This window comes from Rhinolophus ferrumequinum, chromosome X (genome assembly GCF_004115265.2).
Source record: "Rhinolophus ferrumequinum isolate MPI-CBG mRhiFer1 chromosome X, mRhiFer1_v1.p, whole genome shotgun sequence".
NCBI lineage: Eukaryota > Metazoa > Chordata > Mammalia > Chiroptera > Rhinolophidae > Rhinolophus > Rhinolophus ferrumequinum.
The window spans coordinates 73,343,113-73,487,291 of NC_046284.1; the positions used below are offsets into that span (position 1 = coordinate 73,343,113).

The 144,179-nt window shown below is 34.7% G+C and overlaps 1 protein-coding gene and 1 non-coding gene across 2 annotated transcripts; one reads left to right on the top strand and one right to left on the bottom strand.

Moving 5' to 3' along the window:
- The first annotated feature begins 5,038 nt into the window (after positions 1 to 5,038).
- On the top strand, positions 5,039 to 117,983 carry BRWD3 (bromodomain and WD repeat domain containing 3). The gene is made up of 41 exons (XM_033106874.1): positions 5,039 to 5,293; positions 5,417 to 5,475; positions 5,674 to 5,703; positions 6,114 to 6,173; positions 17,985 to 18,135; positions 19,492 to 19,590; positions 49,064 to 49,224; positions 50,034 to 50,255; positions 54,100 to 54,200; positions 54,704 to 54,774; positions 56,407 to 56,507; positions 58,994 to 59,034; positions 61,168 to 61,272; positions 62,302 to 62,455; positions 66,487 to 66,621; positions 67,663 to 67,791; positions 68,704 to 68,929; positions 70,504 to 70,671; positions 73,278 to 73,458; positions 74,820 to 74,913; positions 76,913 to 77,062; positions 78,137 to 78,213; positions 78,794 to 78,962; positions 79,824 to 79,937; positions 82,073 to 82,180; positions 84,377 to 84,501; positions 85,226 to 85,308; positions 92,990 to 93,101; positions 94,110 to 94,171; positions 94,274 to 94,429; positions 95,071 to 95,191; positions 96,199 to 96,324; positions 96,413 to 96,491; positions 100,536 to 100,592; positions 101,404 to 101,544; positions 102,441 to 102,515; positions 103,882 to 104,034; positions 105,482 to 105,645; positions 106,004 to 106,101; positions 106,649 to 106,807; positions 112,342 to 117,983. Exons 1-41 carry the CDS (start codon positions 5,263 to 5,265, stop codon positions 113,094 to 113,096), a joined length of 5,403 nt encoding a protein of 1,800 aa, XP_032962765.1. The 5' UTR covers positions 5,039 to 5,262; the 3' UTR covers positions 113,097 to 117,983.
- Positions 45,020 to 45,093, bottom strand: TRNAI-UAU (transfer RNA isoleucine (anticodon UAU)). Its single transcript has one exon. It is a non-coding gene; the product is annotated as a tRNA-Ile (tRNA).
- Positions 117,984 to 144,179: the final 26,196 nt, after the last annotated feature.

Below are 144,179 nucleotides of genomic sequence, written 5' to 3' on the forward strand. Positions count from 1 at the left end.
TGATGCATGGTTCATAGTTCCCTATTTCTTTGCATGTCTCATATTTTTTGTTGTTGTTGGAAACTAGACATTTTAGACACTATATTTAGCAGCCTTGGGCACTAAGGGCACTCCCCCTTCCAGGTCCTGTTGTTATGTGCTTGTTCACTTCATTGTATGAAGCCCCTGATGTTGCCCCTCAGAGTGCAGCCTTGAGTATGCACAAAATCACCCTGCGATGACACTAATTATGGCAGGGCTCTGTTCGTCTCTTTTCTTGACCACTCTCAACTTGTAAGTTTTACTAATTACCTGCTGTTTGCGCTGTTATTTTCAACAATGCAGTGGGACACAAATTGCTTCACAGAATGATCCAGTCTAATTTGGGCTCCTTTGAAGACATACGAGTATTTCCCTAGGTCAGTGTTTGAGATTTGCTCTGACCTCAGAAGGGTTCTTTTTCCTTTGTTTCTTTCCAGAAAACTAGACAGCCTAAGGTTTACCCTATAATTTCAATAAATCTACTAATTTCCTTCCAATTGCTTTTTACCACAACCTTCACTGTTTTCTTTTTTCAGATTGCTCTTAGGTTTGGATTTCGCCACATTCTGTTGCAAGTAAAGTCAGTTTCTTCGGGGAAAGATTCAGAGCTCTCTCTTCTAAGTCCTACTTCTCCTCTAGGGCAAAGTCTGTGAGCTACAGCTCTGGCACTAGGGGCCAGGAAAATGGCACACTTCTGACATCTCTGCTTCTGAAGATGAGTACTTGGTGTAGGAGGTGGGCACCAAGCCTAGGTCTCTTAGCCTTACCTCTCAGCATGTTTCTTCTGTGCTACAGCCCAGCATAAGGGTGATCAAGGCCCCAGTATTCTCAGTGCCACCATGTCCAAATTCTAGCCTTGTCCTGTGAGTGGGGGCTGGGCAAAAAAGGAAGCCCCTATTTCTTGGCTGAATTGGGTCAGAACATAGCTTCAACAGGTAGCTGGGGGAAGTATGAAAAACACGTATATCCTGTACCACCCAAGAAGACAGCCCTTCAACTGAGAACTAGGGGGAGAGGGAGTCCTGTTTCATTGGCTGTTCTACTCTGCAGTGGAGTTTCTATCTTGATAAGCTTGTGGGGAAGAGGGAGAGAGTGGGTCTTGGTTCAAATACCATTGATTTTTACTGTTCTTAAATCTTTAGTAGATTTTCTTGAATACATGTTTGTTTTTGTTTTTAATTTATTTGTTTTATGCCATCAAGGCCATTTCTTGATACTTTGAAGGGTTATTTTTATAATTTTCACTAATTTCACTGGGGAGCTGGTCAAAGCTCTTCATGCTTTCACGTCAGAAGTGGAACCTATCCATTCACGTTATTATTAATGTAGTTAGATTTATCTGCTATTTTGTTTTCTATATATCTTATGTATTTTTTGTTCTATTCCTCTTCTCTTGCTTTCTTTTGTATTAAATATTTCCTAGTGTAACTTTTAAATTTTCAAAATAATTTTTTCATTTATTCCTCTAGTAGTTCCTCTAGGGCTTATCATATACCTCTTAATAGGATATAGTTCACTTTAATACTACCTTAGTTCTTTTGAGATATACAAATGTTACTCCTATATAGTTCTATTCCCTCTTCTTTTTTTCCCTATTTTTGTTATGCTTGTTATACCTATGCAATGTTAAAATATATTAACATGTAATGTGTGTGATGTTTAAAATATAGTAATACAGTATTTTATTACGTTTTTTAAGAAAACTGAGATAGTAAAAGAGAAAAACTATTTATTTATACAATTTGTTCCTCCATCTCAGTATTCCTTCTTTTTCTTTTTCTTTTTTTGTCATTCTATGGAGAATTGTTAAAATTTCAACTTGATCTTCCCTTAAAATGTAATTTTAAAAGAGCCAGAAGAAAATAAATAATTTAGTGGATTGACTTGTGTCCCTTCCAAAACATACATCCATGTCCTAACTCCCAGTATCTGTGAATGTAACCTTATTTGGAAATAGGGTCTTTGCAGATGTAATTAAGTTCAGGTTCTTGAGATGAGCTCATCCTGGATTTAGGGTGGGCCTGAAATCCAATGACTAATGTCCTTTATAAGGAAAAAAAAAAAGGAAGATTAAATAATGGGACACACAAGGAAAAAGGCCATGTGAAGACAGAGGTTGTAGTTACGCTGCCACAAGCCAAGGGATGCCAGGAATCACCAGAAGCTGGAAGAGGCAAAGGATTCTCCACTAGAGATTCTGGAGGGAGTGTTGCCCTGGCAACACTTTGATTTCAGACTTCTGGCCTCCAGAACTATGACAGAACAAATTTCTGTTGTTTTAAGTCACCCAATGTATGGTAATTTGCTATGGTGGCCCTAGAAAGCTAATATACTATCAGGTAAACAGTCCATGTTTTTTAAATGTAAATCCTTATTTGCTTTAGTTTATGAAAAATTTCTTCCCCTCCCAATTAAGCCCTTGGCCACAGGGTTAAGACTGGTGATTTTAATTGCAACAAAATAATTCAAAGTATTAGGCTTATCCTGAACAACAAATGAACAGTGTTTATGTTAACGTATATATTTTAATAACTCTCTTTTTATCAACAAAACAGCCGGGAAGTTGTGCCAGTTTATTGATGTTGCTTATCTTCTCTAGATTCTCCCTTATTGGCAGCTCTACGAAAATGGGTCTGCGCCATTTAAATATTTTTCCTTTTGTCAACGAGAACTGAATCTTCGTCAGTAGAGGGAACTGGAAAAATAGTGCAGGAAGAAAGGGTTTTGACTCCTGTTTCTGATGTGCATACTAGGTAGGCTGCTCCTGTAGCTTGTGCAGCTTTCTCCAGTGCCTAGCTCCTGTGCTACATAGTTTTGGTAGCACCCAGCAGCTTCCCCTGGCACCTCCTTCTGGTGGTTTTATAGTAAAGTGCCTCTAGTGAGAAACTTTACTATGAACATATTTCCCAGGCACCCTAGAGGGCTGATTCCAGAGGACAGGTTTTTGGGAAATTCCAGAGGGCAGAGTTCCATCATTCTGCCTGCAAGGTATTACAGCATCTTCCCTATCACTGAATGAGCCTGGGCTGGCTCTGTCCTCTCCAACAAGAGCTGGATCTTAGCCCTGGGTAGGTGTTGAGACTACTCTATCTCAACTCTAGTGGTTATTATATCTGCTATTCCTATATTCTTTAGAGTTCTCTTTACTCCTTACTAGGTCATTCCTCATTGCTCCAATCTCCTGTTAATGTTAATAATTTTGTATCTTAAACTTTCCCTATCCAAATTACTGTGCCTCTTCTCTCCTGATTGCACCTAGACTGAGACTGAAGTGCTCACTGGAATAAAAATGCCCTATAAAGTTTGAAATAGGATACAAATATATTCACATGACATAGTAATTCCTGTGAAGTGGTCATGGCAAGTACTATTACTCACATTTTATAGATGAGGAATAAGATTCGCAGAATTTAAGTGAGTTGTCCAAAGTGATATAGTAAATTTATCATCTGTAAAATGGGGATAACAATAGAACCTACCTCCTAGTGTCATTATAAAGATTAAACGAGGTAAAGTGTGCAAAGTGCTTAGCACATAATAATGGTTTGATAAATTTTAAACGTTATATGTATCATACTTGAACTATAAAAAATACTCAGTCTGGTACTCAGATGTTTTGCTAAACTGCTTTAATGAGTTGTCTAGGGCTTATATATATTCAATATCTTTTTTCTCAGTTAATGACATTTGTTTTATGAAATACTATAACATAATGAGCAAAGATAGACCTATCATATCACAATTGTCTTGTATGGTTATTTCTTCCCGAAGGGTAAAAAAAATGGCCAGAGTGAGAACTATGTCTGCATAATGTAATTCTAGGCCCACTGAGGTTAATGGCTGAGCTCTGAGTGAGGAAACCAAGTTCCTAATAATCCAACCCTAAACTTAAAAGGTGAACTTTCATATTTGAACATTTCAATGTAAACAGTACTTGCAGCTTAAACAGTATTTCTGGTCTCATCAGGTTCAGCTTCTATTAACTACTTCTTTTGGTCAAGGCTTGAGGTGGGAACAGAATATTAAGAGAACATAGGGAAGGAAACCCAGTTTACTACGTGTGTCAATTACTCTACAAGTCCTTTGATCACTTAATATTTTAATAAATCAAATACTGCAAGTGGGTACTGTATTCAGTTTGGGGTTATATATTAATTAAAAAATGTTGCCCCAAACCTGTAGAAAACTACTTTGCGTATAGCTATGCAATACATAAAAATACATGGTTAATGTAAAATACTCTGGCATTAATTGAAGAGACAACTGAAAATTATCCTATAAGAATGGGAGCAATATGGCACGTGTGAAACTTTCAGAAGGGGAAAAAGTAAAATGCTTCATGTCTGACAGCAAACTCCTCCCGCAATATTTATTAGAATCAGGGGACATTTTCAGAACTGGTCTTTCTCTATAACAATATGAACCCTGCACTCTGGACTTTAAAACACTGCATTTTCATCTGATACAAAATCGTTTGAAGTAAAACAAGTGACGAAGTCGGGGTTCCTTTTCCTCCCTCGGTCACAAGATCCCTTAGCGGCTAGCCTTCTTTCGGTGGGGGAGAGACAAAACAAAACAAAAAAACGAACAAACAAACAAAAAAAACCTGTTCGGTGCTGGGAGGAAACCGAAGAAAGCAGCTGAGTCGAGCCAGCGCCTCACATGTTCCTCACGATCACGCCAGAGGGAAGGGTTCGCGACCGGAAAGGGTCCAATTGCCCTCACAGGAAGAGCAACCGTCTCCTGAGTTCACGGAAGAGAACGCCACCACCGAGTTCTACAGCGGCCGCCAGAGCGTCCGTCACCAGTTAGCACCTCCCCCTCCTTCCTCCTTCCGGGAGCAGTAGCTAGGCAACCGTGGGCCGTCACCGAGAGCGGATGTCGCGCTGTTGCGGTAGTGCCTCTGGCGGTGAACAACCAGCGCTGCAACCCCTCACACAGTTTTTACCTTCTCCTCTCTCCACCCCCTTTGCCCCCGCCCAGCCCTCCGCCACTTCGGCTCCTCCCTCTCCTTCTCTCTCTCGCCCTCCTTCCTCCTCCGCCTCCTCAGCTCTAGGGCTAGAATATCTATGGGTCGAAACGTGATGCGATGAATCCGAGAGAGACCGAAACTGGGACGAGGAGTGCGGCGGAAGCGGCGGGACTCCTGGGCATGGGGGCTTCACCACAATAGAGGCAGCGCCCCCACCCGCCGCCGCCAGCCCCTCTGGATCGAAGCCCCCAAACCCCCTCGGGAAAAGGATGGCGGCGGCACCTACCCAGATCGAAGCCGGTGGGTAGCTGTGTCCAGGGGCCAAGGGGATGGAGGCTTAGAGCGACGGCTGTCAGTTTCTTTTAAAAAAGCTTCTATTTCTCTTCTTTGCCTTCCTCTCAACCTTTCTCCCCTCTTCCTCAGAGCTGTATTACCTGATCGCTAGATTCTTGCAGTCCGGACCCTGCAACAAATCCGCTCAGGTAAGAAGGAGATCTGGGAGTCGTATGGAATGGTCCCGAAGGGGGAAATCGAGGCAGCGGGGTGCGTGGTTCCGCAGAGGGTGAGGGAATGGCCGGCCTTGACTAGTACTACCGTCAGTGGCTGGGTTTGAAGTGGGGAGGGAGGAATGGATTGATGGCCCGAGCTGCTCCTCATATCCGTGTTTCCCTTTTGCTCAGGTGCTAGTGCAGGAGCTCGAGGAGCATCAGGTACGGAGCCCCTTGGGGAGGAGGTGGGGAGGGTTGGGGTGAAACTGGAGGAAGGGGAGGGCAAGTCAGGGGAGAAGGGCAGGGGCCGGGAGGGAGGCTTGGATTTGGGCACTCATAGCTGTTGTCACAGGGGTGAACCGGCTTCTTCCCTCAAAAGGGGCGGATATCGCTGGGGTCTGAACTCGCCCCCTTTTTTTGCCCGTGGGAGGCGGTTTTTCAAGATTTCCTACCGTTTGGTCTCCCCCCACACACACTCGTCTAGCTCTGGGGCTACAGCTATCGGGCCAAAATTAATAAAGACGCCAAAGGGTCGAGGACCAGGACCCAAACTGGGTCGGGTTGATGGGGAGCGGAGGCTTGGCCTTTATCGTTTGCTCCCCCCCCGCTCCTTTCTTTTATCCGTCCCCCAGCTGATTCCGCGCCGCTTAGACTGGGAGGGGAAAGAGCACCGAAGAAGCTTCGAGGATCTAGTGAGTAAAGTTTTCATTTGAACTTACCCCAACTCTTTCTCCGCTCCCTCCCCACTTTGTTCCCCCAGCTGGCCCCCGACCCCTCAGACCCCTCTGCTCTGCTCCAGAGCTCCGTGCCGACTCGAAAAACGACAACCCCTTCCCCCTCCCTAGTCGGAGAAAGGGTACCTTGCCCTCCCCTTGGTCTCGCTTGTTTCCACCCGAAAACTTTGAAGAATGTGAGTTGGTTATCAGAGATGCCGTACTGTGGATTATAAATATGTTACAAACATCGGGAAAGGCCCATTGTAGGGGGAAAACGGAGAGAAACCAGGGGGTTATCTTGGGGCACGTACCAAGGACTGACGCTGGCCAATGACAGCATTGGTAACAGCCCGGAGTTCCGGATTAGTGGAAGAAAACTGGTTTCTGGTTGGTCCTGGCTTGAAATACGGGAACTGAGGCCAGGCTCAGTCTTTTTTTGGGGGGTGGAGGACGACGGAGGGGGCTCAGTAGGGGAGTTGAAGAACCGGGATTAGGAAAAACGACACAATTAAAAATAGGGAGCATGGGGTGAATTTCAAGATTTGTTGGTTTTAGATAGTCGAGTACTGAATAAAAACATAATCATTGTATATCTCAGATGTTAGAAAATAGCTCATCAAATCATTAAATCTCATTTGTGCACATATATTTTCACTAAATAACAACTATGGATTATGACTTTTTTGAGAATTGATGAAACCCAATTTGGGGTTTACAAGGAGACAACAGTGGTCATATTTTAAAATAGAATATACTTTAGTAAAGGACCAAAGGCATTATTAGATTGTGTTGTTTCTCCTACAAATATAATTCGTAGAGTACTTGTACCTTCTGTTTAGCATTGACACACAAAAAGGTGATCCTTTTTATTTTGGGGAGGATGTTCCCTTGTATTAGCCACTGGCACAATAAATTGGAAGGAAATGAGAAAAGAAAGGGGTCATGTTACTAAAATCTAAATTTAGCTCTTTCCATCAAATAAGATCCAAATGGAGAAAAATCAGACAAAGTTAAAGAAAGTTGGAAGGTGTGGTAGACTCTTAATATGAATAAAATGATTTAAAATTTGCTTGCAATAATACAATATTTAAATTGCTTTTGTATTCATTTCTCTTTGTATTAAATACAGTATGAGGCCACGTTAATTATTACCAAATCTATATTTTTGTCCTATTTTTTGCAAATCACAGAAAATGGTATAATGATTGTGATAAGGATAAACTTCACCATCTGTACTATTAATAGTAAAGAATTCTCAGGTGGATGAAAATTATGTTTAAAAAACTGCATGTATTATCAGTTCAATTAGTAATCAGACTTTTTGTTGAATTTAAGTCCTGCCAAAAAAGGGGCAAAAACGATTGCCTACCAGTATGTTTTAACACTTGATGACTAACGTGATTTTGAAGATAGAGTTTTATACTGAGGTTTATTGAAAATTTTTCATTTACCTTTGTCTGTAAGTGGACCATTTTAAGCAAGTAGAAAAAGAAGACTTAAAAGGTAAAAGCTTTTTAAACATTAACTTGACGGTGATAAAAAGTAAATGAACACCAAAATAATTAAAAATACAGTCTTAACCACTCACATACAAAAACCAACAAAACCCAGTTTACTAGACTTCCTTTCCTTATATTGTATAGTCATATTTTAAGTAATTGTAATCTAAGTCCATTTTGTGCTTTATTTTTATTTATTTTTACTTAACACTTATACTAGTCATTGTGATTTTAAGGTAAGAAAAGATTCAGTTGTATTTAAGCTGCTGTGATTAGAACTTCGAGTTGAGCATTTGAGTTACTTCCAGTTTTTTATCTTTGCATAGTTAAATAGTCTTTCTGCCTGTTTCCTTTTTTTTTTTTATTGAGCTGTTTTTCCTGCCCTATCTTCCTAAAGTGGAGTTATGAGATCAAAGGGTCTCCTCAGTTTTATAGTTCTTGTTATATATATTGTAAGATTGCTTTCCAGAAGATTGTACTAATTTATAGTGTCACCATCTAGCTACTTAGAGTGAGTTTTTAAAAATATTTTTTACATCTTTTGGTGGCTTTAATTGGTGAAAGTAGTCTCTAGTTGATTTAATTAGCTATTTCCCATTGTTGTTGAAGTTTAAACTTTAAATACTTTATAATTGTTAATTCATTTGTACATCCCTACATATACTTGATGTTCACCTTTATATATTTTTTTAAATATTTTAATATTTTTCATTTTATATACACAATTTTCTTCTATTGTTTGACATTACAGTTTAGGTGGTCTATCTTTTTTGTTTTTAATTTAATTTTTGTACTGTACACTTAGGTTTTTATTTTTCTATACTGGGATCCAGTTTTTCTAGGGATGTTATCTACCTATACATTTATTTGTAAGGGAAGAGGGGAGAGGGCTGAGTGAGAATTTGAACAGAAGGAAAAGAAGCATAGTAACTGAGAACTGAGTGGACAGTGCTAGATTGATTCTAGATTCAACAGTTGTATTGTTGATTGAAATTATTACATATCTGACCTCTGATTTTGAGTGGCTTCATTGTGGAAGAGATGGATTTTTTTTTGGGGGGGTGCAGATATTTTTGAAGTGTTATTAGAACAATGGATTTATACAGTGTGATCTTTGATTTACCTATATGTTTTGGATTGAAATTTAGGGTAAAATATTAATAAATAGTATAATTTTATTTGTACTTATAGTATTAATAAGTAGTATAGTTTGATATATTAAGTTATATCATAACACTTAAAATGTACTGGGGTATAAAAGAAATAATACAAACGCATAATGAAAAGGTAAAGGACTATAAACAAACATATATTAGAAAAAAAATCCTACCCTTCTGTCCGTATGCATACTTTCACTTGAATTGTTTGTACTGCTTAACTTGATTTATCCAGAAGGATATTAAGATAATAAGTTGATTACTACTATTCCTAATACATATTCTAGAAGTTCCCCCTTTTTCTTTCTTTAATATGATTGAATGTTTTGGTTAAAATTTGAAACACAAGGGGAGGTGCTCTTTTGTTAAAGCTACTGTCAGGCAAGTATTGACATATCCAGATCTGAAGTGCCTTAAAAAAAAAAAAAGTCTGTATATGAAATGTTTGTCACTTTATGTTGAACTGTAAAGTTTTTGAATATGGCATTCAAAATAAAACATTCTAAATTAATTTTGAGAATTTTAAATAATGATACAGGTTGAATTTTGAAGTCATGGTGATTCTGAAGTTTGATCTGGGCCTTTTTCTTTATATCTGCATGACTTGTTTATAACATAATGGATCTGCTTCTTACAATTCATCTTAAGGTAGATAATTTAAATAATTACAGATGTTCTTTCATTTGTGGTGACCCTTTTGAATTGTTGGCTATTTTATTGCTTCCTACTTGGAGCTTTATTGGGGAGGACAAACATAGTAATGAGGCAGGGGGCGTGTGTGTCTAAATGAATAGTTTTTGTAAACATACACATTTTATATATTGAAATGGTGACTTGGAAACTTTTTTCAAAGGCATATTTTAAGATTTTTGAACCATTTTTAGGGGACTCCTATCATAAGACTGAACCAAAGGCATAACTAACTTTAGGTGTGGTATATATTTTTACATTTATTCAGCTTTTTTCATCCATAGAATTGAAAGCACCAATTAATGCTTACATTTGGAGTGACATAGATTGTATATTACCTTCATTTTATGTACAGAAGACTTGAAACAATTTTATGCTCTTAAAAAAAAACCTTTAATTAAGATTGTATGTTCACTACTATCTTTAAAATGAACACATACACCTATGATGGTATGTATCATTGTAAGAACTTGCATCTGCATATATTGTATTCAAGTTTAAAAGTGTTTTCACATTATCTCATTTGATTCTCACCAAGTACTTTAAAGCACTGCATTTGAATTCCAGACATACCTGTATTTTTTTCTTACCTTACCCAGCTCTTGTTCTCTAATTACTAGTAATAGCTTAAATTGTCTGTTAGAACAGTAGAATGATCTTTGAGTGCTGGTAGCGTAGTTATTGCATCTCTCAGTGTGGAAGCAATCTTCGCATGTGTGATTTATTAACTGCTGTGTGAACACACAACCATAGTTAGGAAGAACAGAATGCATCTTGGGAAACCAGAAATCATGTGCTGCTCAACCCCTGTGTGGATATAATGATAACTGATAATAAGGTATTATGGCAGTGAGCAATCAATGTCTGGAAACTAGTATTCTTCACTACTGATTTGCTTGAGCCACGTGTTCATTCTTGCTTTCCATAATATGTTGGGTTTACCTATTTGTCTGGATTCATCCTTGGTTATTTGTTTTTCACTCTTGGGCTCTAGGAACATACTTTCGATGATTAAAATACTTTTGGAGATTTAGCATTAGTCTTAGGAAAACTGGTATCTCAGTACAAATGAGATGGTATTAAAGTGAAGAGAGCTGCAGTAGGAGAGTAAGTATTTGGGTTGAGTCAAGTTCCCTTATAAAATTTTTGCGCAGAAAGCACCTTTGTCAAATTTGAAATTAGTTTAGTTTGTGTATTTTTGTTCTTGTTTTACTAATGTTGATTACTAATTGATTAATAAATAATTTTTGGTAAGGAGCAAAATAGTAATTTAAAGGCAATTTAGTGTTTGTGTCATATTTTAGGGATACCCTTGTTTGACATTTCTCACATAGCATTTTGTGTGTAGTATGAAAGGACCGTAAGATTTAGTCTGGGAGATAGTCTTTACTTGCTGAGTGACCCTGGGCAAATTGCTTAACCTTTCAGGGATTCAGTTTCCTTATTTATAAAATGAAAACCAATACCTGTTTTACAAGGTTATTTTGTGAACCAAATGAGGTAAATATGAGAGAATGCATTCTGTTAATTGAAAACGCTGTGCAGATAAATTGGTTACTACATTTTAAAACTAAGACAGATTGAAAGGCTAGAATGGAAATCTGCAGAACTGTGACACCAGAACTGATGTTTTTTTAGCTAGGTAATTATTACGACCTAATTTTCCTAATATTTTTATAAGGTAAGGGGCATATAAAACAGTACTATTAAAAAAAGAGTATTTGAAAAGTGTCAGAATTGAACCCCATATGAATGTTTTGAAGTGCATCTCTGTTAAACAAGAAATGATCATTATGTCAAAAGATACTTTGTGTTATTTGCATTTTTATAATTACAGAAAAGTAATTCAGTATGTATTCACTCTTTTTTAAGAAGTGGGAGGTATGTCTTTCCGTTTTCTTGTTACAGGGTTCCTCAACCCTTCTGATTGATCTCTTTTTATCCTGAGCTTATTTTCTATACATTATTGATAATTAATTTCTTATATTTTAAAGTACCTTGTTGAAGATGTTTTCTCATACTCTTTAGTATCTACCAGGATGTTTTATAATTAGCTGGCCATCAGTTATTAATTGTTCAATTTTCTTAACTTTTGAGTGAAGCATTTCATAATATATATCTTTTAGGCTTGTTTAATCTGCAAACTAGTACTGAGTTCTTTTACTGGATCTTTCTATTTTATTAAATGTATTGGGGTGACAATAGTTAGTAAAATTTCATAGATTTCAAGTGTACATTTCTAAAATATATCATCTATATATCACATTGTGTGCTCACCCTCCAGTCGGTTCTCCTTCCCTCACCATATATTTGACCCCTGTTACCCTCTTCCACCACCGTCCCCTCCCCCTGACCCTCTGGTAACCACTAAACTGTTGTCTGTGTCTATGAGTTTTTGTTCTTTTTTGTTTCTTTGTCTTACTAGTTTTCTTACTTTCAGTTTTATACCCCACATATGAGTGAAGTCATAGGTTCTCAACTTTTTCTGACTTATTTCGCTTAGCATGATAATCTCAAAATCCATGTTGTCACAAATGGCACTATTTCATCTTTTCTTATGGCAGAGTACTGTTCCATTGTGTATATGTGCCACATCTTCTTTATCCAGTCATCTGTCGAAGGGCACTTTGGTTGTTTCCATGTCTTGGCCACCATAAATAATGCTGCAGTGAACATCAGAATACATATATCTTTACGATAAATGTTTTCAGATTTTTGGGGCACATACCCAGGAGAGGGATTGCTGGGTTATATGGTGATTCTATTTTTAATTTTTTGAGGAACCTCCATACTGTTTTCTATAGCAGCTGTGCCAATTACATTGTCACCAACAGTGTATGAGGGTTCTTTTGTCACCACAGCCTCTCCAACACTTGCTATTGTTTGTCTTGTTGATGATAGCCATTCTAATAGGTGTGAGGTGATATCTCATTGTGGTTTTGATTTGCATTTCCCTAGTAGCTAGTGAAGTTGAACATTTTTTCATGTATCTGTTGGCTATTTGTATGTCTTGGGAAAAGTGTTTGTTCAGGTCCTCTTTCCATTTTTAAATTGGATTGTTTGTTTTGTTGAGTTGTACAAGTTCTTTATATATTTTGGATATTAGTCCCTTATCTGACGCATTATTTGGAAAGATCTTCTCCTTTTATTGGTTGTCTCTTTGTTTTGTTGTTGGTTTCTTTTGCTGTGTAGAAGCTTTTTGGTTTGATACAGTCCCATTCATTTATTTTAGCTTTTACTTCCCTTGCTTTGGAGGTCAAATTCATAAAATCCTCTTTGAACCCAAGGTCCATAAGTTTAGTACCTATGTTTTCTTCTATGCAATTTATTATTTCAGGTCTTATGTTTAGGTGTTTGATCCATTTTGAGTTAATTTTGGCAGATGGTGAGAGATAGCAATCTAGTTTCTTTTTTTTTTGCACGTGGCTTTCCAATTCTGCCAGTACCATTTATTGACGAGGGTGTCTTTTCTCCACATTGTATGTTTTTGGCTCCTGTGTCAAAAATTATCTGCCCATATATATGTGGGTTTATTTCTGGTTTTCATTTCTATTCCATTGGTCTGTGTTGTATCTTTCTTTACTGAGAAACTTCTAGAATGTGGGTTAGTCCCTTGTCTTTGTCTTGATATTATCTGCTCTCAAGGTTATAGTACCTGTGGTGCTTTTTTGAGGTAGTATTACCCAGCAAATACTTGAGTCTAGGTTGATTGCTCTGCCAGTCTCATTCCTGAGGATATGCTAACAAAGAGAAAAAGAAATGCTGTGAACAGTGATTAGCATTTTCAAAGGAAAGTGATGATAAGTCTTAACATTTTGTAGCCCACCCTGCTAACCAACAGTATTACTACAATATAAAGACCTACCTGTTTTCTTTCCCTTTCTGCCTATCCCCCACTCTTCAAATTCAGCATACATTACAGCTTAACACTTACATTATAAAGATATAACAGATTATTGCAGATATTTATATTTTACTGAAAAATAACAGGAAAATACTAATTTTTAATGTTTTCATCCAGTTGTTTTTGTTTTGTTTTGTTTTGTACAAGTACGTGGGGTGTTAGCCTTCAAAATCAGATGATACTCTGGAGAGAGTTTTTTATTTTTATTTTTATTTTTTTTAAACTTAACATTGTGGAGGAGCCTCTTAAATATTGAGGAGATAATATGTGCTAGTCACCATGTAGACTGTGTTTACTGGGTGGGGATGCCTTTGTCTTTGCCTGGAATGCCCTCTCTTCTCTTTGTCTGGAAGACAGTTAGCTTTCAAGTGTGAATTTGGACATGCACTACCCCCTACCCCCAGGCTGAATTAGGTATTGTGCTTTTTTGCTTCCTTAGCTCTCTGTACTAACCTCTGGTTACTTGCAGCTTTGGTTGGTTTCTGTTTGCTAGTTTGTTTCCCCCGTGGGACTCTGTGTCCCTTAGGAAAATTTAATCTTTTTCCATTTGCATCCCTGTACTTTAAAGGACTGAATGAATGAGTGCATGAATAAATGATTTTGTTTTTGTTTTTATCAAATCATATGAGGTGGTTGTCCAGTTTACTCCCTGTTTTACAGATGAGGAAGCTCAGGTCCAGAAAGACTGAGTAACTTTCTTTGCAGGTTACATAAGTAGGAACTGGGGATTCTGGAATAATTCAAATCTAAGTCCTTTCTGCTGTACCACACTGCCAGCAGGAGTAACAGCTAGTAAATTTTAGAGCCTGAATAATCAAGGCTCTCAGATAGGTACCATACTAATGTACTTATATTGATATACTATTTGAAACCTTGCTGTAGTTTTCAAATCTGTTTTGTTTTCTGTCCCTAAATGTAAAACTAATTTTTTCATGCACTTCTTCTATCCCCTCCCCGAGAAAAATATAATCTCAGATAAATACTGCATTTTATTTTTTCAGTATATGGTGCCAGTTTGATTTTTCATTTGACCTGTGTAGTTAGAAAATAAAACACACAAATGATTGGGTTACTTGTTTGATCTCATTATTTCTAAAAGCCAAAGTAAAAATGATATTGCTGTCTGAAAATTAGTATTCAAATGTAGCTTTTGGTGCAGGCCTGGCCCCCTGGTATTAGGTAGGTACCTTTTGCATTTTATTCAACTGGATTCCTTTTAACTAAGTATGATGATTAGGATCATCTTAGTGAGCTCTCTAAGTAGTCAGGTCCACTCAGTAGTCATGATTCTGAAGTGTGGTAAATCAGTAGTTAGATTTGCTCTTTGGTTCAGCCGCTCTTCCTGTCAAGAAGGTTTGTAATTTCAGCTTCATTTAATTTCTTTCAGTTTATTGAAATGTATATTTTTAATTTTTTTACAGTCTTTGTTTTAATTATATTCATAATTTTTCAACTGCCTTAATAGGACACTAATAGAGCAGCGGGCAGGGTAAACAATCCTGTCCATTCACTGTGACCATACGGCTTCACTTCTCTGGATCTGTTTTTCCTACTGCAAGATGTGGAGTTAGACTGATTATGTATACGGATCCTTCCAATTCAAAGATTCTGTAATTTAACTCCTTAGAACTGTTTTACAGAATAATGCAGACGTTTGTATTAAGCTCTTGAACTTTGCTTTTAGAGAATGTTTTTCTTCTGTAGATCTCAAAGTGCTTGTTGTGTTACTTGTTGGGCATTATATTCCAAAGAGAGAAATGTGGTTAAATAACTAAAATTGGAATATTTGAGGTTTAATCTAAAAGTGTGGCTTATAATATTAAGCCATGGATTCAATAGACTATTTTAATATACACTTTTACTATTATATTTTATTGTATATTATATTATATACCTATATAATTCTTATACAGAATTTTTTAAAACTTAAAAAAGTAATTAGTGATGGTAGTTAAGAGTTCTTTTGCCTGAAAAGTTCACCTTTAAAAAATTCCAGCTGTAATCAAAGCAATTGGATTAAAGTTAATGTTAACTATCACTTACAAGTCCTGAAGTTTGATTTAAAGAAACTATTATTCTAAGAATTGTGCTGATATAGTCTGGAAGCTTGTTAATGTTTAAAGGAGAAGCCAATAGGTTCAAGCTCAAAAGTATTGTTATTGGCATTGTGTTTATAGAATCTGTTTCTCTAGTACTATTTTATAATCAATTTTTAACTGATTTTAGAGGGATAGACTTTTTGAATGGGACTACTTAGAAATTGAGCAATTTTCTATTGTATAGGGTGAAAATTAAACTTGTGAAATTTATTTAATAATTTATAATACAGATCTTCAAGGGGGAGAATTCAGGAGTAGATAAACCTTGTTTTATTTACTAACTCAATGATTATGTGTTTTTAAGTTATTACTGAGGAATTAATAAAAATTTATATAATTAACAGAAAATCAAACATTGTTTCTGTAAAATGAAGTAGTCAAGAGGCTTAAGATGTCAGTTTGATATAAATCTGACAGATTTTCTTTAAGAGGGTAATTCTAAAAATTCATATTAGAGAATTCCCATTTTCTGCATTATATATTGCTAGATATATTGTTATTTCTAGAGTACTTAGTTAGATTATTTTGTAACAAGTGAATAACTCTTGATGATAATGGGGTAAAGAAAAGTAAATTAGTTTAAAAAAAAGAAAATGCCATTAAAGACATTAGCTACCATCCTATGTAAAGCCTTAATATAGCCATTACTTGATGAAAAAGTAATGGTTGATATCAGAAGCCTAATGTATCCAAGACAGTGTTGGGGAGGTGGGAAGACATAAGCTATTATAGATGTTAATATGCAGTATTGTAAGCCTTTTTTTCTTTAAGATATATATTTTAGGGGTACTATGTTTGCATGTAGGCATGTTTAGGAAATACCCTAATGTGGAGGGAATGAATTACAAACTAGGATTTTAGGATATCAATGTCTAGATAACAAGAAATGGTTTTTAGATTGAATCATCAGCTGCTTTGACTTTAATATTACCTGTATATTTTACTGAAATATAGTTCTGTGTAGTTATTTGTTTGGAAAACAAAGCTAGAGATATGAGAAATAAGTGAAAAAATTAGCTTAATTCTTTGGCCCAATCCAGAAGCTAAACCTTGTGAATGCAAATTTTAAACAATCAGGTTAAGTTGCCATTTTCCCTGAGTATCATGACAGTTTCCCAGGGCCCAGTTATTTTGGTAGATTAAAATTGGTTTTTGCAGGGATTTACAATAATTTTTGGTGGTGAATAATTTTTGAAAATCACAGTAGAATCAGTCACTCGCAGAATTCTGATTACATGTTGGATTGTAGATCTTTTGACTCATGTTTCCTAAAAAGACACCCTGATATGAGAATCTAAGGTTTTTCCTGTATGAATTCATATGATAATGCTAATAGATAGACTTTACTTTGGTTTTTATTCATTCATTGATTCAATGAAAAAATATTTATTGAAAACACACATAATCTCTTCTCTCATGGTGATCATTAGGGATGATTTCAAAATTATTATATTTTGGTGTTCTTGACCTGGTAGTGATATATATTGCTGTGTATCCTATGTGATGGTAGACATGTATATATTTATTTATATTTCTATCTATCTATCTATCTATCCATCTATGCTGTAGTACTTATAAAAATTGGAATTGTAGCCAGAAGTAGATTCAGGACCTTATATCAAGATGAGAATGTAGATGTTCGTTTTAAGTAAGGATTTTTAATAGTCTAGTTTTGTCTGTTTACTGTTTTAATAATTAGATATTTATGAAGCACATCAGGGACTGGAACATTAGGTTAGATAAAAAATGGAAAACAGTTTTGTTTTATTGTCTCATCCCTATCCACATCTATTAACCAACCATCTTCAGAAATTTACTTGTGTGTTTTAAAAAAAAATGTTGCAATGAATTCTGAGTACACAGTTTAGTTGTTTAGAGCATGGCAATTATAAAATCATTAATTTGACTCTTTTGGAAGAAACTAGTTAGCTTTCTTTGGGGAAAACAGTTCTGCTTTGTTAAGTAAATATGTCCTGTTAATCCTAAAGGGATTTAGGTAAGAGTTTGGTGCAAGTAATACCTTTTGTTTGCATTCTTATCATTTATATACAGTCTAGATCCTCTGATTCTTGATTAGTTCATGACTACTGAGTAAACAAGTACTAGTAGAGTTTACCCATCATCTTTGTACTGCTTTGATTTTAGGCATGCTCACTTTTGCTGTTTTGTAGAGCTTATTTCATAAGATTAACAGCTAAGCAAATGATTTAATCAAGATAGTAAAGGTAAACCTTTAAATGTTATCATGTCCGTTTAAATGTCCTCAGGTTTTGTAGCTGTTTCTTAAATTTGGTTGACATGTTAAGTATTCAAGATGTTGTTTTGCTGATTGTGTCTTTTAAATTGTACTTTGTTCCATGATGGGACAGTTTGTTAATTGAGTAGATTAATGTTTTTAAACCTAATTTGTTTTCCTGTGTTTTATTTATGCTTTTTAGGTGGCAGCCAATGCACACATTCCTCCAGACTACCTCCTTAAAATTTGTGAGCGGATTGGTCCCTTATTAGATAAGGAGATCCCTCAGAGTGTTCCTGGGGTACAGACATTACTAGGTGTTGGTCGGCAGTCTCTGTTAAGGGATGCCAAAGGTAAGCTTTTCACAGTTTTTAGAGGAAGGAGTGGAGAGCAGCATATTTCTATGTTAAGTAAATGTTTCATTTTTTTCTTAATGCTTTTCTTCTAGTTATTCTTATTTTGCCAATCTTGTTTTAATTTTTTGGTGTACAAGTAAATTTTTAGGGGCCTAAGAGGAGCGCTTTTCTGTAAAACAACGAATAGCATAGAGGTAAAGAATATAAAATATCTGTAATCCTGTGGAACAGAGATCTCAAAAGATCACTACTCTGATTAGTACAGTATAAATCCTTAAAACATTCTTTTATTAAATTTTAATATTCTTAATCTTTATGAGTATTGATATCATCCTAATCTCATAAATATTTTATAACAAGTAAATGAAAATTATGATATGTAAACTTTTTATAATTGAAAATATTTAAATAAATGTGTCAACCCATCAGTGACTGTTCCATAATAGTTTCTCTCCACTGTTTTTCAGTCTTTTACAGATTTTCCCTAAAGTTTTACATGGAACCCCAATATGCAAAATATATAAAACAGTATTTTATGAACATAAAAAGTGAAATTGGGCATTAATGGTACCTCTTAGTGTAATAAATACTTCAGGTCTAGCAACTAATTTCTGTGTTTTGTTTTATTAGCATAATGCTCTTAAAAATCCTAATTCACAAAGATAAATAGTTGCATAAATGATACTGGTGTTTAAACATCTCATTTTATAATTTAAGGAAGTTCTTCATTTCAGTTAATTTGGAAGTTTTTAAGAGATTTATACAATATTATTTGGAATATTTGATATATGTTTGAATCTTTTGATATAAATATAAAAGACAAAAATCCATAACTATTCATAGTCAGTTATCATCTGATATGCAATCTTGTTACCTTTTATGGCACAACTGAGAGTCACTGCATAACATGAGCATGAACTAAGAATGTTTCTGAGTTTTATGTGGCATGCTTATGTGTATGTAGTCGTATCCTGCTTATACATTTTTATATGAATTGTCATGGATAAGCCTAAAGATTAAGAAGGACCAATGTAAACTTAAAACCTTATTAATCCATGACACATTTACATAAGATTCAAATATATGTATAATAAAAACTATAGTTTTAGATCAGCCGAGAAATAAAATATCCTGATGCTATATTAAGTAAGGTATTGGTGTTTACCAGTCATGATATATGTAGTTTATAATATGTTTAAACATATGCATGTTATTTTTTATTGTGGTTTTAGTAGTTAAAAATGTATTTCAACAAATGAAATTGATTTCAGACATTTACCTCTGAGGTAAAGTTAGAAACAAGCAAAAAACACCATTCTATTCCTTGACTAACTTTTGAATCTTTTTGTATAGACTGTAAGAGTACACTATGGAATGGGTCTGCTTTTGCAGCTCTACATAGAGGCAGACCTCCAGAACTACCTGTAAATTATGTGAGATCTCCAAATGTGGGTGAGTAATGTCCATGTGAGTTATAAACGTATTCTTGATTTGTTCCATCCTGAACTATTTATAAAGCCAAAAAATAGGTATGAGAATTAAATTTGAAGTATAAACAAACTGTGTACGTTCTTGAAGAGTTTCAATGTAGGTCTAGATTTTTTAAAGCATTTTTACTTAAAGCAAATATAAACATGTTTTGTAAAAGGTGAATTTAAAAAAAAATTTTCCTCCTCCTCTCCCCTCCCCTGCTCTGCCCTCCCCTTCCTTCCTTCTTTCTTTCCTTTCTTCCTTCCTTCCTTTTTTCTTCTTAGCAGAAGCATTTTCCTTTTTACATATTACAGGTGTTTTTAACCATATGGATGTCTCTTTATGTATCGATGTGCTGAGATCAAAGATTTTACAGGGATCTATATAAAGATAGCTTTCAAAAGGAAACAAAAGTACATTCTGCTTATATCTGCTTGCCAAACTTATAGTAATGTTATAAATTTTGTAGCGTTATTAAAACAAAAAAATCACCCTTCCCACTTCTAGTTGACTGAAATTCACATGTCTGGTGCAAAACCAAGCAGCTAGATGAGTAACTGCCAGTCTGCTTCTCTATTTTCTCACTCTTTTAAAAATTATATTATTTTATACAGTGCCTAGAGAGTATTCCTTAAATTCAAATAGAAAAAATAAGAATAATTTTTTACAGGGATACTAACTTAAAGAACTTATTTACTCCTAGAGATTAAATACATTTAGGCTAGAAATAGCTTTAAAAGATATTTAGAAAAATAATTGATAAAGATTTATAAGGGTTATTAAGGTAAATTGGATAAATTGGATACTTTGAGGTATATCGCAAACAGTACTCTTCCATAGCCTAGATGTTGCTGGGAAAAGTAGACAACTGGGTTGAGTGTAATTGGACATGGTATTTTAAACTTTTTTTTTTCCATTTTACAGGGGTTTGTTTACCCTTCATAAGTTTTCAGTATTCACTTTTACCTGAAGTATTTATTCATAATTTATTTATTAAATTTAATTGGAAAAGCTTTCATTATTCATGCATTTCTTTATGTTCAAAAGATAGGATATTTTTAGCCACATTATCAACATTATTTGAAGTGCTTTATACTTCCTTTAGTGGTCACATGTGAAGTGCTAAAAAGCAGCCTTGAGAGTATTAATTAGGCTTTCAGTGTTTCTTTGTTCTTCTGTTCCCTTTTAAAAAATTCTTCTAACTGCATATATATATATATATATATATATATATACACACATTCAAATTTCTGCTGGTTTTGTACAGTAAACACTGTTCTGACTTCGATCCCTTTGTTACTCGTATAGCAACTGCTAAGGAATTTTAGTGCCCCTAGCATTGATGCTTTCACAATCCTAAATCTGCCATGTTACTTGGGGAGGAGCTATTACAATAGAGATAATTCAGTCAAGGTGTATTTTTTATGTAGTTCAGTAGTCCTCCTGTATCCACAGGGGATACGTTCCAAGACCCCAGTGGATGCCTGAAACTGTAGATAGTATCGGAGCGCATATATATATATATATGTATATATATATATATATAGTGTTTTTTCCTATACATACATACCTTTTCAATTAAAGGATGCGCTTATGATTTCTCTTTGGCATATCTGACTTGCCAGCATCACTACTCTTGTGCTTTGGGGCCATTATTAGGTAAAATAAGGGTTACTTGAACACAAGCACTGTGATACCTGGACAGTTGACAGTGGATCTGGTAACCGATCTGATAACCAAGACGGCTACTAAATGACTAAGGGGCAGGGAGTGTAATACAGTGAATATGCTGAACAAAGCGATGATTCATGTCCCAGGCAGGATGCATCAGGATGGTGTAAGATTTTATCACGTTACTCAAAACAGCCTGCAATTTAAGCCTTATGAATTGTTTATTTCTGGAATTTTCTGTTCAGTATTTCTAGACTGTGGTTGAAACCGCAGAAAGCGAAACTACGGATAAGGGGGTACTACTGTATATACTAGTCAAAATCTTTAAGTTTAGTGTATTTAGAATGCAGAACCTGATTAAAAAAAGCAGTTGACTAGGAAAGTAATCAAGATGAATATGAAATCTTAAATTTTGATTTGAGACAGTTTTCCCATTGTAGGGTACAGTTCTGCACAGCTACTTTAAAATCGATCAGTTTTATAGTTTTCCAATGTAAAGAAAACTTAATCATGAAGATAAATCTTCAAAGTTTTATCAAAGATTATTAGAACTAGAAAGTACTTTAACAACACTACTTCTTGATAAATGGGTTCCTTGGTCAATTAAATGTGGGGAACACTGAGTTTAAAAATATGGAAAAAAATAAATGTATGTAGTTCTGCTCAGAACTTTTCATATGCTAAAATGCCTTGTGAACCACCTTATGAGGAGTATTTCCTAACCCAACAGTGGAAACCCTTTTCCCAGAATACCTGAAACATTGTGAAAGTTTTCTGGGAGTAGATTTGGGAAATTGGGTTGTAAACCACCCTATTTATAGGAGAAAAACCAAAAGCCCAGAGAGAAGTGCCTATGTGACAGGCATAAGTTAATATTGCTTGCCTTCCCAACAGTTTATTTCTAGACCATTTCATGGTCAGACAATACCATACTTCCTTGGTATAACAGATTAACATTTACAGAGCTCCGAAGATTAAGGATTAGCCATATCACTTTTATTTATTAAGTCAAGTATATCACTATATAATTCACATAAAATGAAATTCTCCCTCTTTCAGTATGCAGTTCAGTGAATTTTGACATGTATACACTTGTATAACCACCAGCACAATAAAAATATAGAACATTTCTATCACCCCCTAAGTTTCTTTCAAGTCTCTTGCAGTCAATCCCCTACCCCTCCTTCAATCCCTAGAAATCACTAGTCTGTCACTGTACTTTTGCCTTCTTTAGAATGTCATCAGAATGAAATCATACAGTGTGTAGTCTTTTGTGTCTGTCTGATTTCACTTAGACCTCATTTTTTTAAATTCATGCATGACATTTCATGTATCATACCTTTTTAAAGGAATTTTTATATTTTATAATATTTCTTTTTATTACCAAGTAGTATTCCATTGTATGGATATACTGCTGTCTGCTTTTCTATTCACCAATTTATAGACATCTGGGTTGTTCCAGATATCGGCTATTATAAATAAAGCTGCTGTGAACATTTTTGTACAGATCTTTACACGAACATCTGTTTTAATTTCTCTTGGGTAAATACGTAGTAGGATTGTTGTATCATATGTTAAGTGCAGGTTTAACTTTTTAAGAAACTGCCAAATTATTTCGAAAATGGCTATCCCATTTTGTATTCCCACCTGCAATGTATAATTTTAGAGAGAACTCAGTTTCTACAAAAGAAGCCACTGGGATTTCGATTGGGATTACATTGAATCTACAGATCAATTTGGGGAGAATTATCTTCTTAACAACTATAAGCCCTCCAATCTAGGAACATAGTATAATTCTCCATTTACTTAAGTCTTCTTTAATTTCTCACAGCAGTGTTTTGTAGCTTTCAGTGTACTGGTCTTGCACATCTATTGTGAAATTTTCCTCTAAGAATTTCATGTTTTTTGATGCTGTTTTAAATTGTATATTTAAAATTTTCAACTTCTAGTTTGTTGATAGTAAATAGAAACAGTTTTTTGTTTGTTTGTTTGCGTTTTGGTATATTGACCTTGCTAAATTCAATAACCAGATCTAATAGCAGGTCTTTTTGTTTTATTTTGTTTTCTTTTTTTGTTTCTGTTTTTGTGGGGTTTTTTTGTTTGTTTTTTTTTTTTGGAGATTCTTTGGGATTCTCTACATAGATGGTCATGTTGTCTGCAATTAAAGACAGGCTTTCCTTTTTCCTTTCTAATATTGTCTGCTGTATAGTTATTTTTCTTGTACTATTGAAATGCTAGTGCCTCAAGTACAATGATGAATTGAAGTCTACAAGGATGATGAGACTGGACATCATCCTTGCCTTGTTCTAGATCTTAGGGGGAAAGCAGATAATCTTTCACCATTAAGTATGGTCTTAGATGCCTTTTGTCAGTTTGAGGATGTTTCCTTGTATTCCTGCTTTGCATAGAATTTTTAACACAAATAGATGTGTCCCACTTATTTATTTTATCTAGTATATTTGTAATTATACCAGCTATTTCTTGGGGTTCATTTTAACTATTTTATGTAGAATAGTGCTACCCAATAGAACTTTTTACAATAATGGAGATGTTCTATCTTATGATATCCACAATAGTAGCCACTAGCCACATGTCTGTTGTATCTGAGGAACTAAATTTTTAATTTTTGAAAGTTTGAGTAATTTGATATTCAATAACCACACATAGCTAATGGCTACTGTATTGGACACTGCAGACTTAGAACAATGTGGAAACCAGTAAGCAGCTCTTTGGATAGGTGCATAATTTGGTAATAATGTATTGACTAATGATTCATTTTATAAATTTAACTTTGAATATTTCTAATTTTTGTACTTAGAAGTTACCTTTAGATTTTCCTATTTTGACTTTGCTAACTCACTTTAAAGATCACATTATGCCACTTCCTTCTAATGAAAGTTTTACACTTGTCTTTGGCCAAAAGCAATAAAATTCTGACCTTATCTGGACTCTCCACTATATTGGATTATTTATTCAAATGTTCCCATACTTTGTGCAGTTAATCAACAATGTTGTTTAGCAATTTAATGAAATGGAGGTGAGGGAGCATGGGGATGGAATTTGGGAGTTAATTCCCAGATTCTATTCTCTAGACTAACTACTGTAATACATGAAATATGTGTATGTAAGTTTACCAAGGTTGAATTTCCAAATTCCTATAGGGCAAGAGCAAAGATGCCTATTACATTATTACAGGTCTAAGCTCCAATCATGCCATTTCATTAGCTGTATGCTTGACTAATCGCATTGTGCCAAAAGTAAATCAGAGAAAGAAAATTGAGCTAAATTCAAAACAGTATTAATACCTAATGCTACTCAAAGAAATCCTGGGGGATATGTAATTAATGTTTATAGTATTGTTTGAGATCTTGCACTATAATTACTAACTATTGTTACTTTTTCACCCCTTTAAATATTAGTATTTGTTTTGGAAATTTTGTAGTAGCTACACTAAAAATTGAAAATAAAATTTCAAACAAGCACAGCTCTGCTGCGGAACTAGTTTGTCATTACAGAAGTAATTTTAAAATTCTGTTTCATGTCTGTTTGAAATGAATAACTTGGAAGAACTAGTATTGTAGTTACTATCTGTTATGATAAAAGTTTCAGAAAATTTCCTAATTATATTCTAAATAATTTTCATAAAATTATCCATAGAAATGGTAATAGGATGACTTATTCATTTAATTGGAGAATGACATTATACCCAAGGAACAAATGTATATGCTTACTTTTCTAAAGCTAGTCAAGGTCATGATGTGATAAGACTCTGTTTTTAATCCTTTTTTCCACTTTATCTTGTAATTTACATTGTAAGGCCTGTAATTTACACTGTATACAGCTCAGGAGGCATGCATTATTTCTATAGCCAAATTAATATGTTGCCTTAAGCTTACATTTAGCATTGATTGGCTCTTGACTTATGGGTCATTGTATGGTTATATGTCACAAAGCCGGAATTCACTTGGAGGCGGGGAAACCTTTCTCTTTTTAATATGTAAATATAAACTGAAAAAAGTAATCTAAACTTTTTATTTGGTTGAGGTGACTGGGTTTTTGCCAGGAATATTTGTCATCCTCCCTAATTTTATGTAGTTCTTATCTCTTGCCCATGGGTCACAAAGTCAGGGTTTGCTTTTTGTTGCTTGCTTCCCTCCACTTATCACCTTCCTCCTTTTTTCACTCATGTAATTGTGAGTGAAACAAGTTGCTCCCAAAGTCATTACTTTTATGTATTTGGAGAGGAGCGAGGGATTCTTGTCACACCTGCAAGTAATTAGAACTGGATTACAAACTCAGAATCTTTTGTATGTGCTGCATGGTGAGTGCTCACTAAATATTGAATGGAAGTACTATAATTGCTGCCACAGGGAAACAAGCATCTCTTTTAAAGGCATTTATATGGTTTTATACAGCTCATAAGAGTTTCTAGCCCCTGTATACATTTGTGGAATCAATATTGCATTACTATCAGGATTAGTAATTTTAATTTTTCAATTTGAAAGAAAACGGATTTTATTATATGTCTTAGTATTATCATGTAAAATATAATGAAGAATTTCTCTATTTAATCCTATTGTGAACATTTTTTTCTTCCATCACTATTCTTTGTCATTTCTTTAGCTTTTGCTTTCAACACACCAAAGTATTCTAAAAGAATCTTTTGGTATTCTATACATTTTACTCTGTACCTTATGAAAATAGAAGTTTATAGTTACAGTTCACAAAGGGAAGCTGTAAAACAACTCAAGATTTGTTTAGTTGGAGGAAAAGGCAATTTAAAATGTCTATGTATAATAACAAAATCTGGTTAAATGGTTTAGAAGAAGATAGTAAAATAAAGATTTAGGATATTTATTCTCAAATTATATTAAGTGAACTTTGCCAAAAGCCTGAATGGAATTAAAAATACTGTTTTTTTTGTTTTGTTTTGTTTTTGTTTGTTGTTGTTTTTTCACCATATCTCACTTAATATTATCCTAGCAGTAAGACATTCAGTGACTATGAATACCAGTAACCTGCAGGACTTAATAATATTATTTAAATTGTACCATAGATGAGTGTGACGGGTGGGAATGGCATCAGCCTTAAAGACTATAAAGCTGTTACTCTGTGTGGTTAAGGTTTCAGAGACATAATTTGATCAATAGTAGCCTCAAATCCATGAAAGAGATAATCTGTTGTTTTGTGCTTTTACTACAGTTTTTGGGTTTTATTAAAATTTATTTTTGCTCTTTCTGGCTTCTTTCAAGACTTTATATTAATTTGTTTAGTTCTTAGAGCTTTGTTGGGAAACCCTGAATCTAGCTTCACACTTAAAATACTACTAATCATTGTAAATCTAGAATTGACACTGAATTTCATGAATCACTTTCTAGTGTGCTTTACAGAGTATTTTCTTAGTCTATTGTGGTCCTCTCTACTTATAGAAGCTAATATATTTAACTGTATTTTAACCAATCAAAAGATTGCATTTATGCTGTTATTCTATTTTCCGATTAAAATGTAAAAAATCAAACTGTAAATGTTGACCAAGTGACTTTCGTAGAAAAGACTAATACGAGATTATTTTAGCCTTCCTTAAATACAGCTTGTTTTCTGAAAAACTTTGTATTTGAAGATGATATTGATGGTGATGGGTGTGATGTAAGAAGCCCAATCCACGAACAATAGTCCTTTCTGCCTTGTGTGTATAAAGCCTTAAGACTGTTATTTGGTTAGCAGTTATTGGCTGAGCCTGGTACTGTTTATGATTCAATCTTAAGCTTCTGCTGAAAGCACCCCTCTCCCTGCTTCATCCTCCACCCTACCCCCACATTCCTGAGGTCTATCTTTGAGGTAGGTGTGTAACTACTGTTTTTTAGAAGTTGAAAACTTTGCGTTATTATTTTGAAGTTGTTTTAGTGGATTTTAAAACATTTCTTCTTGATCTTGTAGGCATCATATTAAAACATGATTTTAGTAGTAATGTCTTTTGTCCTTCATTCCCTTTATAAGACTGGCCTAGCAAAGTTGGGTTGAGGTTATTCTTTAAAATAGCTAGACCTGCTATTTTCCAAAGTGTTTTATTGGTAATGAGTCACCTTTAAACTCTCTGGGTTGTTTATGGCGTCTATGGATATGAAGTTAGCTTGATATAAAACAATTCATTTTATCTTGTATCATTTTCTGCCATTTACAGAAGAATTGGAAATATTTTATTTTTATATAATCTGTATTAAAGTTTATAAATTAAAAGTTAGAAAATTACACAAGGATTTCATGAACATTATGTATAGTGTATTATTAGAGTATAACTGACAGATAAAATTACTCAAGAGTTATGTGACTCATTTGCATTGAAAATCAGATATTATCACCAATTTGTGCACTTCTGGTTTTATCTGGAGCTTGATGCCAAGTGGATGACACACTTTTTCTCCCAGCAAATATGGTAGTTAGTTACCTGGCCTTAGTTAAATACTATATCTTTTAGCATCATTGATCACATGTTTCCTGTGATATAAACAGTAGAATTCAGCGAGTTATTCATCTTTCTTGGCAATGAAAGTGAAAGTCTCTTGTGGTTAGTGATTTTCTGGTTTACGTTTAGAAGGCTTTTTGTTTGTGCTTTTTTTTTTCTTTTAGTGTGGGGCGGGAGGCTTTTTTCAGCACTAAACTGCTGAATCTGTGAATCTGTAGGGTAACTCAAAATAAGTTACCTTGTTAAAGCCTCGACAACCAGAGACCACTAGGAACACGCCTGTAGTCTGACAAAATCAGATTTACTGATTCATCGTGATGGAGTACACTACACTCCTGAGGAACCTTGGAAGTCCTCTGGATAAGGGGGAGGAGAAAGTGTCTTTCATAAGTTTTGGTTTACCACTGAAGAATTCTGAGGAGGGTTAGAAGGAAGCCAGGATTAGTTCTGGATTTCTGGCTGCTTCTGAGACTGATTGAAAGAAGTGGGGATTATCGAGGGGTTGGGTTCTGTCTTGAATCAGGGTGGTTTAGGCATGGGTATCTCCTTCCAGTAATAAATGAAAATAGCAAAGCAAGTCTGGGGGCATTGTTCATAAGAAAAACAATAATCACTCAAAGAGCAAGTAGTTATGATATTTTACAACTGCTGCATGACCTTGGGAAAAACAATGTTTCCTGTTAACTTTAGAGCCAGCTTTATCTGTGTCTGTCCTCCCAGCCTGATTAATTGCAGGGCTGCTTTTTTCTTTTTCAGTCCTGGCTGATATTCACTCTTTCAGTCCCAGATAGGTTTTGATTCTTCCAACATGTGGTCTTATAATTCTTTAAAAGCAGGTGGTTAACATACAGCAATTTGTTATTAATTGTATTTAAGGGCCTTTCTGGTTGTTCTTAGTCTGTTTTGTTGAAAATCCTTCATTTTAGCCTAGAAACATTTTCTGACACCAGTTCAAAGTTCCATACCAGTGTAAAATAATTTTAATACAGATTTTTCTCCACTGTAAATAAAAAACAAATGGGGTAAACTAGTGGTCTAACAACTCTGATGTGGCCATCTTAGAATATTCTTTGGGTCTTGGTGAATTTTCCAGTAAGACCCAATTCAGTAGATGCCAGAGTCCCTGCTGGTTTTCTTCAGTGTCTTTTGCAGGTGAAGGGAATATTGAGGGATATAAGTAGAATTTTTGCTGTTAAAGTTATTTTCTATTTCAGGCTAATAGCAGATTGTATTTTATATAATGTCATTAAATAGACAGCATTGAAAAGAGGGACGACTATTGAACTAGAATTAGGAGACCTGGATTCAATTTAGGCTCTACTGTTTATTGGCTGTGATGTTAGTTAGGCAAGATGCTTAGTTTCTTTGGGCCTTAACTTCCTCATTTACAAATTGAAGAAAATGCTTGCCTTCAGATTTCACAGGATTACTGTGAACTCAAATGAGATGTCTGTGGAATTACTTTATAACCTTTAAAATGTTATGCAAATGTAATTTGTAATTATGATATTGGGTCACAGATACTGATAATAGTGTTGATAATGATAATAATGACTCAGATTAAAAGTCTAGTATTTGAGTTGCCTTTATGAAAGGAGTATTTAACTCACAATTATGGTGGGTGCTTTAATATATAAACTTAAGTTTCAGACCTATCTTTTGATTCCAAATCCAGTGCTCCTCCCACAAAATTCTTAACAAAGTAAGTAATATATATTTCCTGATTGCCACACTAGAACCTTTTGTCAACCATTGTAGGTGCTCTGAGATATTTAAATACCTATATTTACTATCACTTTTCCCAAATAGTTTCCAACCTCTGATTTATGTTTGCAGTTATAGTTTACACATTGTTGTGTGCATTTTAAATAAGACATGAGATAACATGGTGGGAATCTATAAATACCACCATTATATTAAGTATACTTTGAGGTCTAACTGTAACAAATATAGCTCCTTGAAAAATGAATAGTGGTTTTATTCAGAAGAGACTTGCCTGTTTGCTATAATAAAGACCTAGAGTTTATGGTGGGAGATGAGACTGAAAAGGGAGGTTGGAGAACAATTGTTCTGAACCCTCCATGCTAAGAGTGCAAAATTTTTGGATAAAAGATCAGATAGTAAACGTTTTTGGCTTTCTGTGTAATTTGGTCTCTGTAGCAACTACTCAACTCTGTGGTAGTGAGAAAGCAGCCATAGATAATATGTAAATGAGTGAGTATGGTTGTTTTCCAGTAAAACTGTATTTATAAAAATAGGTGGTATGCTGAATTTGGCCCATGGACTTTAGTTTGCCAACCCCTGTTCTACACTATACTGATGAGTTTAGATTGAACCATTGGATACTTTTAAATAGGGAAATTATAGGACAGAATTTCTATTTTGAAAACATAACTCGGGGCAGAGTGTAGGATAAATTGGAGAGGAGAGAGACTGGCAGAGGCAGGCAGAGAAAGCAGGGGGAAGGCTATTGCTGAGTTGTAGAGAGGAGATGATGAGAGTCAGTGAAAAATAACGGTTAGAGATACAGATATGGCAGTAATTCATATGTGGCTAGGTAAGATTGCAGGGACAGCATGAAGACAGAGAAGAGAGCTCTGGATAGAATTTGAATTAATTATCAGTGTTTCGTCAAGAGTAAGTCAGAGTAGAAAAAACAATAATAAGAAACTAAGATTCAAAAAAATCCAAGAGGAGGGAAGGCTCCCAAGCTCATTTTACAAGGCCACCATTACCCTTATTCCAAAACCAGACAAAGACATTACAAAAAAAAAGAAAACTATAGGCCAATATCCCTAAGGAACATAGATGCAAAATAGTCAACAAAATATTAGCAAACTGAATTCAGCAATACATTACAATCAAGGGGGATTCATTCGTGGTATGCAAGGGTGGTTCAGTACCTGCAAATCAATTAATGTGATACACTACATAAACAAAATGAAAAATAAAAATCAGATGGTCATATCAATAGAGGCAGAAAAAAACATTTGACAAAATCCAGCATCCATTTATGATAAAAACTCTCAGCAAAGTGGGAATAGAGAGCACATATCTCAACATAATAAAGGCTATTATGACAAATCCACAGCTACTATCATACTCAGTGGGGAAAAGCTAAAAGCATTCCCCTTAAGATCAGGTAAAAGACAAGGATGCCCACATTCACCACTTTTATTTAACATAGTACTGGAAGTTCTAGCCACAGCAATCAGAGAGGGAAAAGAAATTAAAGGCATTCAAATGGGAAAGGAAGATGTAAAATTGTCATTATTTGTGGATGACATGATACTATATGTAGAGAACCCCAAAGATTCCACCAAGAAAACTATTAGAACTGATAAATAAATTTAGTAAAGTAACAGGATGCAAAATTCATATTCAGAAATTGGATGCATTTGTATATACCAGTAACAAACTATCAGAAAGAGAAATTAAGAAAAAATCACATTTACATTTGCATCAAAAAATTAAAACAAGCATAAATTTAACCAACGAAGTAAAAGACCTATATTCAGAAAATTATAAGACATTGAAGAGAGAAAGAAGATACAAGTAAATGGAAACATATACCATGCTCATGGATAATTAGAATTAATATAGTTAAAATGTCTGTACCCAAAGCAATATATAAATTCAATGCAATCCCTATCAAAATACCAATAGTATTTTTCACAGAACTATTAATAGAACAAATAATGCTAAAATTTATATGGAACCATAAAAGACCTTGAACAGCCATGGAAAACCTGAAAAATAAGAACAAATCTGGAGGTATGCTACCTGATAGCAAATTATACTACAAATTATACATAGTAATCTAAACAGCATTGTATTGGCATAAAAATAGACACATAGATCAATAGAACAGAATAGAGAGCCCAGAAATAAATCCATACCTATATGCTCATTTAATCTATAACAAAGGAAGTAAGAATTTACATTGGGGTAAAGACAGTCTAATAAATGGTGCTGGGAAAACTGGACAGATACGTGCAAAAAATGAAACTGGACCACCTTCTTATGTCATGTATAAAAATAAACTAAAAATGCAATATAGGCAAATGTTAGGCACAAAACCATAAAATTCCTAGAAGAAAATATAGGAACTAAACTCTCAGACATTACCCTTAGTAATATTTTTACTGATCTGTCTCCTCAGCAAGGGAAACAGAAACAATAAATAAATGGGACTACATCAAACTTAAAAGTTTTTTCACAGCAAAGGAAACCATCAACTAAACAAAAAGACATCCTACTGAATGGGAGAAGATATTTCCCAATGATACACCTGATGAGGGGTTAATATCCAAAATTTATTTTAAAAAAACCTCATATAACTCAACACCAAAAAACCTCAAACAGTACAATTCAAAACCGGGCAGGGGACCTGAGTACACATTTCTCCAAAGAGAAGATTCAGGTGGCCAATAAGGGAACCCTCATGCACTGTTGGTGGGATTGCAAATTGGTGCAGTCATATGGAAAACAATATGGAGGTTTGTGAAAAAATTAAATGTAGAACTAACTTATAATCCACAATTCCACTCCTGGGTATTTATCCAAAGAAATCCAAAACATTAAATCAAAAAAAAAAAAAAGCACCCCTGTGTTTACTGCAGCGCTATTCACAATAGCCAAGATACGGAAACAACCAAAATGTCCATCAATAAGCGATTGGATAAAGAAATTATGTACATATATACAATGGAGTATTACTCTGCCATAAAACAGAATGAAATGTTACCATTTGCAACAACATGGATGGACCTAGAGGATATTATTCTAAGTGAAATAAGTCAGACTGAGAAAAGACAAATACCATATGATCTCACTTATATGCGGAATCTAAAGAACAGAATAAATGAGCAAACAAAACAGAAATAGACTCAGCTACTGAGAACAAACTGATGGTTAGATGGAGGGGTGTTGGGGGATGGGTGATAAAGGTGAAGGGATTAGGAAGTACAAATTGGTAGTCACAAAACAGTCTCAGGGAATGTCAAATATAGTATGGGGAATATCAGTAATGTAAAGACTCTGTAGGGTGTCAGGTGGGTACTGGACTTATTGGAGGAATTACTTCATAGATTATATAAATGCCTAACTACTGCGCTGTACACCTGAAACTAATATAAAATAATATTGAATGTTAACTAATTAAATATATATATATATGTGTGTATGTATATATGTGTGTATATGTATAAATGTGTATATATATATATACATATATATACATATATATATGTGTATATATATACATTCACAGGATGTAAAGTAAATCACAGAGAATATAGTCAACGGTATTGTAATAGCTGTGTGTGATGTCAGACGGATAGTAGACTTGGTGGGGTTATCACTTTGTGAGGGGTGTAAATGTCTAATTGTGTTGATTTGTACACCTGAAACTAATAAAAGAACAATGAAAAAGAAAGTGAGAAGGCAAGGTTTAGCAAGGCAGGGGAGAATCAAAAAAGATATCTTTCTTACAAATCATAAGAAAATTTGATCAGTTTTTCAGATTTGATTAGGATTCCCTGTGAAACCTACTGACTATGGAATTTATATTCTCCATGGTTTTGGAAGGTTGAACAATAATGCATATTACTCAACTTTCTAGAAGTATTTTTTTTTTCAAATCAACAAATAATTGAACACCAAATTTATTCAAAGGCTTTTCAAGTCTTCAGGGCAGTCCTTGCTGTCAAAGATTTTACTTTGATTGGGATAATTTAGACGGAATATGATTACAGTACAGGGCATTGTCTCAGTAATTTTGGGGTGCTATAACAAAATACCATAGACTGGGTGGCTTATAAACAAACATTTATTTCTCACAGTTCTGGAGTCTTGAGAGGTCTAAAGTCCCTGCAGATTTGGTGTCTGGTGAGGGCCTGCTTTCTGGTTCATAGACAGTGCCTTCTTGCTGTAACCTCACATGGAGGAATGGGCAAGGGGGCTTTCTCAGGCCTCCTATAAGGGCACTAATTCCATTCATGAGGTCTCTGCCCTCATGACCTAATCACTTCCAAAAGGATCCAGCTTCTACTGTGTTTCCCTGAAAATAAGACCTAGCTGGGCAATCAGCTCTAATGCGTCTTTTGGAGCAAAACTTAATATAAGACCCGGTCTTATTTTAATATAAGACCGGGTCTTGTATAATATAAAACCCGGTCCTATATTAATTTTTGCTCCAAAAGATGCATTAGAGCTGATTGTCCGGCTAGGTCTTATTTTCGGGGAAACAGGGTAATACTATTACATTGGACATTAGATTTTTCAATATGTGAATGGTGGAGGGGCACAAATATTTCATTTATAGAAGACATCGACTAAGTGATTTCAGTGACGTACAAAGTGTATTGAGCATTCAGGAAGGAAAGATGAAAATGATTAAGACAAACAAGGGGAGATTTTAAGGAATAAATAACCTTTGAGATGAACTTTGAAAGACTGATTATAACTTGAGGAATAGAACATTCCAGATGAGAGGTATCAGCATAGGACACAAAAGGCTTGTCTGATTTCGTGTGGAAAATTTATGCCTTGGAGGAGTAGGAATTATGGTTGGATATTTTGGGAAAGGTGGCACCAGAGTAATTACATCGATGGTTTTTGCTTCCAAGGGACTAAGCTAGGTAATTGTATGATGTATTAGACATTAATCATTATCTTTAAAGTGCTTCTAATCCTAGATCAGAGATATGCACAAGTAACTGATAAAGGACTGTGACAAGCAAGAGAGTTTACTTTTGGCTGAAGTGATTGAGAAAGATTTCATGAAAAAGGAGGTGGCTTTAGGCTATGTGTTCAAAGATAAGAAAGATATTGACAGGCTGCAATGGCAGAAGTAGGCATAAAGCTAAAGGAATAGCGTAAGCAAAAGTGCCAGGGTGGTAAACTGGGAGGCTTGGTTTAAGCGTAAGACTCAGGTGTTGCCTTTGGTTTTATCAGGTGTTCTCAGTTTTGCTTGTAGTCATTTGAGTATGTGTGTGTGGTTACTAGGTTCTATACAATTTTATCTCTTGTGTATCCACCTCCACAGTAAAGATAGAGTTTTATCACCACAAGAATCTCTCATGTTGCCCATATATAAACCACACCCACCTACCTCCTGCCTGACATACCCCTACAGTCTTGTCAACCACTGATCTGGACTCAAGAGTGTTATATAAACAGAATCATACAGGTTATAATTTTATTTCACTCTGCATAATTCCCTGGGCATTCATCCAAGTTGTTGCATGTATCAATAGTTTTTCTTTTTTGTTGCTAAGTGGTATTCCGTAGTATGGATATATCACAGTTTGTTTGACTATTCACCAGCTGGAAGGCATCTGGATTGATTCCATCTTTTGGCTATTACAAATAAAGTTGCTATGAACATTTGTGGATAGGACTTTTTCTTTCTCTCTCTTTCTCTCTCTCTCCCTCTCTCTCTCTCTCCCTCCTTTCTTTCTTTCTTTCAACATGAGCTTTCATTTCTCTAGGATGAAAGCCCAAGAGTACAATTGTGGGTCGTATGGTAATTGCATGTTTAGTTTTGCTTTTGTGGGTTTTTGTTGTTGTTGTTGTTGTTAAACTACCATACTAGTATTTTCCAGAGTGGCTGTAGTATTGTAGGTTCCCAGCAGCAACGTATGAGTGATCCAGTTTTTCCACATCTTCACCTGCATTTGGTATTGTCATCATGTATTATTTTTGTTTGTTTGTTTGTTTCTTATTAGTTTCAGGTGTACAAAACAATGTAATAGTCAGACATTTACATCCTTCACAAAGTGATCACTGCCCTCCCCCAATCTACTACCCCTCCGATGTGATATATAGCTGTTACAATTCCATTGACTCTATTCCCTATGCTGTACTCCACATCCTGTGACTATATATATTAAATTATAGTTGACATTCAGTATTATTCTACAAGGTTATATTAATCAAAACAGCATGGTACTGGCATAAAAACAGACACATAGATCAAGGGAACAGAATAGAGAGCCCAGAAATAAATCCATACCTATATGGTAATTTAATCTACGACAATGGAAGCAAGAATTTACATTGAGGTAAAGATAGTCTATTCAATAAATGGTGCTGGGAAAACTGGACAGACACATGCAATAAAATATGAAGCTGGACCACCTCCTTACACCATAAATTCAAAATGGATTAAAGACTTAAATGTAAGATCATGATGTTTTATTTCAGCCATTCTCATAGGTATTTTGTGTGATATATCATGGCTTTAATTTGCATTTCCTTGTGGTTTTAATTTGCATTGCTACTTATGTTGAACATTTTTCCTTTCCGTGTGCTTATATATGTGTGTGTGTTTATATATATGTATTTTATATATATATATGTATTTTTACATATATATATATATATATATATATATATATATATATATATATGTATTTTTTTTAAGGAGGGTACAGCTCACAGTGGCCCATGTGGGGATCGAACTGGCAAGCTTGGTGTTATTAGCACCATGCTCTAACCAGCTGAGCTAACAGGCCACCCCCTATGTATATCATCTTTGATGAAATGTTTTTAACCCATTTTCTAATTGAATTTATTTTATTTTATTGTTAAGCTTTGAGAGTTCTTTATATATTCTAGGTCCTTTGTTGAGTATGTTGTTTGCAAATATTTTCTCCCCATTTGATACTTGTCTTTTCATCCTCTTTACATAGGCTTTTGTAGACCAAAGGTTTTTAATTCTAGTGATATCCAGTATGTCAGTTTTCACTTTTATGGATCATGCTTTTGTTGTCAAGCCTAAGAATTCTTTGCCTGCTTCCAGATCCTGAAGATTTTTCCTTTGTGTTTTTTTCTAAAAGCTTGATGGTTTTATGTTTTACATTTAATTCCATGATCCATATTGAGTTAAATTGTATAGTGTATAAGGCTTAGGTGGAGGTTCATTATTTTTTACCTAGGGATGTCCAATTGTTTCAGCAGCATTTGTTGAAAAGCCTATCTTTTCTCTATTGAATTTTATTTGTACTTTGTTTAAAGATTGGTTAAGAATATTTGTGTAGATCTATTTTTGGTACTCTATTCTGTTGCATCGATCTATGTGTTTATCTCCTTAATTGAACCACATTGTTTTGATTACTCTAGTTACATAGTATGCCTTAGTATTGGAAAGCGTAATTCCCTCCTTCTTTATTTTTTGTCAAGATTGTTTTTAATATTTTAGGGCCCATTCCTGTTCTTATAAATTTTAGAATAAGCTTGTCAGTGTCTGCAAAGGCTTTTTGAAAGGAATTGCATTGAGCCTATGAATCAATTTGGGAGAATTGACACGTTTACTATGTCAAGCCTTCTAATCCATGAACATGGTATGTCTCCATTTATTGAGGTCTGCTTTGATTTCTTTCATCAATATTTTGTAATTACAGCATACAGGTATTGCACATGTTAAGTGTGTATCCAAGCATTCAGTTTTTTTTGGGGGGTGGTAATTGTAAATGGTATTGGTTTTAATATTGGTTTCTGAGTGTTTGTTGTTAGTGTATAGAAATGCAATTGATTTGGGTGTATTGATCTTATTTCCTGTGACCTTGCTGAGCTGGCCTATTATTTCTAGGAGTTTTCAATCTCTTTTTAAGCCTGCTTTATCCTGCTTTTTTATATTATAGTTTTGAAATTAGATGATTTGGCAGATTCAATTATGTTCTGGGTTGGTTTGCACTAGAATTGAAGGTTTGAGGTGAAACCTGTTGTAGTCATTAGAGCATAGTTTACCTATTCAGACAAATTATTATTTTGTTTTATTTTTCTCTCATTTTCAGAAATGCTATTATAGAATATTGGTTAAGAGATCAGTCTCTGAAGCCAAATTGCCTGGGTTTGAATGCTGGCTCTGCCACTTACTAACTTGGGGGTTTGGATAAATTATTAACCCCTCTGTGCCTCAGTTTCCACATCTTTAAAAAGGAGATATCAATAGTAATTTTCATAGGGTTAAATAAGTTAAACATATAAAGTGCTTAGCACAGTGCCTGGCACATAAAAGTGTTAAATAAATTTTGTTTTATTATACAACAAGGGTTTTGTTGTTGTTTTTTGGCGACCCCGGTCAGCAAAGTATGTAATATTTTTGCATGTGTTTTATTATTTTCTTTAGCGTAGAGATCACTATCCATTAGTGCCACCAATCTAATATGTATCAAACTTTTTCCCTTTTCCCCCATCCCACCAATTTTGGAATGTGAGAGCACTGAGATCCCAGGGAGGAAAGAAAAGGGAAGATGAACAGGTCCTAAGCTTCATAGGAACTAAGCCTGCTGTGCTAGATATGCTACAATACAAAGTTCACCTCACTTAATTCTCAAGATAGGTAGCGTTATGCCTATTTTATAGATTCTTATAGATAAGGAAGAAACTAGGCCAGTTCTTCTTTTTCTTGTTACTTTGTTGACTTTTTACTGTTATTTTGCCGAAATACAGGGAATTGGTAAATCCAGAGTCAATTCTGCCAGCACCTATTGAGCTACTCTCCGGTTTCTTTGATTTTCCAAAGAGATTACTATGTGTTATGTCTTTTATCCCCCTCCCTCACCCATAAAAATAAAGGGGAGCACTCTGTTCATTGCTTTAGACCCATCAATATCTTTTATTTTGTAGGAGGTAAACATTGTTGATATGTTTAAACATAAAATACCAACTGAGAGGCAGCTGTGGTGTAAGAAAAAAAAATCATTGAACCCAAGTTCAAGCTGTTGATTATCACCAGTATGACTTTGGAAACCTTGCTTCACCACCTGGATCATAGTTTTTTACATGTAAAATGAGTGGTTGGACTAAAGCTTAATATTTACAGTCCTTTCAAGTTCTAGCAAAATTCTGTAGCGGACACTAGGTCAAAGAGAAAAAGGCAAAACATGGTTGTTTGTAGACTACTTTCTGGGGCCTCAGAAATGGTGCTTAGCCTCTTAGAATCTTCACTAGTGTTGGTTTGCATTTATTTATTTATTTATTTATTTATTTTGGACAAATAAAACATGTATATTTAAGATATACAATGTGATGTTTTGATATATGTCTACATTGTAAAATGAATACCACAATTAAAAAAATTAACATGTTCATCACCTACCATAGTTACCTTTTTTTTTTTGAGGTGAGAGCACTTGAGATCTGCTCTCTTAGCAAATTTCAAGTATACAATACATTATTACCATGTTTCCCCAGAAATAAGACCTAGCCGGACAATCAACTCTAATGCATCTTTTGCAGCAAAAATTAATATAAGACCGGGTCTTGTATAATATAATACAAGACCCGGTCTTATATTAAAATATATTATATTATATTGATATAATATATTTTAAAATATATTTTAAAATATATTAAAATAAGACCGGGTCTTCTATTAATTTTTGCTCCAAAAGACGTATTAGAGATGATTGTCTGGCTAGGTCTTATTTTCGGGGAAACTCGGTATTAACTATAGTCAATGTGCTGTATATTAGGTCTCTAGAATTTTTTTAATTTTACAACTGAATGTTTGTACCCTTTGATTAGCATCTCCTCCTCCCCACTGCAGCCTCTGGTAACCACCATTCTACTTAATGTCACTATGAATTCAACTTAAAAAAATGTTCCGCATATAAGTGAGATCATGAGATATTTGTCTTTCTCTGTTTGGCTTCTTTCACTTAGAATAATGTTCCCTAGGTTTATCCATGTTGTCGCAGATAGCAGGTTTGCATTGCCTTATTGCCAAAGGCAGCTGTTTTTCCTGTTTCCTGTATTTCCTATGTCTAGAATTAAAGAGCACAAAGCTCAGTTACATTTCAAATGTAAATCACAATGAATATTTCATCAGAAGGACATAAAAAATGAGTAGAAATATTAAATTTCTAATTGTATCTGTGGGCAAATGTGTACTCATGGGATTGAATGAAATGCATACTTGAACCTATGCTTTCTATAAAAAAAGGCCTTTTAATGTAATGCACTTTTAAAAAGTGGAAATATATTTGAGAAGTAACGTTATGTACATTTAAGGTCTACAACATCCTAATTTGATACATTTATATATTGTAATATGAGTGTCACTGGCAATAATTATCACCTCTATCACATTACATAATTATCATTGCTTTTTAGTGGTTGAGATGATTAAGTTGTAGTCTCAGTAAGTTTGATGATTATAATACAGTATTGTTGCCTATATTCACTATACTGTGCATTCAATCCCTAGGAATTATTTATTACTCATTGTAAGTTTGTACCTTTAAATAGCATCTGTCCTCTTCCCCCACCCCCACCCCCCACTCCTAGTAATCGCCATTTTACTGTCTGTTTTTATGAGTTTGGTTTTTTTAGATTCTACATATAAGTGATATCATACAGCATGGTAAGTCCTCACTTAAGATCATCAATAGGTTCCGTGAATTTAAGCAAAATGACTTATAATGAAACTAATTTTACCATAAACTAATTAATTGATATAAACAAGAGTTCCTATGCCATCTCATCAACATTATAATGAGACAGCTTTGAACTAAATGAGGTTATTCAAGGACCTGCCATTCTTGTCTTTCTCTGTCCGGTTTCTCTCACTTAGCATAATGTCGTTAAGGTCCATCCATGTTGTCACAAATGGCAGGATGCCCTCCTTTCTCATGCCTGAATAATACTCTACTATATATACAGAGGGTGCCAAAAAATGGATACATACTTTAAGAAAGGGGAAAAAAAACTATTAAGATTACGCTGATTGTAACCACTTTGAGCACCTCTTGTAATTGCAGAAGTCAAACATGATTTGTATACATCTTTTGTTATCGACATGTATTGAGTATTACAATTTTAATACAGGTTTTTCCTTTCTTAAAATGCGTATACATTTTTTGGCACTTTGTGTATATCACATCTTCCTAATCCACTGATGGGCACTTAGATTGTTTCCATATCGTGACTAATGTGATAAATATTGTAAATATGGGAGTGCATATATCTTTTCAATATTCTGTTTTCATTTCCTTTGGGTATATACCCAGAAGTAGAATTGCTGGATCATATGGTAGTTCTATTTTTAATTTTTTAGGGGGAACCTCTATGTTGTTTTCCATGGTGTCTGAACCAACTTACATTCCTACGAACAGTAGACAAGGATTCCCTTTTCTCCACATCCTTGCCAACACTTGGTATCTCTTGTCTTCTTTATGGTAGCCATTCTAACAGGTGTGAGGTGATAACTCAGTGTGGTTTTGATTTGCATTTCCCTTATGACTAGTGATGTTGAGCATCTTTTCATGTACCTGGTGGTCATTTGGATGCCATCTTTGGAGAAATGTCTGTTTAATTTCTCTGCCCATTTTTTAATCGGATTTTTTGTTGTTAATTGAGTTTTATGAGTTCATTACATATTTTGGATATTAACCCTTTGCTGAATACATGGTTTGCAAAAATTTTCTCCCATTTTGTATGTTACCTTTTCATTTTGTTGTTTGTTTCCTTTGCTGTGGAAAAGCTTTTAAGTTTGATGTTGTTTGACTTGCTTATCTTTGCTTAGGTTGTTTGTACTTTTGGTGTCATATTTGAAAAATCATTGCCACGACCAATGTTGTGGAGCTTCTTCTCTATACTGTCTTCTAGGAGTTTTATGGTATCAGGTCTTATGTTAAAGTTTGACCCATTTTGAGTTAATTTTTGTGAGTAGTGTGAGATCGGGGTCCAATTTCACTGCAGCATATGTTTATCCAGTTATCCCAGCACCATTTGCTGAAGAAACTATCCTTTCCTTATTCGGTGTCCTTGGCTCCCTTGTGAAATATTAGTTGACTGTATATGTGGGATGTCATTCTGGGCCTCTCTATTTTGTTTCATTGGTCTATGTGTCTCATTTTATGCCAGTAATGTGCTGTTTTGATTACTATAGCTTTATAGTGTCCTTTAAAATCAGGAAATGTGATACTTCCAGTTCTGTTCTTTTTCAGGATTGCTTTGACTGTTTGGGGTCTTTTCTGGTTCCATACAAATTTTAGGATTGTTTTTTCTATTTCTGTGAATTATGCCATTGAAATTTTAATACGAGATTGCATTGTATCTATAGATGGCTTTGAGTAGTATGGGCATTTTAACAATATTAAGTTTTTCGATCCATGAACATAGGATGTCTTTCTATTTGTTTCATCTTTGATTTCATTCAACTAAATTTTGTAGTTTTCATTGTATAGATCTTTCACTTCCTTGGTTAAATTTATTTCTAGGTATTTTATTGTTTTTGATGCTATTATGAATGGGATAATTTTGTTTTCAGTGTTTCATTATTAGTGTATAAGCATGCAACTGATATCTGTATGTTGATTTTATATACTGCAACTTTGCTAACTGTGTTCATTAGTTCCAACAGTTTTTTGCTTGAGTCTTCAGGATTTTCTATATACAAAATCACACCCTGTACAGATAACAATTATATTTCTTCCTTTCCTAGTTGGGTGTCTTATTCCTTTCTCTTACCTAATTTCTCTAGCTAGGACTTCCAGTACTATATTGAATAAGAGTGGTGAGAGTGGGCATCCTTTCCTTGTTCCTCCTAATCTTAGAGGAAAAGCTTTTCAATTTTTCACCTTTGAGTATGTTAGCTGGGGTTTGTCATATATGGCTTTTATTATGTTGAGGTACGCTCCTTCTACACCCAACCTATTGCAGGTTTTTTGTCATGAAAGGATGTTGTATTCTATCAATTGTGGTTTTTTTGTTTTGTTTTGTTTTGTTTTTTAGCATCTATTAAGATAATCTGGGTTTTTTTATTTTTTATTCTATTAATGTGATGTATTACATTTATTGATTTGAGTTTGTTAAACCATCCTTGTATCCCAGGAATAAGTCACACTTGGTTATGATGTATAATCCTTTTAATGTGTTCTTGAGGTTGGTTTGGTAATATTTTGTTGAGAATTTTTGTCCTGGGATTTTCATTGTTGGGAGTTTTATATATATATATATATATATATATATATATATGTATATGTATATGTATATGTATATGTATATGTATGTATGTATATGTATGTATATATATGTATATATGCACACATACATATATATATATACACACACACATATATATATATAATTAATATTATTACTATTCCATCTCTTTACTTGTTAGTGGTCTGTTCAGGTTTCCTATTTCTTCTTGATTGAGTCTTGGTACGTTATGTGTTTCTAGGAATGTATCCTTTTCTTCTAGGTTATCTAATCTGTTGGCATTATAATTGTTTGTACTTGTCTCTTATAATCCTATATATTTCTGTAATATCTTGTATGTCTTCTTTTTCATTTCCAATTCTATTTATTTGAATCTTCTCTTTTTTTTCTTAGTCTAGCTAAAGTTGTGTCAATTTTGTTTATCTGAAAAACCAACTCTTAGTTTCCTTGATCCTTTCTATTGTTTTTCTGGTCTCTGTTTCATTTATTACTCTCTGATCTTTATTATTTCCTTCATTTTGCTAACTTGGGTCTTAATTTATTCTTCCCTTAGGTGTAAAGTTATGTTGTTTGAGATCTTTCTAATTTTTAATACTTAATATATGCACTTACTGCTATAAATTTTATCTTAGAGCTGCCTTGCAGCATTCCATGGAATTTGATATCGTGTGGTTCTAGTTTCATGTTTTAAGATAACTTTTTATTTCCCTTTTGATTTTTTTTTCTTTTGCCTATTGGATGTTCAGAAATGAGTGGTTTAATATGCACATATTTGTAGATTTTTCAGCTTTCCTCTTGTTTTTGATTTGTAGTTTAATAACACTGTGGTCAGAAAAGATAGTTGATATGATTTCAGTTTTCTTAAATTTGCTAAGACTTGTTTTGTGTCCAATTATATGATCTGTTTTACACTTGAGAGGAATGTGTATTCTGCTGCTGTTGGATGAAATGTTCTATATGTGATTAATTCTATTTGATCTAAAGTATGGTTATGTTCCAGTGTTTCCTTGTTGATTTTCTGTCTGAGTGACCTGTCCATTGCTGATAGTGGGTTATTGAAGTCTCCAGGTATTATTATATTGTTGTTTATTTCTACCTTCTGTTAGGTGCTCCAGTATGTTTTTGATTGTTATATCTTCTTCATGTTTTAACCCCATATCATTATATAATGACCTTCTTTGTCTTTTGTTACTATTTTTGGCTTGAAGTCTATTTTGTCTGCTATAAGTAGGGCTATTCCTTCTTTCTTTTGGTTTCCACTTGTCTGGAATATCTTCTTTCATTCCTTCACTTTGAACCTGTGTTTATATGTGTTTAGAGCTGAAATTAGTCCCAGGTAGGCACATTATAGTTGGCTCTTCTTTTTATCCATCCAACAATTGTTTGCCTTTTGATTGGTGAATTCAATCCATTTATATTTAGAGTGATTACTGATATGTAAGGCCTACTACTACCAACTTATTGTTTGCCTTGTGGTTGTTTTGTGTCTCCATTGTTTTTCGTTCTGTTTCTGCCTACCTTTCTAAATTGTTGATTTTCCATGGTGGTATGCTCTGTCTCTCCTAGTTTTAATTTTGTGAATCCATTCTAGATTTTTACTTTGTGGTTTGAGGCTTACATAAAACATCTCATAAATAAAATAGTCCATTTTGTGCTGATAGCAACTTACCTCCATTTACCTATACAAATTTCCTCCTTTTTTCTCTTTCATCTTTACATTTTTGCTGTCACAATTTACTCTTTTTATGCTGTGTATTCATGAACAAATTATACTAATTGTAGTTATTTTTAATTCTCTTTTCCTTAACCTTTATTCTGTAGTTAAGTGGTTAACACACCCTTCTAATGTGGAATTACAATTTTCTAATTCTGTCAATTTTTCACTTTTTCCAGAGTGTTTACTTTCACATGTTTTGTTGTCGCTTATTAGCATCTTTTCACTTCAGCTTAAAGAACTTCCAGCATTTCTTGCAAGACAGGTCTGGTGGTGGTGAACTCCCTCATCTTTTGTTTGCCTGGAAAAGCCTTTATTTCTACCTTTATATTTGAAGGATAATTTTTCTGGATAAAATGTTCTTGGCTTGCCATTTTTTATGTTTCAACACTTTGACTATGTCATTCTTCACTGTCTTGGCATACAGAGTTTCTACTGAGAAATCCACTGATAGCCTAATGGGGTTCCTTCATAGGTTACTTCATTTTTTATTCCCTTACTGTCTTTTTTTTTAACTTCTATTTATTTTTAAGTGTGTTTTTTTCAGGACCCATTAGCTCCAAGTCAAGTAGTTGTTTCAATCTAGTTGTGGAGGGAGCAGCTAACAGTGGCCCATGCAGGAATCGAACCAGCAACCCTGGTGTTATAAGCATCATGCTCTAACCAACTGAGCTAACTGGCCACCCTTCCCTTGCTGCTTTTAAGATTCTTTCTTTATAATTGATTTTTGCCATTTTCATCATAATGTGTCTTGCAGGTCTTTTTGCATTGAGATAATAGGGTGTTCTATTAACTTCGCGGAGTGGTATGTCTAAGTCCTTTACCAGGATCAGGAAGTTCTCAGCTATTATTGCTTTAAATAAACTCTTTACCCCCTTTTTCCTCTCTTCTCTCATATTTGCTTTCTAATCAAATCCAATAGCTCTCATAGGGGTTTTTCCACTTTTAAATTCTTAGTTTGCTCTTCTTTTCTAACTGATTTATTTCTGTATTATTATCCTCCAAGTCACTTATTCTTTCTTCATCTGGTCTGCCCTGTTACCAATGCTCTTCATTGCATTTTTTAAATCTCACGCGTTGAATTCTTCAGCTCCTGAATTTCTGTTTGGTACTTTTTTATAATTTTTTTTTTGGTAAAGAATTCCTTCGTTCACTAATTTTATGCCTGAGTTCATTCAGTTGTCTTCCTGAGTTTTCTTGTAGCTCATTAAGTTACTTTATAACAGCTATTTTGAATTCTTTATTGGTGGACTACTGTAATCGAACTGATCAAGAATAATGATTTGAGCATATGCCTTTCTCAAAGGAGCTATATAATATTTATGCTAGAAGAATGAGATACACTTCTTTCCAGAAAAATACTCAAGGGTTGGTAAAAAGTGAACTACTTGTAATTGTATTTTTATAGTCAGTTATCAGTCATTAACAGTTGAGGAAACTGTTCCTGATAAAGTACCCTGTGGATATGTAAAAAAAAAAAAAAAAGCAAGAAGCAGTAGTACTGAAAAATAGTGGCTAAGTGGAGAATACATGGAAAAGAGAGTGTTAACAGACTCCTTAGTATATAGAGCCTAAGGCCTGTTGACATTACCAAACAACTAAGAAAAATGTGTTATCATCTCATGTGCTGGATGAATAAACAAAAAATCACTGAGATGGGAAAGAAAGAATATTCAGTGATGATGCCATCAGATATGCAACATACCTTATATTAAAATTTTTTCCAGTAGCTGTTAGTAATGACTAAGAGGAACCTAATAAAAGCATGTGCTTAATATAAGAAATACATTGTTGAAAAAATTTACGTACACTTTTATCACGAAGCAATTGGTTTCATTTCTCTTGTTTTGTTCTAGTCTTTTTTCTTGTATGAATGCATATTTTTACATAATTTGAATCATAGTATACTTCCAAGTTTATATTTTATATTTTTTGCTTTGTAGTTCCTAAAATTTTCACACTGCTGCAGTTTTCATATTTTATTTAATAATTTCCTACAGAATAGTCCATCACATACCTATTGTTAGACTTAGGTTATATAATTATAAGTAGCACTCCATTAAACATTTAGTACATGTAACTCTTTTTTGCTAATCAGTTATATTCCTAGTGGGATAGATTCCAGAGGTTAGGCAATGGGTGTGCATATTTTCATGTTGAAGTATATTGCCAAAATTATTTTCCAAATGGATCATGTCACTTTATTGTGCATCTAAAAATGTAAAAGTGTGCACTAGTTTCAAGTAGTAATTGCTGTTAGGTTTTAGAATTTTTTAATGTTAATTTATTGGTTGTAAAATTGTATCTTGTTATTTTCATTTACATTTCTTTTGATAGGTGGGAAGAAATTGAATGCTTTCTGTGATTCAGTTTATATTTCCTATATTGTGACTTATTTGTTAATTTCCTTAATCCACCCATCTGTTAGATCTTGATGGTGAACTTATAGATGGTGAGTTTTATATGTGTTTTAAAATATTAAGACTGTCATATTTTTTGCAGATATTTTCCATTTTTTCTTTTGAATTAATTTTCTTTGTAAAGGAGTCTTAAAAAGTGAAAGCTAATTTTTGTATACTATAAAGATGCATCCACTTTTGAGTAACTGTTCCTGATTGAACAGTTTGGGCCTGAGATACTAACTTTCAATGGGGTCAAGTATATTTGGTTTACATACTTAGTTGTGTTTCTTTGGATACGGAGAAACTTGGATATTTGTTGGATCAATGAGTAGGTTTCTGGACCTCTCCCCTCTTTCACTGTTGTTTTTTTTTTCCTTCTATCTCTAGGTCCTCTTGTCAAAGTTGCTTTTCTGATTTTTTTTTCTTCCTGTTGATGTTGTTTTTTATTTTTATACTTCAAGCAGTGGTTTTCAGCCAGAGGCAGTTCTTCCCACCCCCAGAAGATGTTTGACAGTGTCTGGAGATATTTTTGCCTTGCCGCTACTTGGTGGTATCTGGGGTATTCCTAGCATCTAGTGGGTAGAGGCCAGGGATGCTACTGAACACTCTACAATAGACAGATAGCATCCCCATCATGAAGAATCATAAGGCCCAAGGTGCCAGTAGTTCTGAGGTTGAGAAACCCTGCCGTAAAGTAACACAACCTTTCCTCTATCCACTTGCAAAATATACATAGAAAAAAGCAAAGCAGAAGTAATGGTTAATTGTTTCAAGGAACTCAGCAGTAAAAAATATTTGATTGAAGAAGGAAGATTACTAAAGTCCCAAAGTTATGGTGCATGCTCTTTCCAACTTAGAATTATGGACATTTCTAGAGATTGGGATGGGAGCAGCTGCCAAAAAGGAATCCTCTTACCTGATACTGATGCTTATGGATTTTCTACCATTATTTATTCTGCATCTCTCAGTGTTACATAAATACTTAGATCTCTAATGTGTTCTTATGATTTGCATTCAGAGTTTGGTTGATTTTGTTATTCATCATTCATTTTTTTGTCATTTTTGTCAGTTTAAAATGGCCAGTGGATCTACTTTTGCCTGAAAAAAGACTTTATTGCTCTTAAGATTAAATCACTGAAAGGTTTCATATTTTTTGATTGTGGAATGGTTCTGATGTACTAATCTAGCTAAAACTCAAGACTTGCCTTAATTTTGCCTTGCTTCAGCACAAAGCAAGTATCATTTGTACTGTATTATTTATGTACCATGGTAAAAGGTCACCTTCAAGGTGACTGTGAACTTATAAGAATCTTATGTTTTGATTAAAATAAAATGTGTGGGATGATAAATATCTTCAGTGTATAAGGGAAAACTGGAGGAATTTCACAGAGCAAGTGAGTAGTTGTAAATCCTTACATGGGGATCAGGAGTTCCATTTGAGGGAAGTGAACAGAATCCAGATGGTATTTGAAAGAGAATTGTGGAGACCTGTGTTTTCTTCTGGCTCCTTTTTAAGAAAATTAACTACAAAGCACACACACAGACACACGCGCACACACACACACACACACACACACGAAACAAAAAAAATGTAGGCAGATCTAAGATGACATCATAGGAGATGAAGCCTCATAGTTCATTGGTAACTAGAGAAAAAGCCTATAGTTTCAGAAACCAGAAAAGGGAGAACCTATAGACAAGCCTACAAAGAATTGTTTGTGAGAACCTATTTGGTATCATAGCTTTCTTTCTCTTTTCAGTATTTAAATCCTCTTACATTCCTCTTCAAGTTTTAGGGACAGCTGTATATAGGGAGGATGGGTGTGAGGAGGTAGGACAGGAGTTCATAAAATCCCCTATATAATTTTTAAGATGTATTATACTTAACCAAATACAGTCTTTGTTCTAAAATTCTTTCACGTTGTATAAGATTTAACTATATATTTAAAGACAGTCTCTTTGACTAGTGTACCACAAAAGGCAAAATGGAACTATACTTGAAAACCTATAGTAAGGCAAACAGAAAATTAGACTTCTGGGATTGAAAAGAAGAGCATTCTTGGTGCTTTGCGGTAGTGAACTTGAGTTCATAAAATCATGAAATGTGTGATGGAATTTAGACTTCTCATAGGGTAGAAATGCTGTGGTGTGTGTACCCTGTTTTATTTCATCTTAATATTCATGATTTAACTTCACAAAGGTTTCATTTTTAGGTTTTAAGAAGTGAATCTCCCATTTTATGTTTTCCAGTGAATATCACCTCTGCCAGGCAATTAACGGGATGCAGTCGCTTCAGCCATATTTTTCCTTCATCTGCTTACCAGCACATTAAGATGCATAAGAGAATTCTGGGGCACTTGTCATCAGTGTACTGTGTAGCATTTGACCGAAGTGGGAGAAGAATTTTTACAGTGAGTTTAAAATTTATGATACTAACGTATTAGAGATTTACAACAATTGAAGCTAGCCTTCATAGCAACATTGAATTATGCTTTGTAAACAGTTTATCCTTTTTAGACACAGGAATGCAGAAAAGATGAGTGGAAATTGAAAATCTTTTCTCATTCTATATAAGTAAATGGGTAAACTATAATGTCCTCTATCTTTAGGGAAATAAATATTTATTAATATATATTTTCCATTTGTCACTAAGCATAATCGGTGCCAGTTCTACTTAATTAATAATTATATCGTCCTTATGATCAAATAATTAAACTGCACTATACAGTCAGTAATGAAGATTACAGTTATTGTGTGTTTATTTCTTTGATTTTAGTACTAACTACTTTTAAAATTCAGTTTTCATTAACCAGATCATACTGTGTGCTTTTGAGTAGAAAATTGTAGCACACTAATATTTTAGAAAAAATATTCAAGCAATTAAGAAAAAAGGCTGTCAGATCTCAGGAAAGAATGAATGGCAGAGATACTTAATGCTAAATCACTTAAAAGTGAGTTAAAAATGTTTTGAATTGTCAGGATTGCTGGTAGTTTTGAGAAGCCCTTCACAAATATTGTCAGTTTGGACAGTGCTTTGTCAATGCTGTCATTTGGACATCATATATATTTGCTACTGGATCCATATTATATGGAGAGAAGTGACTAAAAAATAAAGGCTTAGAAATAACTTAATAAAAATTTACTTTTGTATTTCTGGCTTTTGTTAGGGTGGTGAATTTCAGCTTCATTGTAAATCTCTTGTCCTTTTGTGTTACAATAGGGTTCAGATGACTGTTTGGTGAAAATTTGGGCAACAGATGATGGACGCCTCCTTGCTACACTTCGAGGGCACTCCGCTGAAATTTCTGACATGGCTGTTAACTATGAAAACACTCTTATTGCTGCAGGCAGCTGTGATAAGGTTGTAAGAGTGTGGTGTCTTCGAACTTGTGCACCAGTTGCAGTCCTTCAGGGACATTCAGCTTCTATTACTTCCATACAGGTGAGAAAAATGAAAAAAATACCTCTGACATATGTAAGAAGGATAAGAATTCTCTCCTTTTTTTAAAAATATATTGTGTAGATAATATAAAGAATGGCAACAGAAAAACATCAGTCTCTTAAGGGCTTTGTCAGGCAGGTATTTTTTTAAAGTTCCTTTTTCACATAAATCTATTCTCTTTAGAAATATGTAAAAAGGTCATTGAAAAAGTTTTTCAAATACAGTGTGAGACATCTTATTTATCTCATATTTGTAAAGAATGGAGGAACTTGTAAATGCCTTAAGGAGCAATATTAATACCTGTTAGTCAGGATATAATAAACAGGTTCTAACTTGAATATTGGCATACTTTGTGTTAATATTTAATCCAAGATGCTCATCAGTCAGATTTAGACAGAGAGTTAGAAGAAAAGGGATAGAGAAGTTTAATATTAGGGAAATTTTTGTTCTTAGTTTCAGTGATTTCCTACTTCAACTTGATGTTTGACATACAGCACACTGACTTCTTTTAAATACTTGTTCATAAAGTGTTTTTACCAGATGTTGGTAGTGCAAGTCCTGGATACCCCCTAAAGATCTTTTATTTAATAAAACTAAGATGAACTGTGGTCCTGTTCTTTGTATTGAGAGCAAAACAGAAGAATCCTTCTGAAACGGTCTTTTATACTTTGGTCAAGGATATCACTTTTGTGGACAAGATAATTATTCCCATTTACTTTTCTTTGTTCTTTACTGGCTAATAAGTATGCCAGTCATTTTTATGTGTGTTATTTAAGTAATATATTACCTGTTTATGAGGAGCTAGCAAGGATTGAATTGGTTGGATTTGAAAAAAATCAAGCATGTTCGATTTGAAAAAATTTCATGTCAAATTTTTGATCAGTTGAAATTATTTCATGGATTTTGTTTTGGGAGATAACCAGGTACTTGTGTTCCCACTATCCTATCTGAAAGTATTATTTCTGGAATGTGGAGATACTCTCATACAACATTTAAAAATTACTATTTGTTTACACTGAAAAATGTTTATGATACTATTTGGCTCCTTCATAGTTTCATATGCTAGTTTCTATGTCATTTTGTTTACATGTGGGAGTGTCCCAGAGATCCACGGACCTCTTCTGTATCACATTTTCTCCCTTAGTGATCTCATCAAATCTCATGGCTTTGAATTTCATCTGCAGGCTGATGACTCTCAAACTCATATTTGCATCTTGGGAACCTTTAGCTCCATACTGGTATATTCAGCTACCCCTTGGCATCAACACATGAATGTCTACTAGGCATCTCAAAGTCAACAAATTTAAAATTGAACTCCTGTCTTCTTTTTTCAGATCTGCTCCTCCCAAAGCTTTCCCCATCTAAACAAATAGCAATTTCATCCTTCCAATTGCTCAGAGTAGTCATCCCTGACCCTTTTCTTTGTCTTATATCTCATATCTAACTTGTTAACAAATCATATTGGCTCTACCCTCAGAATATATCTAGAATCTGACAAATTCTCATGACCTCCATCATACTACTCTATTTTAAACCACAATCATCTGTGACCTAGATTACTGAAATATACTTCTAACTGGTCTTCCTTTCCCTGCCTCCTGCCCCAATCTAGCCTCTGCGTAGCAGCCTGAATGATTTTAAAATGGAAGTAAATCAGGTCACTGGTGCTCAGAACCCTCAATATCCTCCAAAGTCAGTGTTAAAGCCAGTCTGTACAGTGACCCACAAGACCTTACTTAGATTCTCAGTCCCTTGTTCTCTTTGACTCATCTCCTACTACTTGTTTCCTGTTCTCATTCTGCTTTAGCTGCTATCCTCTGCTTTTTTAGACCACTCTAGTTACACTCCTGCCTTTGCTCTTGCTGTTTCATGTCTCTGGAATAGTCTTCCTTGAATTTTCACATGGTTTCGTTTCCTCATTTTCTAAGCACTTTGTGCAAATGTTACTTTCTCAGGGAGACCCTCTTTGATCACCTTACTACTCTAATACTGTAAATTGCATGCCCAGCACTCCCTATCTCCCCTTAGTTTCATTTTTGTCCATACTAATGATCACCATTTAGCATGCATTGTCTATGCTTTATTTATTCTTTGCTAATTGACTCTCTGTTAACATTTTGGTGTATTATTATCCTTTCAGTTTCTTTTTTTAAATAAAATTAAGATAAAATGGTATGATGTTAATAGTGGTTAATAATGGATGTTAATAGTGGGTTGATAATGGTTAATAGTGGATGTTAATAGTGGGATTGTAAGTAGCTTTTATTCTATTTTTCTGTATTCTTCAATAACTATTAATTTGTATTCAGAAATGTACATATAAGTACTTTTATTTTTATAATCTCTAACATGATTCCTCATTTAAAAACAACCCAGTTGAGGTATATTAATGGGCTATATCGCCCTTTGTGATTGAAAGCAATTTAAATATAATGGGGATAATAAAGGTTTTAGTATTCCTTCAAACTTAATAATGTTATACTATTTTATATTTAATTGCTGTTTCCTATATATCAGAGATCGGTACATTTATAGACCGGGTAATAAATACTTCAGGCTTTGCAGGCTATTTGGTCTCTGTTGCAACTACTTAACCCTGATATTGCAGTCCAAAAGCAGCCACAAACAGTGTAAGGTGACTGTACCAATAAAATTTTATTTACAGATACAGGGAGCAAGCTGGATTTGGGGAGTGGGCTGTAATTTGCATACTCCTGCTATACATTGTGAATTAAGCTTTCTAATGCAGACTTCTTTGTCTCAGAAGTGAAGATATATGCATGCTACCTGAGTACTAGTTTCTTTACTATGTATCAACCCTTAATGGATAATATCATGATTTTTGTTTGATTTAATCTCTAGTCATTTGAAGTTCTGTGCTTCCAAACAAGAAAACTAAATAAATGACTTATATCTGTAATGATTGTTTTCTTTTGATTTGAATTCAGAATTTATTTAAATTTTATGCATCTTGATCCTTAATCTGTATCTCAATGAAAGGTATTTATTTATCTCTATTTGGGATGTTAAAACCTCACAGGTATGCTAAAGACTATGAATTGATTTTTAACTTTTTCTTCCCGGTGTCAGGAGGCCAGTGGCTCTTCCATTTGTGATTTTTTTTCCTGAGGACATGTAAAATACTGAGAATCCTAATAGTCCATTCATGGTCCATCTAGGGTAGTAGTCATCCTTTAAATTGGCAACTTAAATATATTGTTCTAATCTGTTTTTTCCACAATGATACGAACAGAGACTTGACCTAGTTTACACTATCCATTTAAAACAAATTAAAATGATTTAAATTTAAAAAGGACAAAATTGATATCATACTTCATTGAAGTTACAGTTTAAAGCAAAATATTAAAACTCATATACTTAGATATTAACTTCCTAATCATTGATTATAGATTTACTTCTGATGCTCTATTCATATGGAACTAAAAATTCCATGATTATTGCTATGTATGCATGTAGATAGCAGATTTGTAGTGGTTTAACTAGTAATGACTGAGTTTTTTCCTCCATTAAAAGTAGTGAAATAGTAAACTTACAGTGCAATGTTGAATGATTTTTAAATAATTATTTTTTAGTACTACAAATATTTTATTCTAAATTCAGTGACTGAATTTTTTTCTTTGTATTTTTTTGATATTTAAAGTTTTTGTAAGGTATTCATTAATCTAGGATATTTAAATAACTAATTTCTTGAAACTGAAATTCTTAAGTGATTTTATTTAAAGTATATTTGTTGAAGTGATTATAATCTTAGAACATGCTCTATTTAAAATAAGTTTGAACGTGAAAGCTTTCTATTTGAATTAGAATTTTTTTTTTTAAATAGTTTTGTCCATCAACTAAAGGCACAACCAGATACCTCACTTCTACTGGTGCTGATGGAACAATCTGTTTCTGGCAATGGCATGTAAAAACAATGAAGTTTAGGTAAGTTAAGAATTTCGTTAGAAATTTTATGAAAAATCAAATACAGTCATTTTTCTTTATTACCTTGAGATTCTTAATAGTACATGAATTTAAGTATATTAATTTATGTGTGTATACACACACCCATACCTACTTCAATTGAATGGTAGAGATTTTAGAATAAAATTTTTATGAAACCAAGGTTGAAGAGACTAATTTATACACAAAATTTTGGTAATGAGTATTTGTTTTATTTCTTACTCTGGTAAGAAGACTTTGAACTTCTCCTAATGATAGTAGTAAGTGACATAGTAATTTGTCTGTAAAGGTATAAAAATAATATTTATATCATAAAGTGTATTTATAAAGTTAAATGCATTTTTAACCTGAATGATGAGGCTAGTACTTATTGACTGCCTAAATTTTGTAGTTTCTATAATATTGATGCTAAATCTGTCAATATCCAGTGTGCTAAGATTCTTATATATTAAATGAAAAATAAAAACATCTTACTATTTCTTTAGAGATCGCCCAGTGAAATTCACTGAGAGATCCAGACCTGGAGTTCAGATATCTTGTTCATCTTTCAGTTCTGGTATGTGTAAAAATTGAATGTTTTGAGTATCCAAAATATTAAATGATCTAGTTGTAAAAGATGTATTTTTCAGTTTTGTGGAGGAAAAAATGCAATGTTTGAGTTTAATGGAATCATATCAAACATGTGAATCACATATTATAATAAATGGACCTTTGTGAACTCTAACGTGATAGCTTTTGAGATTTTTTTTTCTTATTTACAATTAATATGTTTGTATATAATGAAGAATTTAGTTGATAAAAATAAAGCTCTTCCACCCTCAGTTCAACACTAAAATCCTGCCCTGACTTTTCAGAGAACATGGCTGTGGCTACATATGGAAGACACTTTTACAGTGTGTAAACAGTACTTTTCTACTGCTAAGAATCACATACTAGTTAACTTTTTTTTTTTCAAATACCTTATTTTTTATAACAGTTTTAGGTTCACAGCAAAATTAAGTGGAAGGGACAGATATTTCCCATATACCCCTTGACCCACACAGGCATATCCTCCCCCATTATCCACATCCCTCATCAGAAGCATGCATTTGTTATAAGTGATGAACCCACAAGGACACATCACTGTCACCCAAAGTCCATAGTTTACATTAGGGTTCATTCTTGGTGTTGAACAGTCTATGGATTTGGACGAATATATAACAACATGAATTCACAATTGTACTACCAGAATTCTTTACCATACGATCCAACATTTGCACTCCTTGGTTATTTACCCAAAGGAGTTGAAAACATATGTCCACACGAATACCTGCATATGGATATGTATAGCAGCTTCATTCAGACTTGCCAAGACTTGGAAGCCACCAAGATGTCCTTCAGTAAGTGATGGATAAATAAACTGTGGCACATTCAGACAGTGGTACATTTATTCAGTGCTAAGAAGAAATGAAATATTAAACCATGAAAAAACATGGAGAAAACTTAAATGCTTATTACTCAGTGAAATAAGGCAATCCGAAAAGGGTACACAATGTATGACTCCAAGTATATAATACTCTGGGAAAGGCAAAACTATGGAGAAAGTAAGAAATCAGTAGTTGCCAGGTGATAGGGGTGATGGAGGGAAGAATAGCCTGAACAGAGGATTTCTAGTTAACCTTTTTTTATGGTGGTAAAATATAACAAAATTTACCACTTTAAAGTATACAGTTTTATGACATTAAGTACATTCACATTGTTTTGCATACATTACCACCATCTATCTGTAGAATTTTTTTCATCGTCCCAAAAGCAGGTGAGTTTTTACACTCAACAGCTATAGCCACTATAAAGAGAATTGTAGACATAGGTCATTTTATAAATAATTTTGGAACATTATGTTTTCACATAAAATATAAAGAATTCCTCAAGGCTGTGTAACCCTTAATGTTTATGACCCAAAGTCCTATGTTTAATGTATAGTTGGTAGTTTTTTGTTGGGTTAATGGTATGGTTTTCTTTTAAATATTTCTCTTATTTTTTTTTGAATTTACTTACTTTTCTCATAAATGTTAGTATGTCTCTAATGATTATAAGATAACCTTGTGTTTCTTGAAGCTTTTTTATTAATATAAATTAGCATATAACTAAGGAAACGGGGCTTTTAAAGTTCGTTGGTACCATGTTAGTTTGTTTTTTAATCCTCCAGGTGGAATGTTCATTACAACAGGTAGCACTGACCATGTGATTAGAATATATTATTTGGGTTCTGAGATCCCTGAGAAAATTGCTGAATTAGAGTCACATACGGTAAGAAAAACATGAAAAATTTAAATATGTTGCTTTTGTTTTTAACACCCCTGTGAAGTTGGTTTTATTTCTTCTTTTCTGGTCTGTATCCCAATTTAATATAGATTGGTGCTGAAACCTATATGATAACATGCCTCTTTAGTAATGTAGATCAGTATGAAATTCTGGATTTAGTATGGTTATAAGTTCTATTTGACTAAGGGAAAAGAAAAAATATATTACAGTAATAGTTTATGAAAGTCCTCTTTTAGCTTGACGTATTTTATTAACTATATAAGCTGTTTGTTACTTTAAAGTCTACATACTTGTTAAAAGACAAATATGTCTTGGGAAAAAATATTTTTGCTGAATTTAGCTTATTGGTCTTACTATGACTGTTTTCAGAATGCCATAGGGAGGTAATAAATGAATGAGAAAGAATTGAGGTGAGGGGATGAAGAAAATTGTTTTTGCAGGGGCCCAGCTAAGAATAAAAGTAATAAAACTTAAACATTCCGTGTTGAAATCAGTGGCAGCTGTTAGTCATTGAAAGTAAGCTATCCTTTCAGGACATCAAAAACTAATTATTGCAACTGGCAGTGAGAATCCAGAATCTGTCAGACAAATACTACAATGAAATCATGGAACAATGTGAATCACAGATACCTCTGAACATATGAAGACAGTTTAATAATTTGTAAAAACTGAAAAATAATTAAATACAAAGATATTTAGTATCTGAGCCTTTTATTAAAAAATAAGTTTAAGTGCAGTTCAATAATTGAGTGGTTTGGAGAATGTGTACAATGTTTGAGGGTACATTTTTGGTTTACTTTTTATTCAAGACAATCTCAAGCTTATAGAAAAACTGCAAACACAGTATAAAGAAACTTTTTACTAAACCATTTAAGAATAAGCTGCCCCATCATCCCCAAATACTTTAGTGAGCATTCCTTAAAACGGAGAACATTTTCTTCTTTTTGAAAATTAATTATTTTTTTCAGTTACATTTGAAAAAAATATTATTTTATATTAGTTTCAGGTGTACAGCATAGTGGTTAGACATGTATATAATTTATACAGTGATTTCCCCCAGTTAGTCTAGTACCCATCTGGCACTATATGTAGTTGTTACAACACTATTATTGACTATATTCTTTATGTTGTACTTTACATCCCCATGACTATTTTGTAACTACCAACTTGTATTTCTTAATCCCTTCACCTTTTTCACCCAATTTTCCAATCCCCCACCCCTCTGGCAACCATCAGTTTGATCTCTGTGTCTGTGAGTCTGTTTCTGTTTTGTTTGTTTATTTTGTTCTTTAGAATCCACATATAAGTGAGGTCATATGGTATTTGTCTTTCTCTGTCTGACTTTTTTCACTTAGCACAACACCCTCTAGGTCCATCCATGTTGTTGCAAATGGTTAAGATTTCATTCTTTTTTATGGCCAAGTGCTATTCCATTGTGTATATGTACCACCTCTTCTTTATCCAGTTGTCTATTGATGGGCACTTGGGTTGCTTCTGTATCTTGGCTATTTTAAATAGTGCTGCAGTGAACACAGGGGTACATATGTCTTTTGAAATTAGTTCTTTGGATTTCTTCAGGTAAATACCCAGAAGTGGAATTTCTGGGTCATAAGGTAGTTTTGTTTTTAATTTTTTGAGGAACCTCCAAACCATTTTCCATAGTGGCTGCACCAATTTGCAACCTCACCAATAGTGCACAAGGGTTCCCTTTTCTCTGCATCCTCGCCAACACTTGTTTGTTGATTTGTTGATGATAGCCATCCTGACAGGTGTGAGGTGATATCTCATTGTGGTTTAATTTTCATTTCTCTGATGATTAGCAATGTTGAGCATCTTTTCATATGTCTGTTGGTCATCTGTATATCTTGAGAGTATATTTTAGCTATATTATCAAGGAATAAAGAGAAGGAAAATGCACATTTTTGCTTATCCTTTAATCTTCTCATCAGTATAATACACATTGTATTAAAAGAAGATTCAAACAGCAGTATCTAAACTATAGTACCTAAAGACTGTCAGGTGACTGCATTGTGTTAATAAAGTAATTAAATAAACCATGTGAGAGACAGGAAATAATTTTTTCTGAAATAAAAAAAGTTGGAAAATGCATTTAACTACTATTAAATCTGTTATTTTAAAGTGGCATTTTAGATTAGTGTGCTGTTTTATTATGGGGATCATAATAAACTAATACCTATTTAGAACTATCTGTCTCTCGAGATTATGGTGTAGGAACAGATTTGCTTGTATCTGGTTTGTGTCAAATTACTGCTGATAAGTATTTCTCCTTAGTTAAATGCATTGTTTAAGCCTTCATTAATTTTTTAAAGAAAATTAGAGGTTTCTTTTTTTTAAAGAAAATTATAGCATTAAAAAATATACTCTGATGCTTTTGCATGTGAATTTGAGGGGAAGGGTACTTTATTCATTTTACAAATAAATTCTAATAAAAAATCTGTTTTATGTCTTAGGACAAAGTTGTTGCTGTTCAGTTCTGTAACAATGGAGACAGGTAATTATGTATAGTACATATCTGTGTAAACAGATGTTTGACATATTTTACCTCTGTTCCCTCAGAAGTAGCTACCTCTATTCTAAATACTTTATTTCTGTCCATTCATTTAGGCTGAAAGAACCTTGTCTATCTTTTGCTGATATCCTTACCCCATCTCTTCTAAACTCCTGTCCAAGTAGTAGCTATAGTCTATCAGTTCTTCCTTTCTGAATGATTTCTTGTTTGTTTATTTTGCTTTTTCCATTTCTGTTATCACCCACCTTATCAGGATCCCATTATATGGCCTGTTACCATCATCGTGTTCATCTCTACCAGATCAACATTGCTCTGTTCAGAAATCTTTAGTGTTTCCTCTTGGTCTATAGAATAGAATTCAGATGTCTTAACCTGGCATTCAGAACTCCCTACAACTTGACTTAGACTACATTTTTTTCTCATCTATTCCCCCTATAAATCCTACCTCTCCTTCACTCTTTCTCTTTCTCTCCTAAATCCTCCCTCTTCCTTCCATTCTCTTTCCCTCTATTTTCCCTCTCCCTTCTGTTTCTTCTTCTCTAAGTCCTATCTTTCTTTTAAGATTCATACTCTACCTCAATCCTTTCCTTACTGATCCAGATTTTAGCATCTTGTCTTCTGCTGAACATTTGTATCACTTATTGTCTCTACTACTCTTATGATACATATTTCCTATGTCTGTAAACTCAGAATCATATAGAGATATTCGTGCACCCTCTCAAAGGTCTGGTCCCAAAAAGGTGATAATCTGCCCTGGCTTAAAAATTGACCTAGACTAGATTTAAAAATGTAACTACTTAACCATGAATATGTATCTATATATGTCTCTAAGGACTTTATGTGAGTGACAATGATATTTTTAAACATTTTTATGACAGTAGATGATTATTATGATGTATTTGTTCATCTTTGTTAAATGTGAGAGTAAATAATGATGGTCCACAAAGAGTGACATCTGTATTAGCAATGGAAAAAAAAACAACCTTCAAATAATTTTTGTTTGGTTTATTGCATTACACTTAGTTATACACGTAAAGATTTGGTATAGCTATGACTTTTTCAAGATAGAAGAATCTGAATTTTTAAATTCCTTGCTTTTTTCCTTAAAGGAGAAATGACCTTACTTAGTTATGTGGCCAATAAACACATCAGAACATGTCCAATTTTAGGAATAATCAAAGAAATGCAATTTAGAATAACAGTAATATGTTTTTTTATTTCAGAATGAAAGGATGATGAAGAATGATAATATCCAGTATTGCTGAGGGATTAGGAAAAATGGATACTCTCCCACAATTTTTGATGAGATTGTAAATTGGTTAAAAATACTTTTCAGGGAAATAGTTTGGCAGTCTTTATCATCATCTTTAAAAGGGAGACAAGTATGAGCAGTGATAGAATTATGGGTGAATGGATGTATTTTTATAACAATTTTATTGAGATGTAATCCACATAATAAAATGCGGGGATTTCTAGTATAGTCATAGGACTGTGCAGCATTCACTACAATCAATTTTAGAACATTTTTATCACCCCGAAAAGAAATCCCATACCGTTTAGCCCTCAATCAATCCCCAATCTTTTTACACCCCAACCCTCATCTCTAGGCAACCATTAATCCACTTTTTGTCTCTATAGATTTGTCTATTCTGGACATTTAATATAAGTGGAATCTTTTGAGTGATTTCTTTCACTTAGCATAGTATTTTCAATACCCATCCGTGTTGCAGCATATATCTTATTTTATTCCTTTTTATTGCTGAATAATATTTGATTGTATGGATATACATAATTTGTTTATCCATTTATTGGTTATTGGATTTTGGGTTGTTACCACTTGTGGGCTTATTAAGAATAATGCCTTGAATATTTGTGTACCAGTTTTTGTGTGGACTTATGTTTTCATTTCTTTTGGATATATACCTGAGAGTAGAATTGCTAAGTCATATGGTAACTCTGTTTATCATTTTGAGGAACTGCTAAATTTTTTCTAAAGTGTACTATTTTTGTTCTCCCCAGTAGTGTATGAAGATGAAGGTATTACTTTTATAATTAGCAAAAAAGGTGATTTCCTTTTTGGAGGAGAGTAATGGTATTTTAACTGTTTCTTTGCAGTTTAAGATTTGTTAGTGGAAGCAGAGATGGAACAGCAAGAATTTGGCAATATCAGCAACAAGAATGGAAGAGTATAGTGCTCGATATGGCTACTAAAATGACTGGGTAAGATTGGATGTTAGATATTTCAGTTGTTCTCATATGATATAGTATCTTTTACATTATTGAATTATATTTAATAGTGAAAATAAAATATCTTTGTAGATTAGTAAATAGTTTGGAGTTAATTGGTAGACGTGAAGTTTGCCTTTCTACTTAATCTCTAAGTAAATTGCCTTTTGCTATTGATTGACATACTGGATGATAGGAACATTGCTGATTCATTTAATTCTGGTTCTTGTGACCCAAAGATCACTGTGCTCTACTCATGCCCACAGAGTTATTCTCTGACTTAGTTTTCTGTAGGACACACACACACACACACACACACACACACTACTTTGAGGTTATCCCTATTATATGTCATTATGTGGTTAACTATTTCTCTAACTTACTGAGGATACCTTTATAATGTTTCATATTGTTAGCATTCCTACTAAACATTATAAGTACACTTAATCATCATTCTGTTTCATCATCTTCACTGTTGATTGGAAGATTATGACACTGGTTTATTTAGGGTGTGACTCTGAAATTAATTATCTTCCCATTAATAACAGTATAACTTTGTAGTTATAGCCAGTTACTGATAATGTCGTATTTGATTAAATCAAGTTACTGAATCTCTTACTGTTATTTTAAAAGACCTGCTTCACAGATTTTAATACTTAAGGGAATAAGCTGTCCAATATGTGTTTTCTTCATACTTTCTAGTAGCCAACATAATCTTGTATTTTATTTTTCAAGGTATTTGTAAATGTGTTTCTAGTTTCACTTTTTTGTTGTTCTTGTGTAATTAACTACAAAGTTTTTGCCATTTTGTGTCCTTTTTTTCTCCCTAAAGTAAGCTATGGGTATTGCCTTATGTATGTACTTTTATCATTTTATTTCATCAGTACTTAAAAGTATAGTTTAGCATTTTTATATTAAAAAATGTTGCATGCTCCTGGAGAGATTTATGTCATAATTTGCTGTTTTAGTTGCACTTTTGTTAAAAATTCGCAATGATTGAATACCGCAAATTATTTTGTTTAGGAATAACTTGCCATCTGGAGAAGATAAGGTCACTAAACTTAAGGTGACTATGGTGGCCTGGGATCGCTATGACACCACAGTTATTACTGCAGTGAACAATTTCCTTTTGAAAGTATGGAATTCAATCACAGGGCAACTTCTTCATACTTTGTCTGTAAGTATTCTGTTTTTAGAGCAATTAAAATTGTCAAAAAGGATGTTATGCTAGAAGACAGGAAATTTAAATTCTAGTTTACTTTCTATGACTTATGTCCCTTGGAGAAGTAATTATTTGAGGTACCTCTGTTGACATATCTGTAAAATAGTTATGACACATGATATAGTTGCTAAAAGCAGTTAGAAAACTGCAAGATCCATTCCAGGTCTGGTATTTATTTATCTGTTATGTTATTATAAGTATGTAAGTTACTTTGTTTTTAACATGAGTTGGGATTTTTTTTGTTGTTACGGTTTTAGGGGTAGAGCTAACTTTATTTTGACAAGGGTATCCTGTATATTCTAACTTCATGGATTAGTTTATGTAAGAAATAGAGGTAAGAGGAAGAAGTAGGAAAAAAAAAGGTAACTTTCCCTCTTAAAAGGTGTATTTCCATGCAGATGACGTATTATAGAATTACACACTTGAAATCTGTATAATCTTATTAACCAGTCACCTCAATAAATTTAAGAAATTTAATAAAATTTAAAAAATAAATGTATTTGCCATAGTAAAAGGCTACAATATTTGTGGTGTGAAAAGTTGATAGGATTAATAGCAGAAAATCACATGGTTATGGTTGATGTCAGTTTATCATGGTACAGAATAACTTCAGGTTAAATTCAATTACTGATTCATAAGTACTTTAAGGAGAAGGGCCAAGTAATTGCCCTATGGTTTACCCAGTAGTAAGTGATAGGGACTAGAAACCAATTCTTACGACGCAGTTCTCTTTGGAGCATACCATGATTACATCCTTATTTGACTCCTATGTGAGATAATCTTAGCTAAGGCCTCTGAGTTTTCTAAAGATTTGTTTAATTTGAGGTGGATTTTCAGTTTATCTTTCATATGTTTCCCAGTCCTCTTTCCTAAATAAAGCCCTAACACTGTTTAGTGAAGTTTTAGATTCTTCCTTTTATCTGTTAAACCAATACTTACTTCATTCTGGGTTTCCTGGTTCCCTGGTATAAGTTTCTGTTAATATGTATGGAAAATCCTCTGCTGTTTGCCTGATTCTTTATTAGGAAATGTTTGTCTATGTCAGCACACTCCAATAGAAATATAATGTGAGCCACAATATATAATATTAATGTTTCTAGAAGCCACAATAAAAAAGTAAAGTGCAAGTGGTAGAATTAATTTAAATATTTTCTTTAAGCTAGTATATCCAAAATAGTAGCACTTCAACATGTAGTTAATATAAAAATTATTAATGAAATGTTTTACATTCTTTTTTCATACTAAGTCTTTGAAATCTAGTGTGTTTTACACTTACAGAACATCTCAATTTGGACTAGCCACATTTCAAATGCTTAATAGTTACATGTGGCTAGCAGCCACGGTATTAGCACAAGTCTGTATCTCTAAAAATCACAGTTTCAAAGGCCTGTTGTAGCCGTTGGTTTTATAAATCCATGTAAAATTCTGTCTTAATAAGTACCTTAGTTTAGAGTTCTGTTTAGTGGTATTCTTCCCATGGGCTGACTCATGGGTCATCTGTTTTCAGTGAACTTTACTGATGAAATTTTAGAACAGACTATTTTTAGTCTTTATAACAGTCAAACTTACTTAGTTTTGGTATAGAACTTATATTTTCTGTGTTAACAATTTGTATACCCAATTGTTATACAAATTTGTCTTAGTGGAGTGTAAAGTTCTTCCATTCAGCAAATACTTATTGAGCATCTCCTGTGTGCCAGCCACTGAGTTAGGTGTTAGGAATAAATGGTAAATTAAGGAAATCCTGTCCTCCTGGAGTTTAAGCCTATTAGAAGAAAAAAGTTAATCAAATAAATGCTAAGAAAGAAAAGTAAAAAATGCAATGCAAGTTTCTAGTAGGGTGACAAAACCTGGTCTGGGAGGGTTCTAGAAAGCTTCCTAAGGAAGTAAAGTTTGGGTTAGGATTTGAAAAATAGGTAGAAATTACCCAGGTCTCTGCCTAAATGTCACCTCCTTGACAGGCCTTCCCTGATCAAAGGATCCAGAGTGGCCTCCCAGTCTTTGTCTTTTTACATCACTTTGCTTTATTCTCACCATAGTGTTTATCACTATCTTATATCTTCTTGTTATATTTTATTATTAGTTTATTTTCTCTCAACATGGTAGGGGATCAAAAATATTTGGTAAATTACATATGTGAGGACGTGGGGAGCTCCTCCCAGGAAGATAGAAAAGCATGTTTGAAGGTCTTGAGGTAGAAGGCAGTTGAAAGAAAGCCAATTTTTGGCTAGAGCACAGAAAGTAGAAAGAGTGTCATCAAATGGGACTGGAGAAATGGACAGGGTCCAGTCCATTCAGCGTGTTATAAGATCTGCCCTAAGACCAGTAGAAAACCATTAAAGGGTTTAAAAGCCAAGGAATGACGTGAATTATGCTTTTGAAAAATACCTTATAATCCTAGTAACAGAGTAGAGAGAACAGATTGGAATGCAGATAAGTAAGGGTGACTCTGGGTATACTGTAGGAGTCAAGGATAGGATGGGCTGTGATGATAATTTGCAAATGTGTGACAGTGGTGGAAACAGAGGTGTGCTTAATAAATAAAAACAGGGCAGATGATAAATCGTAAGACATTACTGAGCTTGACTAGGTTTTGTTCCCCATGATCCAGTGACTATGTCCTATCCCAAATGACTAAAATATAAAATCCTCTATTTAAAAGCCTCTTTTTCCCATTGTACACTGAAGTAGTTGTGTCATTAGAGTTTAACAAAGAAATTTTATTGTTTACTGGTTAGGAACTTGAGAAAGTATTTATATCAAATTGATTATTCAGCAGGAAATTTTGTTATACCAAATAAATATTTTTTTTTGTAGTCACTAAGAAAAGAATTTTGGTAAACTTTCAGTTGTGACAATATTTATTGTAATGGGATTTTACCTAGTCATCTTAACACGTCACATTTTGAGCCAATCCGCTGTTATTTTTTAATAGGCTATATTTTTGTCTGTAACTGTAATATGGCAGGATACTCTATTCCATTTTTTATACAATGATTTGGAATAAAATGCACTTTTTAGGTGCAAAATATATGATCAGTTCTAGAAGCTCCTTAGATGTAAAATGCTGATGTGTTCCTAAGTGAAATGCAACTTCAGGAGGTACTGTATGCTTTTCTAAGACTTGGAGTCTGTTCTTAATTATGTATTCTCTAACCAGGAGTTAAGTAAAATCAATAATGATCTAAATCAGGTGTCGGCAAACCTTTTCTTTAAGAGTCCAGATAGTAAATATTTTAGACTTTGCAGGCCACATGTGGTCTTTGTTGCATATTCTTTCTTTTTTTGTTTTTTTTACAACCTTTTGAAAATGAAAATAAAAACATTCTTAGCTCACAGACTATGTGTGCAGAAATGTCTGGAAGCTGGATTTGCTTTGCAAACTTCTGATCTAAGATCTCTATATACTGATATTCACTGATTTAGTAGAAGGGAAACATATAAACAAAGCATTGGTTTTAAAACTTTTTTTTAGCAGCAAACCCATTTTTCAGATAGTATATAAAGTGCAGAACCACTATACTTTGTTTGAATGTATCATGGGGCCTCCTAAAATACAGTTTGAATACCAGTAATAGAGAGTGCTTGATGAAGGACAGTAAAGGTTTGTCTCTTATCACTGTGGCAGAATTGGGTGTTAATGACTGATTCTGTTTGTCACATTTTCTGTGGCCTTCTAAATAGCAGAGTCCTAGAAATATGAATTCTGCTTCAGGGACCTGGTTAATGAGCTATAACTGTTCTGGACTGTATTTTAAACACTTTTTCAGATCTTCTGTTTATTGAATACTTTATGAAATCAGCACTTAAACATATAAGGAACTCTAACTTAACTATTTATTGTAGTGTCCATGTAGTAAGTGCTGTTAAATTGGTGTGCATGAATTAATCTGATCCAGATTGATAGCACACCCTAGAGATCTCTTGACCAAATAAACCAGATACTTGGGGTTGCTTTTCATGTTTAATATTGATTTTTATCACAGGGACATGATGATGAAGTATTTGTTCTGGAAGCACATCCGTTTGATCAAAGGATCATACTTTCAGCGGGCCATGATGGGAACATTTTTATTTGGGACCTTGACCGGGGGACCAAAATTCGGAATTATTTTAACATGGTAAGGAAAATCTGTGCTTAGTTCATATTAAGACAGACTTCTCTTATATGGCAGCTTCATAATTAAAGTATACTTAGTGCCAAGAAACCTGTTGTGATCTGTGTTTAAATCGATATAATAGCAGAGAATGACTCAAGACCTGAGAGTGAGGCCACTAAAAAATTATACCATTCAGGGGTGATCCTGTTATTGTGATGTTAGCATGTTCCAAATTCTCGTCTCCAGCTCTAAACTCTAGAAACTCAAATTTAATAAGCTTTTGGAGCTAACACTAACCAAACTCACACAAAGGTTAATGTTTCAACTATAATCCTAATTTATGAATCAAAGAATTGACTGTTTTATCTGCCTCTGGTAAACCCCATATGGCTTAGTTAGTAATCAGGAAGTTGTTTGGCAAACATAGAATTGGAGATATGAATACTCTTAAGATATAGTTCATACAAATCCTGGAAAAATCTGGTGAGCTATCTCTTCTCCCAGTAGAACAGCCTTCTGTGATGATGGGACTGCTTATATCTTCCAAACTTCGTGTCCCTCTTTGAAGAACAGATATAACTGAACATTTCTAAATTGTTGGCCTTTGAGCTCCTTTTTATAGGCTTATACAGATCCAGAGCTTTAATATTACCTGCTGTCTTTTGTTAATAAAATTGATTTGTGTGCTTTAATTTTAGGATGGTTATTTTAAGGTTTACTTGCATCACAATATAAGATGGGAAGATAATATTTTGACTTTGCTGAGGTAGCACTGTTGTCAATTTGGTTGTGTTTAGGTCTTTTTTATTCTCAGTCACTCATTTAGTACTTCTTGAAATATGATATTGCTAGTAATGCTTAATACCACCCGTTGTATTTTGATTCTCCATAATTTCTTTCAGAGCTTTACTATTCCATTAGGGTTCTGGCTACAGAAGCCAGAGTACATTGGAATGTTGGTGCATCACAGAATCCAATATATTAGCAAGCAGAAGCTATTACGTACTTATTATTTGAAAATTACCTCTTAAGATGACTTAAAGTGACTCCTCTAAATTTTAGATTGAAGGCCAAGGCCATGGTGCAGTGTTTGATTGTAAATTTTCACCAGATGGAAACCATTTTGCCTGCACAGATTCTCATGGGCATTTGTTGCTTTTTGGTTTTGGATGTAGTAAATACTACGAAAAGGTTAGTATATTTAATTTTTGTTGTAAACTTTAATTTTGGATTGTATCATTTATGCAACCCAAAGTCTTCCAGTTAATAAGGGTTGTCATATATTAATAGATATAAAGTAACAAAATCATCTTTCTTGGTAAAAATTTTCATCACTGCCAGAATATAAGGCGTGGCAGTTCAAGTCACTATTAAGTTATATATAGGGTGATGTAGATAGAAAAATTCATTAGAAAATCCTTTCGCTTAGAACATATTCTCTGTACTACCTTTTAGGTGTAATAGGACAATAACTTTACCAGGTTGCATCTTCTATGTACTAATCATAAATTAGGAATAAACAGCTGGTGATTGAATGTTTATTTTCTTGGCTACTTTACCTACTGTTGATCTTGTTAAAATACTTTAGTAACTAACTTAATTGGTTTCTTATATTTTATTAGCTGTGAATTTGGAATAGATTTTAGAATCTTGGATGAGAACACAGAATCACTGAGTTCAGCTTAATACTTTTATCACCTTTGAGTGTCTTTATGCAATTGATATTTACCTGCCTCACCACTTATATTATACTCCATCTATCCTTATTTGAATAAAAATAAGCAAGAAAAATAGTTATAAAGGTTTATATGATTTTTGCAACTTAAATAAAAATACCTAGTTTTATTCACTCTCTTGTTGCTTTACTTCTTCCTATCCTAATTGGAGAAACACAATATAGGGCCATAAAATCGGATTGTAGGGTTTTGTGGAGAAGAGGTAGGATTATGATCAGGTGATTCACTTCTATCTAGAGGAAACATAACAGAGGAATATAAGAGGATGCAAAAATTGTCTGATTTGAAAACTGCATGTGTTATAGGAATCAAAGTGCTTGTCTATAAATTCCCTGTGCACATTAAATACTGAAAATCTGTCTAAAAGATTCCAGATCAGATGTTCTTCCACACGGATTATCGACCTCTTATCCGTGATGCCAACAACTACGTGTTAGATGAACAAACCCAACAAGCTCCTCACCTCATGCCTCCCCCATTCTTGGTGGATGTTGATGGAAATCCTCATCCTACAAAATTCCAAAGGCTAGTACCAGGACGGGAACATTGTAAAGATGAACAACTCATACCGCAACTGGGATATGTGGCTAATGGTATGTTGTCTCCCAAATGAAATTTAAAGCATTTTGCAGAATGTGGTACTTGATGCTGTTCTCTTTATGATATATGCCCCCTGGTAAACTCTGTAGTAGGTTATAATATATTTTACCTAATACTTGTATTAATTTGCTCATCTCACCTGGACACAGATAAGTGGATTAGGACAAACCAGCACACGTTCAAGAACAGAATGTGTTGACCTGCTTTCTTAGTGACCTGAACATACATATGATTCTGCTGTTTATAGTATTGACTTCTAGTAATGATTAAATGTGTTAACTTTAATTTGTCAAGCTTTTATAATTAAATTATAAAAGTGGTGAAATTCCACTGCTCATTGGTATTTTAACTTGAGAATCCATGGTTACTGGACACCAGAAGAGGAAATTTCAAAAGCCACCAACTGGGAAGTGGCTATTTACCCATCTGCATGTTTGAAATGCAAAATATATTGAGTTTTGGAGAGGGGGATTGTAAGTGTTTAAATAACACTCAATCTTGGGGTACATTGAAGAAACAGTGATAAGTGTGATACATGATGGGAGGATAGTAGAATAAGACATTGAAATTAGCTATTCTCTATCAAAGCAATTCTTTAGATTGGCATATTTCCCTTATGTGTACTTCCTCTTCCCACACCCCCCACCCCCCGACACACACACACCAGAATGCCTTCATATCTTGCAGATTTTCTTCCAGGTGTGAGCTAGTGAGTTACTGATTTGCAAATGGAATTTTATTTTCTTACTAGGGGATTTAGATTTGAACTGACCTTTATAGAGTGAAATGTAAATCCTTTTATGATCTTTCATAAAGATTTGTAAAACAATGAAATGGTGTTATGCATATGTTAACAGTTACTTTGATGATGTCATATTAAGCAAGGGGGAAAGCGTGAATATTAAGTAGGAGTTAAAACTGAAAACATCTGAATAAAAAAATCTGTAACTCATCACACTTGATTTCCTGTAAGACCTGATCACTTGCCTACTCAGTTAGATACCATTTACTCTGACTAGAGGATAAGATGAAAAATAGGTCTAAGATGTAGTTAAGAATGAAAAAAAAAATCATAGAAATAAAATTTTTGTTCAGAAGTAATCATTGAATTTCAGTGTATTATAAGAGATACAATAGCTGAAAGACCATAGTTTGATTTCTTTCAGAAGGAAATTCTCATGAAAGGAAGATGCAAAACATTTTAGGTATCTGGTTGAACTTGTTTAAACCTTACTCAAATCTCTACTCCCAGCTTTTAGCTTGGAATATTCCATGGAGAGAATTCATTTTTAAATTAATAATTTAATAATTATTCTTTAAGATGAGTAGGCCCTCTTAGTAATGTCTAATTTGGGAATATTGAGTAAGTCAAACACACAAGCTGACATACCAAAATTTTTTAAAGTTCTTTTTAAAATATTTTGTTTGGTACGTGTTTGATTTTCGTTTTAATTCTGTTTTTTATTATTTGTCCAGAAATGTATATATTAAGCTTATTTGTACTGTCTTTAGGGTATACTAAAATGTAAGTAACTTAGAGGCTTTATATATCTTTGGTGTCATTAAGGTGATGGTGAGGTGGTAGAACAGGTAATTGGGCAACATGCCAATGACCAAGATGAGAGCATTCTTGATGGAATAATCAGGGAGCTACAGAGAGAACAAGATCTGAGACTAATTAACGAAGGAGATGTTCCACATTTTGCAATTAATAGACCATATTCTGCTAATGGTGGTAAGTATGTATATATTTGTAGAAGGTATGATAAATGTACTTTGATTATTTGGGGGTTGTTTTTGTTTTGATTTGTTTCTGATGGTATTAAATTTTTTAAAATTTATTTTTCAGTTACAGAAAAATAACATTTTTATTAATTTACAATTGTGATATCAGATATACCACACTGCCGTAATCTCATTATCATTTGTGGTTAAAATGACTTAGCATCTTCTAAGAAATACAGATGCTTTATTTTAATACACAGTAGTACCCTCCTTATCTGCATGGGATACGTTTTAAGTTCCCCAGCGGATGCCTGAAACCATGGATAGTGCCAAACCTCATATACACTGTGTTTTTCCTATATGTATATATGATAAAATTTAATTTATAAATTAGGCACAGTAAGAGATTAATAACAATAACTAATAATAGAATGGAACAATTATAACAATATACTGTAATAAAACTTACATAAATGTGGTCTCTCTCTCTCTTTCTGATAAACACGACAGCTTCTAAGTGAGTAACTGGTGGGGAGTATATAGAGCATGGATACATTAGACAAAGCAATGATTCATGTCCCAGGGGAACAGAGTGGTATGGTTCAAGATTTCATCATGCTACTCAGAATGGCACACAATTCAAAACTTATGAATTGTTAATTTCTGGAATTTTCCATGTAATATTTTCAGACCGTGGTTGACCATGGGTAACTGGAACCACAGATAAGAGAGAATTACTACTGTACTAGGTTTCTTTGGATAGATTTGAAATGCCGTTTAGTCAGAGGGATCCTATTTAGTTCTATTTGCAATATTCATTTATTTTTTAGTTTTTTCTGATGCTTATTTTAACAGTTGAATGTTTCAGTTTCCATTTTTGTTTTATTTGAAAATACAACAAAAATAAATTAATAGGGCCCTTTGAGAGGATTAAAAAGAAAAGTAAAATTTTTATTACTTTTCCCCCCTTTCGTTGCTTATCAATTTAGAAAATGAAATTTTGATGGTTAATTTTTTTTGGTTTACACTTTTCTCTTACTATTTTTGAAACCAAATCTGTTTTGTTTTTTTTTAAGATTCCACATATAAATGAAACTATGCAGTATTTGTCTTTCTCTGACTTATTTCACTTAACGTAATACACTCTAGATCCATCCATGTTGTCACACATGGCAAGATTTCATTCTTTTTTACAGCTGTGTAATATTCTATTACATGTGTACACCACATCTTTTTTATCCATTCATCTGTCAGCGGACACGTAGGTTGCTTCAATGTCTTGGCTATTGTGAATAATGCTGCAGTGAACATAAGGTTGCATGTATCTTTTCAAATTATTTTCATGTTCTTTGGATAAATACCCAGAAGTGGAATTGCTGGGTCCACTTTTAGTTTTTTGAGGAATCTCCATACTGCCTTCCATAGTGGCTGTACCAGTTTGCAGTCCCACCAACGGTGCATAGAGATTCCCTTTTCTCTACAACATGTTATTTGGCCAACACGTTATTTGTTGGCTTTTTAATAATAGCCATTCTGACTAGTATGAAGTGATGTCTCACTATGATTTTGATTTGCATTTCCCTGATGATTAGTGATGTTGACCATCTTTTCATATGTCTGTTGGCCATCTGTATATCTTCTTTGGACAAGTATCTTGTCATGTCATTTTGCTCATTTTTCAATCAGATTTTTTGTTTGTTATTGAACTGTAAGAGTTTCTTATATATTTTACATATCATCCCCTTATTGGATACATCACTGGTGAATATCTTCTCCCATTCAGTATGTTGTCTTTTTGTTTTGTTGATGGTTTCTTTTGCTGTGCAGAAACTTTAGTTTTATGTAGTCCCATTTATTTATTTTTGCTTTTGTTTTCCTTGCTCAAGCACACATATCCAAAAAGATATTACTCAGACTAATGTCAAATAGTTTACTTCCTATGTTTTCTTCTAAAATAACAAAATAGACAGCCAAAACAAAACAAAACTAGACTCACAGTAACAGAGTCCAAAGAGATGATTACCAGAAGGGAGGGGTGGGCAAAAAAGGGAAGGAATTTAGTCAGTAATATTATGCTATGTTTACACAGTGACAGGTGATTCCTAAAATTAGTGGGGTGATCACATTGTAAGGTATAAAAATGTCAAATCAGGTGACAACATTGTACACTTGAAACTAATATAACACTATAAGATTGTATACCAACTATACTTCAATAAAAATAAATTTAAAAAAGAATCATTTTGGTGGTCTAAATAAAGCTAGAACTTTGATTAAAAAGGTGCTTTCTGAGCTAGTACTAATAAACATTTGTGAATGTACCAAATCAGGTTAAATATGCTTTTTTTGTATTTACTAAGCATTTAGTAGGTGACAGAAGTGAAAGTGCTTTGAAAAACATTGAAAGAGCTGTAGAAACTTTAAACATTTATTGAGTACCTGCTTTATTCATAACACTATAAAAAACCATAAATGGGGTACAGAAAATGTAGAACAAAGGTATAGCAATATTGTCCAGCAGTACTATCTTTGAATCTCCTATTTTATTTAGAGCTTAGATATGGGAAAGTTTGGTACCTTTGCTCAGAAAGTGGTATCTTTTTTTGTTTGTTTTAGCTCTGAGAAGTCCAAATATGGACCTATCTTCTCCAAATATTGGGCTCCGACGTAGTGGTCAAATTGAAGGTGTCCGACAAATTCATAACAATGCTCTTAGGAGCCAGATGGCCACTGAACGAGATCTCATGGCATGGAGCAGAAGAGTGGTGGTCAATGAACTCAATCATGGGGTTAGTAGGTGAGTCAATAAGGTAACAGCCATAAGAAAATTGAGAGCTTCGTAGAAAGCTAATAACTAAGGTGTTTTTTTTTAATCCAGCTAATCTGTGCTTTAGTTTTTACACTTTATTTCAGTTAGTTCATTCTATAACAACTGTTTATTGAATGTCTTCAACTTGCTTACCTTTGTATTAAATAGTTTGAGGAACATCGGAAAATGAAAATCATGATCTCTGTCTTCCATGGGTTTATCATCTTAAGTTAGAAGATAAGAATGCAAATACTATTAAGTAAAAACATGAAGCCATATGTAAATAAATATGCCAGTGATATATGAATCCGAAGTTCCAACAGTGGTTCTGATATTTGAGCATTTTGGGAGTGCAATATAGATAATAGTAGACTCCAGTGCTTAGGGTATATTTGTAAATGTCGTTTAAGTACACTTCCTTGTACTATGAAAGGATTTCGTTAGGATGAATTTCAAACTTAGAATCCCTATCCTTATTTGTAAACCCTAACATCTGTTTTAACATCAACTCCAGATAGTCCACAGCAACTGGAAATAGATTTTTAAAAGAGAAAAAGAGATTGACAGAGAACATATAAAATCCATTTTAATTATGTTATCTCCCTAACCAAGGTTTTACCAGCTCAGCCAACAAGTAGCAAAATTAATTTGGTTTCACCTTTTCTTTCTTCAGCAGTAATAAGAATAAATAAATGGAGACATAACTAATTTATGAACTGAATGCTACCCTCTGGCAATAGAGCAATTTGAAGTAATTTTTTGGTCAAAACGCTATAACTAGAATTGAAAGCAGGGACTCAAATAGATACTTGTATGACAGTGTTCACTGCATCATTTATTCACCGTAGCCGAACAGTAGAAGCAACTCAAATGTCTGTCAACAGATGAATGGATAAACAAAATGTAATATTATATACAGTGGAATATTGTTCAGCCATAAAAAGGAATGAAGTTCTGATACCTGCTACAACAGGAATAATACCACAAAACATGCTAATTAAAATAAATTATACACAAAAGGACAAATGCAATATGATTCCACTTATATGAAATATCTAGAATAGGCAAATTCAGAGACAGGAAGTAGATTAGAAGTTAACAGGGCCTGGTGGAAAGAGAAGTAGAAAGTTACTGCTTAATGGTTACACAGTTTATGTTTAGAGTGATGAAAATATTTTTAAAATAGTGATGGTTGCACAACATTGTAAATCTCATTAACACCACTAAATTGTATACCCCCAAATGGTTAAAATGGCAAATTTTACATTTAAAAATATTTTTGTTATCAGACTTTTAAGCTATCGGCTTGCTTTTTGATTTTGTTACTTTGACTTTTGATTTGTTATTAGGGTTCAGGAAGAATGTAGAACTGCGAAAGGTGACATAGAAATCAGTCTCTATACAGTTGAAAAGAAGAAAAAGCCATCTTATGCTACCCAAAGGGTGAGTTTAATTTGGAATACCCTATTTGCAAATGTTTGCAGATACCAGGTTTTTGAAAGGTCACTATTATGTATTAAGGGACTATTTAGATAAGTGTTTGCATATAGGGAACCGGTTTCACTAATAACAGTGTAAAACAAATGCTCAGGCCAGAGGTTGGCAAACTACTGCCCATGGGCTATATCTGGTCTATTGCCTATTCCTATTAATAAAGTTTTATTGGAATCCATGCACAGTTATTCACTTACATATTGTCTATGGCTGCTTTCACACTCTACAGAGTCGAGTATTTGTAACAGAGATCATGTGACCTGCAAAGCCAAAAATATTTACACTCTGGGCCTTTACAGAAAAAGTTTGCTGACACAAACCCTAGGCACACTCCTGGCCTACCTAATCATACAGGGGCAAAATCTGATCTATACATTGGGAAGATGCATATTCCCAGTAGAAATTGCTAAGCAGGGAGTAAGATTCCTATACTCCACTAGGAACATGGTAAGCCCCTTACTAGTACTCTGAGGTAGAACAACTGGTGGCATAAGAAAGTTCAGTTCTGACCCCGGATCTAACTATAACTCCTAAAGAGTGTGATAGTTTGGAAAGTCTGCAATGGTTTTAATTGTATTAAAAGAAACATAGGTAGTGGACACTGAATTTTAAATGTTTTGTTTTTCAATATTGATTACTACAGTTTTAGGTAATTATCATATGAATATCTCCAAATAGTCTTAGGTCATTTTGATGCCCAATTTCTTTCTTTTTTTATTTAATTTTTTTATTAGTTTTAGGTGTACAAAACAACCTAATAGTTATTAGGTTGGTGCAAAAGTAATTGCGGTTTTTGCAATTGTTTTTAACCTTTTAAATTGCAATTACTTTTCCACCAACCTAATAGACTTTTACACCCCTCACAAAGTGATAACCTCTCTAGTCTACTACCCCTCTGACATCGTATGTAGCTGTTACAATACCATTGACTGTTTTCCTTATGCTGTACTTTATATCCTGTGACTATATATATATATACACATACACACACATATATATATGAATCATATATATATATATATATATATGTGTATATATATAATTGTAGTTGACATTCAGTATTATTGTACTTAAGCTTCAGGTATATAGCACGGTGGTCAGGCATCTACACAGTCTATGAAGTGATCCCCCTGATATTCTTAATTTTTGTTGAGATTTCATTAGCTTGTTTGATATTCTTTGATAAGGTCATTTTCTTAGAGATTCTGAATGACTCAGATCCATGATTTATATTCTTTTTTCTTGCTAAGCTGATTTATTAAATATCAGACTTGTCTGAGACTAATAAATAGGGTAGTTGGGTCTATAAAACATTTTTATTTTTAGAAAGTGAGAAACATTTACATGTAAGATAAGAAACTGGTCGTAGAGACTGATATATAAGACTTTTAAACTTGTTTACTTACTCCTGATGACATATTGGAGTTGTTGCTCTGACATGGTATATCAGTAATAATATTTTATATTTGTAATGTTTAGAATAAAATCATTTTCACTTTACATTTTAGTTGTTAAAAATTAAATATTTATTTTGACCTTACTAAATGTAGTTTTTTATAGAACTAAAGAAGTTCAATTAGATTAAAAATTATATGTACATAGATGTGATATAGGTATCTTCATCCTATAATAAATTGTGAATCATTTGTGTAATTCTTAGTTTGTTTAAATTCTGATTGGGCAAATTCTTGCAGCCTAGACTTGCAGGACTGTTCTTAATTTGTTTACGTAGTTTTCAAAATAGGAAAGTAATCAATATTAATGAAAGGTGAGTTAAATATATATAAATCTGGTTATATCTTGTGTTTTCTTCTTGGGAATTTATTCTTATCTCTTAACCTCCACCCCGACCCCAACCCTGCTCAATTGATTTGCTTTATATATGGCCATTTATGTATGTTCACTGAGCCTTTGATTTTTTAAAGCTTGTTTTCTTGCTATTTAACAGAATGATTATCAGCCTAGCTGTGGACGGTCTTTACGAAGGACACAACGTAAGCGTCAGCATACTTACCAAACACGGTCTAACATAGAGCATAATTCGCAAGCACCATGTCAAAATTCACATGTACAGGAAGACTCAGACAGCTCCTCAGAGGTTAGATATCTGATATGATTTACTCAACGTAACTTTTTTGTTTCCCAGTTTAGTATCATTACTTTGGGTTTACTTTTAAGGTTACTTCTTTAATAGAAAATTATTTTCATGATTTTCTTACAAGAGGATAATTAATTAATAAGGCATTTAATAGGCAAATTTGAGTATTATTGAATTCCTTTAGCTATCTTTTCTGATTTGTTCCTAAGATATTATCTTGGTTCAGGGTATCAAACACGCCAGCCAAAGTTTGGCTTTGGGACAGTGAGAAGAAGGTGAGAGGAAATCTGCCTAGAAATGAAAAAAAGTGGAATATAAACAGGGATAACTAGTTATACAGTCCCAAAACTGATTGACTGTCATCAGAACACTATGCACGTTTCCTGTTGTTGTTGTTGACTTTAGCAGTCATGGAGATTACTGAGTGATGATTTTTCTCAGACCTACCTTTTTCATGGTAATGGAATAAAGAGAGAATATAGCAGGTATTTCTTCATGTTCTTCTTCAGTCCTTTCCTTTTCTCTTAACAACTGTAGTTGTTTAGTAAATAATGAAGGTTTAATTATGCATTGACAATGTGTGGTACCCCATTCTTCTCCCACTATTCACAGTTTTTTCACTCTATTAATGGTGTCCCTACTATCCCCCACCAATGAAAATCTTGATCTGAAAAGAATAATCACATTGTTAGGAATTGATGTTTACCTTTTTAATGAAATAATGTTGTTATGCTTATGTTTTAAGGAAGAATCCTAATCTTAATAAATATTTATACTTAAGTGAGATGTCTAAACTGGAAATTGTGTACACAAGGGTTATCTATTCATTCCACTTTGGTATGTTTGAAATTTTACATAATAAAAAGATATTAATTTTCTATGGAGAGTAATTATATGAACTTGGTGAAGGTATATATTCTTTTTAAAAATTGTTTTAACATATAAGAGGGTTATATTTGGGAGTCTTTAAGGAGTCTATTCATTTTTTGAAATAATGAAAGATGTCTCATATCAATAAGATAAATACAAAAATATTAATAACCATATATCTCAATTGCTGGCTCTGTGTTTCAGGAAGATGAAACAGTTGGCACAAGTGATGCTTCTGTAGAGGATCCTGTTATTGAATGGCAAAGTGAAAGTTCCTCCAGGTAGTTAATAGTTTTGATTTGGTCAAAATTATTTGACAGTTTGAATATGTAATTATGTTCTTGTAGGAATTTGGTAAGGCCAAAGTTAAAATAGTATTTTATAGTGGAAAGAGAACTGGATTGGAAGCCTGGAGACCTGCTGTTTTATCTTGGCTCTGGCAGTATCTTGTAGGGCATGTCAGTGTGGGCTTTAGCTCCCTCAGCTATAAAATAAGATCTTTTGGAAATCCAACATTCTGCATCTTGGCAGGCTATATGTATTTATTTCAGTTTTACAACTATGTTTAACCTTCTCCAGTGAAAAGGAGCATTTTTATTTAAAGAAGCTTTTGTGATTTATACAGAAATTTTGAATTGTAAATTGTTATGGGAAACTAAGATTTATACTTTAGAAGCATTTCACTAAAATCACTTAGGTGATCATCAAAATTCTATATTGATATTTTTTTCTCTTCAGTTAGGACATAATCAATCCATGTCGTTTATAATGCTATTTTATTATAAAATGATCATTTTCCAATTCTGAGGCAAAACTGTTTTTTTCTAAACGTTCTTATTCATAATTTTGATTTATTTACAGTGATTCATCAAGTGAATATTCTGATTGGACAGCAGATGCTGGAATAAATTTGCAACCTCCAAAAAGACAAACCAGACAGGCAACACGGAAAATATGCAGCAGCTCTGAGGAGGAGAATTTGAAGTCACTAGAAGAAAGGCAAAAGAAACCTAAACAGACTAGAAAGAAGGTTTGTAAGTTTAGAGGGTGTTTTCGTTGTATTTTTTTTTTTGCCTTTGATACTTGAGTATTAAATAGTAACAGTTGACTTTTCTCCAAAAATAGCATTCCATCTGAGAAGCTAAGTAAGTAAAATTGTTTAAAATGTAAAGAAACTTTGAAATTTTTCTCTTCTCAAAAGTAGAGTCTAGACCACCTTATTATTTTAATTGTTATTAAATTAAAATGTGTTCACAATTGTTTGTTAAAATGTAGTAGAGTTTTAAATAATAAGCCACTATAGTATAAAAGTATTGTCATATCACCAGTCATAATTTTCTATACATTTTTGACTTGTAAAATGGAAGGGTATGATAAATGGTGTAGGGCTCTTCTTCCATTTTTTTTATATAGTTTTATTTGACTCCAATGATGGTTTCTTTTTCCCACTATAATTTCATTTAGGTGAAGTAAAGACTTAATCCATGTAGTTCTTTGAATATTAATTTATAAAATTATTATGTATGCATTCTGTAGCCTGTTGCTTTAGTAGACAGAATTAGCTTTTTGATTGTCACCATTTTATTGGGAAAAAGTTACTGTGTTGTATTTGAATTCATGTGGTATTCTAGGGACATAAAGAGTAAAATACGTAATTTTAGGTAGTATATAGTGTCATATTTCCTGTCAGCCAAAATTGAGTAACATGTTAAGAACTCACTTGATTAGTTTACTAATACAAGTTGTACATAATTAATTGGTAAAGGAAAATGTTTAAAATTTGTATATTTTAGGTTTTATTATAATCTAATGTTAACATTCTCTAGTACCCGTTATTTTGATACTACTGTTCATATATTTATTGTTTATATATTTTTGAACTATATTTTAGAAAGGAGGACTGGTTTCTATGGCAGGTGAGCCCAATGAAGAATGGTTTGCCCCTCAATGGATCTTGGATACAATTCCACGACGTTCCCCATTTGTCCCACAAATGGGAGATGAGGTAATTGTTACGTATTATAACCCCTTTCTCTTAGAACCTCAAGAGCACTCACTTTATTAGCTTTAGGGCATTTAGATTCTCAATTCTATTATAGTTATATGTACACATAATTATAGCTGCTTTGCTCAATTATGTAGTTCTTGTAGGCAGTGACTGAATCTTATTAATCTTTACAAATTTGTTGGCCCTGGCACAGAGTCTTCAGTATGGTAGATGCTCTGTGAACATTGAGATAAACTGATTGACATGTAAAGTCCTGAAAATATTTGTCTTTATTTTTATCTTAATTGCCATGTAGTACAATTAAGTGGTATTTTTAGTTCTAACTCAAGTCCTAATATTGTTTTTGTTTTTTGTTTTTTTGTTTTTTTTTTTTTAAAGAAGCCCATGCTCAACCCAATAGAAACTATGCTAGCAGTTAATTACCCCTTTCAGTAATTAGGGGAATGTCATTTCATAAACAAGGCCTTCTTACCAAGCCTATGCTTGAATAACATATTTATGATTGGTCAGTCAAAAATTGATTTAAATTCTATGTGGTGAAAAAATTTTGTTTTTCGTTTTCTTATGAAAATTATGGTAACATTGTAATATTTGAGCTCTAGTTGGCTTGTATAGTATCTGATATATTAACTAATCTTTTTTGAGTGATTGAATGCTTACACACAGTTTTCAATTTAAGACTAACAGTGGAAATGTAATGTTGTCATCGTAATAAAAAAAGGAACAAAACCTTGCATATGATTCTAGAAGTCTTGGGACCAATAAAAATTTCACCAAACCTTTCTATAGTTGCCTGTTATAGATAATCTTGTACCAGAGATAGCTATCAAGTTGCTTTATGAATAAGCTATTACTGGCTGATTATCTTTTGATATTATTAAAATGTTTTTGTTTTCCATAAGTTTGTCTTATAAATATTAGGCTTTTGAGCAATGCTTTTTTGTGTGGTAATTTTAGTAGAACATGCTCTGATGAATGCTGTATTAAAAAAAAAAGTGAAAAAGCTTTTTTGGGGGCATATTCAAAATCATGGTTTCTTGTATTTATTGCCCATTTTTATGGAGATTTAAGAGGGATAATTTAAGAGAGATAATTAATCTTAGATGAATTTATAGGGCAAGTTAAGGATCTGTATACGCTATGATATGATCTAATAAGACTGCTCTCTGTTGGGTACAGGGATAAATACATAATAAAGGATATCTGAATAACATGATTGCTATTAACTTTTTTTTACCCCTACAATTATGTTTACATACTAATATTTAAATCTTTAATTTTCTACTTATATTTTTAGCTGTTAGAACTCCTGACTTAGACATTGTTGATTGGTAGAGTATGTCAGTGTAGTTTTGAAACCTCAGAGTACGTTATTTTTCATGTCGCTTTCTTCTATTTATCTATCTCTACCACCTCTTTAAAGTGTTTGTGGGAAATAAACTTATTTTTTCATGAATCAGAAAATGGTTGTGAATGCTGTCTTGAGGTGAAGGGTCTTACCAAGCACTTGGATTCATTTTCCTTCCATACAATGCCAGTTCTGATGTTAATTCTTATAAGAGAAAATTTTTAATTTGTTTTAAAATTATTTAGTAGTGTCTGATTAGAAGTATATATAATGTATAGGCTGACTATTGAAATGTTAATTGGGGAAGGGGGGGTTATCATTGTGAGAGGGGTATAAATGTCTAACTATTATCGTTTTGTATACCTGAAACTGAAAAAAAAAAGTTGATATCAGACTATCACTTACAATTTGAAATATAGAACTTTAAAATATGAAATAAAATATGAATACATATTTAAAATAAATATTTTAAAATAAAATAGGGTTTTTGTGTACATTTGTCATTAGTCTCTGTTTCTCCAGAAATGTATGAAGCTGCTAGGGGGAAAAGGACTGCATGTGCAGTGTTTATATTCTACAGTACTTAGTCCAGGACTACTTAGGCATGAGTACTGAAGGAACATTATTTGACAGCGACAAGTACCTTATAGTAATTTTCCAAAATTACAATTATGTATGTTTGTTGTAAACGGAAGAGGACATTTGTAGGAATATATATATATTGGGATGTACAGAGTTGTTAAATAGGACACTGCTGTTTAATAGCTCATGCTTTTTGTTTTAGCTTATCTATTTTAGGCAAGGACATGAAGCTTATGTGCGGGCTGTAAGGAAATCAAAAATATACAGTGTTAATTTACAAAAACAGCCATGGAATAAAATGGATCTCAGGGTAAGTTTGCTAAATTCATAAGCTATGCAATTGAGGTAGCTAGGGAATTAAGTTACTTGCCCATAGGCTTTTTCTCAGTTTCATTCATACATCACTGTTGATGATGTGTTGATGTACCATACATATTCTTGTACAGCTGAGTGTTATGGGTCATGTTTTGTATTTGCCGAAATTTGTATGCCACCTATTGTCTTGATCATTTAACCAAATTTCTTTCAAGCTTCAGGTCCTGTAGTGTATATACACTAAAAGAAAATAGTAGTTCCCTGGTGTGGATAGTCTCCTCAAAAGCTTTGTACATTCTGGAGGCTCTATAAACTGACCACATGTGTGGACTGCAAACACCCTCATGGTTCTGGTGGTTTTGAGATATAATAAATATCATAAATCCCAAGAAGCTCAGAAATTTGTGGTACTTTATGGATAATCTTTTGATACAGTAACCTATGTAGCTACATTGTATTGAGTAAAATAGGTATACACACACACACACACACATATTTAGAGAAGGATTTTCTGCTTGTAAATATACATACATTCATTCATTCATACATATATACTTACATAAATACAGACATGGGGATACATACACAATCATTTCTACATACATTTACATGTATTTTTGTTCTTTTGTGTTTTTTGACTACATGAGACTCTAAAGGACTAATTTTACAGTGGTTTTCAGGTAAATGAAGGGTTGTCGTGTGATGCTTAGCAGGAAGGATACAAGAGACAATGTGTATATTTACTGAAATAAAGATTTAGACACTCGTAAAAAATTATATTAAGGTTGTAAGATGCTACAGTATCTTATCAAGTAAGCTTTACATATTTCTCTCCTGGGAGACAGGGATGCTACCATCTATTCTGAATCAGATGAAAGTTGAGTTGTTTTGTTTTGTTTTAGGATCAGGGGAATGAATAAAACATGATTCCTTATTTTAAATTATAACCATGTGGTTCTAGCAAATTATAGGAGGCATCATATGTGTGGTACAAAACCTGGGCTTCAGAATAAGACTTGAATTTCATTCCCAGCTCTGCTATATACAAGTGTAGAACTATAACCAAATCACTGTACCCACCAGACTTAGTTTTGTCATCAGTTAAGAATGACTAATAATCTATAAGGGTGGTATTGTAAAATAATATTTTAGGCATTCAGAAATGTAAGTCATTTCCCCAAACATGCATGTACATGTCTACCTGCATATACTTACATACTGCATTTCTGCTAGAGGAGTGCTTCTTAACCAGGCAGAGCATCATAGTCCCCTGGGGAGTTTAAAAAAAAAAAACAACATAAAAATATAGTTATACCTGAGACCTACTGAATTCTGTTCTATAAGAGTAGGGTTTAGGAACATGAAATTTAAAAAGTTTCCCAAGGAGATTCTGTTGCTTATCCTTGGTTTCAAGCCGTTCAGTAAATTACAACTTGTTATTAAGGGTCAACAGCCATGCCTTTGTCTTGTTCCTTTGTTGCTTTCAGTTTTATGTCCCACATATGAGTGAAGTCATATGCTTCTTGACTTTTTCTGTCTGACTTGTTTCGCTCCACATAATCTCAAGATCCATCTATTTTGTTGCAAATGGCAGTATTTCATCTTTTCTTATGGCAGAGTAGTATTCCATTGTGTATATATGCCACATCTCCTTTTTTTTTTAAGGGATCTTGAGATTATTATGCTAAGCGAAATAAGTCAGACAGAAATAGTCGAGAACCATATGATTTCACTGATACGTGATATATAAAACTGAAAACAACAAAGCAACAAGACCACATCTTCTTTATCCAATTATATGTCGAAGGGCACTTTGAAAGAAAAACTCATAGACACAGACAACAGTTTAGTGTTTACCACACACACACAGATGGTAGAAGAGGGTAAAGGGGGTAAAGTATATGGTGATGGAAAGAGAACTGACTCTGGGGGGGTGAACACATAATGCAATATATAGATGATGTATTACAGAATTGTACACTTGAAACCTATGTGATTTTACTAACCATTGTCACCCCAATAAATTTTAATAAGAAAAAAAAACAGCCATGCCTTATTACCTTTAACACATAGTGGAGTACCTAGTATTTGGTGGGTATTTAGGTAATCTTTAAATTGTTCAAATAATGAAATCTGTAACTATTAGGCAGTTATTTATATTGAAAGTAATAGTTTATTTGTTTTCTCATAGGAACAAGAGTTTGTTAAGATTGTAGGAATCAAATATGAGATTGGACCACCTACTCTCTGCTGCTTGAAGCTTGCATTTTTGGACCCCATTTCAGGCAAAATGACTGGAGAGTCTTTTTCCATTAAGTGAGAAGCTGTGTGTGTGTGTGTGTGTGTGTGTGTGTGCGCGCGCGCGCGCGCGCATTAATCCCTATTGTATATTTTGCAGAGTACAAGACTTGATGGGAAAGAAAACACTACAGCCCTATAGGCTTTAGAGTTTTAAAGACCAAGATTTAATGTTTAATTCTTGGTTTGTTTCTTTTAATTATATGTACATGCATACATATATAGGTATATCTCTACAAGGAAATTACTTCTCTTAGTTTGTGCCTTCATCTGTAAAATGGGAATGTTAATATGTTTTTCAGGATCATTGTGAGGAATAAAAGAAAAACCTATATAAGTACCTAACAGTATGTTTGAAACATGCTACTTGCTTTTATTTCTGTTAATAGTAATAATAGGAATAGTCAATGGCACATTTCTTAAAGTGAGTTTGAAATCTGGGGAGATGAAATAACATCAATTCATGCTTTTATTAAAAAGTCCTTAATAAAAATACCTTATATTAAACTTGAAGAACCTTCATTGATGTCTTTATATCACTGAAGTTGTAGCAGCAGTTAGGCAGGGTGGGTACTGCCAAACAAATGAAAACAATTGGAGTTTAATTTAAAGGCATTTATAGGGACCTTGAGATTTACACCATTTTGCTTAATGTGTCCACATTAAACATATCCCTAGTTAGTAAGTAACATATACTATTATATCTGTATATTGATTCATATGTACTTTGTTTTCTGTACAGGTATCATGACATGCCAGATGTCATTGACTTCCTTGTGCTACATCAGTTTTATAATGAAGCCAAAGAAAGGAACTGGCAGATTGGTAAGTATAGAATTCTCAATAACAATGTATTAAGTTTTATGTGGAGTAATTTTTTAAAATCTGATTTAACAGAAAGAAACTAGTTTAACATGTAGCTGGAAAAAGCTGTTAGTCAAATTAGAAAAATTAAATTAAAATTTTCTTTTCAGTTATCTTGAGGTGATTTTATGCACATTGTGTGTGTGTGTCATATAACCTCTAAACCTTCTACGAGTATCTACTCTATTAGAATACAAATCTATTAAAAGGAAATTTATCAAATGTCAGTTGTCCTAAAATAGAGTACTTAACACTGGGCTCATAAAACAGACCATTACTGATTGTGGTTTTCTCTCTCTCTGTCTCTCTCTCTCTGTCTCTGTATCTCTCTCTTTCTCTCTCTACCTCTATTTCTTTCTATTCCTATTCCTCCTTTCTTGCTCTCTGCCCCTCTACCCCTTTCCTTCTTTCTCCATTTCCCTCTTTCCCCCTCTTCCCCTTTCCATTCCTCCCTTCCCCCTCATTAGCTATTTGATCTTGGGCAAGTTTTTAACCTCTGTACCTCACTTCCATTATCTTTAAAATGGGAATCACATGAGATCACACCTATAAGGATGATGTGAGCTGTAAATGACTTAATATATAGAAAGCATTTAAAATGATCTCTGACACAGAGTAAACACTATGTAAATGTTTACTATTAATACTTTTAAATTCTCCTTTCTTACGTGGAAGAAACATTTTGTCCACAATCGTTTGGTTTTGTAATCTTTAGCCATTTAAAAACAGAAAACTAGTAGGAAGAGGTTTTCTTTTTTTTTTTTTTAATTTTTGGGGTGACAATTGTTAGTAAAATTACATAGATTTCAGGTGTACAATTCTGTATTACATCATCTATAAATCCCATTGTGTGTTCACCACCCAAAGTCAGTTCTCCTTCCATCACCATATATTTGATCCCCCTTACCCTCATCTCCCACCGCCCTCCTCCATTACCCTCTGGTAACCACTAAACTATTGTCTGTGTCTATGAGTTTTTGTTTCTCATTTGTTTGTCTTGCTCTTTTGTTGTTTTTGGTTTATATACCACATATCAGTGAAATCATATGGTTCTCTGCTTTTTCTGTCTGACTTGTTTCGCTTAGCATTATACTCTCAAGATCCATCCATGTTGTCACAAATGATCCTATATCATCTTTTCTTACCGCCGAATAGTATTCCATTGTGTATATATACCACAACTTCTTTATCCATTCATCTATCGAAGGACATTTTGGTTGTTTCCATGTCTTGGCCACCATAAACAAAGCTGCAGTGAACATTGGAGCACACGTCTTTATGTATAAATGTTTTCAGATTTTTTGGGTAGATACCCAGGAGAGGGATTGCTGGGTCATATGGTAATTCTGTTCGTAATTTATTGAGGAACCTCCACACGTCTTCCATAACGGCTGCACCAGTTTGCATTCCCACCAACAGTGGATGAGGGTACCTTTTTCTCCACAGCCTCTCCAACACTTGTTACTATTTGTCTTGTTGATGATAGCCATTCTGACTGGGGTGAGGTGATATCTCATTGTGGTTTTTATTTGCATTTCTCTAATGATTAGTGATGTTGACCATTTTTTCATATGTCTATTTGCCATTTGTATGTCCTCTTTGGAGAAATGTCTCTTCAGGTCATCCGCCCATTTTTCAATTGGGTTGTTTGTTTTTTTGTTGTTGAGTTATATGAGTTCCTTGTATATTTTGTATATTAGCCACTTATCAGAGGCACTGTTTGCAAAAATCTACTCCCATTCAGTTGGTTGCCTCTTTACTTTGTCGATTTCTTTTGCTGTGCAGAAGGTTTTAAGTTTCATACAGTCCCATTCGTTTATTTTAGCTTTTACTTGCATTGCCTTTGGAGTCAAATTTATAAAATGCTCTTTGAACCCAAGGTCCGTAAGTTTACTACCTATGTTTTCTTTTACGCAGTTTATTTTTTCAGGTCTTAGGCTTAAGTCTTTGATCCATTTTGAATTAATTTTGGTACATGGTGACAGATAGCAGTCCAGTTGCATTCTTTTGCATGTGGGTATCCAATTCTCCCAGCACCATTTATTGAAGAGGCTGTCTTTCCTCCATTGTATGTTTTTTGCTTCTTTGTCAAAAATTATCTGTCCATATCTATGTGGTTTTATTTCTGGGTTCTCAATTCTATTGCATTGGTCTATTTGTCTGTTTTTCTGCTAATACCATGCTGTTTTGATTATGGTAGCCCTGTAGTACAACATAAAGTCAGGGAGTGTGACACCTCCAGTATTGTTCTTTTTTCTTAAGACTGCTCTGGCTATTTGGGGTCTTTTGTGGTTCCAAACAAATCTGATGATGTTTTATTCTATTTCTTTCAATAATGTCATTGGGATTTTCATGGGGATTGCATTAAATCTGTATATTGCTTTGGGTAATATAGCCATTTTAACTATATTGATTCTTCCAATCCATGAGCACGGAATGTCTTTCCATTTCTTTGTGTCTTCAATTTTTTTCGAAAATGTCTTATACTTTTCAGCATAGAGGTCCTTCACATCCTTGGTTAAGTTTATTCCTATGTATTTTATTCTTTTTGCTGCAATTGCACAAGGAATTGTTTTTTGTATTTCTTTTTCTGAGATTTCATTGTTAGTATATAGGAATGCAATGGACTTTTGTACGTTGATTTTGTAGCCAGCAACTTTACTGTATTCGTTGATTGTTTCTAATAGCTTTTTGGTGGAGTCTTTAGGGTTTTCTATATATAGCATCATGTCATCTGCAAAGAGTGATAATTTAACTTCTTCATTCCCAATTTGGATGCCTTTTATTTCTTTCTCTTGCCTGATTGCTCGGGCAAGGACTTCTAACACTATGTTGAAAAGCAGAGGTGATAGGGGACAGCCCTGTCGTGTTCCTGAACGTAGAGCAAAGGGCTTCAGTGTTTCACCATTAATTATGAGATTAGCTGAGGGCTTGTCATATATGGCCTTTATTATGTTAAGGTATTTTCCTTCTATATCTATTTTATTAAGTGTTTTAATCATAAATGGATGTTGTATCTTGTCAAACGCTTTTTCTGCATCAACTGATATAATCATATGATTTTTGTCCTTTATTTTGTTTATGTGATGTATCACATTGATGGATTTGTGGATGTTGAACTATCCTTGTGCCCCGGGGATGAACTCCACTTGGTCGTGAAGAATAATCGTTTTTTTTTTTTTTTTTTTTTTAATTTATTGGGGTGACAATTGTTAGTAAAATTACATAGATTTCAGGTGTACAATTCTGTATTACATCATCTATAAATCCCATTGTGGGTTCACCACTGTGGGTGGTGAATAATCTTTTTAATGCATTGTTGTATTCGATTTGCTAGAATTTTGTTTAGGATTTTTGCATCTGTATTCATCAGAGATATTGGTCTGTAGTTTTCTTTTTTTGTGTTGTCCTTACCAGGTTTTGGTATAAGGGTAATGTTGGCCTCATTAAATGAGTAAGGGAGTACTGTCTCCTCTTCAATTTTTTGGAAGAGTTTGAGCAGGATTGGTATTAGATCCTCTTTGAAGGTTTGGTAGAATTCACTGGTGAAGCCATCTGGTCCCGGACTTTTGCTTTTGGGAAGGTTTTGGATGACTGATTCAATTTCGTTAGTGGTGATCGGTCTGTTTAGATATCCCATTTCTTCATGGTTCAGCCTTGGAAGGCTACATGTTTCCAAGAACTTGTCCATTTCTTCTAGGTTATTGAATTTGGTGGCATATATTCCTTTATAGTATTCTTGGATGATCCTTTGTATTTCTCTGGCATCCGTGATAACTTCCCCTTTTCCATTTCTGTTTTTGTTAATTAGTGTCTTCTGTCTTTTTATCTTAGTTAGTCTAGCCAAGGGTGTGTCAATTTTATTAATCTTTTCAAAGAACCAGCTCTTTATGACATTACTTTTTTCTATTGTCTTTTTTTTCTCTATTTCTTCTAGTTCCGCTCCGATTTTTGTTATTTCCTTTCTTCTGCTGACCTTGGGTTTCACTTGTACTTCTTTTTCTAGTTCTTTAAGGTGTAACATGAGGTTATTTATTTGGGATTTTTCTTGTTTCTTCATACAGGCCTGTAATGATATAAATTTCCCTCTGAAAACTGCTTTCGCTGCATCCCAAAAATTTTGGTAGGATGTATTTTCATTGTCATTTGTTTCTATGTATCTTTTGATCTCTCCTCTAATTTCTTCTTTGACCCAGTCATTCTTTAAAAGTATGTTGTTTAATCTCCATGTGTTTGTGTTTTTTCCTGCTTTCTTTTTGCAGTTGATATCCAATTTCAAGGCCTTGTGATCAGAGAATATGCTTGGTATGATTTCAATCTTCTTAAATTTGCTGAGGCTGATTTTATGTCCCAATATATGGTCTATTCTTGAGAATGTTCCATGTATACTAGAAAAGAATGTACAGTCTGATTGAGTTTTAGCATGAAGTGCTCTTTATATGTCACTTATGTCCATTTCATCTAATGTGTCATTTAGGGCTGCTATTTCATTATTTATTTTCTGTTTGGGTGATCTATCCATAGCTGTCAATGATACATTTAAATCCCCTAGTATAATTGTGTTTTGCTCAATTTCTCCCTTTAGTTCTGTTAGTAGTTGCTTGGAATATTTCGGTGCTCCATGATTGGGGGCATAAATATTGATGACTGTTATGTCTTCTTGTTGTATAGTGTCCTTTACCATTATGAAATGTGCATCTTTGTCTCTTGTTATCTTTTTCACCGTGAAGTCTGTTTCGTCTGATATCATGATGCCTACACTTGATTTTCTCTGGGTACCATTTGCTTGGAGTATCAATTTCCACCCTTTCACTTTGAGTCTTTGCTTGTCCTTGTAGCTGAGATGTGTCTCTTGGAGACAGCATATGGTTGGGTTTAGTTTTTTTGATCCAGTCTGCTATTCTGTGCCTTTTTATTGGTGAGTTCAGTCCATTTGCATTTAGGGTGATTATTGATATGTGAGGATTTCCTGTCATTCTATCTTTAGTTTTCTGGTAAGGCTGTGTCTCCATTGTTTCTTTGCCTTTTTGTTGTCTATTATTTCTATATTGTGGTATTCTATGATGTGTCCCTCTGTTTCTTCTTTTATTACAGTATATATTTCAGTTCTGGATTTTTTTTGAGTGGTTACCCTTAAGTTTATGTAAAAGAAAGTTTGATACCATATTCCGGTTCAGGCCTTTACTCTCCCCGTTTTTATGTTTTGGTTGCCACAAATTGTCCCTGTTGATGGTGGTCAAATAGCCTCCTTTAGTATTTCTTGTAGTGCAGGTCGTGTATTAGAAAATTCCCTCAGGTTCTGTATGTCTGAAAAGGTCTTTATTACTCCTTCGTATCTAATGGATATCTTTGCCGGATATATTATTCTTGGCTCATAATTTCTCTCTTTCAATAGTTTAAATGTTTGGTTCAACTCCCTCCTGGCTTGTACAGTTTCTGCTGAAAAATCTGATGATAATCTAATGGGCTTTCCTTTGTAGGTTACCGTCTTCTTTTCCCTGCCTGCCTTGTGGTTTCTTTCTTTGTCATTGATTTTTAGACAGCTTCAATACAATGTGCCTTGGAGAAGGCCTGTTGGGATTGAGGTAATTAGGTGTTCTATTTGCTTCTTGGATCGAGGATCCAGTTCTTTCCACAAGTTTGGGAAGTTCTTATCAACAATGTTTGAATATATTCTCTGTTCCCTTCTCTCTTTCTTCTCCTTCTGGTATGCCCATTATTCTTATATTGCTCTTTCTGATGGAGTCAGAAAGTTCTTGTAGAGTTCTTTCATTTCTTTTAAGTCTCAAGTCTCTTTCTTCTTTCATCTGTGTAATTTCCAGGTTTCTGTCTTCAATGTCACTGATTCTTTCCTCCATCTGGTCAACTCTACTACCTAAGCTGGTTATTTCATTCTTCATTTCTTCTATTGAGTTCTTATTCTCCAGAAATTCTATTTGGTTCTTTTTTAAAATTTCAATCTCTTTCATAAAATGCTCATGTTCTTTGATTGTGTTTCTGAGTTCACTAAACTGCCTTTCTGTGTTTTCTTGCATCTCATTGAGTTTTTTCAGAACTGCAGTCTTGAATTCTCTGTCGTTCAAGTCATATATTTCCATATCTTTAAGTTCCTTTTCTGAAGACTTTTCACTTTCTTTCTGAGCTGTCTTGGTGCCTTGGTTATTCATGGCAATTACTGATTTATTATTTCTTTTCCTAGACATCTACAGGAGTGGCTTCTGCAACAGGTCGATAGGAAGAGGTCTTTCTTTTGTTTTCCAGTACTTGTTGGTAGAGTGTTTTATTTTCTCTCCGACTGCAGCCTTTTTTTTCTCTCTCACGGTAGTGCTATGTTTTCTCTGCACTATTCCAGCTTCTCACACAATGGGGGGATTCCCTGGGAGATGGGCTTCTCCTCTGTTAATAGTTTACCTGGGTCACAGGGTGCAGTGTCCGTGTGAGTATGCGGAGCGCTTTTGAAATTCCAAAGCTCTTTCTGCACCAGATTCAGAGCCTGTATGTTTCAGCAGTTCTGTTTACTCCTGCAGGGATCCGCCCAGATAGGTAGGTCCAGGGGCGGGGTGAGTTGTGAGAGGTGGCCCAGAGCAATGGTTGGGACCATCCACCACAGGGGGTCCTGCTTCCACAGCTCCCTCACCTTTGCCGGAACTAGTTGTTCTGCGAATCTGTGTTGGTGGTCCACAGTTCTCAGAACAGCAAATATTCTATTCTTTTGATCTGACACTGCTACTGTTCCGCTTCTAGCACCGGGCAGGTGGGGGCGGGGCAAGCTCTGGGAGGGTAGGGAGGGGGCGGCTAGTCTCAGTGCCTAAGGCTTCTGTTCTCTGCTCAGCAGTGATGGCTTAAACCACCGTTTTCAGCCTTCTTCCCTCAGTCTTTTCTCTGAGGTGTCTGCCGTGAGCGTTGGGTTCAGCCATGTTATATGCTGCCCCCTCAGCCCTGTGGACCATAAGCAGAGCCCTAGCAGTCCGAGTTCTTCCCTCTCCCGCAGCTGCGGTAGTTCCGGGATGCAGGGAGCTCAGAGCACTGAGCTAGGTCTGTGTCCTGCGCCTGGGCGGCTGGTCTCCGCACTTTTCCCTTCCCTCCTCCCCCACTCGCGCGATTCACCCACCTTTCGGTGAATTCAGTAGTGTGCCTCTTCCTCTTGCCTGTCTGCTGTGCATGGAGTCCTTTGTGGAGTTGTTGTTGTTTGATTAGTTATAAATTCCAGGGGAGCTTTACAGAGGCTCACCTCACGCCCCCATTTTGATGATGTCCTTCCCTATGAAGAGGTTTTTAAAGGCAAAAAGCTGAAAGCAAAAAAGATAAGAAACAACTGTAGTAACTTACATACAGTGTAAGAAGGAGTATGCCTAATGATGATTTGAAGTAATTGATAAAAGTTAAATTATATGTGTTAGCATTTATTTTAAAAGCCATGGACATATGCAATTTATTTCAGAATGATTACTAGTACCGGGAAATCAAAATCCTTGAAGAGGGTAAAATGTGAAATTTACTTATCTGGAAAACTCAGATTAAAACGGCTAACAACACTAATTACAATGCTACTTCTGTGTTCAAGAAAAAGTAGCAATCTAGTGTGGGAACAGAGCTATTATTCTGAAGAGCACCCTTTTAAGAATTTCTAAAAACATTATAGGTGATAGATTCCGCAGTATAATAGATGACGCCTGGTGGTTTGGGACTGTGGAGAGTCAGCAGCCTTTTCAACCAGAGTATCCTGATAGTTCTTTCCAGTGTTACAGTGTTCAGTAAGTACAGTTATGGTTTTTTATGCCTGATATAATACTGTAGTACTATGGACTTCTGTAAACCCTAACAGGGATAATACTTTTTTTTTTTATCTGACTTAGTCTAGTCTTACAAGACCTACACCTGTAAGGAAGTAATCATAGAGTACCTATAAGAAAGGACTTTGATGATAAACTTTTCGTTCCAATATGCTAAAACATGTAAATGTTCCTGCTAAAACAAAGCAGGAAATGAAGACTTAACTTCTACATCCTTTATGCCTAAGTATTCTCTTAAGTATTCCTATTTTAGACAATAGTTATGACTGATATTTCATGAAGAAGACTGAAATTAAATCAGTGTTTAAAGTAACTGTTACAGCTGTAATATAGCAATGAATAATAGTATCTAGTCTTTTATTTAATGGTGTGAATTTTAGGCAGAGGTGACTACAATATATTTGGATGTGATATTTGTGTACAACATTTACTTTAGTTTTTCATGAAATCTCAGAGTTATAGTATTCCTAATTAATGAAGCTTTCTGGTCAAGAATGATAGAAGAAACATTTATTCTGTGAATACTGACTTATAGTCTCCATATTGCTGTTCAAAAGGGAATAATAAAAATTTGAAGATGTTACAATACTTAAGTTGTTAGGATAAACTAGATTATCTACAGAAATAAGTGATCTATTAAATCGACTTTTTTAACCTGAAAGGAATTTCCCAAAGAGATCTTTTTACTCTATACCCTGGCTTAATACTGAATACATTCTTTATTAAAATAAAATTAAAACAAGGCAAGTAAATGTAAGAGTAAACTTACTGTTCTCTAAGGTTCATATTGGTAGACGATGTTTTCTCTATTAGAGGTTTATTATTATACTTATGTGAACAAAGTTGTACTTTAAGGGAAATTGTATTGCCCTTTTCTAAATTTTATCCCCAAGAAGTTATGCAAATTATGCTAGTATATCAAAGTAAGTGTTGTGTGAATTTGATTTGTATCTTATTATTTTTTAATAGCTGGGACAATAATGAGAGAGAAAAGATGAGCCCCTGGGATATGGAGCCAATTCCAGAAGGAAGTAAATATACTTTTAAAAATGAATTATAATTCTTCTAAAAGGAAAAAGACAATAGCATGATATTGGAAACTAATTATTTCTGGTTTTGCATCTTATACATAGCTGCCTTTCCAGATGAAGTTGGTGCTGGTGTTCCTGTGTCACAGGAGGAACTGACTGCTTTGTTGTACAAACCCCAGGAAGGAGAATGGGGAGCTCATTCCAGAGATGAGGAATGTGAACGGGTTATTCAGGGCATCAACCACCTTCTTTCCCTTGGTACAGTAAATGTGAAAGAATACTAGAAGGATGGACAGGAACAAGGAAAACCAGCAGAATTTTAAGTTCTACAAAAGGAAATGCATGTTTTTTCACTGGACACTTTTAACTCAAGAGGCACAGTGATTCTAGATTTAGTATTAATGTTTCTGTATGCGTGGTTAAAGTAATGACTAAAACTTTCTTAGTTCTCTAGTGGTTTATAATAGTGAAGGTCGGTAGAAGGTGTCTTTTACTTTCTTGAGTGAGTCATTTTGGCTCTAGCTATTCCTTGAACCTGACTTTGGATGGGTTCTTTGGTAAAGACAATGGGTGAGTAATGTATTTTACTCATGTAATTAGTTGTATTTTCTGAAGTATATCACTTGAGACATTTGGCGTTTATCCTGAAAAGACATAAATTTGAAGTTGAACACAGTTCTTCTTAAATGTCTCGTTTTACCTCATTTGGACCACTGGATCACGCGTAATTCATAGATATTATATCCAGTATTGGCCTAATAATTGCATAATTGAATCATCATCATTTAAGAAATGTAGTATATTGCCCTTCCTTCTTGTTTATGTATGAGTTTTGTTTGTTAACATGAAACGTTAATGTTCTTTATAATTACTTTTTTTTTTTTTTGGTAATACTGTAGATTTTGCCAGCCCTTTTGCTGTTCCAGTAGATCTCAGTGCCTATCCCTTGTATTGTACTGTAGTTGCTTATCCAACTGACCTCAACACCATCAGGCAGAGACTTGAAAATCGCTTTTACAGGTCTGTTTAGTTTTATCATTTACTATAAAGTTTATAATTTTATGTCTTTTGATTTCCTTTTTGTATAATAATACACTGAGATCTTTCTTTTCATAGTGTAAAATAATCATTCAAAGGACCCACTCCACATTTTCTTCTAAAAATTTAGAACACTAATTTCCCTTTATTCATTAGATTGTCATGTCTTCCAGGGTAAGAAGAGGCATGGAATAAAGTACAGAGAGAAAGTCATGAGTAGTACAAATCACATGTGACACAAAAACTGAAATTTAAAATTTTAGTTTATTAAAGGCAGATTAAGTAGTTTGTGGATTTATCATAATTAAGGTGCTACAAAGACTTAGAGCATGTTTAAATCTGTTAGGGTATTAACTGGCAGTTAATTAGATTTAATTACCAACCCCGAAATGTATATACAAAAAGAGCCAGATTATTTTTTTTTTTTTGCTTTGCTTTTAGTTGGGAGTGAAGTGATTATGCGAAGGCAGTGGAGGGTAGCTTTTGGTACCTCTCTCACCCCAGAGTCCACTGTATCCTAACCACAGTTATTCCATAAACTGGTTATAAATATAACCAATTGGGTGTATTTTATAACATTACGTATAATTTCATTCGATAATACATATCATAAAAGTAACTAGATAAAAATCCGTCCTTTTCTGTGACCGGGTTTCTTTTTTCTTGCTCTTCTCATCTCTTCTCCTGAAAAGTAAAGCTTCTTTCGACTTTATCAAAACGGTTTGTTTTTATATGTATTTGGTCAAATCACTATTTACTCATAATGTCCTGGCTCAGTTCTTTTCCAAATTTTAATATGCAGTACAGTAATTCTAAAGTTCTTGCCTGTGCTTCAGATACTATACCTTTATTAGTGCACGTCAGTCACACACATACATATATTGGAACACCTTTGACATATGATTAACTGCTTAGTTCTATGTTGTATATTCCTAGAATAGACTTTAAATGTATCAACCAAGAGTAACAGGGTATTTTTCGTTTCATAGGAGAATATCAGCATTAATGTGGGAGGTACGCTACATTGAACATAATGCCAGGACTTTCAATGAGCCAGACAGTCCTATAGTCAAAGCAGCCAAAATTGTAACTGATGTCTTACTTCGATTTATTGGGTAAGAAGCAGTTTTATCTTCCATAGAGACTGACTTCTGATTTTTTTTTTTTAATTCATTGAAATGTATTTTGACTTATATTTCTTAGGGACCAGAGCTGTACTGATATACTGGATACTTATAATAAAATTAAAGCAGAAGAACTAAACAGTACTGATACAGAGGAGGTAAGAATTGTAGCATGATTGGTAGGCATGAATTCCTTTTCTGTTATTTGAAGTACAGTAAGTATTACATGTAGATGCTATAACTGGCTATGAGCGATGAAGCTGACTTATAAAAGCTGGCTGGACACCTGCATCTTATTAAATTATTTAACCTGTATTTAGATGGCATTTACCAAAAATGTAATAGTGCTACAGTATTCAGGCAGAAACAGGTGTCCAGTTATCCTGTTTAACTTAGTGGGTTTCAGTGATAAGAAATTAAGACTTCATTTTACACCCCTTAAAAATAGGACAAAGCATTAAATATTTTAAAAGAATGGTTGTTGATGGAAATTTAAGTAAGGATTAATTTTTTACACAGTACATGTAAAACAGTAATGATTTGAAAATTTTGTTTTTCAAAATACAGTTTTAGTGATTTCATAAAGTTGCTGTTTGATTTCATTTATGGAAATTTGCTAATATAAACCAGTTTTTCTTAATAAAATGAAATTAGTATTGTCAACAAACCCTCACATATCTGATTTCCCCACCCAGCCATCTGCCTGAGTACATAAAGCCGTTTTTGACTGGAGGCTATGATAGAAGCTAAAACCAAGATAAGAGTCTGAAACAATAATGAAAATGAGAATTCAAAAATCTTTAGTGAAGACAGTTCATCTCAGGGATGAATGACTCAAATATGTTAGATTCTATTGTAGTGTCCAATGTACAGAGATATCTTACATGTTTATATTGTCTCTACTCTTAATCTCCACAATGGTAAATCTCCAATGTTTTTCACTCTTTAATGAAAATGTATCTGACTATAAAATGTTATGTTATTGGAGTTAAATGTTATTCACATAATAAGAACTCAGATATGCCAATTATATATCATTTTCCTGAAACTAATGAAAAATTTATCATTTTTATGCCTATTATTTTCTCTGACCTTTCACATGAATGCATTTTGTTTCAGATTTTGTTTTTTTTTTTAATTTAAGTTTATTGGGGTAACAATATGAATACATTTTGACTCAGGATTTCCTGTAGTAAGACTTTATCCTCAGAGTAGCTCTACTTGGGTTTAGAATAGAAAACTAAAGTAAAAAGTAATTCAGCAACTTTATTTTTTTGGAGAGAACATTTATTAAGTTCTACTGTCTTAGTAAATTTCAACTATACAATATAGTGTTATCAACTATAGCCACCATGTTTTATATTAGACTCTTAGATCCTCAGACCTTATTCATCTTAAAGCTGAAAGTTTGTACCCTTTTACCAACCTCTCCCTGTTTCCCTGACAACTCAGCCCCCGACAACCACTTTTCTATTCTCTGTTCCTATGAGTTTGACTTTTTTTAAAAAAGATTCCACATATAAGTGATACCGTGCAGTATTTGTCTTTCTCTGTCTTTCTGTTTCACTTAGCATAATGTCTACCAGGTTCATCTATGTTGTCTCAGATGGCAGGATTTCCTTCTTTCTTAAGGCTGAATAATATTCTTCGTGTGTGTGTGTGTGTGTGTTTGTGTGTTTGTGTGTGTTGCGTGTACATCACATCTTCTTTATCCATTCATCTGTTGACAGACACTTAAGTTGTTTCCATACCTTTGCTATTGTGAATAATGTTGCAGTGAACATGGGAGTGCAGTTTTATCTCTTTGAGATCCTATTTTCATTTCCTTTAGATATATAATATACTCAGAAGTGAGATTGGTGGGTCATATGGTAGTTTTATTTTTAAATTTTTGAGGAACCTCCATACATTTTCCATAGCAGCTATACCAATGTACATTTCACACCAACAATGTATAAGGGTTCCCTGTTCTCCACATCCTCTCCAGCACTTGTTATTTCTAGTCTTTTGGATAATAGTCATTCTAACAGGTGTGAGGTGATACCTCACTGTGGTTTTCATTTGCATTTCCCTGATGATTAGTGATGTTGAGCATCTTTCATGGACTTGGTGACCATATGGATGTTGTCTTTAGAAAAATGTCTATTCAGTTCCTCTGCCCATTTTTTAATTGGGGTCACTCATTTGTTTGATCTTGTTTTTGTTGTTTTTTTTGTTTTTGCTATTGAGTTGTATGAGTTTTTTAAATATATTTTTTATATTAACCCCTTATCAGATAATATGATTTGCAGATATTTTCTCCTTTTCAGTAGGTTGCCTTTTCATTTTGTTGATGGTTTCCTTTGCTATACAGAAAAGCTTATTAGTTTGATCTAATCCCACTTGTTTTATTTTTGCTTTTGTTGACTTTTGATTTTCTCAAATACAGAAAAACCATTGCCAAGATCAATGTCAAAGAACTTATCCCTATGTTTTCTAGAGTTTTATGACTTCATAAACAAGTTTTTAATTTATTTTGAATTAAATTTTATGTATGGTGTAAGATAGGAGTCTAGTTTCATTTTTTTGCACATGGATATCCTGGATATCCAGTGTTCTCAGCACCATTTATTGAAGAGACTCTTCTTTCCCCATTGTATATTCTTGGCTCCTTTGTTGTAAATTGACTGTATGTGCATGGGTTTATTTCTGTGCTGTCTATTCTGTTCCATTAATCTATGTCTGGTGTTCTTTTGTTTGTTTTTGCCAATCCCATACTTTTTTGATTATAGCTTTGTAGTATAGTTTGAAATCAGGAAATATGATGCTTCCACCTTTGTTCTTTCTTAAGATTGCTTTGGCTACTAGGAGTCTTTTTTTTGTGATTCCATACAATTTTTAAGAGTATGTTTTTTTCTATTGCTGTGAAAAATGCCATTGTAATTTTAATAGGGATTTCATTGAATCTGTAGATTGCTTTGGGTAGTAGGGACATTTTAACAATATTAATTCTTATAATCCATGAGCACAGAGTATGTTTCCATTTTTTGTATCTTCTTCAACTTTTTTCATCAATCTCTTATATTTTTCGGTATACAGATCTTTCACCTCTTTTGTTAAATTTAATTCTAGGTGTTTTATTTTTTGATACAATTATAAATGGGATTGCTTTCTTAATTTCACTGCTAGTGTATAGAAACACAACTTGTTTTTGTATAATTTTGTATCTTGAAATTTTAATGAATTAATTTATTAGTTCTAACAGTTTCTTGGTAGAGTTTTTAAGGTTTTCTATTTGTAACATGCCATCTGCTAATAGAGACAGTTTTACTTTTTTACTTTCTGATTTAGGCACCTTTGTTGTTCTTGCCTAATTGTTCTAGCTAAGGTTTCCAATACTATGTTAAATAAAAGTGGCTAGAGTGGGGATCCTTGTCATTTTCCTGGTCTTTGAGGAAAAGCTTTTAGCTTCTCAGTGTTGACCATAATGTTAGTGCCGGCTTGTCATATATGGCCCTTACCATGTTGAGGTACTTTCCCTCTGTGTCTAGTTTGTTGAGAGTGTTTATCATGAATGGATGTTGCTCTCCTCAGAGTAGTACTCCTTGGGTTAGAATAGAAAATTAAACTGAAATGTAATTCAACAACTTTATTAAAAAAGGGTACCAATAGCCCATGAGCTACTTTTATCCTAGGCATTACCTATGTGTTTCACAATCACCAGGTGAATAATGGTATGCGGGCCTTTCTCTTTGTATTAAAAAACTATTCCTCAGAGGAATACTTAGCCAAATCTTAGGTTTTAATATGTGTTCATATTTTCCCTACAGAAAAGAAATGTATTTCTTGAAATAGCAAAAGATTAATAATGAGTAATTCATGGTTATATTATAGTATGTTAAATTAGCATGTCATAGAATGTAAGTTTTGTTTAAATACTAGCATTTAGGTACAAGATCAGATACCAATCACTATACTTTTCCCCTTATTTCCTATTCTGATTTAAAGAGAAACCCTGTTTATTCTTCTCCCAGTATATTTTCCAGCTTGTATATAACATATAGTCAAAGTTTGGAGTGAGTCTGTCTCTAACCTTTGTTCTGCTGCCTGCTCCAGTGAGGGAGTTAATTGTGATTGTATTTGCCACTTCTTTGTAAATGTTCATCCAATTTATAAGACTTTGAATGTAACTTAACATCTTCACTCATCCCTTTTAATTTTAGGATACCGAAATGGTTGATTTAGATTCAGATGGTCCTGGTACTTCATCTGGAAGAAGGGTGAGTGAATAAATGGACTGCTGATAAGAAAAAATTTTCAAGCTTCCTGTGTTGGGAATCCCTAAGACCGATTCCACCTGTTTGAAAAGTTGCTGGAAAGACTCACAAAACTCAGTATATACAGTTGTTACTCATTGCTAAATTGTATTACAGTGATACTGTAGGGATATGCAGCTGGATCATAGGGAAAAAGACACAGGCACATCTGGGGGGAATCTGTATGTGGGCTTCTTTATGCTCTCTCCCTCCTTTGTGGGGCCACACAGAGCACACTCTTCCCCCAGCAATGGAAATGGAGCAACATGTGTGATTAGCGACTCAGTCTCTAAGGAGTTTATTGGGAGCTGGTTATGTAAACGCCATCTGACTAGCACATGCCAAGATTCTAGACTCGCAGAAAGCAGGAAAACACAGGAAAAGTTTCGGAAACCAGGTGTTCAATGCAAATCACTTTGTTTGTACAAACAATGTAGATACAGCAGACCACCTTTATTATTTAGAAAACAACTCAAATGCCAAGTTTCCAGATGCCAGCCAAGGTCCAACCCTGCAAGCAAGCTCTGCTAAAGATTAGCAGCCTCGAGTCTGTTATGTTAACTCTGTGTTGTACACTTCCCCCTCTATATTAATTAGACAAATATTTGTTCTATTTGAGGGAAAACTTTCCTTTGAAATACTGAAAAAGAGATCATATAAAACAGGCATCAAGTGGTAAAGACTAGCATTCTTCATGACCACAAAGGATTTACTCAAATAATATATATATGAAGAGTTAAAGAGCTTTTAGATATAATTCTTTTAAACTCTGCAGGTCAAATGCCGAGGCAGGAGACAGTCTTTAAAGTGTAATCCTGATGCTTGGAGAAAGCAATGCAAAGAACTCTTGAGCCTTATTTATGAGCGTGAAGACTCAGAGCCATTTCGACAGCCAGCTGATCATCTCTCTTACCTAGTAAGCATACAGTTGTTTAAATAATTGCCAATATGTAATTTCCCATGAATGTCTTTGCTTAGATCTAGTTAAGAGCCACTTTCCCCGCTTCCTTCCTACCTTTTTTCTCCCTCCTTCCTTCCTTCCTTTCTTCCTCTTCCTTCTTTCTTTGTGTATATTTGAATTGTGAAAGTGGGTAGTGTGATTAGTCATGACTTTTTAAAATGCCTGTCATGTATGTTGTGTGTAAATTACACATTTTTAAGCTAAATTTGAATCTAAATATCTTTGTGATACCTTCCCGCTTTTTTAGGATATTTGCTTAATGCATTTTGCTAACTTCTGATATACTTCTACCTACTGTAGACCCTTGGTAACATATGTCAGCACTGTTTCATTTATGTTAATAATTTAAGTGTTATCCAATATGATCACTTAGAGTAACCTATATAGCATACTACTTTTCATCAAAGATAAAAGCATAAAAACTTAGATTATAGGATTCCTTTTCTAATATGTTGAATAACCTTTTAGTATAGGTAACAAATCTGTTTTACAGAGAAAAGGTACAGCAATATTTCAGAAATACATCAGACCATCCTTTGAAATTAGTAAACATCAGTATTTTCTACATACACAGCTTTCAGTTGGGAAAAATTATTCAAATAATGAACAAGATTATGTTCAGCAAAGCTTGCTTTGTTCGTTTGTAGGGAGTTTGGGTGGAATAAATTAGTCTTGTGTTTTCACGGCAGAAGAGAATGGTGAATGTAGAATTCCTTCATCTTGAAGTACAATTGTAAAAAAATATAATTCCAATTTATGGGTCTCTGAGCTTTAAATAATAATTGTATTGCAAGTCTTGATATTTTCTTGTAATGGTCTGGAAACACAGTATATCTTCTTTACCTTAATAGGGGCATCAAGAGCAAGAGGGAGAATCCTCAGAGTCAGTTGTTACAGAAAGACAACAAGATCCATCTCTTTCTGAGGTAGGCATAGTAGTCTCTTAAAAGATATATACTGGTTGTTTTACTTAAAAATCCCCATATTGCAAATAAACCTTTTATAATTGGCCAGGCTGTTTTCCATCTCTGCTCACTCCCTTTTTACCTTTGTGTGATTTTTTGGTTGTTTATATTTTGTTTTTTAAATCAACATATGTTCTCAAGAGTGTTTTGTACCATCTGCATAGGTGATTGTTACTATAGATCTAAAGCTACTATAACAGAGTATAACTCATCGATATTACACAATATAATTATGTCTGTACTACAGCTGATTATTCCCACTGAGATTTCATTCAGCAGGCTGACTGGGTCCTTCGCGTTTTGGTTATCATACTACACAAAGTTCCAACATTTTATTCTCTGAAAATCTTTGTTTCATAAGCCATGCTGTGTTGGAATATACTTTTGATTTTTATGATTTAAGCAAAAAAAAAAAAGACACATTAAGAGCAATTGTGATTCCTCATACTTAAAAAAATATTTTTCTCTTTTTATATTTTTGCTCCTGTTTCTGGTTCTTTGGCTTCTATTTTGAGAGAAATGTGGTGATTTTACTTCGTAATGATTCTAAATAGGATGAGGGAATCTCATACTGACAATGTTTTTACTCCAAACCATATTTTTTTATTGATGGTTGTGGTATATACAGGTATACATTTCAGATTCAATTCCGTATAATAACCCTAGAAATATCTTAAGTAGACTTGAAATATTTAGGTTAAAATAGAAACTTCCCCTTCCCCTAATCAAAATCAAACTAATTCTGAATATATGAGAATGAAGACCTTAGATGAAGCAAAAGTGTCACATTCATTAAAAAACAAAACAATGGGAGAGAGGCGCAGACATGGCCAATTTGGCTGACCTTCAACTAATGACATCTTAGGTAGAATGCCTTCATACCTGGAAATGTCTTGGAAATATGCAGCTAATTTGTGATACGGAACTATTTAATTATATGTGAATTATCCCATCCTCTACTTTCATTGAGCAGTTTGCCAAGGAATTGGGGGTTACTTCAGTCTTTAAACAAAAAATGGAATTTTGTGCAATGGACTTCTGTAGGGATGAAGCCAATGGCAATGGGTTTTCTATTCTGTCCCTTGAGAGAGTCATACGGTTATTGACTGCAGGGTGAAGGCTAAGGCCCTCCCACAGGCCACTGATGTTTTTCAGAGTCACCAAAAAAGCTCTGTTAAATGGATGGTTTGAGGTTGGGGGAAGCAGTTGGCAGATTGAAAAGCAGTCTCTTTATTTCATGGTGACTTGGTGATGCAAATCTCAGTCCCGTTGATTATGTAGTATTGTTACCCAGCCCATGTATTTAATAACACATTCTTCTTTGTAGGATTATCAAGGTGTTATAGACACTCCTATGGACTTCAGCACTGTGAAAGAAACTTTGGAAGCAGGAAACTATGGTAGTCCTCTGGAATTTTACAAGGATGTTCGCCAAATATTCAGCAACTCCAAAGCTTATACCTCTAATAAAAAGTCAAGGGTATGAAAAACCAATTATTAGGTGGATTAATCATCTAAGCATTTAGTTATATATATCAGGCAGCTTTTTCTTTCACCAGTTTTAAAATTGCTAAACAAGTATGTACTACAGTTTTGACATAGTTACTGAAGTTTAATTAATTCTCAGTATTTCTCTGACAGTTTATTAGGCATGTATAAAGATACATTTAGCAGTCATTCTGAAATTAAGCACCTCTTTCTTTCTCCTATCTGCCTCATCTTTATTCTTTAGTAATATTTATATCTGCCAGAGAGAGGTGAAGTGAAGAAGAGGTAGTGATTTGAGTACCCTTTAATATGTCTAATAAATAATTTGAGAAATAAAAGTGGTTGACAGTATTAATTTATGTAAAATAGTTAGATTAGCTCTGAATATTTGTTCCCTTTATTATAATAAATAGTGAACCATATTGGGAAGTGACAGCTATTTATTCATACTCACAATTAATATTTTCCCTGTTTTGTCAGAACTTAATATCTTGAGAAAAAATAGTAATAATAATTTTGTGTTTTGTAACCACTGGTATCTGATTACCTTTTAAATAAGTTGCACAGTAAGTATATAACTTGCCCACTTCCATCTCATATAAAATGAATTTTCACCAGTTTCTGTAGGCATAATTTTTTCACATTTATTTCCCACATTTACATGTACTGGGGGTGCCAAAAAAATGTATACACATGACTTGTATTCATCTTTTGTTATCGGTATATGTTGAGTATTATAATTTTAATACAGTTTTTTTTCCTTTCTTAAAGTGTGTATGCGTCTATATACTTACATATGTTTATATATTCTTTAAAACAGTAGGCTTTATATTTTGAAGACTTTTTTAACTTATATGAGTATTTTCCCATGTCATTATTACTCTTAGAAAATAGAAGTTTTACTGTCTGTATAGTATTCAGTTATATGGTAGTTTTATGTTATTTCACTAGTGTCCTAGTACTGGAGATTTAGGTTGTTTCTAGTTTTTCATTTTACATGAATAATGCTGTGGCTAACATCTTTAACATCCTTGAACATAATTATTTTGTGTGCCATTCTCTGATATTTCCTTAGGTTAAATTCCCAGAAGTGTAAAAATTATTAGCCAAAGGATATGTATATTTTTACGATTTTTGGTACATATTACAAATTGTCAGTTAGAATGTTGTTCTAGTTAAAATACCCACTGGAAATGTATTGGAATCTTTTTTTCCCTACCGTTCCTAACATTGAATGTTACCTTTTAAAAACCTTTATTAAGTTTTATTTAAAAATGGTATCTTGTTTTAATTGTTCAGGAATTTTTCAACTGTGGGAAAGAGCATGTATATTTTTTATGAAAGGATGATGCTGATATTGGTCCAGGCATGTTTATACCTTTTATTTTTATATAATTAATGTATAGTTGGTAAAACAAGAATAATTTCTACGTTTTCAGATCTATAGCATGACGCTGCGATTATCTGCCTTATTTGAAAGTCATATTAAAAATGTCATCTCTGAATATAAGTCAGCAATCCAGAGTCAGAAGAGGAGAAGGCCACGGTACAGAAAACGTCTGAGAAGCAGCAGCAGTTCGTTATCTAGTAGCAGAGCTCCTAGGTATATTTTATGTTTTCAAAGTGTTTTGTGCATATTGCCTCATTTCTTAAAAGTTTATTGGATAGTGTGAGGGGCTCCCAAGACCCAAGATATTTTCTTTTAAGAAATCTTCACCTGTGTAAAGATGCAAAGATGCAGTTGGTAACCCAAAGCTTTGTTTATGTGGATTTTACTATACCAAAATTTTTTTTTTTATTTTAAAGATTGAAGTTTAACTGTCATGTTACCAATTTGAAGCATTTCACTTAAATTATCGGGCATTTCTTTTTTGGTCAGCTTAAGCATTTTGTATCATACTGTCTTTCATAACATGTTGCTCATAGAAAAAGTGTTTATTCTTACATATTTTTACTTGTAGTCCAAAAGGGAAACAGAAACAAATGAAATTGCAGCCTAAAAATGACCAGAATACCTCAGTGTCTTATGCCAGGACTAGCTCTCCTTTCTCGTCTCCTGGTAAATATGTCTTTTGTTTTTGGTGTTCTGTATTTCAGTTTAATACTGATATTAAGGATATAGAAAAGGCAGCATGGTTTAGAATACGAAGAGCAGTGGATTTCAATGTGGAAAAGTTGTGTTTTATTCCCAATTCCTTCTCTCTAGCTATGTCGTGCTGGATAACACATTAGGCCATAGGATTAAGTTTATTCATTTTAAAAATAAAAGTGTTAAGACTATAGATGAATTTTAAACTCTCTCTTAGTTTTACTTCTATAACTTCATGATTACAGCACTTATCTACAATATATTTGCCAACGTAGGAATTGAGGATTCTTTATATGTGGAAGTGATTTCTTTGGAAAAGTTTTTCTGACATTCTGTCCTTAAAAGCTTAATGATGTCATAAAACATTTGTTCTCAAAATAGCCATATTTCCTTCTTCAGACAACTCACAATTTTGATGTTAGAGTAGAATAACTGAGTGAGATACCGTTTTAAAAACAGCCTGATTTTCCTAAAAACATGATAATTATGTTAACATTACAGCCTTTTTAAATGTAAGTTTCAGATGCTGCTGATGGGCTTTCACTATATTTACTTGATGATGAACTGGATGGGCCGTTTTCTTCATCGAGCTTCAGTGGATATAGCCGAAGTGGAAATAGCCATGACCCAGGGAAAGCCAAATCATTTCGGAATAGAGTTTTGCCAATTAAACAAGGTAGGAAATAAATACAGACAGGGCATCTTTGTTCCCTTATAATGGCAGATGAATTATGTAAAAGCTGGTGTATTTCAGTAGTAAAAGTTAGCATGCCCTTATAGTTAATGAGGATTTTAATGTCAAATTTGACTGAGACAGGGTTTCATATCCAAAACTAGGAATAGGCCATTATTAGCAGATCTCAAATAATACTTCCAAACATATTTTAGTCTTTTAAAACAAAATGTAAAATGAATAGGAAGGAAAAACTAAATGAAGAGATCTTTCCTCACGCACATAAAAACTGGACTATTAGACACATTTAGGATTTTTCATATATTAAGCCATATTAATAACAAAGGCAAACATTTTTCCAGAATCATCTTTAAATAGGGCTCATTTTTTAAAGGCCTACTCCAATTAAAAAAAAAAAAAAAGGTTTGGGTTGACAAATTAAAATTAGCCTTCTTTTAGTCAACACCTACTTCTACCACCTTCCTTTGATTTTTCTAGTTATATAACTAAAATGTTCTGTTTCCTTGGGTCCTGCTGTCTCAGTAATTCAGTGGCTTTCAGACTGTGCTCTGCCTGTTTTTGGGTAATCCGCAGAGGTACTTTAAGGAATTCTCAAAAGAGCCTTTTCCATTCAACCAGAACAACTCTTTTTAGTTCATGTAATGAGCTTCCATATAACTTTTATTTCAGGAGAATTTTTTACTGATTAAAAAGAAATCACTGACCTAATAATTATCACATGCTTTCATTTTGGACCATGTCAGTGGGCATCAGTTTTTTTATGCAAACTTTCTTCTTATGCTTAGCCCTATCTTATGAACCTTGACCATGTTCAAAGAAAGTTCTAATGTGTTCATCTGTTTGAAGTTTGTGAATAGTTACTATGCTTTTATAGATATCTTTATTGGAATACATACTTTTATTTTGTGTAAATTTTAATGAAATATTAAGTACCTTATCCATTGTTATTGAAGTATCAAATAACTCAAAAAGACTCTCCAAAGATATATTTTATATTGGTTACGTGAGAAATATTGAAACATATCTGATAACTCTAAGATAGTTATTGACTTTATTTTCCCCAATTTTTGTTTTTACTCTCTCTGATCCTGCCACACATTACATATTCATGCTATTTCCTTCTCTTTTTGCTCTTTCCTTCACTGTCAAGCTTTTAGAAAGAGTAGCTGATACTTCCTGCCTTTATTTTCTTTCTATATAAATATTCCTTTGTCCGTTACAGTCTGGCTTCTGCCTCCACCACTCTCCAGAAACTGTTCTCTCCAGATTCACCAGTAATCTTTAAGTGACCAACCAGAGTCTGTATCATTGCATGCTGTTGACGACATCCCCTAGGAACTCTACTGACTGGCTTCTATAGTCTATTGATTCTCCTATGTCTCTGTTTCTCCTGTAGGTCTATATTTTCTGTTCTTTTCTTTTGCTCTACTTGCCTCCTATATGCAGAGTTTCCCACCTTTTTTATTTGTTTTTTTTCTTTGTTGTTTTCTACAAATTAAGGAATCTAACAGTTACGTTAGTGATCTTTATGCTGATGACTCCAAGTTCATATATCTAGCCTTAGCATCTGTTTATTCTACCAATCTCATTTCCAAGTGCTTCCTAAAAAAATTTTCCTTGGGTGCTTGTCATTCATCTTTCTGTCTCGTGTTTGCTTCTTTTTCTGCACTCACTATTTTATTTGATGGTACCACCATCTTCCTAGTCACCCAACTTAAAATTTTGCAGTGTTCTTTGACTCTCCTCTTACCCCTCATATCCAGTCAGTTGCTAAGTTTTGTAAATTCCACAACTCTTTAAAACCACTTAAATCTTTTATCTACACTTCCTATTGCTATCACTTTAGTCTCTAGCCTACTCTTAGCTTGGGCTGTCACAAGATGCCATAGACTAGGTGGCTTACACAACAGATATTTATTTTTAGCAGCTTTATTGTGATATCACTGACATAAAAATTACATATATGTAAAGTATATATAATTTAAATTTAAAATATATATAACAGCTTGATGTTTCAATACATTGTGGCATGGTCACCACAATCAAACTAATTAACATATCCATCACCTCTGTGTGGTTACTGTGTTTGTGTGTGTGTGTGTGTGTGTGTGTGTGTGTGTGTGAGTTGAGAAGATTTAAGATCTATCCTCCTAGCAAATTTCAAATACACAATACTGTATTATTAACTATAGTAATGATGCTGTACATTATATATCTAGAACTTACTTCTTCTGAATAATGGGATCTTTGTACCCTTTGACCAATACCTCCCTATTTCCTCTCCCCCAGCCCCTGGCAACCACCATCTTAGTCTGCTTCTGTGAGCATGACTATAATCATGCAGTGCTTAACTACAGGGATATGTTCTGAGAAATGCGTCTTTAAATTACTTTGTTGTTGTGCGAACATCATAGAGTTTATTTACACAGACTTAGATGGTATAGCCCACTTACACACCTGCTATATGGCATAGGCTACAATCCTATACAGCATGTTACTGTTCAAAACAATACAAGATCAAATCAAGCACAAAAGAAAATGAGGTAATCAAGAGACACGGTGAACACAAGATGAATTAAGACTGCTGCTGGTTTATCATGGCATATGGTTTTACAGCAAACATTTTTTTTAAGTCAAAAGAAGTGCACTATAAAATAACAATGAAAAGCATAGTATAATAAATACATAAACAGTAACAAAGTCAGTTATTATCATTATCAAGCAGTACATACTGTACATAATTATATGTGCTATACTTTTATATGACTGGCAGCACAGAAGATTTGTTTACAACAGCATCACCACAAACACATGAGTAATGTGTTGTGCTACGATATTATTACGGCTGCAATGTCAGTAGGCGATAGCAATTTTTCAGCTCCATTACAATCTTATGGGACCACCATCATATACGTGGTCCATCATTGACTGAAACATCGTTATACAGGGCATGACTGTATTTTAGATTACACATATAAGTGACATGTAATATTTCTTTTTCTGTGTCTTGCTTATTTTGTTTAACATAATGTCCTCCAGCGATAGACAGATAGATTGATAGATAGATAGATAGATAGATAGATAGATAGATAGATAGATAGATAGATAGACAGACAGACAGAGATATGTATATGGTTTCCATATCTTGGCTATTTTGAATAATCTGTAATGAACAAGGGAGTACAGATATATCTTCAAGATCCTGATTTCAATTCTTTTAGATATATACTCATAAGGGGGATTGCTGGATCAAATGGTAGTTCTATTTTTAATTTTTGGGGAACCTCCATACTGATTTTCATAGTGGCTATACTAATTTACCTTTTCACCAGAAGTGTACAAGGTTCTCTTTTCTCTACATCCTCACCAACACTTATTTTTTATTTTTTTGATACTAGCAATCCTAACAGGTGTGAGGTGATACCTCATTGTGGTTTTGATTTGCATTTCCCCAATGATGAGAGATGTTGAGCACCTTTTCATATACTTAAAAGAGTCATTTATTTTCTCACTTCTGGAGGCTCAAACTCCAAGATCAAGATGCCAGCAGGGTTGGTGTCTGGTAAGGGCTCTTGTCCTGGCTTTCTGATGGCTGCCTTTTCACTGTGTCCTTACGTGGCTTTTTCTCTATGCACCCACAGACAGGGAGAAAGAGAGCAAGCACTCATGTGTCTTCCTCTTACAAGGACACCAGTCCTAATACGTTAGAGCCCACCCTTGTGACTTCACTTCACTTTAATTAAAAACTTCTTTAAAGGCCTTATCTCCAAATACAGTCACATTGAGGGTAAGGGGTACAACATAACGTATTTTGGGCGTGATGCACTTCAATCCATAACACCAAGAGTATTAGATTAATCTTGTAACTATGGTTACCATACAACCCTAAGCTTTGCTCCTTCCAGTCTACTCTCTTTGTTTTTCCTCCTACCTCACTGGCTATTCGTTCTCAATTATCTTTGCCTGTTCTTTATCTTTAAATGTTGGAGTATCTCAAGTCTCAGTCCTCAGCTACCTTCTCTCACTTTACTTGCTTTCTCAATGAGGTCTCTCAGTTCTCCTGACCCTAAATGTCATCTTTTTACTGAAAATTTCCAAAATTATATCTCTAGTTTTATCTGAGTCTCCCCTGAGCCTCTCGACTGGCCTATCCACCTGCTTTTTTGCTTTTTCTTTTTTTTAATGTCTTTATGTGGGTCTCTAGTATTTAAAACTGGAATTTTGATTTTTCTACCAGCCTGCCAATACCTTTTCCTCCTATAGCATTCTCCAACTTAGTAAAATATCTAACATTCACCCAGTTGCTTGGGCTATAAAACCCAGAAATTGACCTTCATTCTTTGCTTAGCACTTGACATTCCAATCCATCAGCTATTCCCATAAGTTCAAACTTTAAAAAATAAAGGTTGGTTCTGGTGGCTCCTCTAGAAGGAAACATTCCAAATCTAGTCATTTCTCTACACCTCTACTCATACATCCTTCATCGTATCTTACCCAGACTAGCAATAGACTCCCAACTGGTCTCTGCTTCCAATCCCTCCCTTCTATAATCTGTTCTCTATACACCAACCATAGCACTCTTTTAAAAATGTAATCAGATCCTGTCATTCTCCAGCTTTAAAACCCTTCGCTCGTAATCACCTCCCACTACTTCCTCTTTTTCTCTTCCACTCTAGTTATACTGGGTTTCTATTTCCTTTGATGGAATACTTTCCCCAGATCTCACTTCATTCAGTTCTTTTCTCAAATACTACCTCTGCAGAAAAGTCTTTCCTATATAAAATACCCCGTACATACATTCACACTCTTTTTTTTAGCCTCTTTCTTTATAGCATGTATTATTACTTGAAATTATATTGTTTATTTGTTCACTTCATTGTCTAGCAAACATTTCCTACTGAAATATAAATTCAGAGAGCAAGGACTTTGTCTCATAACTGCCCTATTTCAAGCTCCATGCATTGCCTGGCCTGTAGTAGATAATCAGTAAATATTTGTCGAATGAATAAGTGAAATTATTCTGATACATGTTCCCAGATAATTCTTTCTAGAGTTCAAGATCTTAAAATTTCTGCCTAGCTATCTCACCACCAACATCCTTGCACACTCTCTCTCCCCCCCAAAAAAGCAATCAGACAAAAATCAGAATTTTAGTATCTTCGATTTCCAACAGATTTAAATTCATACGCCAGCACTCTCCATGAATTTACTCCATATATCTTTGGGCATTAAATTTTTGTTTTGTTAGTTTCAGGTGTACAAAGCAATGTAATAATTAGACATTTACACCCCTTACAAAGTGATAACACCCCCCCCCAAGTCTATTACCCTTCTTACATCATATATAGCTATATAGCTGTTACAATATCATTGACTATATTCCCTATGCTGTACTTTACATCCCATGAACATATATATATATTTTTTTGATAGACTGTTTATTTTACTTTTGAACCGAATAACTAGCTTACCAGTGTCAAAGCTTAACTTTAAAAAAATCATTCATCTTGATTTAGATCAATCCCTTGATGGACCCCTTGCAAATGGTGATAGCAGAGAGCTCCGGACAGGAATCAAGAGAAAACTACTTAGTGCATCAGAAGAAGATGAAAGCATGGGAAGAGAAGATAAAGAGAAAAAAGAAACAAAAGAGAAGTCACATTTATCCTCCTCTGAGAGTGGAGAGTTAGGATCCAGTTTAAGTTCTGAAAGTACCTGTGGTTCTGATTCTGACTCTGAATCAACTTCCAGAACAGATCAAGATTACATTGATGGAGACCATGACTATAGTAAATTCATACAAACCAGGCCTAAAAGAAAACTCAGAAAGCAATATGCCAATGGAAAAAGAAACTGGAAGACAAGAGGCACAGGAGGAAGGGGCAGATGGGGCAGATGGGGCAGGTGGAGTAGAGGAGGCAGAGGAAGAGGCGGCAGGGGGCGGGGGGGTCGAGGAAGAGGTGGAGGTGGCACGAGAGGGAGAGGGAGAGGGAGAGGAGGAAGAGGTGCTTCCAGAGGAACCACCAGAGCCAAGCGAGCACGTGTTGCAGATGACGAATTTGATACCATGTTTTCAGGACGTTTCAGTAGACTGCCTCGAATTAAAACTAGAAACCAGGGCAGGAGGACTGTTTTATATAATGATGATTCCGATAATGACAATTTTGTGTCCACTGAAGATCCCCTGAATCTTGGTACATCCAGATCAGGCAGAGTGCGGAAAATGACAGAAAAAGCCAGGGTTAGCCATCTCATGGGATGGAATTATTAACAGTTAATAAATTTAGAATAATTTAAAAATTCAATGGCCTTCTACTGCAGGGAATTACCCAGGAAACCTACAAAGCAAGTTGTGTGGGGACTTATGCTTCCTTTCACATTGGTGCTTTTCCATTATGCCAGTATACATTTGTTTCGAGACTTGATCTCCACACTTCATTTGTTCAGACAAGCCTTACTCATTAGGCCTTAAATTAAAAAAAAAAAAATTGTGCGCGCACACACACACACACACACACACACACACTACAGATTTACTACAGTAAAGGAGCATTCAGCTTCTTAAGAGTAGCATGACATTTTTATCTCAATAGAATATCCCTCTTTTGCTTTTCTATCACAGAAGTATAGCACCTTCTTACAGAGTTTTATATAGTTTGTTTTTGCCATTGTGATTCCTGTACCCAGTAATAATAACTTTTGCACAATACACCAATCCTAAAGGCAGCTATTAAATGTTTACAGTTTCTATATTGTAAGAACGATCTGGATTATTTTACTCTTCCCAGGCCAAACTTTCATTAATTGTACTGAACTGAAGTATATATTTATACTACAGTTTTTTGGGGGGTGGGGGGATCTTAATATGCTTTTTATTGATTTGCTTAATTCATGTTAAAGGTGAGAAAGGGTTGGTGCCTTGTAAATATGTAGCAAATCTTTGTGGTGTGTCCTGATGTGTGCATTAACTTTATTAAAAAAGAGTACTTGAGGTATTGATATAGACAAGGTGCCAAATGCAGAAGTTTCTTGAATCCATTTTCTTTGCCCTGTTATATTTTATTGCATTAACAGAACTTGTGTAGCTTAAAGGATAACTTAACCATTTGAAAAGTCCTCGTTCACAAAGAGTAACTTTGAATAGTAGCTCAGCTACCTCTATAACTACAACTACTGGGAACGTTAAGGAAAACAGATGCTGTTATTCCTTACTGACTAAGAACTAGAACAAGCTTGGTGGGAATGAATACTCATAAGTTATAAGCTGAGAGGTTGTTAATAATCATATGGGCTCTCAAATTAATAGTTGTAATTAAACTTTATAGTATGCTCTACATTAGACTTCTTAGAACATATTTATGTAAGTAGACTTGGGCTACTGCTTATATGTTTCTGCTATCAAAATTTAATAGCTGTGAGTGACTGGTTTTCATTTGAATTTTAAAATGTAACAAAGCACCTAGTTTGAGTTGGAATGTTTTGGCTAGCTAACATTTTGAATCAACATTAATCGGTTCTGCTCATACCATTCCAAAAGGTTCTTTTGTTATACTCTTTCAGAAAAGAACCTAATTGCATTGCATACTGATATTTTGAATTATTTTATAGATGGCAGGAAAAAAAGTCTTTAAAAACCTTATGGTCTTGTCTATAGCAGTAGAGTGTACATGGTTCAATAAGTAAGGTTGAGTTCTCAGATTCAATTTTACTCCTCAAATTTGAGAGATTGCAAATTCACTAATTTGTTAGAAACATAGATTTTTGAGGTGGAAGGGAATATATTGATCTCTGTTTTTGTAACATCAGATTTGCTATGCTTAGACTTGTGGGATAAACAAAACTATTAATGTATGCTTAATAATCCCAGGATATTTCTTAAGCTAATGTGTTCGTCTCATGCTTTCAATCATTTCATGCATCTGAAGTTCCTTACGTGCAGAGGAAGGAGTACACACATAACTTTGCTTTTTCGGTTGGGTCGGGTGGGGGTTATTCTTGGACTAACATCTTTAAAAATTTTTTCACTTGCAGTAGAAATGATGTTCAGGCTTTAAGAAAGTATTGTGAATTGTTAATGGCACTAACTTCTATTAACTGGACAGTAGATCAAGCTGACTTTTTTTTTTTTTTTGTAGTCTTTTTTTCCACTAAACCAAAACTACTTCTGGTTGTAACTCAACTGCCACTTTTAACCATAGTACAGATTCAAAAATGTCCATATTTGATTTTTGCTAGAATGTACTATTTTAGTTATCCACTAAAATAGTATTTTGGGGCATATAGATTAAATTTGTGCCTGTGTTTTCCTGGAATCAATAACACTTTGGCCTACCCTAATCAAAATAATAAGTTACTTAAATTCATGGATGTACCCAAATGTGTATCACATGTATTGTTTTAGTGTGAAATTTTTTGTTGACATTCTTCTATGGAGAGCTGACCTCTTTGAAATGTAGAAGAATTGCCATCTGTGTGATTTTAGCTGTCTGAAGCTTTATTTATAATTTATTTTGAAAAATAAAAATGCCACATTTATTCCCCAAATGTCAAGCTTTTCTAGGTTTAGATAATTAGAATAAGAAAGCTAAAGACATTTTCAAGCATATTTTATATGTAGTGAAATACTGTGAAAATACTAGTGACAGCATTTTGCTGTAATGTTGATTTCAGTTATTAGGATTTAAAGAGTTAGTTACCAGGGTATGATAGATGAGCATAGTTATCATTTGTTAAAAAAAAAACAAAAAAAACAAACAGATCATTTTCTGTTTGCATGCAAATTATTTTAATAAGTGTGAAAATAAAAGTTTGGAAGATAGTATTTTTACTTTTATATCTGGATTACCCCGCCCCCAATTTGTACTTTGCTTTTTTTGTAACACTGCCTCCTGTGAATGTGTTGTGATTTGTATTGCATTGAATATTTTATTGCTTTAATTTTTTAGAGGCCCTTTACACCTAAATAAAATCTGGGTTCAGCCATAGCGAAGCAAGTAGGAAATGAGCTAAGACTGTTGAAGAAAAGTCTAAATCTTAAGTGAATTGCTAAGGAAAAAAACACTTATGTTTAGGCCCATGAGAGCATTCAGATGTATAAGCCAAATCCTGTGCTAGATATTAATAGTCAGTGAACTATAACATTTCTCATGAATGGTAATAATGTTTTAATTCCCAGCTTTAAGATCTTAGCATGTGTATCTGCTTAGAAAACAGAATTAATGTGTTTTTTCTATGGCTTGCTGTATGTATCTCTTCCAGCAATCAGATGCACTTCAAAACATTCACTAGCCTGTTAGCCTACTGACTAAATTTGTGTGTGTGTGTGTGTGTGTGTGCGTGCGCATGTGTGTGTGTAGATTTTTTTTCCAACTTAACACACTTTATCTCAGAAAAAGAAAAAGAATATATTGTATGGAAGACAGCTGTGTTCACTGTCTACCAATTCTTTGCCTCTGTTGTAAAGCACTTAGCTTGTATATATACTGCTTGATCATCCATTTCATTATACCTTCTAGATAAACAATCTAGGTTTTGTTGTGTACATGTGTCCCTCTATTCTTTTCATTTAATTTGCCCTTCATTTATTTCTTTTTCTGTTTCCCTTCCCAGAAATCAGGCTTGTGCTAGAATTCTTCCAAGTAGCACTTTGTTTCTCCCAGAGTGAAATTCATAAATCTCATGCGTACAACTGTGTGCTCAGATATCTAACTCAGCCTTCCAATACTTTGAAATAAATTTGAGTGATTTATCTTGTTTTTGTAATCCTATAGATTTTCCTCCGAAAATAACAGTGATTTAAAGAGAAAGATGTGAATGCCACCTGTAACTTTTTTATAAAAACTTTTTTGAGCATTTTTCGAAATGTGTATGTTTGTGGTAGTGATAATCACCTTATTACTTGCTTACATATCTTGGAAGTTATTTTATGCACATTTACCAACTGGTACTTACTTTTAAAGTTGGAATTTTCACATCCACAAAAAGGAGACTTACGTCTTGTATAATTTTTAGTACATTTCGATGCCTTTTAGTTCTGGGGGGAAGGAACGGAACTTTTGACATTTAAAGTTCATTGTTTTAAATGTTAACCCAACCCCCAACATTTTTGTGGTACATGAGGCTTTGTGAAAGTTTTGTTGAAAATAGAATATTCTAAGATCACTTTTAAGACTTGTTTTAAAAATTAGTGTAAAAATGTTTTCATGTTTTTTTTTCTTTTTACCTATTAGTGAAGTTTCTTTACCGAGTTTTAATTACCAAGTTTATCAAGTTTTGTTTGAATTCTAATATGAAGTTTAAAATTTTTTCATGGTGCTGTATTTTGTGGAATGTGGAGTGCCCTCAGGTTTCTTGACATTTATTTCTTATGTAGCCTTATCCTTGATTATTTCCTTTTTCATCATTCCTCTCCTGCTTTTACCCTCACTTCTCTTTCTGCATTGAAGACTTTACCTAATTTAGCACACTTCAACAAGACTGGCAATTTATGATTCATTGATAGAAGAACAGTAGAAAGGCCCTGCAGTTTAGAGTTAAGATGTGTTTGTTTATTTATATGTGTGTCCATTTGTTATTCTTATACCTATTTTAAGTCTAGAATATGAGACTTTGACATATAAAAGCATGATAAGTATTTTCTAAAAAATAAGGCTATTGATACATACATACTAAAGTCGCCATTGGTAATTGACTTTTAAAATCACATACAAAAATATTTAGAAACCCAGTTGGGAAATGTGTTTTTACATATGTCACCAGATGCACATTAGGCAGTACTACAAATGTTAATTCTTTAAACAATACTGTGGTGATGGCAATCAGTAATTTATTTCTTTGTCTTGTACCTTACCATCCTTGTCTTTTGTAATCTCTTACAAAGTATTAACAAAATTGTACCTTATGTTTGTTCTTAGTATCCATAAGTTTTAAGATAAAAGAATAGTTAATAATTGATGTGATGTTTTACATGGACAAAATGTCCATTAAACTAAAATTCAGTAAAGAAAGGTAAACTAAACTGGCTTGGTTTATAAAAGATGTTTTGTTTGGCAAATATCAGTCATTATAAGCAATTATCTTCAAAGACAAAAAAAAAACTGGACTAATTTGTTGCCATTCTTTATGGGATGTTTACAATAAAATTCCAAGTTGTTTGGAATCAGTTGCACTCTTGCTACTTTATGCCTTAACTCAGGTACTGGAGATAAATTGACAAAAAAGAAATACGGAGTTACCTTTTCATTATCCAGCTTCAGAGGTTATAACATGTAACTCTTGGGTCCTTTCTTCTTTCTTGTGCTCCCTACTACCTCGTTTCCCTGAAAATAAGACCTAACCAGACAATCAGCTCTAATGCATCTTTTGGAGCAAAAATTAATATAAGACCCAGTTTTATATTAGATTATGTTATATAAGACCCGGTCTTAGATTAGCTTAGATTAGATAAAACCTGGTCTTATTTTACTATAATTTTTAGCTCCAAAAAGATGCATTAGAGCTGATTGTCTGGCTAGGTCTTATTTTCAGGGAAACACAGTATCAGAGAAAATTAAGGCACTTTTTTTTTTTTTTTTGCCTTAGTCATTGCAGATATTCTGGGTCACTTTTAGGTAATAAATATGTTAACATTTTAAAAGTGGGCTGTTTGGTGAAGTAAATAACAGCCTGCTAAGCTTTAGTCAACAGTTGTTTTGTACAGCTTTTTGAAATGAATAGATTTGTAATGTCTATGGCTTATAAATTTTAGCAGCTGAGCTATGAATCTCTGGCATTTTTATTTATATTAAAATTGCCCACAGAGGCTTAGTTATAATATAAATGGTGCTTTAATTCAATGTAAGTAAGTGGGGAGAGAAGTAAGGTGAGAGGTAACTTTGAGCCAGGAACTGAAATCCCTAACAAGAACATTCATCTTACTTGTGCACCTATATATGGTTACCCAGAATTTTCTTGCAAATGGCAAGAACTTCATGTAGTTCAAGGTAAGTAAGTTGGCCAAAGACTGGACTGCATGTTTTATACATATACTGTCTGTGTATTTTGAATAAAGAAATAAGGTATTTAGAAAAACTATCATCTCTGTCTTCTGGCATCATATCTTAGGGCTAAGAAAGTAGCCCAAATTTTCACAATATTTGGATATTGAAGTGGAGATCTATTTTTTGGTATTTGTGCTTAGTTGTATGTTTGAGTAAGGATAACCCACTTTAAAAATATAAAAGTGTACATTAAAAATTTGCTATTAGCAAGCTTTAATGTTTTCTGACTTCACCTGCTAGGTTTTTAAAATAGAAAAAGTAAATAATGTCTAACAAATATTACAGAGGTATTCAGAAGATCACTTTTTTTCTAATTGAGAAGGGCAAGAACAAAGTGCTCTCTACTCTCTTTTTCAATTACGTGCCCCTGACTATTTAAAGCTACTTTCCAAACATGTACAAATTAAATTGAAACCAATATATTGAAACTGTGAGTTCATTTCCTTGGGGTATTTAAACCCATACACTTACAGTTGCTAATTTAAGGTCTTTTATATAAGTACTTAAAGGATATTTTATGCTACATCTTACTGGAAAACCAAATATAACATTAAATAAAATGAACTTTTTATGGTGTCAATGTTTTCCAAAAGTTTTAAGGAAACTATTTTTTTTTTTTGTATCTTTAGGATGCTTTCCTTTGCTGTGCCAATTGCCTTAATAAAGTTACCTTTCATCTGGAGATTACAGATAATTTTAACTTAGATATTATTAACAAAACTTAATTTGATATTGGAGAATTTTTAAAAACTTCATAAAACTAGTATCATTTCACTAATTTGTAAATTTTGAATTGTCAGCTTGCCTGCTCAGCATCTTTATGATTCTTTTCAGAGAATAAGTTTTGTAGTAAATATATAAAGAAATGAAAACATTTCAAATTGTTTGATTTAAGTTACTTTGATATACAATTTTAATGATTTAGAGTTTTTTCCTAATTAAGACTTTGGGGCAGAGTGTAGTTGGAGTTTGACTAGCCTTATAGATGCAGTAAAACTGAATCTGAACCCCTGGTAATTTGAATTTTATAACAATTCTGGTATAGTGTATGTGGTTATTAGGGGGGAAAGTTTAAAGTAATTTGAGGACTCATGTTTGTTACATGGTAGATCATCCTCCCACCCTCCGCCGCCTTTAGTCTTAAGAAATGGGGTTTTGAAAAGCCCTTGAGACTGTCTAAGTTGAATGTGGTTCCTGTCATTTACATTGGTCTCATTCATATTTCACAATGCCATCTTTTCTGATCACCTTCCACTCATTCTGATCATCCAAGGAAGAAGTGCTGGTTTCTAACTGATAAGACTATTGAACTCTTATGTCAACAAAGATGGCTATAAAAATCAAACAGAAAAGGGATAGGAAATAGAGCACATTATTTTTCCCTGGACTTACTGCCTAATTTCTAGCAAATCAGTTCTGCTTTATTCTGGCCTTCAAAATAGGAGAGTTTATTTTTCTAGCTAGATAGAGCAATTCAGTTTTGGCTAACTGATTATACCTACTCTAATATTTGTATTAGAAGAATATAATCTAGAAATACGGGTTGGAGCTTTGTGCTGTGGTTGGACACCATTCTATGGCCTGGCCTGTATGCTTGACAATGTGTGTTTAGGTGGAAGTAGCCTGACCTGGATCAGGTATTCTCATTATGGTGCAGGGTAAGAGGAGAAAGGAAAACTAAGGGGAAACTTTGAGATCTACAGGAGAGAGAGAGGAATGGGGTTTGGAGAATATATGAGGAATGAAATCCCTCAGTGTTCAGGGTTTGGGTGTCAAATGCCTTCAAACATAGTAGGCTCAGAAACAGGTTAGGGGAATTCCCCACATAAGTTTTGCTTTTCGGGGAGAGGGAGCTGCAAGTAATTATTGGTGATGATGGTGGGATTTTAATGTCAGATTTGCTGTATTAGTAATAGTTTTTCTTGAGAGATCAACCCTACTAGAAAGGTATTATTAGCCCCATTTAGTAGATAAGGAAACAGTTATAGAAAACAGAGATCACACTGATAATAAATGGCAGAATTTACACATGTAATAATCGTGTCCCATTGGGCTAGTTTTAGCCCTAATTCTGTCAGAGACTTGCTGAGTGGCTTTGGCCAAGTTCTTTTTTTCCCTTGGTTTTAGTTGTTTTTAGCTATACAAGGCTGAAGTTGATCACTAAATTATTTCTTTGGTCCTTCTGATTCAATTCTTTTAAATTTTTTGCTTATCCTTTATGCATCTTCCTAATCTCTAAAACACTTTCATTGGAAGCTTGCTTTTTTTTTTTAGAGTCTTTATAAACCCTGGATCCTACTGGTTACAGTTATTTATTTGGAGACAAATATGCCATGTGAACTGCCTTAGGAGGTTTCAATTTTCATGAAGGAAAGCTTACAAAATGCAATTTAGGAAGTGTAAAAGAGTAATTAATAGGATTGACTTCTGGCATGACAATGTGAGAATCTCCATTGACTTCTCAGTGGAACTAGTGAAAACTATTTTTAAAAAAAAGCAATTAAAACCTCTGGAAATGGTCCTAAGTGTAAACAGCAAGTAGGAAAAAATTTGTTCAAGATCCTGAACATATGGTGGGGAGACAATTCAGTCCATAACAAGCTGCATACCAGCAAATTAAATAAATACATGAAATGGACAAATCCCTAGAAAGACACGAACTGCCAAAACTGACTAATAAATAGAAAATCGGATAGACCTATAACAAGTGTTATGGACTGCATGGTTTGTCTCCCAAAATTCATATGTTGAAACCACAACCCTCAGTGGATGTTATTAGGAGGTGAGGGCTTGGGGTGGGGATAATTAGGTTTAGATGAGGTCATAAGGGTGGAGCCCCCATGATGGGATTATTGAGAGAGACAGACAGACGAGGGACACTAGAGCTTACTCTCTACTGTCAAGTGAGGATACAATGAAAACAGCCATGTGCAAGCCAGGAAGAGAACCCTCACCAGATAATGAATCTGTCAGCACATTGATCTTGGAATTCCCAGTCCCCAGAACTGTTTGCTTTTTAAACTACCCAGTCTCTGGTATTTTGATTACAGCAGCCTGAACTATGAAGAAATTGAATTCACAATTTCAAAACATCCCACAAAGAAAGCCCCAATTCTAGATGGTTTCACTGGTGAGTTCTACCAAATACTTAAAGAAAAAATTAACACCTCAAAAGCTATTGCAGAAAATAGAGAAAGGAATACTTTCCAACTCATGAGGTCTGTATTACACAGACACCAAACTCTGACAGACATCACAAGGAAACTAAAGACGAATATTCTTTGAGTATAGGTACAAAAGAAAAACTAGCAAACCAAGTCCAGTAACATATAAAAATGTATATGCATACACCATGATCAAGAGAGATTTATCCCAGGAAAGCAGTTTGGTTTAAATCTAAAATCAGTGTAATAGAATACTAACAGAATGAAATGAAAACCGCATGATCTTGTTATTAGATTTAGAAAAATCATTTTACAAAATTATACACCCATTCTTGATAAAAACATGCAGCAAACTAGAAATAGAAGGGAACTTCCTCAATCTGATAAAGGGCATCTATGAAAAAGTCACAGTTAATATCATACTTAATAGAGAAATACTGAATACTTTTCCCTTAAGATCAGGAACAAGACACGATATCTATTTAACATTCTCCTGAAGGTTCAAATGTGGGCATTTAGTTAAGTAAAAATAAAAGGCGTCCAGAGTGGGGAAAAAATTATCTCTATTTGCCCATTACATTATATTGAAAATCTTAAAGAATGCATATAAAAAGCATTAGAACAAATGAACGAGTACAAGTTTGCATGATACACAGTCCAATATGCAAAAATCAGTTATATTCCTAGATACTATCACTGAAGAATCTAAAAATCAAAGCAATTCCATTTAACATAGCATCAAAATGAATAAAATATTTCAGAATAAGTTTAACAACCAAAATCCAGGACCTGTACACTGAAAACTTCAAAACATCGTTTAATGAATATAAAGATGACTTACATAAATGGAAAGACATAATATTAAAATGACAATACACCCAAATCAATCTATAAATTCAACAGCATCTCTAATAAACTCCCAACTGGCTTTTTTCCCCCCAAAAGTTTAAGAAATTCCTATGGAAATGCAAGGGACCCAAAATAGCCACAGCCTGACACACTCCCCAATTTCAAGACTTACTAAAAGCTACTGTAAGACTATGCTGCTGATATAAAGATAAATATGTTAATCAATGGAATAAAATAGAGATTCCAGAAATGAACCATACATTTATGATCAATTATTTTTTTACAATAGTGCCAAGACAATTCGATGGGGGAAAGAATAGTCCTTTCAATAAATAGTACTAAGACAACTGGATATCTACATGCAAAAGAATGAAGTTAGACCATTACACCACATACAAAAATTAACTCAAGATGGATCAAAGACCTAAAGGTAAAGCTAAAATTATAAAAACTTTGAAGAAAAGCTATGTATAAATAATTGCTACATTAGATTAAGCAATAGTTTCTTAGATATGACACAAAGCACAAGCAACCAAGAAAAAAATAGATAAATTTATCTTCATCAAAACTAACCACTTTTGGTCAAAAACATGATTGCATAACCAGTGCTCCTTGAAATTTCCCCTGCAAGTTAACAACAAAATGAACAGCTATAATTCAACAAAGGATTCCCTATGCAACATACCAACAAATCTGAGACATCCATGCATGGAAACATCTGAAGGTGGGCAAATTGGGGCGAACAGAGGAAGAGGGAAGGGGGAAATACTGAGACCAGGATGCAGCCTGGAGCTCACTGTGGTCCCTGGAGAGGGGAGGATTGAGTCTGTAGGTGTACTTTCTGTGGCCTGCAATCCTGCCTGAGGGATCGGCATATAATACAGCTGAGCCCAGCTATTGGGGTAGAGACCTTGGGGCAAAGACCGAACACAGAAATGCAACAGCCCTCACTGCCAGGCAGGAGACAAAGCCACGGAGCCTGGCCACCTCCCCCCACCCTCCCAGAGCTCCCTTTCCCCACACCTTCCCAGCGTTAACAGCAAGCCCCAGAAAAAAAAAAAAAAAGAAAAAAAAAAACTGTAGCAGTATTGGATTAAAGAGCAGAATAACTATGGCCCTGAAAACTGGAAAAACATTTCCTAAGCTGCACACACACAGTGCAGCTAATACCGGTGACAGAGAAGGAGCTGTGGGGGCACGGCAGCTTTGGGCTGGCAGGCACCATTGCTCAGAGCTATAAATACAACTGCCACATTTCCCAGCCCAACTTGCCCCCCCCTTTCCTCACTGATCCCTGCAGGGGCACCTAGGGCTGCTGAGACACACAAACTTTGCATCAGGCTGCAAGAGCAGCATTGGGCTTTCAGATGCTCGACCCCATTGCCTACCACATCCTCACATGGGGGAGGTGCTCTGAGACTGAGGAAACCTGATCACAGAAGAGAAGCCCAACTTCCCAGGAAATCTCACACTGTGCAAAAAGCCAGAACAGTACCAGAGAAAATAAAACACAGCAGCTCATGAGAGAAAACGCTCCAGTGTCACCTACTAGAAAGCAAAAGAAAGACCTGTTCATATCAACCTGCTGCAAAACCCACTCCTGTAGATGCCAGGAAGAGAAGTAATTAATTAATTGCCATAAATAACCTAGGTAACAAGGCAGCTCAAAAGAAAAAAAAAAAAAGGAAAATCTCCAGACAATAAACTTAAAGACATGGAAATACATGACTTAAATGACAGAATTCAAGATTGCATTTCAGAAAAAAACTCAAGATGCAAGAAAACACAAATAGGCAGCTTAATGAACTAAAAAATAAAATCAACAAACAAAATGAATACTTGACAAAAGGGATTGAAATTTTAAAAAAGAACCAAACAGAAATTATGGAGCTGGAGACCTCAGTAAAACAGACGAAGAATGAAATAGCCAGCTTAGGAAATAAAGCTGACCAGATGGAGGAAAGAATTAGTGATATCAAAGATACAAAATCTGGAAATGTTACAAATGGAAGAAGAGAGCGACTTGAGAATTGAAAGAAATGAAAGAACTATCTGTCTCCATCAGAAAAAGCCATGTGAGAATAATGGGTATATCAGAAGAAGAAGAGAGGGAAAAAGGCAGAGAACCTATTCAAACAAATAGTTGGTGAGAACTTTTCAAACCTGTGGAAAGAACTGTATGCTCGAATCCAAGAAGCAAACAAAACACCCAGTTACCTCAATCTGAAGAGGCCTTCTCCAAGACAAATTATATTGTAGCTGTCAAAAATTAATGACAAAGAAAGAATTCTCAAGGCAGCCAGGGAAAAAGAGATGGTAACCTGTAAAGGAAAGCCCATTAGATTATCATCAGAATTTTCAGCAGAAAGTCTGTAACCAAGGAGAGACTGAAATCAAATATTCAAACTATTGAAAGGCAGAAATTACCAGCCAATTATAATATATCCAGCAAAGATATCATTTAGATATGAAGGAGGAATAAAGACCTTTCCAAATATACAGAAGTGGAGGGAATTTTCTACCACAAGTCTTGCATTACAGGAAATAATAAAGGAGGCTATTCGACCTCAAACTAAAAGTCAAAAGTACACAAAACCATGAACAAGATTACTAACAGACAAACAGACAGAAGCAGGAAATGACAACCCCTAAACTTAAACATAACATTAAAAGTAAAGAAGATTAAAACATTTCTTTAAAAAAGAGAGAAGACAACTTGCTACTGCAATTCAGAAATCAACTCACAGCATAAATACGGATAATTTGTGACGACGAAAAGAAAAACAAAAGAGGAGAAGTAAAGGCCTGAATTTGCAAAGAATGGAGATAAAAGCTTGCTGAAGAAAAAGGACTACTGTATCTATGAAACTTTGTTTTACATGAACTTAATGGTAACCACTCAAAAAAATCCAGAACTAAGACACATAACATTAAATTAAAAAAAAAAGGAAACAGAAGGAAAAATCATGGAATACCACCAAATTAAAAGAACAGAAGGAAATACAAAGGCAAAGAAACAATGCAGACACTGGAAGAAAACAAAAAAGATAAAATGTCTATAAGAAATCTTCACATATCAATAATCAACCTAAATGTAAATGGACTGAACTCACTAATAAAAAGGCACTGAGTAGCAGATTGGATCAAAAAATGAAACCCAACCATATGGTCCCCCCAAGAGATGTATCTCAGCTACAAGGACAAATACAGACTCAAAGTGAAAGGGTGGAAATCGATGCTCCAAGCAAGTGGTAACCAGAGAAAAGCAGGTGTATTCATACTTACATTAGATGAAATGGACTTCAGGATAAAAAAGGGAACAAGAGACAAAGGTGGACATTTCATAATGATAAAGTGGACTATACAACAAGAAGACATAACAGTAATCAACATTTATGCCCCCAATCAAGGAGCACCAAAATATACCAAGCAAATACTAACAGAACTAAAGGGAGAAATTGATCAAAACACCATTATAGTAGGGGACCTAAATACATCATTGACAGCTATGGATAGATCTTCCAAACAGAAAATAAATAAGGAAATATCAGCTTTAAGTGACACAGTAGACAAAATGGACATAATTGACATGTACAGAGCACTTCATACAACAACACCAGAGTATACATTGTTTTCTAGAACACATGAGACATTCTCAATGATAGACTATATGTTGGGACACAAAGCTAGCCTCACTAAATTTAAAAGATTGAAATCGTACCAAGCATATTCTCTGACCACAAGGCTTTGAAACTAGAGATCAACTGCGAAAAGAAAGTGGGAAAAACCACAAATAGGTGGAGATTAAACAACATGTTATTAAAGAACGACTGGGTCAAAGAAGAAATAAAAGTAGAGATCAAAAGATACATGGAGTGAAATAACATCATATCAGAATTATTGGGATACAGCAAAAGCAGTAATAAGAGGGAAATTTATATCATTACAGGCCTATCTCAAGAAACAAGTAAAATCCCAAATACACAACTTAACATTACATATTAAACAATTAGAAAAAGAAGAGCAAAAAAAACCCAAAGTCAGCAGAAGGAAAGAAATAATAAAAGAGCAGGACTAAATAACATAAAGAACAAAAAGACAGTAGAAAAAATTAATGTGACAAAGAGCTGGTTATTTGAAAAGATTAATAAAATTGACAAACCTTTGCCTACAGTCACTAAGGTAGAAAGAGAAAAGACACAAATAATCAAAATAAGAAATGGAAGAGAAGAACTTACGATGGATAACACAGAAATACAAAGGATCATACGAGAGTACTATGAAGGAGAATATGCCACCAAATTCAATAACCTAGAAGAAATGGAAAAGTTTTTAGAAATATATAGCATTCCTAAACTAAATCACGAAGAACAGGAAAATCTAAATAGACCGATCAACAGTAAGGAAATTGAAAGAATCATTCAAAACCTTCCCAAAAGCATAAGACCAGACAGATGGCTTCACTAGATAATTCTACCAAACATTCAAAGATGATTTAATACCTGTCCTCTTCAAACTCTTCAAAAAATTGAACAAGAAACAATACTCCCTAACTCATTTTATGAGGCCAACATTACCCTGATACCAAAACCTGGTAAGGATAACACAAAAAAAGAAACTTACAGACTAATATCCTGAACAAAATTCTAGCAAATTGAATACAACAATGCATTAAAAAGACTACACATCACAATCAGGTGGGGTTCATTCCAGGGACATAAGGATGGTTCAACATACTCATATGCAAATTGATTAGTGTAATACACCACATAAACAAAAGATAAAAAATCATCTGATTATATCAATAGATGCAGAAAAAGCATTTGACAAAATACAACACTGATTTATGATTAAAACACTTAATATAATGGGTATAGAAGGAAAGTACCTCAACATAATAAAGGCCATATATGACAAAACCTCAGCTAATCTCATACTTAATTGTGAAAAACTTAAAGCGTTTATTTTAATCACGAACAAGAAAGGGATGCACTCTGTCACCACTGTTGTTCAACATAGTGTTGGAAGTCCTAGCCAGAGCAGTGAGGCAAGAGAAAGAAAAAAAAAGGCATCCAAATTGGGAATGAAGAAGTTAAATTGTCACTTTTGCAGATGCCGTGATTCATTATGTAGAAACCTGAAAGATTCCACCAAAACAAAAACTATTAGAAACAATAAACAAGTACAGTACAGTTGCAGGATACAAAAATCAATGTACAGAGGATACTAAAAAATGCATACACATTTTAAGAAAAAAAAACTATTAAAATTGGAATACTCAATATATACGGAGAACCAAAGATGAATACAAGTCACGTTTGGCTTTGGCAATTACAAGAGGTGCTCAAAGTAGTTATCATCAGCATAATTTTAACATAGTTTTCTCCTTTCTTAAAATCTGTATGCATTTTTTTTGGTACCCTCTGTATAAAAATCCATTGCATTCCTGTATACTAACATTGATATTTCAGAAAAATGAAAAAAATTTCTTTTGCAATTGCAACAAAAAGAATAAAATACCTAGGAATACACTTAACAAAGAACGTGAAGGACCTGTACACTGAAAACTATAAAACAGTATTAATGAAATTGAAGAAACAAAGAAATGGGAAGATAATTGCATGTTTATTGATTGGAACATAGTTAAAATGGCCATATTACCCAAACCAACATACAGATCTAATGCAATCCCCCATCCCAATAGCGTGTTTTGGTGTTTTTTTTTTTCAAGAAATAAACAAAAAAATCATCAGATATATATGGAATCACAAAAGACCCTGAATAGCCAAAGCAATCCTAAGAAAAAAGAACAAGGCTGGAGTTAACACACTATCTGACTTCAATTTGTACAGCAAAGCAACAATAATCAAAACAGCATGCTATTGGCAGATAAACAGACACATAGACCAATGGAATAGAATTGAAAACCCAGAAATAAACCCACATATATAATTTTTAACAAAGGAGCCAAAAACATACAATGGAGAAAAGAAATCCTCTTTTTTTAATCCAGTAAATGGTGCTGAGAGAATTGGAAAGCTACGTGCAAAAGAATGAAACTAGACTGCTGTCTGGCACCATGTACCAAAATTAACTCAAAGTGGATCAAAGACCAAAACATAAGACCTGAAACAATAAACTGCATAGAAGAAAGCATAGGTACTCAACTTATGGACCTTGGGTTTGAAGAGAATTTTATGAATTTGACCTCAAAGGCAAAGGAAATAAACGCAAAAATAAATGAATGAGACTATATCAAAATAAAATGCTTGTGTACAGCAAAAGAAACCATCAACAAAACAAAGAGGCAACCAATGGAATGGGAGAAGATATTTGGTAACAGTGCCTCAAATAAGGGGCTAATATCCAAAGTATATAAGGAACTAGTACAGCTGAACAACAACAAAAAAACACCCAAACAATTCAATTAAAGAATGAACAGAGGACCTGAAGAGACACTTCTTCCAAGCGACATATGAGGTGTGACAATTAAGTTTGCAAACTCATCCTAGAAAAAGTGCTACATACCTCATTGCTGAATATCACTAGGTCACCTTTGAAGTACTCCCCTTGGGAAGCTATGCACCGACACCAGCACCTAGTCCAACCTTCAAAGCAATTTTGGAACTTTATCTGGAATGGCCATCAGAGCTGTTGTTGTATTACCCTTGATGTCCTAAATGTCATCAAAATGTCTTCCCTTCAATATTTCCTTTATCTTCGGGCAAAGAAAGAAGTCATTGGGGGCCAGATCACGTGAGTAGGGAGAGTGTTCCAATACAGTTATTTGTTTACTGGCTAAAAACTCCCTCACAGAGAGTGCCGTGTGAGCTGGTGCATTGTCGTTATGCAAGAGCCATGAATTGTTGGTGAAAATTTCAGGTCGTCTAACTTTTTCATGCAGCCTTTTCAGCACTTCCAAATAGTAAACTTGGTTAATTGTTTGTCCAGTTGGTACAAATTCATAATGAATAATCCCTCTGATATCAAAAAAATTTAGCAACATCGTTGCAACAAGTTCGTGAACTTAATTGTCACACCTTGTATACTAAAAACTATTGAATTGTACATATAAAACTGAACGTGATGGTATATAAATTACATCTCAAAAAACCTGTTAAAATGAATAGTGTCTTGAATATGGATAAACCAATAAAACCTGATTTTCTTTGAAAATTAAATAATTTTTTGTAATAGTTTTAAATCACAATTCCAGCATCTTTTTAATATTTTTTTTCTTCCACTAACAATTGAAAAATTCAAAACAAAACAAAACAAATGTGATAACTTAGAAGAATGTCCTTTTCTGCCGATGATTTACCATCATCACCCTAATCCTTCATCTTCCACCAGGTCTGAGTCAACCACCAGTTTTTGTGAAAGAAATATGAGTGGTATCCAGAGATAGGTATGTGGAAAATAGTAATGGTTACCTGGCTAGTGCAAATAACTTGCTGAAGGATACTTACCTCTGCATGTTCAAATCCAGGATATTAGCCCAAGGGTTTCATCTTCATTTAGTTGGAAGATGGAGGCCTAGTCCCATGAGTAGGAGGTTACCCGGAGCGGTGACAAGAGCATTTTTTCATCTCTACCTTTTTGAGGAATACAGCAGGGTCATCACCTGCAACAATACCAAGGCTTGCTTAGATGGGTTGCTCCTGTATCCTACCCTTTGGAAATATTCAGGGAAGGTTTCCTCATTCATTACGTAATATGGCAACATGAGATTGCCAATGAGCCTCATCAAACAGATGAAGTGGCATTTCTTCAAGGCCTTCACACTTTAATCATCCCTCTGGTTATTGGGAACTCTGAACTTTTTGACCAGTCAACACTCATTGTTTCACCCTTTCTCCTGAAGGAGTACAGAAAGCAAACTTAGGTAGAAGGGTAGGGAAGTGGACATAAAAATGGCAAGACCCCAATGACTGTCCAGATTTCCTTTCTCTGACTCCAAACGTCATTTGTACCAAAGAATGAGGATTAGCTGGAACATGGAGAGGCTTTTAGGTTTGTACTGAAATTAACAATTAATAAACCTCTGCCTGGCCCAAACTATTTCAGGTTTGACCACTAAAATAATAAAAACCTATGGTTGTAAAATTCTTAAAAATCAAATTCCCTGTTTTCTCCTATTGCAAGCTACTTCATTTTAAAGCATCATAAAAATGCATAATACCACTGAACAATTTCCCCTTTTCATCAGTAGTATCTGAGGTTATTATTCCAGCCATAAAATTGTAGTAAAAAATGCACAATGCACAAAGCTATTATCACTTATTGGTCTTAAAATAAGATTTACTTCCAATGGCTTGTCCTCCATTACAGGAGAAGGAATTGTCACTTAATTCTCTTGTAAAATTCTGAATCAAGATTTAGAATCTTGATAACCCATCAAAGAACTTTTCGCTCATCACACAGAATAGCGGGGAGATTCGTGGATTACTTGAAGCTAAGGAGTACTTGAAGGTGCGCTAATTGGGCGAGCAGGGGAAGGAAAAAGAGGAGCGGAGTGAAAACGCCCGGCCGGCAGCGGCGGGAGATCCCAGCCCGCAACGGAGCCTCAGCTGGCGGGAGCGAAAACCGAAAACCACTGTGCCGGGCACACACGGGATCCCAGGGCGGAGCGGAGAGCGCAGAGACCAGGAGGTGGGCTCTTTCCCTGCGTCCCACGGCTGATTTCTCCCGCCGGGAGGGCAGCTAGAGGGCCGTAGCGCAGACAAAGAACACAGTCTCCATACCTGGGCCCCTCCCCCGCCCCGCTCTTCCAATCCTACCAGCCCTTCCAGAGACTTAAACGGGAAACCCTGGTGGAGCCCCGCTGTGCCGGGCACGCACGGGATCCCAGGGCGGAACGGAGAGCGCAGGGACCAGGAGGGGGGCTCTTTCCCTGCGTCCCACGGCTGATTTCTCCCGCCGGGAAACCGGCCAGGGCGCCCTACTGCGAACAAGGAGCACAGACTCCATACCTGGGCCCCTCCCCCGCCCCCCTCTTCCGGGCGCGCACGGGATTCCAGGGCGGAGCGGAGAGCTCAGAGACCGGGGGGTGGGCTCTTTCCCTGCGTCCCACGGCTGATTTCTCCCGCCGGGAAAGCGGCCAGTGTGCCCTACGCCAGACAAGGAGCACAGACTCCATACCTGGGCCCCTCCCCCGCCCTGCTCTTCCAATCCTACTCCGCCCTTCCAGAGACTTAAACCGGCCCCTGAACGGAGGAGTGGTGTCAGATTACAGAGGAGCCGTACTGCTCAGGCTCCGGGAAGCCTGACGGGCAGCCCTGACCCAGGGAGACTGGGAAGAGTGTGTGATTTTGGCTGCGCTAGGAGAGAAGAGACTCCTCCACCCCCAGCCACCACCTTTTCTGGCCTGCGGGAAGAGGGCAACGTGCGGCTGGGCTGGGAGAGTGAAGATCCCTCCAACCCCAGCCCCCACCCTTCCTGGCTTGCCTAGGGCAGGGTGGATGCAGCTGCAGAGACACACCCGGAGATCAGCAGTGAGGCAGGAGCAGCTCTGGGCTTTCAGCAGATCAGAAATCTCCCGCCCGCACTCATACACACACACACTGAAGAGGTGCCTTAAGACTCAAGAGTACTGGACACGGAACTGGTGGTGCCACTCTCAGTGTGCATATGTGCAAGCAATGGCAGAAACTGCACTGACTTTGTAAAAACTATCATCCAGACCCCTCAGGCCCACGCATTTAAGTCTGCAGTCCCAAAGTCTCTCTGGGCACCAGGTGACCGGCTCTGCCTGTGCAATAAGCAGGGGGCTCTTTGGTACAGCAGAGGACAACCTGGACATTGCCTGGTGGGCTTAGGCCGAGACTGTCGCTGCTTTTTGTTTTGCTTTGTTGTGTTTTGTTTTGCTTTGTCTTTGTATCTTTGATATCTTTGCCTGTGTCGAGTGGGGGTTATCAGATGGTTTTGCATGTGAATGTATTTGATTTGATTTTTTTCTTTGTTGTTGTTGTTGCTGTTGTGCTTGGTGATTTGCTTTGTTCTGAAACTGCCCTGCCGGGGCCCAGCTTGTGAGGCACGGTCAGCAGATCAGAAATCTCCCACCCGCACCCATACATACACACACTGAAGAAGTGCCCTAGGACTCAGGAGTTCTGGACAAGGGGCTGGTGGTGCTACTCTCAGTGTGCATAAGTGCAGACAAGGGCAGAAACAGCACTGACTTTGTAAAAACTATCATCCAGACCCCTCAGGCCCACGCATTTAAGTCTGCAGTCCCAAAGTCACTCTGGGCACCAGGTGACCAGCTCTGCCTGCGCAATAAACAGGGGGCTCTTTGGTACAGCAGAGGACAACCTGGACATTGCTTGGTGGGCTCAGGCCAAGACGGTTGCTGCTTTTTGTTTTGCTTTGCTTTGTTTTGTTTTGCTTTGTCTTTATATCTCTGATATCTTTGCCTGTGTCGAGCGAGGGTTATCGGCTGTTTTTTGCATGTGAATGTACTTGATTTTTTTCCTTTTTTTGCTGTTGTCCTTGCTGTTGTGCTTGGTGATTTGCTTTGTTCTGAGGCTGCACTGCCGGGGCCCAGCTTGAGAGGCACGGGACTCAGCATATCCAGGGGCCAACTCCAGAACAAACCGGAGTGCTGCCGGGTTTGACCTGCAGGTCACACACCCGGAGGAGGCTCTCTGCAGGCACTGGAGCCCATAGAGGCCAAACCACATTAAGGTGGTCAACCCTCACGCAGCAGAGCGCCCTGCGGGGGGCAAAGCCAAGTCTCATAACGGGTCAGCCCAGGAGTTAACCCCACCTACTTACAAGCAAAAAGCAATTAAAGATCTTCTTGAACGGGGCAGTGTACACAACACAAGAGTCACCTTTGGAGCACACGCAGAGGAGGACGACGCGGTGAGAGTCAAATATAAAGGACACATACTACATAAGATAACCTAGCAAGAACTAAAAACTCTAGGGGATCTACCTAATATATCAAAATAAACACAGTCAGCCAGAATGGGGAAACAAAGATACACGTCCCAAATAAAAGAACAGAAGAAGCCTCCACAACTGGAACCAAATGAAGCAGACGTAACCAACCTCTCAGAGACAGAGTTCAGAACACTGGTGATAAGAATGTTTAAGGAGCTTAGAGAAGACATAAAGAAGGATGTAGAAATCATAACGAACAACCAGTTAGAACTAAAGAACACAATTACCGAAATTAAGAACTCACTTGAAGGAATTACCAGCAGGTTAGATGAAGCAGAGTATCGAATCAGCGACTTAGAAGACAAGGTAGCAGAGATCACCCAAACGGAACAACAGAAAGAAAAATGAATAAAAAACAATGAGGATGGCCTAAGAGACCTCTGGGATAACATCAAGCGCAACAACATGCGCATCATAGGAATACGAGAAGGTGAAGAGAGTAAGCAAGGGATTGAGAACATATTTGAAGTAATACTGTCTGAAAACTTCCCCAACCTGATGAAGGAAACCAACATACAAGTCCAGGAAGTGCAGAGAGTTCCAACCAGGATTAACCCAAACAGATCCACACCAAGACACTTTATAGTTAAAATGGCAAAGCTTAAAGACAAAGAGAGAATCCTAAAAGCAGCAAGAGAAAGATGGAGGGTTACATACAAGGGAACTCCCATAAGACTATCAAATGATTTTTCTACAGAAACATTGAAGGCCAGGAGGGAGTGGCAGGAGATACTCAAAGTGATGGAAAACAAAGGCCTACAACCTAGATTGCTTTATCCAGCAAGGCTATCATTTAAAGTTCATGGAGAGATAAAGAGCTTTCCAGAAAAAAATAAGCTAAAGGAATTTATTACCACCAAGCCAGCATTGCAAGAAATACTAAAAGAACTTCTGTAAATAGAAGAAAGATCAAAACAACCTAACTACAAATTTAAAAATGGCAATAACTATGTACCTATCAATAATCACTTTAAATGTAAACATATTAAATGCTCCAATCAAGAGACATAGGGTGGCTGACTGGATAAGAAAGCAAGACCCTTGTATATGCTGTATACAAGAGACTCACCTCAGAACAAAAGACACACACAGGCTGAAAGTGAAGGGTTGGAGTAAGATATTTCATGCAAATGGAAACGAGAAAAAAGCTGGAGTTGCAATACTTATATCTGACAAAATAGACTTTAAAATGAGGAACATACTAAAAGATAAAGATGGGCACTATATAATAATAAAGGGATCTATCCGACAAGAGGACATAACCCTAGTAAACATCTATGCACCCAACATAGGAGCACCTAAATATATAAAACAGGTAATGACTGACATAAAGACAGAGATCAACAGTAACACTATTATAGTAGGGGACTTCAACACACCCCTGACAACAAGGGACAGGTCTTCCAGACAGAAAATCAATATGGAAACAACAGCCTTAAATGATACATTGGACCACTTGGATTTAATCGATATTTTCAGAACATTTCACCCCAATGCTGCAAAATACACGTTTTTCTCAAGCGCACATGGAACATTTTCCAAGATAGACCACATGTTAGGCCACAAAACAAGTCTTGATAAATTTAAGAAAATTGAAATCATACCAATTGTCTTCTCTGATCACAATGCTATGAAATTAGAAATGAACTACAGGAAAAAAACTGGAAGACACACCAATTCATGGAGGCTGAATAACTTATTACTAAATAATGAATGGGTCAAGCAGGAGATCAAGGAAGAAATCAAAAGATATCTCGAGACAAACGAAAATGAAAACACGACGACCCAAAATCTATGGGATGCCGCAAAAGCAGTTCTAAGAGGGAAATTCATAGCTTTGCAGGCCTACCTAAAGAAACAAGAAACAGCACTAATCAACAGTTTATCTTCACATTTAAGGTTTTTGGAAAAAGAACAGAAAAATAAGCCAAAAGGGAGCACAAGGAAGGAGATAATAAAGATCAGAGCAGAAATTAATGAAATAGAAACCAGAAAAACAATACAAAAGATCAATGAATCCAAGAGTTGGTTCTTAGAGAAGATAAACAAAATCGACAAACCTTTAGCCAGACTCATTAAAAAAAAGAGAGAGAGGACCCAAATTAATAAAATCAGAAATGAAAGAAAAGAAGTGACAACGGACACTGCAGAAATACAAAAAGTCTTAAGAAGTTACTATGAGCAACTATATGCCAACAAATTTGACAATTTGGAAGACATGGACAATTTTCTAGAGGCGTACAACCTTCCAAGGCTAACTCAAGAAGAAACAGAAAACCTGAATAGACTGATTACCACCACGGAAATTGAATCAGTAATCAACAGTCTCCCAACAAACAAAAGCCCTGGTCCAGATGGCTTTACAGGTGAATTTTACAAAACGTTCAAAAAAGAACTATCACCTATTCTCCTCAAGCTCTTCCAAAAAATCCAGAAGAAGGAAGACTCCCAAACACTTTTTACGAAGCCACTATCACCCTGATCCCAAAATCAGACAAAGACACCACAAAAAAAGAAAACTACAGGCCGATATCTCTAATGAACATGGATGCAAATATCCTCAACAAAATATTAGCGAAGAGAATTTAGCAATACATTAAAAAGATCATTCACCATGATCAAGTGGGATTCATCCCTGGTATGCAAGGGTGGTTCAACATCCGCAAATCAATTAATGTGATACACCACATAAACAAAATGAAAAATAAAAATCACATGATCATATCAATAGATGCAGAAAAAGCATTTGATAAAATCCAACAGCCATTTATGATAAAAACCCTTAAGAAAGTGGGAATAGAGGGATCATATCTCAACATAATAAAGGCCATATATGACAAACCCACAGCTAACATCATTCTCAATGGGGAAAAGCTAAACCATTCCCCCTAAGATCAGGAACAAGGCAAGGTTGCCCACTATCTCCGCTTCTATTCAACATAGTGCTGGAAGTTCTTGCCACAGCAATCAGACAAGAAAAAGAAATAAAAGGCATCCAGATTGGTAAGGAGGAAGTAAAGTTATCATTGTATGCAGATGATATGATTCTATATATAGAGAACCCTAAAGGCTCCACCAAGAAACTGTTGGAGCTGATAGATGAATTTAGTAAAGTAGCAGGATACAAAATTAATATTCAGAAATCAGTTGCATTTGTATATACCAATAATAAAACATCAGAAGGAGAAATTAAAAAAACAATCCCATTTACAATTGCTTCAAAGACTATAAAATACCTGGGAATAAATTTAACCAAAGAAGTAAAAGATCTTTACTCAGAAAATTATAAGACACTGAAGAAAGGAATGAAGGAAGATATAAATAGATGGAAACACATATCATGTTCATGGATAGGAAGAATTAATATAGTTAAAATGTCCATACTGCCTAAGGCGATATACATATTCAATGCAATTCCTATCAAACTGCCAACGTCGTTTTTCACAGAAATAGAACATATAATCCTAGAATTTATATGGGACCATAAAAGACCCCGAATAGCAAAGGCAATCTTGAGAAATAAGAACAAAGTGGGAGGTATAACAATACCTGACTTCAAATTATACTACAAGGCTACAGTAATCAAAACAGCATGGTACTGGCATAAAAACAGACACATAGATCAATGAAACAGAATAGAGAGTCCAGAAATAAATCCACGCCTATATGGCCATTTAATCTACGACAATGGAAGCAAGAATGTACGATGGAGTAATGCCAGTCTATTCAATAAATGGTGCTGGGAAACCTGGACAGACAGATGCAAAAAAATGAAGCTGGACCACCTCCTTACACCATATACAAAAATAAATTCAAAATGGCTTAAAGACTTAAATGTAAGATCTGAAACCATAAAATACCTAGAAGAAAATATAGGAAGAAACTTCACAGACATTACCCGGAGTAAGATTTTTACTGATATATACCCTCGCTCGAGGGAACTAAGAGAAAAAATAAACATGTGGGATTATATCAAACTAAAAAGTTTTTTCACAGCAAAGGAAACCATCAATAAAACAAGAAGGGATCCTACTGAATGGGAAAAGATATTTGCCAATGATATATCTGATAGGGGATTAATATCACAAATCTATGAAAAACTCACTCAACTCAACTCCAAAAAAACAAACGATCCAATTAAAAAATGGGCAGAGGACTTGAAGATCATTTTTCTAAAAAGGATATACAGATGGCAAACAGACATATGAAGAAATGCTCAACCTCACTAACCATCAGAGAAATGCAAATAAAAACCACACTGAGATACCACCTCACCCCAGTCAAAATGGCTATCATCAATAAATCAACAAACAACAAGTGCTGGCGCGGATGTGGAGAAAGGGAACGCTTGTGCACTGTTGGTGGGATTGCAGATTGGTGCAGCCACTATGGAAAACAGTATGGAGGTATCTCAAAAATCTGAAAATGGAACTGCCCTATGATCCAGTAATTCCACTCCTAGGTATCTATCCGGAGAAACCCAAAACTTCAATTCAAAAATCTTTATGCACTCCTATGTTTATTGCAGCACTGTACACAATAGCTAGGACATGGAAACAACCAAAATGCCCATTGGTAGATGACTGGATTAAGAAACTGTGGTACATTTATACAATGGATTATTACGCAGCCATAAAGAAGAAAGAAATCTTACCATTTGCAACAACATGGATGGACCTAGAGAACATTATGTTAAGCGAAATATGTCAGACAGAGAAAGATAAGTACCATATGATCTCACTTATATGCGGATTCTAAAGAAAAGAATAAGTGAATGAACTAATCAGAAACAGTTTTGGAGACAAAGAGGAAAAACTGAGGGTTGCTGGATGGGCGGGAGGGGTGGGGGGTGGGGGGGAGGGTGAGGGGATTGGAGGGCAGTCGGTGACCACAGGATGGCCACGGGTTTGAAAATTAATCTGGGGAACGTAATTTGGTGGTTACCAGAGGGTAAGGGGGTTGGGGGGTGGGGGATGAGTGTGAGGGGGATCAAATGTATGGTGATGGAAGGGGAGCTGACTCTGGGTGGTGAACACACAGTGTGATTTATGGATGATGTGATACAGAATTGCACACCTGAAATCTATGTAATTTTACTAACAATTGTCACCCCAATAAATAAATAAAAAAAAAATCGAATTGTCTGACCTCATACACACACACACACACACACACACACACACACACAAAGGGTGCCAAAAAATGTATACACATTTTAAGAAAGAAAAAAAAAACTGTATTAAAATTGTAGTACTCAATATATAACCGATAACAAAAGATGAATACAAGTCATGTGTATACATGTTTTTGGCAACCCTGGTATATATATACCCAGGCAAATTTGAAACCAAATGGAACTTAGAACATTGAAAAAAATTAATTGCTAAAAAATAAATTTATGTGATAAAAAGCAGATCAGACAGAGTTAAAGTATGAGCAAACTTGAACAATCTAATGAAATTACACATAATGCAACACAGAAAATAAATGAAAATTTTAAAGGAGGAGTTTATAGCTATTGATAAGTGAATGAGAAGCTGTAATATATTATCTCAGAAGAAGAGAATAACGAAAATGGAAGAGAGGTAATATTTGAAAAGATAATGACCAAGAATTTTCTAAACCTCATAAAAGATGTACCTATAGATATTGGAAGCAAAATGTATGTGAAGAGGGATAAATAGAAATGTGGTTCTGGTTCAAGATGGCAAAGTAAGAGCATCCTGAACTAACTTCCCATGAACCCACCAAATCTATAGCTACATATGAAACAACTTCCTCTGAAAAAAAAGAAAGAAAAAAAATACCCTAGAAACTGACTGACTGACTCCTACACATCAGGCAAACAAGAGAACAACCACATCAAAGCAGGTAGGAGAGACTGACACACAATCTCAATACAAATCCTACCCCCAGCAAGGTGACCCACAGTCAGGAGATAACTCAAAAACCTGGATCTTCTCACTGAGGAGTGAAGGGTTTGAACTCCACATTGTTCACCCCCAACTTTTAAGACCTACACTTGAGAAACGAGTCCCCAAAACATCTAGCTTTAAAAAGCAAGAGGGCTCATGCCCACGAGACCCACAAGACTATAGTGATCTGAGAAATGGCCCTTAAAGGACTTACACACTCAGACTCACCCACCCCAGGGCCCATTGTGGAAGTGGCCAATCAATGGGCACCCTGATTTTGTGTGGGAGTGGCTCATTTGCTTGTTTTGAGCATTGGCCTGAGGGGCAGGCATCTGATTTGACACACTTTTGGGGGCTTGCTTGGATGCTGTCCTGGACAGAGACTGGTGGGTACCATCTTTGTGTTCTCCCTCTACCTTTCTCCAGAGGGTGGACACCATATTTTTGCTCTCCCTCTTCTGCACTCCAGAGTACAAGTAATTCCCAGAGGGAAGCTTTTACATATATCTGGTATCCCAGCTTTAGTGGCTGCTACCAGGGGACACCTCTATGTTGCCTGGCTTTAGTGCCCAGTGGGATTATTTACTCATCGGTCGCACAGGGCTGTAAACAACAGGGAAAGAGTTCATAAATGACTGCCACTTTCAGTGCTCTAAAAGAGGCAACAGACCTAGGAGCTCAGTCTTCCTGTGCAATAAGCCTATTAACATCTTCATAGCTGAAGCCTGAAGGGCAGGCTTCTAGTTATACACACATCAAAGGGATGACTGCAGTCTTTCCCAGAGACCTCCTGAGAGGAACTTTACACATGTTTGGTGCCCCTGTTTTCACTTCTGGTGCTCTGGTTTTGTGGCTGTTTCCCAGGGAATGTTTCTGGATCACCTAGGTCTGGTGGTCAAAGGGACTTGTATTCCTGGGTCCCATGGGACTATAACAATTATAGAGATAGTTCTTGGCAGAATACTATCCCAAGGACTCTGCACAGACAGCAGACCGAAACATACCCCAGTATTTTTGTGAAAGAAGCCTATTTGCTTGTCCTGGAATTTTGGCCTAAGTAGTAGGCTTTAAGTTTGGCACACGTCCAGAGATCTATGGATGTGCTCTCAGGGATGTGCTCTCAGGGAACATAGGCTGGTGCAAACCATCTTTGTGCTCTCCCTCTGCCTCACTACAGCTCACGGGTATCTTCCAGACAGAAGCTTATACACTCATTTAGATCCTTGATGTTTGCAACTGCCACCCAGTGAGCACCTCTAGATCACCTACCACTGGTGGCCATAGGGCTGACACTTGCAGTCCCACAGGACTGTATATATTTGCATACATTATAAGTTGCTACCCGAGGATCTGGCTTCCAATCAGCCTGAATCTAGGTGTTGATTGAGATTCTCCCCTTTGGGACACTAACAAATTATGGCACACTCTCAACTACTGGAAGCTATTAAAAATAAAATAGGATGCTTCAAAAATCATAAATGTTTGAGAAACAACCTAGAGTTAAGGCAAGGTTGAAAATAAGGTTCATGAGCCCAGAAATAAATGCACACATATATGGCCAACCATTTTATGACAAAGGAGCCAATAACACACAATGGGGAAAGGACTGTTTCTTCAATAAATGATGTTGGGGAAACTGCCCAGCCACATCCAAAGGAATGAAACTGGACACTATCTTACATCATACACAAAATTAACTCAAATAGATAAAAGACTTGAGTGTAGACCTGAAACTATAAAAGTCCTAGAAGAAAACACTGGTAAGCTCTTTGACATCAGTCTTGGCAGAATTTTTTTTTTAAATAAATAAGTGGTGCTACACCAAACTAAAAATCTTTGAAATTATCTGATCCAATAGACAGAAATTATTTGCATTTCTACTACACAAAAATTTATAAGTTACCATGCAACTTTACTAAGTCTGGGGCTTTTAATCAATAACAGTGAATCAAACTAGGTTCATTTTTTCTAAGTAATTCTTGGGTGTCCTTTGCCCTATATGACATTAAAAGACATACTGCCCATATGTTTACTTTAATTTCAATTTTTGGATAATATTTCATAGTTGAATGAATGGATAAATACAAGTTCATTCATAGGACAAAAGACTTTTTAATATCTACCATGATGATACTTGGATTGGTGGACTAAAAATAGGGGAAAAAAATAAAGGATACATATTTTGGAGGCAAATGGCCAAAGTTCAAATCCTAATTCTTCCAGTTCCTGACCACATGGCCTTTGAAAAGCCATGTGCCCTCTTGAAGCCCAAGACACTCTATTTTTGAAATGGAAAAGATAATCATCATGATCATGATCATAATCATCATCATCATCTCTTTAGATTCCTCACAATATTGTGAGGATTAAATCACATGAAATAAGGTTGAAAATATTCTATCATATATTAAGGGATCTGCAAATTAATAGAATTGTTAATAGTAAGAATAAGATAACTAATGGAGCCATACGTAAATTTAATTACAACTTTAGTTTCTAAGTGAATAGCTACTTCTTAAGAAATTTCCAGATTTAAAAATGTAAAGTAGAAAAGTCCCTCATATTGACCTTCCTCCACATCCTCTCAATGATCCTTTTTCTTAGCCTAGCTACCTCCTTCAGATCATACTCATTTCCCGGTGATCTGACCACTTACTACACAAAGAATATAAAGATTATCATTAGTACACCTAGTTTTGGTGCTGTTGATACGGGCCAGATGAGACGGCCTCTAACTATAGAGACTCTGGGTTTTCTTTTCCCTAGTGTCTTGGCCCCGTAGCCCCTTGTTATAATAATTTTTCAAATCAGTTTCTTAATCATAAATAATAGATTGTTTTTAACCTGACTCATAGAAATCTCCTACCCCCTGCTTTAGATAATTATCCTAAAACTTGTGATTTATACTTGTTGATTGTAATCATTGAAGACTAATGTTCTTTCCAACCCATTCTGGGCCCAGCTCCTGGACAATTATCATCACCTGAATAATGGGTTAAGCGGCCACAGGCTCCATAGAGGAGACAGATTTTCCATCACGTAGCCACCTCACATCAATAATAGCTTTGAGCTCTGCTCTTTAAGCCAGCACTTTTAAATTTACTAATTAAAATCTATTTTTCCTCATTTAGGGCCTTGGGGATACAAATGATAACCCAGCAAGATTACCAGTCCCAACCAAAGAAGCCAGCATGGTCTTCCACGTGGGTCTCGAGACCCCTTCCTCTCATCTAAGATCAGATAGGGCGAGAGTTCTGTGAATCCCCAATAGGTAGAGACAGCTCTATGCCCCTGCCCAGCAGGAAGCAGATACAGAAGAAAGAGACCTCCTGTTCCTCAATTTCCCATAGATATTTTATGAGGATCACGTCTCTCAAAGAGAAAACAAGGCAGGCAGTTAGAGATAGGCATCGGGTCTCTGCATTCCTGCACGTCCAGCACAACCCACAGAATGCGACTGCCCAAAAGACCTCCTGTCTCCGCCCAAAACTTTTCCTTTTCACTGTAATTATCTACCTCTATGAGGAAACAAATGGGTACAAAATACCCAACTAGATTAAACCAGTCACACTTGCACAGTAAAGGCCACAAAGACCTTCATTTCACCTGGGCTTCATTATACCATCATTATAATATCATGCATATGCCCAGAAGTCATTAGTATCATTATAACAGACTGAATTCTGGGAAGGAACATGTGCAGTCTAAAAAGGTAAGGTAATAACCCCTTGTCAATCACAGGTTTCAATCAAGTGGTCCCATGCCTGGAAAGGAACAGCTCATTCTAGAGGAAAAAAAGGGATAATAACTCCAAGTCCTCGCCAGTCAGCGCCTTTAAGGCTTTTGAGCTCATTCTTTAGCTTGGCCTGCTCCAAACTCTTTGGAGTGTACTTGCTGTTCTAATTATGGCCATTGAGCCAATGCCTTCTACTTGGCCCGCTTCTACCTCTTTGAAGTGTACTTTTTCTTCTAATAAACTGTTCTTTCACCACTTTACCTCTGTGTCTCGTTCAATTCTTTGCTTGAGACGCCAAGAACCTGGACACCATGCCGAGGAGGGCCTATCCTCCTGCAGCTAGAATGGCTAAGATTCCCAGTTTTGCTCGAAGGTTTGGGTTCGACCCCTGGTCTGGGAATCTAGCCCAGGCTCCAGCGGGTTCAACCCCCAGTGTGAGAGCCAAGCTGGAGTGGCTAAGATTCCCAGTTTTGCACAAGAGCTGGGTTCAACCCCCAGTCTGGGAATCTAGCCCGGACACCACCGGTTCGACCCCCAGTGTGGAAACCAACCTGAACATCAATCCGAGAAGGGCCTGCTCTTTGGTAACACAGTCATACACTGATTCAAATAAATTATTTGATTCATGTGTATTCTCCTCGTTTTTGAAGCTATATGGTAAGCACCTATAATCTAAACAGTAATATCAAACCCTTGGCTTTTTTA

Bases quoted from the DNA above. Each gene is read 5' to 3' on its own strand.
- BRWD3 (XM_033106874.1), top strand. From the start codon at position 5,263: ATGGCGGCGGCACCTACCCAGATCGAAGCCG. The intron at 79,938-82,072 runs GTAATTGTTACG...TTTTTGTTTTAG, and splicing joins TCCCACAAATGGGAGATGAG to CTTATCTATTTTAGGCAAGG. The intron at 96,325-96,412 runs GTAAGAAGCAGT...TATATTTCTTAG, and splicing joins GTCTTACTTCGATTTATTGG to GGACCAGAGCTGTACTGATA.